The sequence below is a fragment of the Botrytis deweyae genome, assembly GCF_014898535.1.
Source record: "Botrytis deweyae strain B1 chromosome Unknown BDEW_044, whole genome shotgun sequence".
In the NCBI taxonomy this organism is placed as follows: domain Eukaryota; kingdom Fungi; phylum Ascomycota; class Leotiomycetes; order Helotiales; family Sclerotiniaceae; genus Botrytis; species Botrytis deweyae.
In genome coordinates, this window is record NW_024066251.1 from 1 (window position 1) to 135265 (window position 135265).

General features: G+C 43.4%; 46 protein-coding genes across 46 annotated transcripts in view; 20 read left to right on the forward strand and 26 right to left on the reverse strand.

Annotated features, from left to right (window-relative positions):
- Positions 1–623, reverse strand: EAE98_011054 (uncharacterized protein; the record flags this gene model as incomplete). The annotated part of the gene is made up of 2 exons (XM_038958676.1): positions 1–247; positions 573–623. Coding segments are annotated over 2 exons (298 nt in total), but the record flags the coding sequence as incomplete, so codon positions are not given.
- Positions 624–793: 170 nt separating this feature from the next.
- On the reverse strand, positions 794–2140 carry EAE98_011055 (uncharacterized protein; the record flags this gene model as incomplete). Its single annotated transcript, XM_038958677.1, has 3 exons — positions 794–1756; positions 1845–1960; positions 2032–2140. 3 exons carry the CDS (start codon positions 2138–2140, stop codon positions 794–796), a joined length of 1188 nt encoding a protein of 395 aa, XP_038804868.1.
- A 2380-nt stretch (positions 2141–4520) lies between these two features.
- EAE98_011056 (uncharacterized protein) lies at positions 4521–5809 on the reverse strand (the record flags this gene model as incomplete). The annotated part of the gene is made up of 2 exons (XM_038958678.1): positions 4521–5626; positions 5713–5809. The coding sequence occupies 2 exons, from the start codon at positions 5807–5809 to the stop codon at positions 4521–4523; spliced, it is 1203 nt and encodes a 400-aa protein (XP_038804869.1).
- Positions 5810–6188: 379 nt separating this feature from the next.
- EAE98_011057 (uncharacterized protein) lies at positions 6189–7224 on the forward strand (the record flags this gene model as incomplete). The annotated part of the gene is made up of 3 exons (XM_038958679.1): positions 6189–6379; positions 6649–7110; positions 7164–7224. The coding sequence occupies 3 exons, from the start codon at positions 6189–6191 to the stop codon at positions 7222–7224; spliced, it is 714 nt and encodes a 237-aa protein (XP_038804870.1).
- Positions 7225–7877: 653 nt separating this feature from the next.
- On the reverse strand, positions 7878–9520 carry EAE98_011058 (uncharacterized protein; the record flags this gene model as incomplete). Its single annotated transcript, XM_038958680.1, has 4 exons — positions 7878–8692; positions 8873–8978; positions 9036–9163; positions 9259–9520. The coding sequence occupies 4 exons, from the start codon at positions 9518–9520 to the stop codon at positions 7878–7880; spliced, it is 1311 nt and encodes a 436-aa protein (XP_038804871.1).
- Positions 9521–9796: 276 nt separating this feature from the next.
- Positions 9797–10317, forward strand: EAE98_011059 (uncharacterized protein; the record flags this gene model as incomplete). Its single annotated transcript, XM_038958681.1, has 3 exons — positions 9797–9835; positions 9891–9973; positions 10026–10317. 3 exons carry the CDS (start codon positions 9797–9799, stop codon positions 10315–10317), a joined length of 414 nt encoding a protein of 137 aa, XP_038804872.1.
- Positions 10318–10813: 496 nt separating this feature from the next.
- EAE98_011060 (uncharacterized protein) lies at positions 10814–11951 on the reverse strand (the record flags this gene model as incomplete). Its single annotated transcript, XM_038958682.1, has 4 exons — positions 10814–10841; positions 11013–11643; positions 11772–11842; positions 11914–11951. 4 exons carry the CDS (start codon positions 11949–11951, stop codon positions 10814–10816), a joined length of 768 nt encoding a protein of 255 aa, XP_038804873.1.
- Positions 11952–12757: 806 nt separating this feature from the next.
- Positions 12758–15297, reverse strand: EAE98_011061 (uncharacterized protein). The gene is made up of 2 exons (XM_038958683.1): positions 15034–15297; positions 12758–14974 (listed from the first exon to the last, which is right to left on the reverse strand). The coding sequence occupies exons 1-2, from the start codon at positions 15074–15076 to the stop codon at positions 13161–13163; spliced, it is 1857 nt and encodes a 618-aa protein (XP_038804874.1). The 5' UTR covers positions 15077–15297; the 3' UTR covers positions 12758–13160.
- A 616-nt stretch (positions 15298–15913) lies between these two features.
- On the forward strand, positions 15914–16108 carry EAE98_011062 (uncharacterized protein; the record flags this gene model as incomplete). The annotated part of the gene is made up of 1 exon (XM_038958684.1): positions 15914–16108. One exon carries the CDS (start codon positions 15914–15916, stop codon positions 16106–16108), a length of 195 nt encoding a protein of 64 aa, XP_038804875.1.
- Positions 16109–18596: 2488 nt separating this feature from the next.
- EAE98_011063 (uncharacterized protein) lies at positions 18597–20569 on the reverse strand (the record flags this gene model as incomplete). The annotated part of the gene is made up of 7 exons (XM_038958685.1): positions 18597–18730; positions 18822–18886; positions 18952–19168; positions 19235–19630; positions 19715–19745; positions 19800–19891; positions 19969–20569. 7 exons carry the CDS (start codon positions 20567–20569, stop codon positions 18597–18599), a joined length of 1536 nt encoding a protein of 511 aa, XP_038804876.1.
- Positions 20570–21274: 705 nt separating this feature from the next.
- On the reverse strand, positions 21275–28140 carry EAE98_011064 (uncharacterized protein). The gene is made up of 3 exons (XM_038958686.1): positions 26680–28140; positions 22076–26627; positions 21275–22023 (listed from the first exon to the last, which is right to left on the reverse strand). Exons 1-3 carry the CDS (start codon positions 27127–27129, stop codon positions 21881–21883), a joined length of 5145 nt encoding a protein of 1714 aa, XP_038804877.1. The 5' UTR covers positions 27130–28140; the 3' UTR covers positions 21275–21880.
- Positions 28141–29282: 1142 nt separating this feature from the next.
- Positions 29283–30314, forward strand: EAE98_011065 (uncharacterized protein; the record flags this gene model as incomplete). The annotated part of the gene is made up of 1 exon (XM_038958687.1): positions 29283–30314. One exon carries the CDS (start codon positions 29283–29285, stop codon positions 30312–30314), a length of 1032 nt encoding a protein of 343 aa, XP_038804878.1.
- A 706-nt stretch (positions 30315–31020) lies between these two features.
- Positions 31021–32745, reverse strand: EAE98_011066 (uncharacterized protein; the record flags this gene model as incomplete). Its single annotated transcript, XM_038958688.1, has 5 exons — positions 31021–31109; positions 31448–31511; positions 31785–32378; positions 32486–32639; positions 32696–32745. The coding sequence occupies 5 exons, from the start codon at positions 32743–32745 to the stop codon at positions 31021–31023; spliced, it is 951 nt and encodes a 316-aa protein (XP_038804879.1).
- A 3414-nt stretch (positions 32746–36159) lies between these two features.
- EAE98_011067 (uncharacterized protein) lies at positions 36160–39682 on the forward strand (the record flags this gene model as incomplete). Its single annotated transcript, XM_038958689.1, has 8 exons — positions 36160–36249; positions 36304–36382; positions 36444–36898; positions 36951–37135; positions 37185–38371; positions 38428–39281; positions 39333–39453; positions 39507–39682. The coding sequence occupies 8 exons, from the start codon at positions 36160–36162 to the stop codon at positions 39680–39682; spliced, it is 3147 nt and encodes a 1048-aa protein (XP_038804880.1).
- A 1743-nt stretch (positions 39683–41425) lies between these two features.
- Positions 41426–42495, reverse strand: EAE98_011068 (uncharacterized protein; the record flags this gene model as incomplete). The annotated part of the gene is made up of 3 exons (XM_038958690.1): positions 41426–41965; positions 42018–42308; positions 42388–42495. The coding sequence occupies 3 exons, from the start codon at positions 42493–42495 to the stop codon at positions 41426–41428; spliced, it is 939 nt and encodes a 312-aa protein (XP_038804881.1).
- A 4972-nt stretch (positions 42496–47467) lies between these two features.
- On the reverse strand, positions 47468–48153 carry EAE98_011069 (uncharacterized protein; the record flags this gene model as incomplete). The annotated part of the gene is made up of 2 exons (XM_038958691.1): positions 47468–47880; positions 47937–48153. 2 exons carry the CDS (start codon positions 48151–48153, stop codon positions 47468–47470), a joined length of 630 nt encoding a protein of 209 aa, XP_038804882.1.
- A 494-nt stretch (positions 48154–48647) lies between these two features.
- On the forward strand, positions 48648–50414 carry EAE98_011070 (uncharacterized protein; the record flags this gene model as incomplete). Its single annotated transcript, XM_038958692.1, has 6 exons — positions 48648–48712; positions 48775–48863; positions 48916–49270; positions 49320–49548; positions 49597–49756; positions 49804–50414. 6 exons carry the CDS (start codon positions 48648–48650, stop codon positions 50412–50414), a joined length of 1509 nt encoding a protein of 502 aa, XP_038804883.1.
- A 1056-nt stretch (positions 50415–51470) lies between these two features.
- On the reverse strand, positions 51471–52030 carry EAE98_011071 (uncharacterized protein; the record flags this gene model as incomplete). The annotated part of the gene is made up of 3 exons (XM_038958693.1): positions 51471–51560; positions 51727–51904; positions 51954–52030. The coding sequence occupies 3 exons, from the start codon at positions 52028–52030 to the stop codon at positions 51471–51473; spliced, it is 345 nt and encodes a 114-aa protein (XP_038804884.1).
- A 327-nt stretch (positions 52031–52357) lies between these two features.
- EAE98_011072 (uncharacterized protein) lies at positions 52358–54376 on the forward strand. Its single transcript, XM_038958694.1, has 8 exons — positions 52358–52441; positions 52540–52695; positions 52750–52858; positions 53237–53302; positions 53422–53516; positions 53660–53756; positions 53827–54055; positions 54213–54376. The coding sequence occupies exons 2-8, from the start codon at positions 52684–52686 to the stop codon at positions 54316–54318; spliced, it is 714 nt and encodes a 237-aa protein (XP_038804885.1). The 5' UTR covers positions 52358–52441; positions 52540–52683; the 3' UTR covers positions 54319–54376.
- Positions 54377–54499: 123 nt separating this feature from the next.
- EAE98_011073 (uncharacterized protein) lies at positions 54500–56876 on the reverse strand (the record flags this gene model as incomplete). Its single annotated transcript, XM_038958695.1, has 5 exons — positions 54500–54511; positions 54572–54613; positions 54703–54781; positions 54840–55920; positions 55973–56876. 5 exons carry the CDS (start codon positions 56874–56876, stop codon positions 54500–54502), a joined length of 2118 nt encoding a protein of 705 aa, XP_038804886.1.
- A 1042-nt stretch (positions 56877–57918) lies between these two features.
- On the reverse strand, positions 57919–59091 carry EAE98_011074 (uncharacterized protein; the record flags this gene model as incomplete). The annotated part of the gene is made up of 2 exons (XM_038958696.1): positions 57919–58268; positions 58341–59091. The coding sequence occupies 2 exons, from the start codon at positions 59089–59091 to the stop codon at positions 57919–57921; spliced, it is 1101 nt and encodes a 366-aa protein (XP_038804887.1).
- A 391-nt stretch (positions 59092–59482) lies between these two features.
- Positions 59483–62601, reverse strand: EAE98_011075 (uncharacterized protein). The gene is made up of 4 exons (XM_038958697.1): positions 62227–62601; positions 61885–62042; positions 60945–61715; positions 59483–60879 (listed from the first exon to the last, which is right to left on the reverse strand). Exons 2-4 carry the CDS (start codon positions 61910–61912, stop codon positions 60011–60013), a joined length of 1668 nt encoding a protein of 555 aa, XP_038804888.1. The 5' UTR covers positions 61913–62042; positions 62227–62601; the 3' UTR covers positions 59483–60010.
- A 1767-nt stretch (positions 62602–64368) lies between these two features.
- On the forward strand, positions 64369–66476 carry EAE98_011076 (uncharacterized protein; the record flags this gene model as incomplete). The annotated part of the gene is made up of 4 exons (XM_038958698.1): positions 64369–64970; positions 65162–65458; positions 65510–65775; positions 65827–66476. 4 exons carry the CDS (start codon positions 64369–64371, stop codon positions 66474–66476), a joined length of 1815 nt encoding a protein of 604 aa, XP_038804889.1.
- Positions 66477–67126: 650 nt separating this feature from the next.
- EAE98_011077 (uncharacterized protein) lies at positions 67127–68413 on the forward strand (the record flags this gene model as incomplete). Its single annotated transcript, XM_038958699.1, has 4 exons — positions 67127–67178; positions 67239–67906; positions 68014–68151; positions 68312–68413. The coding sequence occupies 4 exons, from the start codon at positions 67127–67129 to the stop codon at positions 68411–68413; spliced, it is 960 nt and encodes a 319-aa protein (XP_038804890.1).
- Positions 68414–68675: 262 nt separating this feature from the next.
- EAE98_011078 (uncharacterized protein) lies at positions 68676–69968 on the reverse strand (the record flags this gene model as incomplete). Its single annotated transcript, XM_038958700.1, has 1 exon — positions 68676–69968. The coding sequence occupies one exon, from the start codon at positions 69966–69968 to the stop codon at positions 68676–68678; it is 1293 nt and encodes a 430-aa protein (XP_038804891.1).
- A 255-nt stretch (positions 69969–70223) lies between these two features.
- Positions 70224–72031, forward strand: EAE98_011079 (uncharacterized protein; the record flags this gene model as incomplete). The annotated part of the gene is made up of 3 exons (XM_038958701.1): positions 70224–70771; positions 70825–71860; positions 71915–72031. 3 exons carry the CDS (start codon positions 70224–70226, stop codon positions 72029–72031), a joined length of 1701 nt encoding a protein of 566 aa, XP_038804892.1.
- Positions 72032–75121: 3090 nt separating this feature from the next.
- Positions 75122–75349, forward strand: EAE98_011080 (uncharacterized protein; the record flags this gene model as incomplete). The annotated part of the gene is made up of 1 exon (XM_038958702.1): positions 75122–75349. The coding sequence occupies one exon, from the start codon at positions 75122–75124 to the stop codon at positions 75347–75349; it is 228 nt and encodes a 75-aa protein (XP_038804893.1).
- Positions 75350–77176: 1827 nt separating this feature from the next.
- EAE98_011081 (uncharacterized protein) lies at positions 77177–77791 on the forward strand (the record flags this gene model as incomplete). The annotated part of the gene is made up of 1 exon (XM_038958703.1): positions 77177–77791. One exon carries the CDS (start codon positions 77177–77179, stop codon positions 77789–77791), a length of 615 nt encoding a protein of 204 aa, XP_038804894.1.
- Positions 77792–79473: 1682 nt separating this feature from the next.
- Positions 79474–80199, reverse strand: EAE98_011082 (uncharacterized protein; the record flags this gene model as incomplete). Its single annotated transcript, XM_038958704.1, has 1 exon — positions 79474–80199. One exon carries the CDS (start codon positions 80197–80199, stop codon positions 79474–79476), a length of 726 nt encoding a protein of 241 aa, XP_038804895.1.
- Positions 80200–81107: 908 nt separating this feature from the next.
- On the reverse strand, positions 81108–82909 carry EAE98_011083 (uncharacterized protein). Its single transcript, XM_038958705.1, has 2 exons — positions 82000–82909; positions 81108–81937 (listed from the first exon to the last, which is right to left on the reverse strand). Exons 1-2 carry the CDS (start codon positions 82458–82460, stop codon positions 81283–81285), a joined length of 1116 nt encoding a protein of 371 aa, XP_038804896.1. The 5' UTR covers positions 82461–82909; the 3' UTR covers positions 81108–81282.
- Positions 82910–84239: 1330 nt separating this feature from the next.
- Positions 84240–87455, reverse strand: EAE98_011084 (uncharacterized protein; the record flags this gene model as incomplete). Its single annotated transcript, XM_038958706.1, has 4 exons — positions 84240–86682; positions 86812–86987; positions 87076–87200; positions 87326–87455. 4 exons carry the CDS (start codon positions 87453–87455, stop codon positions 84240–84242), a joined length of 2874 nt encoding a protein of 957 aa, XP_038804897.1.
- Positions 87456–88048: 593 nt separating this feature from the next.
- On the forward strand, positions 88049–88573 carry EAE98_011085 (uncharacterized protein; the record flags this gene model as incomplete). The annotated part of the gene is made up of 1 exon (XM_038958707.1): positions 88049–88573. One exon carries the CDS (start codon positions 88049–88051, stop codon positions 88571–88573), a length of 525 nt encoding a protein of 174 aa, XP_038804898.1.
- Positions 88574–91961: 3388 nt separating this feature from the next.
- Positions 91962–93879, forward strand: EAE98_011086 (uncharacterized protein; the record flags this gene model as incomplete). The annotated part of the gene is made up of 4 exons (XM_038958708.1): positions 91962–92323; positions 92375–93534; positions 93598–93671; positions 93733–93879. The coding sequence occupies 4 exons, from the start codon at positions 91962–91964 to the stop codon at positions 93877–93879; spliced, it is 1743 nt and encodes a 580-aa protein (XP_038804899.1).
- A 1130-nt stretch (positions 93880–95009) lies between these two features.
- On the forward strand, positions 95010–97320 carry EAE98_011087 (uncharacterized protein; the record flags this gene model as incomplete). Its single annotated transcript, XM_038958709.1, has 2 exons — positions 95010–96843; positions 96893–97320. 2 exons carry the CDS (start codon positions 95010–95012, stop codon positions 97318–97320), a joined length of 2262 nt encoding a protein of 753 aa, XP_038804900.1.
- A 345-nt stretch (positions 97321–97665) lies between these two features.
- EAE98_011088 (uncharacterized protein) lies at positions 97666–98596 on the reverse strand (the record flags this gene model as incomplete). The annotated part of the gene is made up of 2 exons (XM_038958710.1): positions 97666–97819; positions 97872–98596. 2 exons carry the CDS (start codon positions 98594–98596, stop codon positions 97666–97668), a joined length of 879 nt encoding a protein of 292 aa, XP_038804901.1.
- A 289-nt stretch (positions 98597–98885) lies between these two features.
- EAE98_011089 (uncharacterized protein) lies at positions 98886–100672 on the reverse strand (the record flags this gene model as incomplete). The annotated part of the gene is made up of 2 exons (XM_038958711.1): positions 98886–100570; positions 100630–100672. 2 exons carry the CDS (start codon positions 100670–100672, stop codon positions 98886–98888), a joined length of 1728 nt encoding a protein of 575 aa, XP_038804902.1.
- Positions 100673–101561: 889 nt separating this feature from the next.
- Positions 101562–104033, reverse strand: EAE98_011090 (uncharacterized protein; the record flags this gene model as incomplete). Its single annotated transcript, XM_038958712.1, has 1 exon — positions 101562–104033. The coding sequence occupies one exon, from the start codon at positions 104031–104033 to the stop codon at positions 101562–101564; it is 2472 nt and encodes an 823-aa protein (XP_038804903.1).
- Positions 104034–105205: 1172 nt separating this feature from the next.
- EAE98_011091 (uncharacterized protein) lies at positions 105206–106175 on the forward strand (the record flags this gene model as incomplete). Its single annotated transcript, XM_038958713.1, has 2 exons — positions 105206–105238; positions 105294–106175. The coding sequence occupies 2 exons, from the start codon at positions 105206–105208 to the stop codon at positions 106173–106175; spliced, it is 915 nt and encodes a 304-aa protein (XP_038804904.1).
- Positions 106176–106823: 648 nt separating this feature from the next.
- Positions 106824–109037, reverse strand: EAE98_011092 (uncharacterized protein). The gene is made up of 2 exons (XM_038958714.1): positions 107915–109037; positions 106824–107860 (listed from the first exon to the last, which is right to left on the reverse strand). Exons 1-2 carry the CDS (start codon positions 108894–108896, stop codon positions 106980–106982), a joined length of 1863 nt encoding a protein of 620 aa, XP_038804905.1. The 5' UTR covers positions 108897–109037; the 3' UTR covers positions 106824–106979.
- A 757-nt stretch (positions 109038–109794) lies between these two features.
- On the reverse strand, positions 109795–112572 carry EAE98_011093 (uncharacterized protein; the record flags this gene model as incomplete). Its single annotated transcript, XM_038958715.1, has 3 exons — positions 109795–110511; positions 110575–111683; positions 111741–112572. 3 exons carry the CDS (start codon positions 112570–112572, stop codon positions 109795–109797), a joined length of 2658 nt encoding a protein of 885 aa, XP_038804906.1.
- Positions 112573–116148: 3576 nt separating this feature from the next.
- Positions 116149–116820, forward strand: EAE98_011094 (uncharacterized protein; the record flags this gene model as incomplete). Its single annotated transcript, XM_038958716.1, has 1 exon — positions 116149–116820. The coding sequence occupies one exon, from the start codon at positions 116149–116151 to the stop codon at positions 116818–116820; it is 672 nt and encodes a 223-aa protein (XP_038804907.1).
- A 599-nt stretch (positions 116821–117419) lies between these two features.
- Positions 117420–119988, forward strand: EAE98_011095 (uncharacterized protein; the record flags this gene model as incomplete). Its single annotated transcript, XM_038958717.1, has 2 exons — positions 117420–117527; positions 117649–119988. 2 exons carry the CDS (start codon positions 117420–117422, stop codon positions 119986–119988), a joined length of 2448 nt encoding a protein of 815 aa, XP_038804908.1.
- Positions 119989–120666: 678 nt separating this feature from the next.
- On the reverse strand, positions 120667–123091 carry EAE98_011096 (uncharacterized protein; the record flags this gene model as incomplete). The annotated part of the gene is made up of 3 exons (XM_038958718.1): positions 120667–121939; positions 122001–122569; positions 122858–123091. 3 exons carry the CDS (start codon positions 123089–123091, stop codon positions 120667–120669), a joined length of 2076 nt encoding a protein of 691 aa, XP_038804909.1.
- A 3858-nt stretch (positions 123092–126949) lies between these two features.
- On the forward strand, positions 126950–128980 carry EAE98_011097 (uncharacterized protein; the record flags this gene model as incomplete). The annotated part of the gene is made up of 1 exon (XM_038958719.1): positions 126950–128980. The coding sequence occupies one exon, from the start codon at positions 126950–126952 to the stop codon at positions 128978–128980; it is 2031 nt and encodes a 676-aa protein (XP_038804910.1).
- Positions 128981–130472: 1492 nt separating this feature from the next.
- Positions 130473–132420, forward strand: EAE98_011098 (uncharacterized protein; the record flags this gene model as incomplete). Its single annotated transcript, XM_038958720.1, has 5 exons — positions 130473–130730; positions 130894–130996; positions 131170–131220; positions 131390–131886; positions 132343–132420. 5 exons carry the CDS (start codon positions 130473–130475, stop codon positions 132418–132420), a joined length of 987 nt encoding a protein of 328 aa, XP_038804911.1.
- Positions 132421–133728: 1308 nt separating this feature from the next.
- The window catches only part of EAE98_011099 (uncharacterized protein), a gene marked incomplete at both ends in the record, with an annotated part of 2022 nt that continues 485 nt past the window's right edge, over positions 133729–135265 (reverse strand). Inside the window, 3 exons of the mRNA XM_038958721.1 lie at positions 133729–133968; positions 134029–134978; positions 135039–135265. The exon at positions 135039–135265 is cut by the window's right edge and continues 485 nt beyond it. Coding sequence (XP_038804912.1) covers positions 133729–133968; positions 134029–134978; positions 135039–135265 — 1417 coding nt within the window. The remainder of the gene's footprint in view (positions 133969–134028; positions 134979–135038) is intronic.

The following is a 135265-nucleotide window of genomic DNA, read 5'->3' on the forward strand; positions in this document are numbered from 1 at the left end:
CCTTCTCCTCCTTCTCCTCCTTCTCCTCCTTCTCTTCCTTCTCCTCCTTCTCCTCCTTCTCCTCCTTCTCCTCCTTCTCCTCCTTCTCCTCCTTCTCCTCCTTCTCCTCCTTCTCCTCCTTCTCCTCCTTCTCCTCCTTCTCCTCCTTCTCCTCCTTCTCCTCCTTCTCCTCCTTCTCCTCCTTCTCTTCCTTCTCCTCCCCCTTCTCCTCCCCTCCTCCCCTCCTCCCCTCCTCTCCTTTCCTCCCCTTTTTCAATCCTTAACCCTTGATTCCTAATCTCACCCCTCCATCCCCTCCATCCCCTCGAAACCAAATCAACCCAAACAAAAAACAAAAGCTCAATATACCCAAATATTAAACTCAACCCGAAATCACACAACCAAAAAGTAATAATCACATAGAACTCAATATTTCAAAATTCATAATATTTATTTATTTCTTTCATCTCCTCATCTCCTCATATTCTCTATCTTCTTCTTGTTCATCTATACCATCTCATCTAATTTCTAACATCAAATAATAGACGCCTCGATAAACATCGATCCATTAATCCCATTCATCATCAACATACCAAATCATACCATCCTATCCTCATATCATAACCACCAATTCCAATACCCATGCTAATTTCATCGTAACATATACACAAATAATCCTCCAAAAAGCATTTCTTTTCAACGCCAATCCGCCTTTATCCCACTTAAGCTCCAATCAGCTCATACTCCGAAAATACCTATACCCATAGCCATCTATATGATTAAGACTTGTAATATAATAAAGATATATGTTCTTTCAAGCCCACTTTCCTAATAACGCCATTAAACCTGCTCCTGCAACCATGCATCCGAAAGCAAATAGCATCATTTTCATTGAACTTTTACGCATTTCTTGATTGAACATGAATTCATGTGCCATCAATTCCACCAATCCTGTATAGATGAGAATTCCAGCACTGATGGAATCGAATACACCATTGATAACCATAGTCTTTTGACTACCTGGGGCAAATGTTGTACGAACACCTAAGCCAATAGCAATTGCAATAGGTGTTGTGAAACCATAAGCTGCTCCCAGAGCCCATGGCATCCATCCCTTCTTCTTAGGCCAATGAGCCGTGGCAAGTCGAGCTCCAAGACCAAGACCTTCAAATGTTTGATGGAAAACAAGGACAATGTAAAGGACGTTAAAATCATCACCTGTGACGGCAAGTGTGAGACCGATAAAAATAGAATGAAATATGACACCAAATTCAAGAATGAATAGTGCGGTCATTTGAGCAGCAAAATGATCACCATCTTCATGGTGTTCTCGTTGATGTCCGAGGTGATCCTCACCTCCAGGAGGGTATGATAAATCATCAGGCCGACCTGGAATACTTGATCTACCTCTAGATGGTCCTTCTCCAGATGTCGGTATCCGGGTAATTGAGCTCTCGTGATCATGTTGTTCTAGTACGGCGTTGGAAGCTTGAGGGCTATCGCCAGTTTCTCTGTAACTGTTACCATCTGAGGGCGAAGATGTTTTTAATGCGTCAACTTTCTCATCTCGGGTAGTTCGTCTAATAAGATCCCTTGCAGGATCGGCTGCTTCCAGATCATGATCATCTTGTCCAAACACATCAAATCGTGACGCCATGAGCTCAATAAAGAACATGCTAAAAATAGTCATAAGGCAAATTCCTTCAGCCCAATCATAATCTGTGATTGTGCCTTCTAAACACGGGGAAGTCAAATTGGCCGAAGCGGGGGCAAGTAACTATAGTCTGATTAGCACAAATGTGTATGAAATTTCGGAAGCTAATTCTGGATGTTATGAGAGCAAGAGAGGAAAGATTAATACTTACATGTATGAAAGCGGTAGCTATAATAACACCCGATCCGAAATACTTAGTGATAAAGAATGCCAAAGGTGGAACACTCATCCTTTTCGTTCTCGCAGCAGCGATTGGTAGAAGAGCACCTACAAATCAAGTTAGTTAAAGGTATTCTCGCGAAATGGGAGTTTATATATTGAATTAAGGAGAAACATACCCATCATGGAACCAAACCCAATCACGAATATGGAAGATATTCGTATACCCATTCGTCCATCATATTCATTTCCACTCCCACACGTAACTTCAACAGTATATTCCGACATTATCGCCAACTGCAACTCCTTCTGCCACTCGCAGATATCCTATCTTCCTGAATGCTCGTCCAACTTAGATCTGCCGTCTTCTATGTATTCTCGTCGGATATCTTTAGGGGATTGCCGTATTCCCTGCTAAGCTTGGACGTTGAAAGTATGTTTGATTGTTTGAAAAGCTTCCACCGTATTGATGAATGTCGTCAAATGGAGATTTACCGAGGGTAATGATTGCGTAGACGAAGTTAGTTGCAATGGTGTAGCGGGAAATCCAAAGGTTGTATGGTCGTGGGAATCTCCGTCGCTAGTTGAAAAAGTTGGATTAGCAAATTATACATTTATATGGGGTACTTGACGAGTTTTTAAAGAGAGAGATAGGATTGGTAATGAAAAGAAGCAAGTATACCTGGGCAAGTACCTTGTGAGGTAGCTGAATGAAATGTTTGTGAAAACTGGAACCGTTCCAACTTCCAACGAACAATCACCACTTGATTCAATTTTATATGACAGCTGAAATATTATTCAACGGGAGGAAGAAAAGTAATATAGATATGGAGATATATATAGAGATGTATATGGAGATATAAATAGAGATATATATAGAGATATACGTTAATGGGTAGGTACTAGGTATGTACAATCATATATTTATTTACATGCGAATCTGAGGGGTATCAAAGTATAAAAATATGAAAGTATAAAGCATGAAAAGGATACAAGTGAAGAAAGAAATAGGAAAGGAAAGGAGAGAAGAGAGAAGATCATTCATTATCTAGTCTTCACTGAAAAGAGGAGGCACGGAGATATCTTTGGATTGTATCATACTATACCCAGAATCTCTACGAGGGTCTCAAAAGGAAAGTCTAAAAGAAAATGCTCGAGGAGAGAATGAGATTCAGTGAGATTCATGAAAATGAGAACCTTGATGGGTAGACACCAGATAGCCAAGCTGAGTAAACCATATATCTGACCGGGCTAACTCATAACGGGTAAGGCGGATTCCCATTTGTCCAAAACCAGCCTTGGAATTATCAATTCTAATCGTTGTGATTGGATCAGGCACATGATAAACGTCCGAGAAACGCTTCAGTCCCTTAAAAAGTTAAAAATCCTTTTCCAGCTTTTTTTCCCTTTTCCCTTTTCCTTTACTTAGTAATGCGGTCATTATGTCAGTACGAAGTACGTATCGTACAGTATGTCAGTAATGTCGTATGTCAATACATGAGCACTTTGTATGCTATGACCATTGTTCTTTTTTGTTAGATACTAGACTAGATACCAATGGTCGCATCAAAGTACAGTTGCCGGAAACATCAATTTCTAGGAAATTACTTCTCGGTCGCCTGCAGCGGCTACGCGCATATTACAGTATTTTCTTTTCATCTAAGAGTGACCGGCTCGGATCATTTTACATGTTGGACTTCGGGTACCAAAAGTACTTGGATGACATTGGACCGATACTCGACATGTCAAAATGCAGGTGATCCCGTCAAAAGAGAGACATTGATTCACAGATAAGATGAACTTTCTTCCAAATGACGTTACAACAAGGTAACACTAAATGTACAATAGTCTGGTGGTGCCGCGTGCACGAAGCGGTCCGTTGCATGTGCTTCGCATCATGTCGATTATCATCATATTATTAGCTTCCATCTACTAGGTAGGTAATATATGAAAATTGTAACCATTCGGAAGAATCTCCGACCTCGGGAGACAACAGGCGGAAAGGTTTATATCACGTGAATCACATCTGTGGATTGTTCGATTATTCTACGTCAGTCTCCATGTCTCCATTCAGGATGTGGAGTTTAACAGTTATTTCGTTCTCGTGTGGATCCTCTTATCTCATCATACGTCGGGGTTAAAATTTCCTGTCCTACAACCTTGCGTTTTCTTGGGTTGGATAGCCTGCTGAGTTTATAACAGCCAATGCTTTCATAGATTGATCATCTTATCAAACATTACCGTTCTGTTGCGTTCACAGCCATCCTGTTCACGTACCACTACCGGATTGCACTCCATAGCATCTAATTACGGTACATCCCTAAAGATGGTGCGAGGGACTTTCTGATTCCAATATTCGATTGAGATCGAGGAATGATTGCAAAGCTGGGGACACCATAAATCCGATGTCGCCAAGGTAGTTTTCCGAATGATATTCTCAACTCTCAGCCATCCATAGTATCAATACGACATGGCACACTGCTATTTTCCGGTGTCTTGGTCGAGACGTCGCTGTACGAGTCGAGTTCTTTTCGGATCTTGCTTGTGTTTCACAAGAATATCAACCTCGTCTGATCTTCCCGAGCTCGCCTAAAGGAAGCGGCACTGTATCAGCCCCTGTGGAACAAACTGTGTTGGTACTACCTAGGTACTCGAACAACTGAAATGTTCACGAAGAATATTGCAATTCTAGTCCCAAGGCCTTGAACGGCTGATCTCTCCTCTTCATATCAATTGAAGTCCCCAGAGTAAATAATAACTCCTTGACTCTACCCTCCCATACCAAGCCAACCTTTAGGTTCTGGTCAATTCTTGCTTTGAGAACTCCGGCGACCTCTTCAGGTTTCTTCTCCTTTTCCAAATCCACTTCGTCGAGTTTCCATGCAAGCTTTGCTTCCATACTCCTCACTCTGCGCTCCTCAACCGGTGCTTTCATCTTCCACAATTCGCATCCAAGGACCAAATCACTCTCGTAGCTATAGACATTGAAGTCTAGCCTTGAACATAGGGATAGGTTCTTGCCTGCTTTTACAGCATATGTCGAACTAATATTTCCCATCAATGGATTGAGCGTCAAAGTGGCTGTCAAAGGTATCCCCTTATGCGCCGGCAATGTGGCAAACCTTCCTCCAACGCTAACACCTCCTGATTTGTTCAAAGTTCCATAATAAAGCTCCGCTCCTGCGCTGAATCGTCCATAGAATTTATCATCGATCCTTGACATCTGTTTTGGCGGCTCCGTGGTTTCTTTCCTTGGATCCGGTCCAAAATTATACATCCCTCTCAATCCCAGTAATCCACCATCAGTCGAATACAATGTCTCAGTACTATATTTCCCTGTATCATACTGATGCAGAGCTAACATCGTTCCTCCATTTCTCAGCCTACTGTCACTAACAGCCGTAATCCTCACTTGCTGCGTCGGACTGATCCTTCTCAAATATAACGCTTCAAGCGTACTCTGCGGTAAATAAAGTCGTCCATAAAGTAATGTATCTCGTTGATCGACTCGTCTACCCCCGTGCCATTGCTCCCACATCCATGATTCATCAACCTTTCTAAGCTCCTGTATTTGTCGATATCCTCGTATTATCTGATATAAATCAATCTTCGCACTCTGCGAAGTGGTACGGAGAGGCAACGAGGAGTAAAGGTAGGAAAGAGAGCCATCCACAAGCCCGACACTACCTAGTGCATACGAAGTTGCGAAGTTGGGAGAGCTGAGTGACGAGAGATTAAATCGCAGACCGCCGGGAGTATCAAAATCCAGAAGTGCTTTGTTCCAAAGATGTTAGTAAGTTGAAGGGCAACAAGCTCTAAGAACAAGCTTTCAAGGTAGACAGACAAAAAGAAGCAGGTACCTTTAGCAGTAGCAGTCAACTGCGAATATGAATTCTCATAATTCCATTTCGTCGCATTGTAAAATGCAAACTGCACATAATCCATGAACTCCAACATCTCCGCACAAGCTTGACCCAGAAATCAACACATCAATCTCTGATATTTAAAGAAGCAGAGAAAGAAAACTTGCACCAATTCATAAATAAAGTAATAAATAGATCCAATCCAATCGAATCTCATCCATCCAATTGCAGCTCAAAACATAAAAATCCGGAACAACGTTAACCCCCCACTCCGATCCCTGCATAGACTCACCCCACTAAGCCTCGATAAGTCTAGTCTGAAATCTTATCAACTATCAATCGCAAGCTTGTGAAAAATAAAAAATTAGCTCCATCCATATCGAAAACCGCAATTCTCTATTAAATTTCATCACCTCTTCTCAGCTACACCACCCTTTGACTCCCAACCACAATCACCACAATCCATAATCAAAATGCCTAAATCCAAGCGCGCGCGCGTCGTTCATCTCACCAAAGTCGATAAAAAAGGAAAGGAGCTTTCGCTCAAACTCTTTGCCAATGTGCGCGAGTCACTCGATAGTTATCAGCATTGTTTTGTGTTTAGTGTGGATAATATGAGGAATACCTATTTGAAAGATGTCAGGAATGAATTGAGTGATTGTCGGTATGTATTGTGTTATTTGTCTGGTTCTTGTTTTGATCAATTTGGAGATTCGAGGGATGCTGTCGTTTTGGGGATGGAGATGATATGATGATGGCGGAGGAGTTGAGCCAAAGCGAAAGAAGAGAAAGCGAAGAAGGATGCATTGTTACGTAGACAAGAGAAGAGGGATTTTCGATTGAAAACTCGAGCATCAGGAATCAATTGGATTGGAAATTGCCAACCACCACATCTACCACATAAAAGATAATACTAACACCCATCCCCATCAGACTCTTCTTTGGAAAAACTAAAGTAATGGCCAAAGCCCTCGGCAGCGATGCCTCCACCGAATATCAACCCAACACCTCCCTCCTCTCTCCCCATCTAGTCGGCAACGTTGGACTTCTCTTCACCAACCGCGAACCCTCCTCTATCATCACTTTCTTCCAAGATCTCTCCAAAACAGATTTCGCTCGCGCCGGTACAGAAGCTAGCAGAAACTTCACCATTCCCGCAGGAATAGTCTACAGTATGGGAGGAGAGATTGCCGCCGAGAACGATGTCCCCATGGCGCATAGTTTGGAACCAGAATTGAGAAGACTGAATGTACCGACTACCTTGACTAAAGGAAAAATCACTTTGGAGAATCCTTACTGTGTCTGTAATGAAGGTGATGTGTTGGATAGTAGGCAAACCAGATTATTGAAGTTGTTTGGTGTGGCTACTGCAGATTTCAGTGTTCAATTACTTGCGTAAGTCTTCATTCATTTCCTCCTCACTCAATTTTTTTCTAATTTCGAAACAGATACTGGAGTGCATCCAATCAAGAAGTAACGGAAATAGAGGCTACAGAAATGAGCGATTAAAAATATTAAAGGAAGCAAAAAAGGCATTTCGGATCGTCATTTCTGTTCTAAACTATCATACAGTCAAAAGAAGACTAGACTATGAGGCGTTTACCGGCGCCACGTTTTTGTTATGGAATATATGTGTACTTCAAAAATTTAAACAGCAATTGCCTGAGTGCTATGCCTGAGCTATCCATCTTACCCCTTTGAACTTCATTTTTCCTCCTTTGATCGTACAAACAGTATTCCCAGCTAAATGACAAATTTGCAAAAGCGCTATAACGAGGATGGTCAGGTAATACCTTTTTCTTACCTCTGATCGTACCTCCCATGATCAAAGTAAGCCCCAAATGCGTAAAAGAAAAACCAACCACATCATACCAAACCATTCAAGATAAACGTCGGATTGCTGAGTCGAAAATGTTGTAAAGCACTGGATAGCATGTATAGTTATCATGCGGGAAAATGTTGGTCGTAACTGGAAACTGCTTTTTGTCCGTACTATGAAAACGCCGTCGAAAAGCATGCAAGTAGATTAGGCGACAACACTACCTTGGGTGAAAATTTGAGATCGAGAACCGCTTACCCCTGTTGAGGAAGGGAGGAAAGATGGAAGATTCGAAGAAAACCCACCACAAGACTGTTGAACCCACCAGCCAGTCTCATTGTATCTAATACCTTCGCAATTTACGAGGATCCTCCTCATAACCATTACTTTCATAAGGTCTCTTTCGTGAGTCGTCTTCGCGTGGTCGTCCGCCATATCCTCCATCTCTAGGGCCATCTCTGGGTCCATCCCTATCACGGTATCCACTACCATCTCGGGGTCTTACCGGCTCCATATTACTGCCACTACCTCCACGAGGAGGACCTCCATCGCGATCACCATAGCCACGGTTGCTGTTGCCACGGTATCCGCCGGATCTGTCATCATATGAGCGGCCTCCACGAGATTCATACCCACCACTTGATCCTCCAGGACCATTTCGATCTGGTGATCCTGCACCAAAACCTCCACCCCCTCTTCCACCATAACCACCACCCCCGTTGAAGCCTCCACGACCGCCACCTCCTGGGCCAGCTGGTGCGTTAGGAGGAGCATAGCCATTGGATCCTCCACCTCCATACCCACCACGATCACCTCTATCACCGAATCCTCCACGGCCTTGAAAGCCAATTCCTCCTCGTCCACCACCACCTCCTCCTCCAAATCCTCCTCGATCGAAACCTCCTCTAAATCCACCACGACCTCTGCCTCCATCAAATCCACCTCGGAAGCCACCTCGGAAACCGCCAGGGCCTCCAGGAGAACCGTTGAATCCACCTGGACCCATTGGTCGTGAAGAAGCGGACTTTGTATATCCACGACCTCCAAGGCCACCTCCAAGACGACGTGGTAACCAACCTTTTACGGTTCGACCTCTTTCGACATCTACCTTGATTCGACGATCTTTAATTCTGATACCGTCACAGTTTTCTAAACCAGCTATTCACGAAGCGCGAGCAAGGCGCGTTTGTCAGTCATTTACCCATATTCATATACCTTGATCTGGGTAACAGGAAGAAAGGAAAAGCGAAGACAAGAAGTGGGATAACCAAATCTTTATGCCAATTGTGCATTTGAACAATTTGTTTATGGGGAATATGGGGTTATGTTCGGCTTTACCTCTCATGTCCTTCTCTCGTTCGAAAACTACAAATGCGTAACCGCGATGCTTTTTGACCTTCTTTCCCGGCTTTTCATGTTGATGAGTATCAACAACTATGCGAATCTGTAAAACACAAAAGTTAATATAATGTACTCAGCAGAATAATTAGTAAAAGCTTACTCTCTCGATGGGTCCAAATCGACCAAACTCGCGCTCCAAGTCCTTTTCAGTGGCATCGTAGTCTAATCGACTGACAATAAGTGTTTTAAAAGCATCTCCTCGAATATTTGGATCCTCAGATGGTTTGACTACACAGGCAAAAACATTAGCAATGGTTCGAGAAATTCAAGAAGAATAAGAGGGTGATGAAATAGTGATATAGGACATAAAGGGTGGCCCTCACATAATTTTGGGGCTTCCTGAATAATCTTCTCGTGTGCGGCCTTCTTCTCCAGCTTAACACGGTCTTTTCTCTGAAGCCAGCTCTCGGTGGGCACGTAAACATCATTCTCCTTGTACTCCTGAAGAGCTGGGAGAAAGGCAGCAAGGCCAGTGATATTGGCGGTTTTGCGATCCTCTGGGGCAAAGTCTGAAGGCGGAACCCATCGCAAAGGGGGTCGAGGCGCGAAAAGCGCAAGGAGGTTTGGTGGGAGTTTATCGGTCATTGTGGGCTATTTACAATTCCCAAAGTCTTCGCAATGATGAATTTACAGTCTTTAAGACAACTGCAAAACAATTCTGCTGAACTGTATGATGAAGATAATTGTGAGGAACTGTGTCGCGTCGTTGTAGCCAGGACGCCTAATGGTAACCTGAGATTTGAGCTCCTAAGCTTAAAATACCATAGTCACGTGACTAAGAATTTATTTCACTTGAACCTCAATATGTCAAATGCTGTCTGAATTTCGAATTTATGTTTTGACGTCAGCACAACAGTCAAAATGAGGATTACAGGATTAAGGAAAACAACCATTGGCCAGGTATGCATATGATCAGTTCTTGCGGGCGATTGTAGATTGCTAACGTCTCATCCAGAATGGTGTCGGCGCCTTCATTCTCCAATGCACAAAAATGGATTTTCATTACTGTGATTGGGCTGGCAGTTCCAAGGGAATGAAGTAAGTAGTATTCTCGAACCTCGAAGTTGCTCCAATACTCATACTGCCACAGTACCTTCATCAAAAATTCCTTACCGGGCTTCGCAAAAGCCAATCCTCAAATCGAAATTACTGTCTCCCCTCGACCCGCCAAACACCCAGTCATTATTGGTCATTATATCAATGGTCGCGAGAAGGCCATTTGCGTCAGAAATCTAGAAATGGGACAAATATTAAAGAAGGCAGAGCTGCTCAGAGATGCGAGTGGAGAAAAGCTAAGGAGAGTCAAGAAGCCCGTGAAGAGTATCAACGAGAGTGTTAGAGGTATTTGGAGTCCTTATCATGGTGGTGGAATTAAGGTTTGAGGGGGGGAATATAAAGAAGATTGTTGTATTATACATAACAGCATTACTGGCGTTAAGGATAGGAAATTATGGGTTCCGATAGTCCTATGTCGAAGATCTCGACTGTATGAATGTTATGGTTATGGTTATGAGTTGAGTAACTTGTTGAAGCTATACTTTTCTGCACATTATCGACATTTTTGTCGATGCTACCATTTGATCTACCTCGCCGTCTTTCCATTCAGTCATTTCGTGGGCTTCATTGTTACAATGTTTGGCAGTGAGTGTAAGTCCGGTTATGCCAGGAACTAGTGCCCCTAGAAATATACAAGACATTTATCATAAAAATGGACATCAAACCATTGAAGATTGGATCACCAGCATTTGATCTGAGTGAAAAACATGGGTGCTGCCCAAGAAATAAAGAGTGCAGTGCATGTAGGTAAGCCTGCTATAATAGACCTCGTCAAGCTACCTGCCAGATTCCATATCAAATATTCCGAAACCTTGTATAAATTCAAATCTTACTGTCACCTTTCACAGATCTATTGATGCATTAGAATTCTCACATATAACAAGCATGAGACTAGCAGCGGCTTCAAGGTAGTGGATATTTCCTGAAAACATATCATACTGCCAGGTCTTTTTTTTTATTGCCTGGTAGGGTTAAATACCCAATTTACAGTCGTAATTCATGAAATCCTAAAACCACTTACAAGTGGCTGTTGATAATATCAACGAAAGCTGGCTTCAACGAAGCACCTCCAACCAAGAAACCATCAATATCCTCTTGCTTGCTCAAATCTTTGCAGTTCTTCTCGCTAACACTTCCACCGTAGATGATTCTGGTCTCCTCTGCAGCCTTCTCGCTGACCTCCTTCTTCAACCAAGAACGAATAGCGGCGTGTACCTCTTGTGCTTGTTCGGTGGAAGCAACCTTTCCGGTACCAATAGCCCAGATTGGCTCATATGCAATGACGATCTTTGACCAGTCTTGAACCTTATCCTTAACAGCCTTCAATTGTGCAGTAACAACCTCGATTGTCTTGTTAGACTCTCTTTGCTCAAGGGTCTCTCCGCAGCAGAAAATAACACCGACTCCTCCATCAAGAGCAGCCTTGGTCTTGCATGCTACAAATGAATCATCTTCTTGGAGAATGACACGACGCTCAGAGTGTCCGAGAAGTGTCCAGGTAATGTTGCTGTCCTTGAGTTGCTCAACGGAAATTTCACCAGTGAAAGCTCCGTTTGGCTTATCGAAAACGTTTTGTGCTGCAACCTCAAGTCCAGGTCTCAAGTGCTCGCGGGTAAGGAGAAGGTAAAGAGCAGGTGGAGCAATGACAACCTCTAAATAAATAACGTGTTAGCAGAATTCCAAAATGAAATGTAGGAGCTTGATAGAGGGGTATGCAGGGTCAACAAATTCCCCTCCATCCTCAACAAACGGATGAACATAAGCCAAGGCAGATACATACCGGTATTTGGGTCCAACTTAGCATCGTTCAAGTTTCCAACAATCTTCTTAATGGAATCAACAGATCCATTCCTGATGAGAGCAAAAAATTAGCTGAAATCCTTTTGCTTGGTGGGGGGGAGAAAGTAAACAAAAGCTCTCACATCTTGAAGTTACCTCCGACGAAGAATTGACGAGGCATGATTGCTAGTTTTCTGGTAATACGAAAAATGGTTTAGAAGGGTTTGGGTATAAGTTGATTTTGGATGAAATTCAAAATGTCTTTTTGATATGATGGTTTTAATTGTAGAAGTTTTGTATGAATTGATATCAAACTTCTCTTGAATCGGTAGGACTCGGAGTGGGGTGAGCTCTCGGCGGGACCTGACTCTCTACAGAAATCTAAAACCCCGCCAGAAATCGTCATTGGACCCAAAAAATGTACGGAAACTTGCATGTATTATGTGTACCAGGCTCAATTTTCTCCCGTCGGTAGCCTCTACATCAAATCGAAAATGGTATTGAGACATTATTGTTGGATCAATGAAACAAATCAGCCATTCATCTTCTGCCATCTGTATCATTATGCCGCCATGGTTTCAAATACCTCTACGAAGTACATCAATCTACCGGTTCCAAAGCATCATGGAAACATTGACGACATCGGACCTCCTCTCGTCCACCAGGTCTTGAACATACAATTGCTATCAAGGTTGTTTGCTTCAAGTTCAATTGCAAGCTTGATAAAATGATCAAGCCTCAATGAAACAACGTTGCTTCAATAATTGGTCACCATGATATGATGGCCGAGATTGGCTTGATTCATCTCACCGAGACTGCCAATGAATTGACCTCTCGTGATGTTACAATGGACCGAAATGCATTGACTCGGGACCACTGATTGTACAGAATATTGGGCATCAATGTGCTCAACTCATCTCTCGGCATGGAACAATCAATCCAAAAATGCCATTCATATAAGAACTCAACTTCCTGCATGATTCCAAGGCTCACAATTAGCTCGCAGTCGGCTCACAATTAACGCATTTCACTTATACTTCATGTTGACAGAACGAGAAGATTCCAAAAATTAGGGAGTTCATTAAAATAACTTTTGATGCCACGTGTGTCTAGTACATAAGAGATGCACTTTATTATCATCGGTCGTCAAATCGTCCATTGTCCTTCTAGGCCAAAGACATCAAGTCCTGCTGCGCCGTTGGTCTTTCATTTACAATAAACCAACACCAATTTCCCAAGAGCAAATGATACACAGCAATTATCACTAACTCATCCATCACATCAATCTTCAAGACTGAAAACATCAATATAATAAAACAAGATCTCAAACTTTAAAGAAAGCAAGGTAAGGTTATCCAAAAGCATACAGCTGAAACAACAGGTCTCTCAACTATGCATGCGCACTATCACTGCTATAGCTGGAACTATACCGATGTCGTGGTGGACTTCTTGGGGTGAAGGGATGATGGCGAAATTGAGGGATTTGAGGGCGAAGACCTGTGAATGGAATTCTGGTTGTGGTTGAATCTCGATCAATGTAGCTCTCAGCGTCAGAAAAACGACGTCTATAAGCGGCCTCTCGCGGAACTGGTCTCACATTCCGGATAATAAGAGGTGGAGAATCATCCTCATATAGGTCATCAAGGTGTCTTTCATTGTATAGATCATCTCGATATCGAGGTGCGGGTCTTGAATATTGATGTTCTCTATATCGAGGAGCTTCTATCATTGGGAGTTCTGCATGTCGACGCGCAGGATATCTCGGCGCTATGGTATCATATTCAAGTTCGCGACGGCCGGCAGGTACCACAGCTCTCGATGGCTCATCAATAATGATTGGTCGATGCGACTGAGAAAGGTAATACTGAGCAGCAGCCCTTTCTTCTTCTCTACCCTGTTGAAATGCTTGTGCAATGGCATCGGGAGCGGAAAGTGGGACAGCTTCTCCGGTATAAGGAGATTCTGGATGACTGCCCCTTCGAAATTCTTGAAATATTGGCTCAGGTGACTCGCTTCTGTGGGCATAATATTTCTTATGGTGCTCCCGTGGACGACGTTTACTTTGGCTACGACCTCGTCTACCGCGTGAACTATACTTCTTTGAGCGCCCATCAGAATGAGAACTAATGCTAGTAACCAAAGAGCTACTGATGGTCGAAGCTCCAGTTGAGAACGTGTCGCTATCAGATTCGGATTCTGAATTCGATTCTGACTGATATCGCGTCGGTCTTTGTCTGCTTTTGCTTCTTGATCGACCACGGCTTCCACCCTTTTGGCCAGACGTATGTAGAATTCCTATAGGGGCTTGAGGTTGCCCATTCGGATTGGGCGGGGCGTTTTGTGGTCTGAGCTGAGGTTGACATTGAGGTTGAGATTGGCCTTGGGGTTGGGGTTGGGGTTGAAATTGAGGATGAGGATGAGGATGAGGTTGAGGATGAGGTTGATTTTGGGGTTGGGGTTGGGGTTGAGGTTGAGGTTGCGGTTGCATTGGAGGTCTAGTCAAGTGTGCTAATTTTTCTTGTTTTTGCCTGTCGATGATTGCGAAAAGCGCCGTGGCATTAACTTCATCTCTGGGCGAGCGTTTTACTATGACGGTGATCAAAACAGTTTCTCTCACTTTGCTGGAAGACCTCTCTCTTCTATCAAGCTGAACAAGGGACCAATCAAAGTGTTGATCCGATTCCTCAGTTTTCAACCGATCCAGAAGTTTGTTTACTTGGCCCTGCTGATTCGGATATAAAGCTCCTTTTTTATCTGTTATTGTTTGTGAGGAGTCCTTCAATTTCTTCAACTGTGCAACAATATCCTCTTGTGATAAAGCCTCTTCAGTTACCACAGCTTTTGCCCAGGTGGATTTCTCTTTTCCCGTCGGTACAACTTTTCTAATTGAAAAGACCGTGTATGTCGTCAACAACTTTCTGTACGCTGCATCGTCAAGTGGTCGTTTCTCCGAGGCGTTCAAATCCACTACGTGGGAAGATTCATATCGTGGTCGCATAGGCATTTGCATAGGCATTTGCGGCAGAGGCTGACCACGCCCGCCAGGTGGTGGACCACCCTGTCCTGGATGACCTTGATGAGCTGGATGACCTGGGGGAGGTCCCTGAAAGTTTGGATGAGGTCCTTGAAAATTAGGTTGCGGTCCTGGTCTACCTCCTCCTTGTGGATGAGGATGGGGTCCCGGAGCACCACGTCCCATTGCTCCTAGCTTTTGTGTTAACTATGACATTGCTTGACAAAATAAATGTATTGAAGAAGCTTACCAAGAGGTGGAGGCGGAGGGACACCGGGGTGTGGATGGCTCATTTCGACGACGCTGCAGTACTTGTCTTGTCGAAAATCGACGTGAGTCTTAGGATAAGGCTTTCTTAAAAGTATAGAATTATATCAAGAGTCGATGAATTAAGATTACGAGCTTTGAAAGGGAAAGCGGGCAACAGCGTGGCTATAACTAGAAGTTAAAGCTCGAGGTTTAAGCCTCAATTGCTTTGGGACACCGGAAAGCTAGGTATGTTGATAGCCAAGTGTGGCTTTATGAAGATCTTGAATTAAAAAAGAAGGTGCGAAGATTTACCTTATGTTTTCTCTAGGTTTAATTTTGGAATGGAGGGGTGGAATCAATAGGTAAGGTAGTGTTACACTAATGAACAGTCACCGAGTAGGAGTGCCACAAGACAGCGAAACAGTGCAAAGAATTCCTCATTCGATGACCACTTCGGGTTACTGGATGGATTGTATTATCAACAAGGTGTTTACCATATCTAACGCCCGGTTTAACTCTGTCATGCGATCAGGCTTTAGCTTACGAGCCTTTTCAAGGTCTATGCAGAAGGCTATGCTCGCCCTGTGTCTAGGGCTCTACAATCTATCGGGGCGAAATTGGTAGGCAGATTTCAAAGAATCTCAAACTTATCCCAAGGTAACACGGATCTATCAGTACGGCGCATCATGGAGTGTTACACCCGCAGATACACTCCATGCTTTACGCACGCTCATACACAAATCATACTCTCTTCAATGATTAGATTAGATATTCAAAATATTTCGTGCCATTTCCTATTCCTAACAAAATAAGATATCAGGATATCTACAACAGCAACAAATACACACCTAGTAAGTAACTGGAACTTTTTCCTATTCGAAATGTGGGGAACCAGTTTGACGAGGTTTTTTGCAAATCTAAACGAGGCAGGATGCGAACCATCTTGCGAACCTTTTGCCTTCAACTGTATGAACAAACCACAAGATACCACACGACAAATCGAGTCACTCGATGCTTATTTTCTGGTCGGGACCGCGGAGCTTCTCGGTGAAGGTACGGTCGAAGCGATAGGATAAGTTTATAAAACCTGCTTTGACTTGGCTACAGCAGAAGGGAAGTAAACTGGGCGTTGTTGAAAGGTCAATTGACGAATCATTACACTACTTACCGCGCAAACAGGCGATGTGTTGAAACTCATCCAGGGATACTCCATGATTTGAGCTTGAATTAAGCCATGCTTGAATAACAAAGGGTTGTTCTTGAGTCTCTGACCTCTTTTTGCAGATGCATATGCAGTCGCGTTTTGTATTGTCAAAGTCATGAAGTATGTAAAGGTATGTATGTTGTACAGGTAGCTTATATGCCACGATATCGCTGACCGCCTCAAAGTTTTAAGCATGATATTTAGCACAGCCTGCATGGCGCTCCGCCCCCATTTCGAAGGATCGTGGCGTTGTGAAGTATTCGTCAACAGTCATCCAGATGCAACGACGTGTTGTTCAGTGCAACACTGGATATGCACTATGAATCTCTAAAGGCTTTGACCGTTGAATACTCTGCAGGCAGACGCCATCAAAGCTGCGCTAAATCTCGGGTTCAAGTGCAAAAAGAAATGCGAATTTTCGTTTTCCCCTTGGATTATAAATGCACTTAATGCTGACAGCAGGGTGGTTTATGTGAAGCCATAATTACCCCGCATGTCTTCCTCAATGTTGAACCACTCACACCCCTCCCGAGATATCTCCTTGGCCAATCGATTCAACCACCATATGACCGGGTTCGATCCTGCTTGATTGATAGTGATTATAATGTTTTTCCAATTTACTCATCCCACCGCTTGCATACCGAGTTCTTAAATGCATAGCAAGCTCTGTGACTTTGTCTGTTCAAGCGTTGCACACATACATAGCACAGCGAGGAACAAGTCATCTCAAGTTGCACAAATGCATTGATCGACGTGAGAGAACCCAGATAAGATGACTTTAAAGGCATGTTCTTCAGGTCTCACGAGATAACGCATTGTTTATGTCAAATTCGAACACTTTTGAAAAGTGATGGATTTATGTATAGTCATTCAAATCATTCTTGATCTGCATTTACGAAATATCACATACATCTCGAGCACGCTGTTCCTTATTGGTATCAGACGAGTTAAATCTTCTAGCTGTTGATTGAGCCTCAAGGTTTCATCTCTATTTTCCATTTTTTTATTTTTCAAGGAGTCGGGCGCTGAATTTGGTAACACATTGTCCGTCCCTAAAGCTCTACTCACAGTGATGACGATGTCCAGTTGTACCTTTCCAATTGGAAGAGCCGATGTTACATGACCATAACTGGTAGCCAAATCATCTCCTCATGTTTCTGATTGTTTCACACCAAGCCACAATCTTCCAACCAAGTGGTTCAAATCATCAGCGCTTCCATCACTATCGCATGTTTCAACTACCGGTACCTAGGTATTTATCAGAAAACAATTAATAGTAGTATATTACATCTCTCTCCTCATCTTCATACTCTCCAATAATAATATAGCCCTTGTCCTCATAGAGAAGTTTCTCTCTACCATCTACCCCAAGGGAATACATTGATAACCTTAATGCGATTGGATAATCATATCATAGACTCATACTTGTAGTAACCGCATACATGTATATCGCCCCCCTGAATCCACAGTCTACAGTCCACAGTCCAAATAGTCGGTTCATACCTACATACATACAGTAAACTAGATACATTAACCTTCCCCGCGCTACATCGCAATCATATCCACAATCGAAATCAAAAGCTGAAGGAAGGAATACTAACGCATAGTCCATGCAATGACGGGTAGAAAGAACGATGCTTTTCCCATGTAGTAAGTGGAGATTTGTTGGGATGGCGTTTATGTTATGTTTTGTCTTGTATTGTATTGTATTGGTTTTTTTCTTTTTTCTTTTCTTATTTTCTTATTTTTGAATAAAAAAAATTAAAAAATTAAAAAAATTACACCGTCTCAGCAAGGTGAGCTGAAGTGAAGTGAGGTGAAGCTAGGAGAGTAGTCACACGGGATGGATCCCCCGATTTACATGCGTGAATCTTCCCGCGCTGAAGTGAATTTGAGATGGATGATATGATTTAGATGTGTGGTTGAGCGCGACAAGTTATCGAGGCGTTGTCTCGCTTCGAGTTTGGGAGATTGATATCTTATTGGTGGATGAGGGGAGAATGTGATTTCTGCTTGTGTTATACAGTATTGCTATAATGTATTGCGAGGCTGTGCGGCTGTGCGGCTTATACGAGTGGAGTGTTGATTTGTTAGAGTTGAGTACTTCTTGTATTCTATACTTTTCTTCATACTTTGCAGTATGGCATGGGAGATGTCAAAGTATGGCATCTCACAGGAGAGAAACTAGTGGATTCAAGGAGGTTTTGGTTGCATTCAGAAAGAAATAAAAGTCATTCTTGCTGTTTGTGGTAATTTAGGGAAGGAGAGTGGCTTGTTCTGTATTTATCATAGTCCAACTGTTTGAATCTCTCTCTCTCTCTCTCTCTCTCTCTCTCTCTCTCTCTCTCTCTTTACCCAACCTATTTAAATAAACCAACTTGACATCCCCACTTATTCGACAAAGTCAGTGTCAACCATTCCGTGAAGGGTTTTTGGTCTCTCGCTTCCATTCTCGAGAAGGTTTGCAAAAGACGGATCGTGGTATATGATGCTTCTATTCTCCTCGTCAGTTCTTCATCTCATCTGAAGATATGAAACAGAAAACGATCCCAAGCTCAAGCTACAGATTCGAGAAAATAACATACCCGTCAGTGCAAATTGCTGTCCAATACAGATACGTGGTCCTCCACTAAACGCGATATATTCCCAGCTTCACATCATAAGTTAGTGAGGTTTCGTATCAGTGAAAGTCGATATCAAGCTTCAATTACATACCCCGCTCTCAATTTCTCCCACCTCTCAGGTCGGAACTGGTCGGCATCTTCACCGTAGATATCCTTTCTTCGATGCAATCCGTAGGAACTGTATTGTACCAAAGTCCCCTTCTTAACCATGACTGGAGATGTTTCATCAAGTCCGCCACCTCGAGGAAGTAACGTGTCTCGTATTGCGACACGACTTGAAGTTGGGACGATGGGGTAGAGTCGCATTGCTTGGGTGTGTTAGTTCTCTTTCTGGAGATGGAGAGACAAGATAAATCAAGGGAACAAAAACTAACTCTCATTAATACACCATTTCAGATACTTCATATCCTTAATCTCCTCAAAAGTTGGAGCTCTCCCTTCTAGACCCAAAATCTCTTTTCTTAATTTCTCAAGGACTTTCTGTTCACGTGAAAGTATCATGAAGAGAAGGGTAAGTAAACTTGCAGTAGTATCACGTCCGGCGAGTAGAATGTTGAGTAACTCTGCTTGAATCTTGGAGGCACTGTAGCCGGATTTGGCGAGTTGCTCGAGAAAGATGTAGCGGTCTTGATCTGTGGATTCGGATTTTTGAGAAGGCGCAGAGATCTGAAGAGCGAGGGCTTTGTCTACGTAAGTGCGGACGTAGGAGTGGACACATTTTATAGAATCTTGGTATCTTTTGTTGGGGAAGAGAGTGGCTAGTTTACCCACTGATTATTGGTCAGTATCTTGTGTTCTTTTTGTGAAGCATGACGGGTAACAGGGGAGCGCTTAGAGATTTAGGTTTTGCTTACGACGAACTTGTTTGCCGGTTTGTTCGGCAAGCTGTAAAAGTTAGCACAATACTCTTGATAGATGCTAATAGAGCTCACAACTTACATAATCATAAGCTTCCGAGTATCTATGCCCAGGAGAATCAACCTTTGTTTCATCCAAGGTCTCTGTACTTTCCCCGAAAAGGAATTCCGTAGCTAAATCTCCAATATCAGTACATCACATCCCATCCTCTCATCATCCATTCCTCTCTCTACCCGAAAAATAAACTCACCCGAATCAATCGTCAACATAAAAAACAATTTTGACAAATCCACCGTGTTGCCATTCTCCGGGATCCTCTTGATCAATTTCTGAATATATCTCTCGAAAATATCCAAATCAGCAACCTGACTCCTCACAAAATTCGGCCGCAGCATCGCGCGAGAGTGTTCCCATTCCGTTCCATCCAAGGCGAAAATCCCCTTTCCAAAGATCGGCATCATAGCAGTTTTCCTCCGCAGTGGTAACTCGAAATCTTTAAATCCGGTAGCCAATACCGTTTTAATATTTTCCGCATCAATGGTATTGATGGCGTTCGTGCCGAGAAATACAAAGGAATAAGTGTATGCACCGAGTGTTTGAAAACGTTTCTGGCTCGTTTCGATAAATTTATTTTCTCGCGCCGCGAGAATATTGGAGACGAAGAGGTCGAATCCGTAGAAGGGATCTTTGTGGGGGTAGGAGGCGGGAGGGAGACAGTGGTTTTGTTTGGCGAACTTTCTTCGCTGGTTGGAGAGGAGGATTTTTTGGATGAGGGTGTAGAGGAGAAAGGCGGTGCTTAGGATGAGGAAGATGCTGGTTGTGAGGGATTTGCTGGGGGAAAAATGATCCATGATGGATGGATGATTGGTGTTCATATTGGTAGATTGTTTGGATGGTTGATGGACGATGTGTTACTTGAAGACTGATGCAGGAAAAGTGCAAGAGCGACCCGGACACGAACGCTAATTTCCCCGGAATAGATCTGCAAAAGGATTGCACAGTCGCCTTTAATCAATCATAGATAGACAAGACACAAACTTCTTGGCACTCAGATAGATGAAAACTATCTCATTCCAAACCACCTCACAAAGACGCTCAAGGAGAGAAACGTTTCAAGTATGTAGAAGAAGCAAAAGCACTACGTTAGCTCCAGCATTGTGTTGATGTGGGCGGTTCTTATACTTAGAAAACATTTTAGACTGACTAAGTCTTGTAAAGTGCTACCTGCCCCTCACAATTCACTCCACTATATACCGATCGGTCCTCAGTACAGTAATAGTCCTTGTGGAAGCCGGACCAATGAACCCACATATTTATCAATCAAACCAATTCAATCGAATTAGATGCATGCCCGATATCTCTTGTATCCAGTAGATTCTTTTATCTATTGGTGGTGCGAGGAGTACAAGCATTATTGAAGAAAAGAAATGCCGATCGCTGAAGTTAATAATGTCCACCCGACTGCGAAGGGTATCACATCAGTCAACTTCCTCGAATCAATGCCCACCTGCAGTCACTTATTAGATCACGTAAAACATGTTCTCGTCATTTTCATTTTCAATCTCAAAATTCAGTTTATTGTATTTAATTCATCTCAAATACATTTAGTAAAAGGTGACCCTATCACAACACAAGAAAATGTAGTTAAAAAAGATTTCCCTCATCCGTCCATTCCTTCCCATCCATCTACCCACGCTTCACCTCCCCTATGCATTTTGGGGGGGATAAAATGATAAAATGCATCCCACAATACAAGAAACAATTTCGCATAGCACCGTCTGCCCACCCGCTACCATAGTGCACTAATAAGCCCCCTAAAGTCCATCGAAAAATAATGGCCAAAAAATAACTCCTTCGCCTGAAAAGATATCATTAACTTAAACCCCAAAGAACGATAAACAGTGGTGACGACGGAGACGGAAAGGATCATGAAAATTGATGAAAGGATGAATGGGTAGACGAATGAAGAAAAGTATGACAAATGAGATAGGGTTGGAAGTTGTCCTGGCAGCCGTTAGACATTCTTTGCCGAAAATGAAGGGAAAACGGATCTTGTTTGTTTTGTCGAGTTAGGCGAAAGTAAAATTCAAGAAGAGGCATGAGTTCGTAAAAGTTATTTAAGATTGTGATTGCATCTAGAAAATTGATCGATGATTAAAAAATTATGTCTGTTGAGTTGGTTCGGTTGGCCTTTGGCTCGTTCGGCTCGGAGCACGATGTGTCTGTCCATAGGAGCCTGATGCCGCACTCATAGTTCGGCGACCTTTTGGAGTTTCATGATGAAGATGACCAACATCGTGTTTGCCTATTACCAAGTTAGATAAATCTTTAAATACAACATTACAAGTAACACTTACCATCGCAACATGCTCGTACGTTCTCTAATCTGTCAGATTCCCGATCCTCTCTTTCGATTTGTTCTCTTAAATCCTCAGCGCTATCGTGAACCTCACTAGCTTCGTAGATACTTTGGGCTCCATTAACACTTCGGCTTCTTCGACCAGAGAAAGATTTGTTTCCATCACCAGGCAATAGGTAATTGCTAAGTCGAGAGAAAGTGTTTGAAGCCAAAGTTGGTCTTGAAGGTCTTGATGTTAATCGAGGATGCATAGTAGAATATCTTCTATCCTTGCTTATTGGCGAGTCATTACGAGTAGTTCTACTGTTGTATGATGAAAGGGATGGAGCTCCTCGTCTACTACCTAGGTGTGCATGACCATATCCAGGATTGAACTCATCAACATCTTCGCTTGTCAGTGCTCCCGAGACTTCAACAGTATCAGTCACAGCATCTTCTCCTGTGCGCAGAAGCAAGTATGAGAGTGCGTTGAACCAAGTTTCATGACGTTGTCCTGTGCTGGCAGTGAATTGAACAGTTCGACCAGGTGTTAAGATAACCAAGCTCTTACGATGCAATCCAGGTGGCATGGGATTATCATCAGTTACAACTCGAACAGCTTCGATGGCTACACTCTTTGCCTTGAGCTCCGAACGACCAGCAGTTGAAGGATCTCTATCACTCCAATACAATGTTCTTGTATATGGATGAACCCAGAAATAACGTCGATGACGATTTTCTGACATTCCACCACGACCAGCTTTGCGAGTATATTTCCAAAGATATTCACCTATCATAGTTTGAGTAATAGCGTTAATCATCCTTGGATCGGTACTTGGCTCTACGCCTTGTGGCATTGGAACTCCAGCACGTAGATTGAAGCGAGTATCCACTTCAGAAGCGAATGAAGACACCGATGAGTGTCTTGATCTTCCTGTGCCAGTTGGAGAGTGTACTTCGCGCTCAGTAGATGTGTTTCTATATTTTGAAGTTGATATTATCTTCATAGATCCATGAGCTTGAGAACTTGGGGTCTTGGGTCGATTCTTCTGACTAGATGGTATTGGAGGAGGTCCCATAGCACCTGTACCTGCGCTAGTTGAGGATCCGGTACGTTTCGGTTGTTCTTGTTGTTGTTGGTCTTCAGGGAGTGTAGTGAGAGGTCTGTGGTCACCTGATCCATTTGCAGAACCTGTACGTTGAGCAGCAGCAGCAATGACTTGCTTATGATCTGAAGGTAGAGGTGGGTGAATGCTTGTGATTGATGCATTCCTACCACTTCCGGAACTTGTAGGTCTTCTCGCAGCCATAAAATCTACAGAAGATTCCGTGTCAGGACTCTTTGCTTTTGAACGACCAACGTTGCCAATACTCTCTTGTGACTTGTGGGTTTTGAGGGCTCCAGGGATGCTAATAGCGTGTAGCGAAGAGTGAACATTAGACTTCGGTTCGTCCTCCGCGAGGATGGTATCCTGTCTCTTACTCTTGTTGAGCATTTGGTCGATTTGTTCTGCGGTCAAAGCAGTTTGGGAACTTTCGTCTGTCATCTCAACACGAGGCTTCTTGATAGATCGTTCGGTGGCATTGCCCGATACTGGTTTGAATGGTCGTTGAGATTCTGGTGTTTCTGCCACTGGTGATTGACTTGGCGATTGACGAGTTTCATCCTCAGCAATAATTGGCGCACTAGACTGCTTTTTGTTCCAACCACCAAAAACGGAACTCATGAAGCCAGTCTTTGGCGTATGTGGCTCATCTCTTGACCTGGGCTCCTCTGATTTGATTTGATCTATAGATTTACTCTCTACAATAGGAGATATGGCTTCTGATTTATCTTCAACAACAGATTTACTTTCCGAAGCTGACAATGTAGAGAGCAGAACACCATCTCTCTTTGGACTTTTTGGAGTAGGTGGTGCAATAGGTTCTGTATCAACCGATTGGATGGTAGAGAAGCCCAAACCTGGAGACATTGAAAAGTAATCGGGTCTTTGTGAGCGTTTTGGAGTAGATGGGAGAACATCAGGCAGAACATCAGGTAAAGTAGATGGTTCTGAGCGAACGTCCTCGATAACAATTGGCTCGAAGTGTTCAGATTGAATAGTGGACATCGTCAATGGCTCAATCGGAATCGGCTCGGCGTTGATCTGCTCTGAATGAATCGTGGATAATGTCAGTGGAGCAGCTTCTATTGGTTCAATTTCTGGAATTGGTTCAGCTTCAATGTGTTCAGATTGAATTATAGATATCGTCAATGGATTAGTACTCGATATTGGAGGCGATGGGAATTTGTCTAATTTTTCGTCAATGAGTTCATTGTCGTATTGTGAACTCATATCGCTGTATGTTGTAGACACTGGCCGTGTTACATCATGTTGTGGTTGAACCTTTAGTAATCCATTTGCTTGCTGCTTCATTTGTTCATCGTGCCATTGATGAGCAGCATCAGACATTGGTGGTCTATCCGGATATTTTGAAGAAACAAGATAAGCTTCTTCCGTTGGGTTAGACTTAGTCGCCTCAACTTCTGGGGAAATTTCAGATGCCTGTGGCTCGATTTGTGGATGTGAAACTATTGGCTGACCTTCCTTTGTCAGGGGCTCATCATTTGAAGCATCGATTGTAGGTTGAAGAACTTGAGATTTAGATTCAGGTTCAGGTGATATGGCTCGATCATGTTCTTTATTGAAACCTAATGCGGCCGCAACACCACCAGCAGCCCCAAGTGCGGCACCGGTAAGGCCTGACAATATCGGCACACTTGTCGTTTGTGTATGCGGCTCTGGCTCCCAAGGATCGGTCATCATAGCAGAATCGATCATTGGTATTCTTGGTACTGGTGGTATATTAATCGCAGCAGAAACATTCCTAGCGGTGCTTGGCCTCGATGATTGTGGAGTATTACCCCTTGATGCATAGCGACTAGGAGGACCAGAAGCGACAGATTCATCATCACTTCCTAATTCGCCCAATTCTGCAAACAAGCTTTGTCCAGCCGGTTTAGGAGTACCGTGATTGCTATCGACAAACTCAATTGGACTTTCTGCTTTAGCATCATCGCTAGCAACACGTGAACGTCGATTTCCATTACGGCTGACTTTAAGTCTTAGTCGTTGTGGGTGGATACCAGGTGTCTTTGCATCTTCGTACATGTACTCATCCTCAGACGTTGAAGCAGTGCTTTGGAAAGAATCACGGTTACCAGCCTTCGACAAAGCAATGGATTGACGTGAAGCCTTCGCTCGAATAGTACCACCCTTCTCTGTTTCTGTGTCTGTGTCATCCGCGCCAGTCATATCTTCTACGCCAGTCTGGAAGTCTTCTGTCTCTGTAGAACGTTCATTTGCCGTTTCAAAAGCATCACTTTGTTCGGTAGAGCTTCCGAAAAGGTTATGAGAAGACTTAGCAATGCCAGCTGCCATAGAAGCTGCAATAGCGGCTCCAGAACTAGCGCCCATAAAGCGAGAACCACGACTTGGACTTGGTTGTTCATGATCATCCTCCCAGTCAATGTCCTCAAAGTGATCTTCTTGATCCTCTTCAATCAAGACTTCACTTCTACTATTCCTAATACCACCAAGTTGGCCCACCTTGAATGGCTTCTTGGCTTGAATGGGGGCATTCTTTCGAGCTCTTCTCGGTCCAGGGGAGTCCACCTGTGGTTCGCCTCGGCGCGAAACCTCAATTTCGTCTCTAGCCTCTTGCAGCATACGCTTTAGTTCCAGCTTTTCGGTTTTCTCTCTGTGAATGTTACCCTTGAGGTTTTGAATCATTCTATGGGCGTGATGAAGAGAGCTCTTCAAAGTTTCGGATTCTAGCATGCTATGTCTAGGAGTCATTTTGATCGGCGATGGAGGCGGAGAATGTTCGGGGGTATTATTATCAGTTGTTGTCTGAGGTTCTTCCTCGCCACTGCCATTAGACGCCTCGCCTTCTTCCACTCGTCCTCGATGATGTGCTACTGCTCGCGCGAGCTCTGAATTTTGGCCCATCAATTCTTCCACCTTCTTCTGAAGAGCCCCCTTTTCGGTTTCGAAGATCGTCAAGCTTCGCTTAGCAGTTCCCAGTTCCACATCGAGATGCTTTACTGTGGATGTGTGTTGATCTTGGAGTTTCGCATGATTTAACTTGATCTCGTCCAATTCCTTTTGCGTTGCGCTCTTTTCGGCTTGTAAGAGACTTAAACTCTGTGTTAACCTCTTTTCGCGTTCTGATGCCTCTTTCTGCGTAGCCAAATGTTCATGGATTTGCGTTTCTAGGTTCCAATTCTCATCCTTGTATCTATTTTCGCTCTCATCAAGACTCCTCAAACGTTGAGTAAAACCTTCAGCTTCGATTTCCAACCTAGACTTTTCGAGAGCAACAGTCTTGAGAGATTCTTCCTTCTCTGCTAGAAGTGATTGTAGATGCCGCACTTGTGCTAATAGTGAGGTACTAATTTCTGTCGCGAATTCGATATCGTGTACCCTATTTGCAGGTTGATTTCGCTGCTTTCGACTGGGAACACTGAATTTGGAAGGAGACGCAGTAGCAGTTGTATGACTTTCGAATTTGGAAGGGCTTGCGGAACGCTACATTGTGTTAGTAATGGTAAATTTGATGTAACCATGAATCTATCTATACCTTATCAGTAAAAGGTGATGATCCCATCTCGCTGCTGGGTACTCTTGACTTTGGTAAGAAAGCTCTAGCTGTCTCCCTTCCAACTTCATTATATTCTCTCTCAATATCAACCAATTTCTGTCGCAACTCTGGTGTAATATCTCCTTCGCTCTGCTGTTTCTCGACTTCCTTCAAGCGCTCTCCCAAATCTTTTCTCTGTTGTAAAAGGGTTGTACCGAGGTTTGAAGCCTCCTGGATTCTTCGTTCCGTCTCTGCAAGATGTGCTTCTAGTGCCCGTTTGGCCTGTTCAGGAGATGTTGAAGGGCCAAGCGCAAATAGTTGTTTATCGAAATGAGAAAAACGGTGGCCGCTCAAGACCGAAGGAGGAGACAAGAATGGATCATTGCTACTGCTACTATCTCCAGCGTCGGACAGTATTGACGGGTGATCCATTGCCAAAGACGTCGACATTATGGTGACCGCAATTTTAATGCGTGAGAAGGGAGAGAATAAATCTGAATTAAAGACAAGTCTTGTAGATTGAGAAACCCTCTGCGCCCAGGTAGGACTTGGGGCCCCTCGAAAAGCACCGGACTAATTCGTATTCGTAGATCGGAGGAAACAAATGCGGTACCAAGAATAATGTGTCCGACGAGAATAAATGGGGTTGTACGACAGGTAGGGTGTTTTGGAGTTGTATAAGTAGGAGTAGAAGTAGAAGTAGAAGTAGCAGGAGTAGATTGTATGTTGTATGTTGTATGTTGAACCAGTTTAGTCCGATCTTCGATTTGTTGATCGGGGAACTTGAGCAATCTTGGGGAAGCCAGGGGCAAGAGGTTCGCGTGTTGATATATGATCGGTGCCGTACGGATATGAACCGCCTGGGTACAGAATATCGGGGGGTTTCTTTTCTTTGCTTATCTTGACGCGACTAAAGTGGTAAATGTGCAGTAAATCCAGCAAATGCAGCGAATCCAGTAACTTTAAATCTTTTATTGGTAGCTTGGATTCAATGGTACGGATAGCAGTTGAAGAAAAATAGTCAAAGCGATCAGTATGGAAGAAGTTTAAATAAAGGTATCTTGGGACTGGATGAAGAGGAGGAAGTGGAAAAGAAGGGGAACAATTAATTAAGTAGGAAAAGAATGAGTGGACTGTGTTGTATGAACACGAAAGATCACAACAGAGAGAGGGGAGAATATAACTTGGAGGCTCTCTCTTTCTCTGTTTCTCTCTGTCTCTCTGTCTCTCTCTCTCTCTCTCTCCCGGTTGAATGTTGGTGGTTCGAGGGGGGGAGGGATGAGAGAGGTTCAAGTCAAGTTCACAAGTTCTTCTCGCTTCACTTCAATCCAGAGTCCAAACTCATGACGGTCAAGGATCCAAGAGTAGAGAGAAGTCTAATAAATAAGTCTTGCGTGAATTTAGTTAGAAGATGACCCAGGTAGGAGGTTCCCAGATATTTCTAGCGTTGTTTTATGTTTATGCATTTGTTTATTTTCTTTCTTTTCTTTTGTATTTATTTACGAGGGATGATTCAAGCTACCATAGGGAGGGAGGTGGGTAGGTAGTAGATAGTATCATAGATAGTCGGTAAGTATTGGTATTCATTCATTCATTCATTCATCATCCATTCATCATCCATTCATAACCACTTCACCACTTCACCACTTCATCCACCCATTCTACCCATCTCAACCAATCACATACCCAGATATTGCCAATCGATTGTTGTCAACAGCCTCATATATCCAGTGGAATAATGAACTTCCTATCGCAGCAGCCACTCTTCTTTACGTGTATGTTTCCACTTATGCTGTTCATAAGCACATGGACAACACCACAATGTCAGGAACAACAAAGCAATCCAAGTATATTGATTGGCGTGAAGATAAACAACGCGTATCCAAAATCAAAATAGCAACGAAGAAGACTCATCGACCAAACAAAGTGTACCTGAACTAGGTAGAGAGGGGGAAGTGTCAACTATCGGAAAGACTTGCATCAAAGTTTGCATAATATTCTAATAAGATTCCATGTTGTTCGGAGTGATGTTACGAAGGATGGCACGCAAATACTTGGGATGAAAAAGAAAGTTATACCTTATTGCAAGCTACTCCCTTGTATCAACTCGAGGAGAATGGCTTAATCTCACAAAATCAATCTAGCGACGGGCCGACACTCTTGCAAGGCAAGTTACCATTCGATGGCATCCAGGATCCATCGTCTATCGTCTAGGATCGGACTTGAAGAACATCTATCATTGATCTATCAAATCGATCCTTGGCTCTTATTAGCGGGAACACCAGGAACTCCCAAGTCAAGTAGAAGATTCCAAAGCTTCCCGAGGTCTTACAAATCATGCCTGAGGCTACACACGGATAAGGCTGATTACCTAATATCTTAGCTTGATAAGCTCCAGCTTGGACTTTTCTTAATTTCTCAGCCTTTCGTAGATAGATAAACAGACAAACAGACAAACTCACACTCATCACTCATCACTCAAAAATAACGGACATCATCAACTGGTCCATCAATTGACTTCATCCATTGACCTCATCAACTAACTTCATCATCGAACCATCAATTAACTTCATCAAAGCTCAACACATTTTAGAAAACAAACAATGGATAACGCCGAACCTTCTGCAGCTCCTCCAAATCCTCCACAACCAGTAGCTATATTCAAAAAGAGATCAGCAAAAGGGAAATCCAATTTCCGCAAAAGAGCTGCAACGCCACCACCTGCAGACAGCGACGATGATACATCAGGATATTCTTCATCAGAAGATGAAAGTGACCGACGAATAAAACGAAGGAAGAAGAACACCGGCGCCATCACCGCATCATCTACAAATAATACCTCATCCACTCCCTCCGATCTCTCCGCAACAAAATATACCGCATCTCACAGCACTGTTATCCGCGCCTCTGACGATGCAACTAGAGCTAGTAATTGGTATGATGAAAATGCGACAGATGCTCTTTCTGCCAAGAATCTTCTAGGCACCTCGCGCTCGAAACCCTCCACCGGAGATATCCCAGATGGAACATACAAGGGCTTAGCAAACAGCACAAAATTCATACAAAAGAATCCTGACGCCCCGAATCGCGTCGTAGGACCAGTCAAAGCACCAACCAATATCCGCACTATAACCGTCACAGATTTTGCGCCAGACGTATGTAAAGATTACAAAACAACTGGATTTTGCGGGTTCGGAGATAATTGCAAATATCTCCACGCGCGAGAAGACTATAAAGCAGGCTGGCAACTCGATAAAGAATGGGAGAATGTGACGAAAGGGAAGAAAACTTTAGGAGGAACGAAAATCGCAAGTGCGGATCGCAAAGGAGATGAGGAAGAGGAGGAAGATGATGCGTTTTTGGAGAATATACCCTTTGCGTGCATATTGTGTAGGGAGAAATATAAGGATCCGATTGTTACAAAGTGTGGACATTATTTCTGTGAGAGCTGTGCGTTGAAGAGATATAGGAAAGATCCGAGTTGTGCGGCTTGTGGGGCGGGAACTAGTGGTGTTTTTAATGTGGCAAAGGGGTTGAAGAAGATATTGGATAAGAAGAGAGAGAGGGCGAAGAGAATTAGAGAGGAAGCTATTGCGAATGGGAAGGAAGTTAGTTCGGAAGAGGAAGAGGAGTGATGACATTATATCTATATCTACATTATTGCGTCGTTAAGCGCATATGCTATGATTAGGTATCCAGGCGAAATTTGGAAATAATGAAATCCACGAATATGATATGACACACAGATATGATCATAAAGCACTAGTAGAAAATAGAAAAAGGAGTCTAAAAAGCAGAATCCAGATAAACGAATAAGGTTATATATATTGTAGCAGGCGAAGGCTACCAGCGGAAATTCAAATAGATTATATTATATTGTTTATCTACTAGCTAGGCTAGCGATCAATCAATCAATCAATCAATCAATCCCGAGGTCATAGGATTAATGAATAAATAAATTCATATAATCAAATCAGAATGAGTAGATTCATTTCGATTCATCAGAATTTAAAATTCCTTCTTCGTGTCATTTCATGGTTCTGATCACCCTCCCTTCCCCTTCTGTTCCGTTTATTCTTGTTCTTGCTCTTGTTCTTGTTCTTGTTCTTGTTCTTGTTCTTGTTCTTGTTCTTGTTCTTGTTCTTGCTCTTGCTCTTGCTCTTGTTCTTGCTCTTGCTCTTGCTCTTGCTCTTTCTTTTTGTTTTTCCTCCCCTTCCCTCTTCTCCTCCTCCCTCTCCTCCTCCCTCTCCTCCTCCCTCTCCTCCTCCCTCTCCTCCTCCCTCTCCTCCTCCCTCTCCTCCTCCCTCTCTCCCTCCTCCCTCTCGCGTCACACCCCCCTCATCAAAACACCATCGGAGTCGTCGGACAAGGCAATGCAAGCGTCCGCCACTCAGTCCCACACGCCCCGTTATCACACGTTGTTTTGCAACCTATTGGTTTTGAATTTTTTGTTAGTTTTTTCTTTTTTGGGGGGGGGGGGGGAGTTTTGGGGGGAGTATGGGAGGTTTTGGGGGGGAGTATGGTGGGTGGGTTGGTGGATAGATGTATAGGAGAGGAGAGAAAAGGGAGAAGAGCAGAGGGATTATAAAAGAAGGGTAAGTATAGAGAAAGAGAAGAGAAAGGGAAGGGGGGTGTGAAAAAAAAGAAGGAAAGAAGCCCAGGAAAATAGTAACAAAAGAGCGGAAGAAAAGTGTAGAATACAAGAGTAATCAAAATCAAAATCAAAATCAAAAATCAGAAAAACCCCCCAAAATAAAAGAATACTCACTAGTCACCGTCCCAATCGAACCACCACATCCACAGTTTATCGTGACGGTAGAGAGATATATACACTATTTAATTACACGGTTAGTCTCTTCTTCTTCTTCTTCTTCTTCTTCTTCTTCTTCTTCTTCTTCTTCTTCTTCTTCTTCTTCTTCTTCTTCTTCTTCTTCTTCTTCTTCTCCTTCTTCTTCTTCTTCTTCTCCCATCCAACAACCAAAATCCACTTCTCTCCTCTCTCCTCTCTACTTCATTTCCCCAATCCACCCCAATTCCCAATTCCCCCAATTTCCAAATCCAACCCTCAAATCTAGTCCCCAAAAAGAGAAGGAAAAAAAACTCACATCAGGACTCGAACACGGGCCCCCAACAACCGACGCACACGAATCTCCTTTCGTAACCGTGATACTTTCGCAGCTAGGGGTTGGGGTGATAGTTGAGGTGATACTTGGGGTGATACTTGGGGTGATGGTTGTGAGTGTCGGGACGGTGATGACGGTGGTGGGGGTGTGGATTGGACAGGGGAAGATGCAGTTTGTAGGGTAGGGGGGATAGTAGGGACAGGAGCAGGTGACGAGGTTGGGGGTTGTAGTGGGGAGGGTTTGAGTGGTGATGCTTGGGGTAGAGCTGGGGGTGTGGACTGGACAGGGCGGATTGCAATAAGTTGGGTAGGGAGGATAGTAAGGACAGGAACAGATGGTTGAGCCACCCGTTGGAATGGTGAGAGATGTTGGCGGGGGGTCGATTATGGGGGTGGGGGTTGTGCTGGAACAGGATGTTTCATGGTAGATTTGATGTCCGATGTGACAAGTTTGCGAACAGGCCGAGGGACACGGGGTGTAGAGCGTGGTTGTTGGTACGGAGTAGGGACAGGTGCAGGGAACTGTTATAAAGGCATCTGAGATGCAGAAATTCTGGGAGCAGGATGTTGGAGTCGTCTGGAGATGATTTGTATGAGCGAAACCAGAACTTTTATGGGAAAGAGGGGAGAATTGTTTTGAATGCCCAGGTGAGTAAAGGTATATGGGTTAGAAGATGAACTTACTGGTGGACAGGAGGTATGAGAAGTGGAGATGGTGATAGTTGGGCAAGGTGTTGAAGGAGAGGCATATGTAGGAACGGTTGGAGTGAGGGTGCATGGGTTGACTGTGACCGTTTGTATCGTAGATGGTTTGGAAGCTTTAGCTAGATGAAGGACACTGGCAAGTTATGCTATCAGTTGACTAAGTGCGAACAACGTTAAGGAAGAACCTACCAAAAGAAAAGGAAACAGATCAAATTATTCAATGAGTTTGGTTTCGCCATGGTAATCATTAATTTTTGTAATAAAGCTCTTACAAGCCAACACCGTTTCAGTTATCCAAAAACTAAAACCTTTCTTTCAACAAGAATATTCCATAACTTTATATCTTCCCTCACCCCTCATCGCAGCACCCCGTATACTACAATTCAGCCCTTTTTCACATACGAAGAAACTGCGGGGTTAATCATAACCTAAAGCAATCTTCAGGCAAAAAGCGTGCAGCGTTACAATTGTCAGACGGTAGACTCCAACTTGTGGGGATACGAGGTAAAACATGTCTTGGCTACTTGACCGAACAGAAGGGCCTCGTCTAATTTATTAAGAATAAAAAGTAGGCAACCTCAACATGTATACTCTGTGTCACTTGCTGCAAGGGGTACTGACTTGCAGCATTTTTTAATGAGGAAAATCTCGAAACTTTCTGAGCCATGTGATGTCATGAGATATTGGCAGTTTGAAGTTTCAAAATGCATGGATAAAAGATAAACCCATTCATAAATCTGTGGAGTGAGATGTGGTGAAGATCTTGGCTGCAGATTCGTATCCATAACGCCACATGGGAGTGTATATGAATCAGATGTTCCTCCACAAATGCCTCGTTAGATTACATGAACGCCGACTAAATGTTACACTTAACATATATTTGCATAAATGGGGTTCAGCAGTTATCTGATACCAAATATAAGTCGAAACTTTTCGGATTGTATTTAGAATTTAGGTTGAAATATGGATCCGTAGATCAAGACCTCTTACACCTGGGTGTCGAATTTCTAAAAGGATTGTGAATTCTTTATCTCTGGAGGGAAGGGCGGTATATGGAAGTCTATTGACAAGTACCATACTCAGCCAGCCAAAGTTCGTTTCTGACAGCCGGTTCTTAACACAAGTATGCCAGAGTCCTTGCATGAGTGATTCCTCATACCGGTTTCAGATACCTTTCGCTTCGAAGCCAAACGACATTCCACATAAACACATCTCGGGTTTTGGGCAAATGGGGCTCTTTCCAGCTCAATATTCTCCTAGTAAAGATATGGTTAGGTGTATGATTGAAGTAACTGATCTACAGATGTTAGAAACATTGTGGAACAACGTATTATCTTATTGACATCGTCGGTGGAGAAAATGTGATGATAGGTTTCAACATGAGTCCACTAGCATCGAGTCCCTTAGGATCAGAATCAACACTAATGACGTTGAGGGTAAGCAAGCAGATCACATTTACATGAATAATCTGTCAGGTTCCTTGCCTCGTTGAAGTCCGAGCATACAACTGGGTGGCGATTGCATAGAAAGCGAATCTATAATATTTTTGATCTTGATACTGAAGCCGCAGCTACATTCAAATCTGTGACTTGAATACCTTGTAGTGAGGATGGATGTAGTGCGTACCATTTCGAAGATACTGCATGCATAGTGGATATATCTCTTTCCCACAGAGGGTGGTGAACATGTTTCGTGCGAGATAATCTCTGAAGAAATTTAGAGGAACAAGGGAAAGAAGTTATGAAATTGCTATCAGGTGTGATTGTCGAACGCTGGTATAAAAATTTCGGAAAATGGTAATAAACTACTATTCGAAGATCGGCATGACAAGTAGATCAGCACAACAGATATTTATAGAATAGACGTGGATATAGTAGTCTTCCTTTTTGATCGTCAGATGGTTCAGGTATTGTTAATTACAAGGCTCAAATTGAAGCTCTCTGAGAATATACTGTTTCTACTTCGTAGTAGCGTAGCCATTTAAGTACATGTGATAAGGCGATAAGGCTAGAAGAAGCTCAGACCATCTCGGCATTGGAATTAGATTAGAACGATTCACACGTGGGATTTGGGTGCGTGTGGCTCGGGACATATTTCACGTGCTGTCCTAGATCGAGAAACTGGACTTATTTCAATATCTGAGATGCTTCCAAATTTCCATGTAATAATCAATGGAGACGCTCCGCTGGCTCTCTGGGAGCCACTGCCGTGGAGGCAGACTATTTCAATGGGAACGAGGTAGCAGATTTCGTGAATACATTCATAAAGGTTTGCCGAAAAAATCAATCAGTCTGTCGATCCAACAAATTGTTTGAGGCAATCTCGGCAACTGCGATGTCTGAAGACCATTCATTGATTGATAGACCAGTCAGTGATTGATGTTTCTGGAATGCCCGATACTTGTTGGACTATCCATATACCCACCCCAAGCTGCCCCTTCTGCTCTTGTAGAACGTAGGTATTCCATGTCGATGTGATTTCCAACTAGATGTATATTAACAAAAGGATCAAAGTGAAGAAACAATTGAAGGGAAGTTGCCCAGATAATGCTCCCTCCTTCTCATTGCATAATTCAGATCAATAAATAATTTTCGTTGGAGATCCACTTCAAACAATGTTGGATTGGCAGAGAGTGCATTAGTAAGATTTCTAGCAAACCGTTGTCTCGTAGACAAGCTAATGATAATGAATTTTTTGGAAAGAGATAGAGTTTCTATTTGATTCTTGTGAAAAGATATATCTTGATTCTGTCTGTCTTCTAAAGAGAGGTAGGTACCTCTACTAGGTGCTCTTCTTATTACATACCTTCCCACCTCACATATCGTGTGTTCAATATTCTCCAGACTTCCCATGCCAGACCAAACCAGACCAAACCAGACCAAACCAAACAGTTCACTTGTAGATCAACATCCCACCCTCACTGATTGATGATGAAATAACTGGTAGGCGCTTAAGGAGGGGTCTTAAGATTTTTTTATCTTCCCCTCTTTGTAGGCCAAAGCCCTCTGATAAGGATCATAAAGTGTGCGGAGACCAACACAATCCCAGTCTGCTTTGCGTATATCTGGATTCTCTCTTTCCTCCCCTGTGTCTTTCCTCCCCCGTGTAACATAATACTGCCTTGAGATTCTGCAGCATCCCCAGACATCACGTACTGTTGGTTCTGTCTTCTTCTGTGCCTTACCTAGGACTCACATTCTCCCTCTCCCCTGGCCCCCAACAATACAAGAGAGATTTCAGACTTAATAATTTCTATATGATTGTGGAAATCAAAAAAGAGTTGAAAGAAGGTTGTTAAGCGTCTTCTGAAGAAACTTGTCAAGAGAGAGAGAGGAACCTTGAATCAAAATCAACAAGTGAATTACCTAGAGACTATTGAAGCTTTCCAATTCCAAGATTCAAACTTGAATGATCAAGCAATTGGCAGACCCAAAAACCATTCACTCACACACTTGCACTTAATACTTCCTTACAAGGAACTTTTTTTCATTCGCTTGCTTTTTTCAGCTAGGCGAATTTGGGGGAACCACAAAATATATTGACACGACAAAACTTCCTCGAATTCTTGAAGTGCTCAAGTTTTTGCGGTTCTCCGAATCCAGGACAAAACCCCCAAATTATTTTATTGAGTTATTTTCAATAGATACGCAAAGATGGATGTTGCCGTCTTGCGAGGTCGTATTGCTTCGACACTTGATCCAGATGCTGATACTCGTCGGCGCGCTGAACTGGACTTGAAATCAGTAAGCATTCCTAGCAAATTTTATTTCCTTCCACCTCTAACAAATATTTAACAGGCAGAGGAACATCCTGGATTCACCGATGCTCTTCTCGATATATTACAAGCAGAACAAAATCCTGCAGTTCGGTTATCAAGTATGCAAACTCCTTCGCAATACATACCCCGCTGTTGGCAAATACTAACGCTACATTGCAGCGGTTGTCTACCTTAAGAATCGCGTTACGAGAGCATGGCTACCGAGCGAAACCCAGCCCAAGCCGATGGCCGACGATGAGAAGGCTAGATTTCGAGACCGACTCCTACCTTTCATTGCTTCCTCCCCACCACAAATTCGACAACAACTTGTACCAGTCCTTCAAAAGATTTTACACTATGATTTCCCAGATAGATGGCCTTCCTTTATAGAAATGACTGTTCAATTATTGAACACAAACGATGCAGCATCGATATTCGCAGGTTTACAATGTCTCCTCGCAATCTGCCGGGTTTTCCGTTTCAAATCGGGGGAGAATCGCGCAGATTTCGACGCAATCGTGGAAGCCACATTCCCAAGGCTTTTGACAATCGGACAGGGTTTGGTCAATGAGATGAGCGAAGAGGCGGGAGAAATGCTTCATATTGTTCTCAAGGCATACAAACATGCAACATTTGTATGTACTTGTGCTTATTTTTTGAATATTGATAAAGTGCTGACAATAATAGTTCGACTTATCTGCCTCATTGCGCGAACATACGGTAGTAGTCGGATGGTGCACTTTGTTCCTTCAAACAGTCGCAAAAGATGTTCCAGCTACCGCTTTACCTGAGGATGAAGCTGAGAGAGAGGCCAACCATTGGTGGAAGGCCAAGAAATGGTCATACTTCAATTTGAACAGACTCTATGTTCGGTGAGTAATTTGCATGTAGCTGAATACCATTTCACTAACATTTCTTTAGCTATGGCAACCCCACATCTTTGTCGAAGGGCAACGGAGACGATTATGCCGCATTCGCAAAAAGTTTCACAGCCAATTTCGCACCCGAGATTCTCAAAGGTTACCTTCAGCAGATTGAAAAATGGGTCGCAAAGACAACATGGCTCAGCAGACCTTGTCTTTCTTATACCTTGGTTTTCCTTGATGAGTGTGTTCGACCAAAGCAAATGTGGGCTCATTTGAAACCACATCTCGATAGCCTTGTCACCCATTTCCTTTTCCCTGTTATGTGTCTATCGCCCGACGATGTTGAGAAATTCGAAACCGACCCAGAGGAATATTTACACCACAAATTGAACTTTTACGAAGAGGTCTCAGCACCAGACAATGCCGCAACCAACTTCTTGATCACACTCACCAAAGTTCGCAGAAAGCACACTTTCACCATTCTTACATTTGTCAACTCGATTGTCAACGAATACGAGGCTGCGGGAGAGGGACAGAAGAACCACATTGCAAAGGAGGGAGCTTTGAGAATGATTGGAACTTTATCCAGTGTTATCCTAGGAAAGAAGAGTCCAATTGCTGAACAAGTGGAGTATTTCTTGGTTCGATATGTCTTCCCCGATTTCAAGAGCTCCCAAGGATTCTTGCGAGCCAGAGCTTGCGACACTGTTGAGAAGTTCGAACAACTCGATTTCAAGGATACCCAGAATCTTCTCATCATATACCGAAATATCCTCGAGTGTATGGCCGATCCAGACCTTCCAGTTCGTGTTGAAGCAGCACTTGCATTGCAGCCTTTGATCAGACACGACATCATTCGCACAAGCATGCAATCAAACATCCCGCAAATTATGCAACAATTATTGAAGCTTGCCAACGAGGTTGATGTGGATGCGTTGTCAAATGTTATGGAGGATTTTGTTGAAGTATTTGCAGCAGAATTGACTCCTTTCGCAGTGGCACTAAGCGAACAATTGCGCGATACTTATTTGCGAATTGTTAGAGAATTATTGGAGAAAAATGAAAAGAGGGAAGATGATGAGTATGGCGACTATTTGGATGATAAGAGTATTACCGCACTCGGAGTTTTGCAAACGATTGGCACTTTGATTTTGACCTTGGAGAGCACTCCGGATGTCCTTTTACACATGGAATCCATTCTGATGCCAGTCATCAAGGTCACGTTGGAGAACAAACTTTATGGTTCGAACCCCTTTTTTCCTTTGTCCTTTGAGACCTGCTTATACTAATAGTCGCAGATCTTTACAATGAAGTTTTCGAAATCATCGACAGCTGTACATTTGCTGCCAAATCTATTTCTCCAACCATGTGGCAAGCATTTGAGCTCATCCACTCGACTTTCAAGGCTGGTGCTGAACTTTATCTCGAAGATATGCTACCAGCTTTGGACAACTTTGTACAATATGGCAGTGCTCATCTCGTACAATCACCACAATATTTGGATGCCTTCTTTGGCATGGTTGCAGATATGTTTGCTGATGATAAGGTTGGAGGCGTTGACAAGATTTGTGCATGCAAGTTGGCCGAAGGCATGATGCTTAGTCTAAGAGGTCACATTGATCAATACGTCTTACAATTCGTCGACATGGCTATGAGAACTCTTACAAACACAGATGTCAAGGTCAAGTCATACAAAATTCATCTCATGGAAATGGTTATCAACGCAATCTATTACAACCCAGCTTTGACTTTACACATCCTAGAGCAAAAGCAATGGACCAATAAGTTCTTCAGCTTGTGGTTCGCAAGCATCGATAGTTTTACCAGAGTACACGACAAGAAACTTTCAATCGCCGCCATTGTTTCTTTACTCACCCTCAATGCCGATCAGGTTCCAGTCAGTGTTCAACAAGGCTGGCCTAGATTGTTGCAGGGTATTGTCAGATTATTCCAAACTCTCCCCACGGCCACAATGAACCGTGAGGAAGCTTTGAAAGATGACTTCCCAGGAGATGGCGAGGGATATGATGATGATGAGGATGACGAGTGGGCCGGGGATGATAATGCCTGGGGAGAGGAAGGTGATGAGGGAGATGAAGAAAACGACATCAAGGATGAAAGTAGCGCTTACCTCGAGTTTTTGAGCGAAGAAGTAAGTGATAATGATTTTGACTTTGATTTATACGTGCTTACAAAAATTCAGGCTTCAAAATTCAGCAACCTTGAAGATCAAGACTCAGATGATGAGCTTGGCGAAGAGAGTCTTCTTGAAACTCCTCTTGATAAAGTGGAGCCATACCAGTTATTCAAGAACGCCTTGATGAGTATGTATTCTTCTTGGAAACATGATTGAGATGATGTACTAATTTGTATACAGAACTTCAACAAGAACAACCTCAACTTTATGAATCACTTACCACAAATCTCAACCCATCTGAGCAAGAAATAGTTCAAGGTGTTATACATCAAGCGGATGTCAACGCAGCTGCGGCAATTGCATCGGCTCAAATAGAGGCACAACTTGCGGCAGGTGTAGTCAATGGAGGAGCTTGAAGGAGAAAAAGAGGATTAGATTCGTCGTGATGTCATGTCGAATAATTGGAGTGGATTAAATGGTTGCTCAAGCGCACGTTGCATTTGGTTGGCGTTTTTTTTGATATGAGAGATATGAAATGAAGTTCCAGATTTGGATTTCATGATATCCTTGCAAGTAGGAAATGATTATGGATGCTGCATACCCTGGGATTTTAAGAATCATTCGGGATTGCGAGGAATGGAAGTTGATTTGGGGCTGTGGGATAGGGAATTCATCTGATTAGGTATGATGACGATGATGATGATGAGATGAATCTTATCGATTGGATGCATATCAGATCGAGTTTGTATGAGATTGAGAATGGACAGGGTAGTGCAGTGGAGGTATAGTATAGTAGATTACTTTACAGCTTGAAGAACGACTTTGGTCGTTAGACGTTACGTTGCAATACCACATTCCAGAATAAAAATTTGCTATTAAATAAGTGTTGGATTGTTTCTTGTTGTTGTTTGTATGGTGATCTATCTGTAGGTAGGTAGGTAGGTAGTTTGTAGATAGATTTATGGAGGTGTAGTTTTTGATTTTAGATTTAGGTAGATGAGATGATCCCTCTTCTTCCCTTCTTCCCTTCTCCCTTTCCTTTCAAAACCCACTCTCTCCTTTTTCGACTCACGGTCAATATATCAATATCTCTCTCTACCTCTACCTCTACCTCTACCTCTACCTCTACCTCTACCTCTACCTCTACCTCTACTTCTACTTCTCTCTACGATAATTCCAACCACAATCCCAACTCAACCAAAGAAACATTCTAATTCTTCAAGATCCCTAGACATACGCAACATATACCCTAGATAATCACCCATCACCAATCACCAACCACATCACATCACATCTCACCAAACAAAGTTTCCACTTGTAATTCTTGACCATTTGTATTCCATTTCTACCTTGTACCTTACTTATCTTATCTTATAATCAAGTCCTCGCCCACACTTCCCAAATCATGCTCTTGTATCTTCCCATCCCCCAGACTATTTCACCAACTCAACCTCTCATCCTCGGCCCTGTTCAGTCTAGCCTAGCATCTAAATGCCCTTATCATTATCTGCACGCGCCATACAATTTCACTCCTCCATATCCTCAATTCCCAATTATCACTATGAGAGCCAAGAGCCGGTAGCCAGGAACCAAAAGACAGGTCTGAACAAATTCAGCCAGGTAGCCCAATCAGCATCCCTCATCCATCAACCGAATTCACCCCCAACTAATCAACTCCATTCTCTCAAATCCCTCTCTCACGTTCTGATCCACTCAGCTATGTAGGTAATCACAAATTAGCCGGGTAGTGTACTTATTCCCCAACTCCGAAGCCCATCGCATTTGCATAGTTCACCTAGCATTTTTGATTAACACAAAAGGGCATTGTAAATCAAAAACCCACAAGGGAAACAAAAAAAGAAGCAAGAGCTAGAAGTCAGAAAGGCAGAAAAAGAATGAAAAGTAAAATGAGATATAAAAAAAAAAGAGTGAAGAAAGAAAAAAGTTCCCAATCGTAACACATTGACTTTATTACATAAACTCCAAACCAAACCCTTTGAACCCCATAATGGCACTCCAGTGATTCCATATATCTTTGGAGAAAACTATTCCCATCCCCGCACCTTTGATATATTCCCAATTCCCAATTCCTATCAACGAAGGTGTGCTGTTGTATATTGGTATTTTCACCATGGCATCCCCAAGAACCTTATTCATCCTTATAATAAGATTAGGTAATTCGAAGGCGCTATTCCAGTGTCTCCGTTTTCTTTCTTGGCTTGCCACCATCTCCCACTTACGTCTGAGACTTCTAATATTTCGTGTTTGGCGAAACTAATCTCGTTTGCATCATCTGGATTGGCATCGTAAGAGTAAATGGCCTTTGCTCGATATGGGTATTCTGTAGGTTGGATGACTTCTCCTGGTGTAGGTTCTGAACCCATTCCACCATTTGGACCAAGATTGCTGGCTCCAAATCTTGGTTGTGATGAGTTGCGCTCGGCTCCTGCGGCACCTCCTGGGAATCCTGCTACTGGTGAAGATGTTTCGAAACCACCTAATTGCGCTGATGTATACATTTGGGGTGGGACATTTGAAGAGATTGAAGTATCCGGTCGACCAACCCCATAACCATTTCCATAAGCAGTCGACATTCCTCTTCCTGATGATACTCTGTGGTCTTTATGAAGTGCGAACGAGTCAAGGTATGCTCGAGGTACCGCTGAAGGTGTTGATCCAAAGTAGAACATCCAAATAATCTAGATTCAACATTAGTAAGGGATCTAGACCGTTCAGACCAAACAATCTTACCGCAACCATAGAGAGAAGGATGTGTCCGGCAGCGGCTGCTTCTTTTGCTCCATTGGAAGAATAAATTAATGAATTAACAGATGAACTTGTTAACACGAGACCGGTAGCCAAGAAACCCACGATAGCAACATGATAGGTTTGAGTTGTATCCGATGCTATCACGACAAATATACCTAGAATGCAACACAGCATATATGCAATCGTAAACCATGAATAATTTGGAAATCCGTCATTAGATGCGTGTGATGCAGTCGCTAATATCGATCCAATGAAAGCAATGAACCATGCAAGCTATCAATCGTTCATGTCAGTAACCATTGCATGTAGAGAATGAGGCGCAGTAGATATCCACGACTTCCAAATAACATACCATGGCAATCGAGATGGTCGCCAGCGCGAATGGGTCTCCTAGAATATTATCCATACTCATTCCACGCATTCCCGCTGTCCTCCGACCTTTATAATCCGATTGATTCATTGTGCGTGGTGGAGGCGAGGTTAATGTTTTGTTGGGTCTAAGTAAGATCTACAAGATCGAGAGAGGGAGAGGGTTGTTGTTATTGTTGAACTTAATTATTATTGTCGACTCAGGTATTATCGTCGCAAATAAGAGCATTCGATTCAATCGAACGAATTGTAAATCGAGGATGAAGAAAATCGAGGAAAGAAGTAAATCCAATATTGAAGAGGTTCGTAGAATAGATTGGCGGGTGGTTGAAGTGATGTTTCAGCTGCAGTGACTGAATTAAGGAATCTACTTCAATAGATTGAAGCAAGCAAATGGCCAAAATCCCGATGAATCAATTCAACGCAACGCTCGTTATTTGGGGTATCGTAATTGTGAAAGCTAACCACAGCCCAGCAGTAGCAGCGACCTTGATTTTTTGTTGAAAATAAAAAACAATATCACGAGTATTGAGTGATAAAGTTGAAAGAGTGTGGTTGTGGTTGTGGTTGTGGTGTAAAATAAGATCCAAGGTAATATGTGTGTGTGTGTGTGGAGGGTTGTTGCGTGCGTGGTTTAGAAAAAGGGGATCGATGGGTGTGATGATACGCGCAATGGCACGAGAATGGAGGGAAAAAAGGTTAAAAAGGTTTAACAAGGTATATGAGTATGTCTGTACCTATATGTACCAGGGATGGGTTGAAGAGTGAACAATGTGTATGTATGAGTGTATGTAAGTGTACGGGATATGCAAGTTCCCAGATTGCTGTATGATGTGATGAATGGGGATGGATGGATGGATGGATGGATGAACCTTAATGAATAGAAAGGGAAATAATGAGTGGATGTGGCTAACGGGGAGGTTACAGAAAAGCGACCAGATCCGAGTAGGATTTGGGGTCAAGACTCAAGAGTGAATGAGTGGATGAGTGGATGAGTGGATGGATGAATGAATGAATAAATGAATGAATGGTGAGACGGATGCTCCTTTGGCGAGAGAGAGAGAAGAATGGTATGTATGGGGTAGGGCAGAGTGAAGAGTGAAGAGTGCAGGTGAAGTGTGTTTAGGCTGAATGAGAGTTGGTCTCGGAAATCCAAATGTATAAGATTGATTGGATGGATGTGATGATTGATTCAATGGCAATGGTAATGGGAATGGTAACGGTAATGGGATGGAGTTCCCAGATGAAAATAAACGAAAAACGGACAACGGAAAGCAGAGCAGAGCAGAGCAAAGAATCTAGAGTGTCTGGATCTAGCCAGAGGACTGGGTGTAGGTACTCGGTGCACTTGGTAATAAGAAATAGATACGATCATACGAATCAATGATTTAAATGATTATTAACCTTTTCCACCATCTTCCTAGTCCTCCGCAAGGAAGAATGGCATCTTATTATTATTTGCAAGGCTCGAGCAAGAAGCAAGGGAACCGATTCTTCGGTAGATTGGAGTGAGGCTTAGGATTTATGCTAGTCGCCTAGTTGATTCTCTATGCTGCATTCATTATGATATTCATTACTTGTATCTCGCACACCTCTACGATACCTCGACTTGGTCTCCTATTCCTCGATTGTTTTAAACATTTACCTATATCTATCACACCTATTCCTATACCTATCTAATATCCAACATCCAATCTCCAATATAACACAACATTTCATCATTATCCTCTCCCCTCCTCTCCTCCCTCCATCGTATCACATTCCCATAAGATTTGACCCCCCAAACCATCGCATCGTATTGGTTGAACAAGACGAAAAAACGATGGGGCCCTCTAGCACGACGCACGCTTTAGGGAAATTCTTTGCTTTAGTTTAGTGTGTCTAGGTCAAGACTCAACAACATCTTTTCCATCCTGGGCTGGCTTACACGTTTCTAGATTTGCAGGTCCGAGTTGTTTCAATCCCATGCTCGCTTCCGAGCTTCCTTAGCTTGCGATGTGTTTTTATTAGTCAGGTACCGAATATTGTGGTGTGGGAATTCATTTGGTTCCTGATATTTATCTGTTTAGTTTATACATATACATACCTCCATCTATACACATACCTCCATTTATATATATATACATCTCCTCAACCCCTCTCTAGAACAATAGGACAATAGAACATACAAACACAATCTCAATCCCTACAATATCACAAACCTGATCATTCAAATCCAATCGACATTATCAATAATCACTCATCAATCATTCTCCCTCTATAACCTCCATACATATTCCCTCAAATTAATAAACAATTCAGTACCTACCTACAACTAACTACTAACTACTAACTACTAAAGTAACCAGCTACCTCCCTAGTAGCTAGTAAATAAATAAAATTCATACTTTTCTCCCCCCTCCCAGGGTCTCCGATCCATTTTTTAATCTTTCATTTTTCATCACAAAAATTGAAAAAATCAATTCTAGACTTTAGGATCATCCATCCACACACGTTTCACATTTCAGGGGTCAAGTCCAAACCCTCACTCACGCACAAGGTTCTTTCTTCTTTTTCTCGCCAATTCTATTTTTTTGGGGGGGGGAGGGGGGGAATTCTTGAGTTCTGAGAAGGAGGAATATGGAGACTATGTAGGTACGCTCGGTACGATGCTCACTCCACTCTACTTTTGCTTGGTATTTCTTCTACTTTTATGAGTATTTTACGAGTATAATAAATTCATCTGTATGTGTGTATGTGAACGATACCTAATACTCTGTATATACCTAGATACTTCTATTTCATATCATATTATATCATTTCACATCATTTCACATCATACCACATCATCCCACATCAACCCACACAAAAACAACAAACAAATCACCATCTCCCATCTCCTCAGCACAGCCTTCCTCTGCACTCCGAGATTCCGCACCGCGACGGAGTCCACAGCACGCACAGCACACCTACCTGCACAACACGGACCTCCAGCTCGTGTGCTCGTGCTGGTTCCTGACAGCGGTGATGTGCAGTGCAGTGCAGTGCAGTGCAGTGCAGTGCTGTGCTGTGCAGTGTTAATAATAGGTTCCCTAGTCTCCTTACCCTTCTCTACGTACATACATACATACATACGTACTTGTCAGATACAGATACAAACCACATAAAGTCCAACCTTCAACCTCTAATCTCCAACCTCCCATCTCCCATCTCCCATCTCCCATCTCCCATCTCCCATCTCCCATCTCCCATCTCCCATCTCCCATCTCCCATCTCCCATCTCCCATCTCCCATATCCCATCTCCAACCTCCCAAGAAAAGGAAAGGAACTGTGCTTCCATACATAATTACCATTTAGTACATACATATTAATATGTACAAATTTAACACCAACACCAACACCCCATACCATAAATCAATCCCCCATTCTATCATACCTCATCCTCACACCACCAAGCCGCCATTAATTACTACAGAGTAGGTAGGTATTATTCCATTTCTCAAATACTATATCTGGGTATCTATTCTATTATAAGCAAATAAGCAAGCAAGCAAGCAAGCAAGCAAGAGCATATAATATAATAAATAGCCTATGTGTATATATACATATAAATATATACACACATATAAATACCTATACATACACATAAATACATCTTTCAATACACCAAATACCTACCTACCTACCAACCAACCCAGTAGACCTACCCATCCACCCAACAAACCATACCAAACCAAACCATGACATCGACCGATAGACCCCTTCTCACTCGAAGAAGAAGAAGAAGAAGAAGAAGAAGAAGAAGAAGAAGAAGAAGAAGAAGAAGAAGAAGTTTCAAGATCTTCCTCATCTCCTCATCTCCTCATCTTCCCTCATCTTCCCTCTTCAACAAGTAGATAACGATACACACATGATACATCCCACACCAAAACGAGCATCTACTTACTAGTCCACAGGTACCGATACTAGACTCCTACGATAGGTACTCTCGTACTCTCGTGCTATACCGGTACAGTACTTTGAACCGTTAGGAACCGTTAGGAACCGTTAGGAACCGTTAGGAACCGTTAGGAAACATGGATCGATCCGATCCGATCAAATACCTACCAGTATTTCTCAAGCTATTTCGTTATCTTGTTATTGATGTATTCTAGACAGAACAGAGTATTTAGATCTTGATCTTGATTTTGTATGGAATACTCGTATCTTTGCGAGTTTATCTATGATAGTATATTAATGAAGTATAAGTAGGTACTCATCTCATTACTTACTACTTACTATGTACTTACCACCCACCCACCAATAAAAAAAAGATCGATGTGAGAACTCCGAACGGCGAAGAAAAGATCTTCTGCTACTCGTACCTACCTACCAGTGAGCGCCTCCTCCCCCACATTTACCACAATGGCTCGTGCTGTGCTTGCCTTGCTATGTGATAATGCTTGGCCTCATCATCCTCATCATGCATGTATTTATTCAGACTCGTTGGCGCCATACAATATCATGACTGCTAAGATGACGATTCGTGATACTCTAACGTCACAGATTTGAATGGAAAAGTGTTCTCTAGATATTGGAACACGTTAAGAATGTACTCAACTACACGTGTGAATGCTGATTCCTAACTACACGGTTTCTTCGCCCCTAAGCTCGTGCAGCCTCTACCTTATCAACCATTTCCACCGATGATGGCTGTTCATCCCTTCGCAAGCGGCAACGGTAATACAACGATTACTAGAGACATATCTGACTGATACATGTGATAGCTGGTATGTCATAGCTCAGACCGTTAATATCTTTGTGGCCAATTTCTGAAACGCGGATCATACAACCTCCGTAGTCTTTCATTTCTCAGCTGTAGTATCATCTCCTTGTCCAAGATATTAGTACGTATCTCTCCGCAATTACTCAAACGCTGTTAGAACAGACTCATCATCACATCGAGATGTCGATGGTGCTCTGACCCAGAGACATTTCTCTTCCATCTCACTTCACTAACTTCACTATGACGTGTATTTCTTTGGTATGTTCCCACTGGGATGTCAAGCTTCTGAAAACGTGTTACCCTTGAGAAATGTGAATCTCACTCCTGAGCTATTCCATCATCCAATTGTTTCAACGTTGTGGCTCTTCGAACTTTTTGCTCTACATGTTGTACTCTTTCTTCCAACTCTGCCCAACTTTCACCTGTTCGCAATATATCAACAGTATACCAACGTTGAATTACCGCCGCGGTTCTTTGCCTCAACGCTGATAACTCCGCATTTTGTGCCATCTGGAGAGCTTCAATCTTCGCGATTCGAGGTTGTAACTCGATCAGTTGAGCGGACGATTCTGCTGATGGGATTGGCATGTCAAGAATAGAGGTTAATCGAGAAGCAGTAGATGGATATGCGCTGGCGGATGCTAACACGATAGATAAAATACTGGACGTATCGAGAGTGGTAGGTAGTATATCTGGGTCAATGGATTGAAAGAGGTCGGGATATTTGGCATCTAGAAGGTATTAGTGACTACTACTGAAGCGCCCCCATAAACTACGATAAACTCACGTAACTGCAATAAATCCTGAATGACCCTTGATTTCGAAGCAAGTCCATGTAGAATATGTTCTAAATCTGCAAGTCGTTCATACGCAGATATAGATACATCGGAGCTTGTGACAGATGTAGTGTCAATATGACCACACACAGCATGTTCTATCCTCCGTAGTCGGGCTTCTAATAGATCAATAGTTTCCGAGGCTGTCTTATCGAATGTGTTATCCATGGTGAAGGATTGAAATTGGATGTTTGGAACAATTGTAATTTAATGTTCCTCAATAATCTGGGGAAAGGAGAGGGCTGCCGCCAAAAATGTACAGCAAGGCTGATAAGGTTAGGAAGTTTAAGTCTAATCAGTGGCTTGGCTTGGCGTTCACTCGCAATCTTGAAGATTGCCGATTGATTCCGCTTCATCACTATTCTGACGGGGCACTTTTTTTATTATTGGTCCTCACTCATTACATGCGATTATCAATTAATTGCGCGACATCCACCTCCCTTGACGATTACATCAATCTATCCTCTGATCACAACTTCAGACGATATTCACAAAAAACTCACAGCCGTATGCAAACGGTTATGGTGGCGCTTAGAAAATTGTAGGATCAGGACAGCTCTTCGAAAGCTCCGCACAAGTACCTACGTCAATCATTCCCCATACTGGGCACGCTCTCACCGACACCTCAGAGGAGAACGACGAGAGAGGAACACAACTAAAACATGGCTTCATACTTGACTGTCGGCGGGCCAAGCGGCAGTAGCTCAGAATCGAACCGTGGTCCACGGTAAGCAGATCATTCTGGAGGAGAAGATGGGAAGAAGGATATCAACTGATGGTCGCGTGCAGAAGGAAATCAAGTCGAACAATTAAAGAACAGAACTTGCCTCATGGTCAAGCATCGTGGATCAGTAGCAATGTCAATCTCCTCAATACTAGTATGTTCTACCTCGATCTTTCGGGGGGTGATGCTAACATTGAACCTTCTAGTCGTTGGCGCTGGTACGCTTGCTATGCCCCTCGCAATGTCACATATGGGAATCCTACTCGGAACATTCGTTATAATATGGTCGGGCATGATGGCAGCTTTCGGGTTATATTTACAATCTCGATGTGCTAGATATCTTGATAGAGGAACGGCTTCTTTCTTCGCTTTATCACAAATTACCTACCCAAATGCAGCAGTCATTTTCGATGCGGCGATTGCCATCAAATGCTTTGGTGTGGGCGTTAGTTATTTGATCATTATTGGTGATCTGATGCCAGGAGTCGCGACTGGTTTCAGTCAGGGAGCAGAATCGATGCCCATTCTTATGGATCGAAAGTTTTGGATAACAGTTTTCATGTGAGTGTGGCATTCTACCTTGAATATGATTATACTGACTTGTCTCTAGGTTTGTTGTTATTCCCCTCTCATATTTAAGACGTTTAGATTCCTTGAAGTATACTAGTATCGTTGCTCTGGTTTCTATTGGATATCTTGTCATTCTCGTGGTATATCACTTTGTTAAAGGAGATACCATGGCAGAACGGGGTCCAATTAGAGGGGTTGAGTGGGCAGGAATAGTCCCAACTTTACAAAGTTTCCCCGTCATTGTCTTTGCTTATACTTGTCACCAAAATGTAAGTTGTGAACACCTAAGTTTTCCGTTGGTATACTGACAGTCATAGATGTTCTCTATTCTGAATGAGATCAAAGATAACTCGCCCAAGCGAACCACAGGTGTTGTTGCGGCAAGTATTGGAAGTGCTGCTTCGATATACGTTTTAGTCGCTATCACTGGATACCTATCTTTTGGTAACGCTGTGAAGGGAAACATTGTTGGGATGTGTAAGTACTCTACTAAAATTACAATTACATAAAACTAACAAGTATAGATATACCATCTACCGCTTCAACAATCGCTAAAGCAGCTATTGTCATTCTTGTCATGTTCTCCTATCCACTTCAAGTACATCCTTGTAGAGCATCAGTCGATGCAGTCTTGAAGTGGCGTCCAAACTCCTGGAAGAGAAGTCATTCACCTACTGGTTCGCCTGCACGCTCTGCTCCTTTACTCTCAGGTGGTCGTGTACGACCTGCCGCAAGGAATGATACTATTGGTGAAACACGATTTGCAATCATTACCACAATTATCATCGCTCTCAGCTATTTTACCGCAGTTACTGTATCGTCACTCGATAAAGTCCTCGCATATGTTGGAAGTACAGGAAGTACAAGTATTAGTTTCATTTTACCAGGATTATTTTATTACAAGATTTCTTCACCAGATTCGATCCACCACCAACGATTAGCAAAAGAAGATGACGAAACAGATTCCGATGAAGATGAGGAGGAAGGTCAAGGTTTACTTGGTCAATCCATCAAGAAGATTACTTGGCGTAAAACCATCTTACGAAAGCTTTCTTTGGCATTGGCCATTTATGGTCTTTGTGTATTGGTCATTTGTTTAACAACCAATCTATTCTTCACAGCCCAGGGGCATTGAAGTTGATTGATAGGGGAGATTCACCTCTGAAGTTTGTATCGCATTTTGAAATCATAAATTGGCAAGGCGCCGGGAGTTTATCATGGCATTTTGGAAACAGTATGGATCAAAAAAAGTCAAACATGGTGATGTTTAGTCATTCATTAATGCCATAATTTTTTGAGGACCTACTTGGATGTATATAGGATTTGGACATAAGGATTATATATAACGGCCTTTCGTCATAATACAAGATATCATTTTTTGATCAAATTTGAAACTGATTCAATGATGCAGATATAGGTATTTTATGTTATGTTATGTTATGTTATGTTATGTTATGTTATGTTATGTTATGTTATGTTATGTTATGTTATGTTATGTTATGTTATGTTATGTTATGTAATTTGATTTGATTTGCTTTTTTGTAATTCCTAACTCCTGCTTTATTTTATTTTATTTTATTTTATTTTGTTTTACAAATGAACGCTCAGTCCATGCGAGTCCGGTGTGATTTGATTCCATATTCTCACCACAATTCATCCATCATCCATTGATCGATCTATCGTTCATGGATATAAATAAACATTCGTCTCCTCGTTAAAATAAAGTCCCTTGAGTCCCTCCCTCCCTCGTAGCATTTTCGCACCCATTGTGGTATATGTGATGTGTAATGTGTAAGATGTGAATCGCGCCATACATCCTCCTTCCCTTTCCTTTCCTCATTGCATCACACTTCTCTGTTTATCGTTTTATCATAGCATAGCAGAGAGAGAGAGAGAGAGATAGATATAGACTCGTCCGTCCCTTCGAATTTTAATTCTAATTCTAATTGCGCTTGAGATGTATGGTTTTGGGTTTGATTTTGCTTTGTCCTGCGAGTTTGTCGTTTGTCGTTTACTTTATCTTCTTTCTTGCTCGGGCTTTTTTAGAGGTGGAATTGGAATTGTATTTGTATTTTGAACGGTTATTCTTGATTGTGGAAAATAGATAGGGGGATGGATAGATAGATGAGGTTTTGGTGAGGTGCAGTAGTATGCATGCATGCAAATAGAGGGATGGGATATGGGATTCAAGCTAAGAATCGCTTTTGAGAATGGGTTTGTTGGACCTGGGGGGCGTGGGGGTTTTGGATTGGGGTGTGTATTGGGGTTCGAGGAGGCCGGCCTGGGGGAAGTGTGGTTGGTTAGTTATTGGGTTTTGAGGGGGGGAGGGAGATGGGGATGGGGGTTTGGGAGTTTCTTCTAATTCCCAATTCCCATCTTGTGATCCCTGATCTCAGGATATAGTATAGAAAGAGATGACATCCACACAAAATAAAAACAAAACATACCATACTCAACAATCTCCACGCCGTCTTCGACGGCTGCGCACCCACTCCCAACCAATACTTTGCGCGCAGCGTATCCAGACGAATGTCTTTGAATTTTTGTCCCTCGCCGTCCGCGGGCAGTTTGGGAATTGGATCGTAGGTGCCGAGGACTTCGAGCGGGAGGGAGTTGCGGGCTGAGCTGTGGGGGGCGTTAGTGGTGATGTTTGATGGGAGGGGGAAAATCTTACCGGGCTTGTGCTACGACGATGTTGTAGAAGGGCTCTCTTTTGCGGCCGAAGCGCGCGAGTCGGATGCGTACGACCATTTTGCTGTATAGAGAGAGGGGGTCTTGGTGAGGTAGGGAAATGGGAGAGAGGGGTAAATGGGGTGGTACGCGTAGATGGTGTGGATGTGATGTGATATGGATGGTATGGGAGATGTGAGATGTGAGATGGGGGAAATTATTTGCGATTCGGAGGTTCTTCGGGTAGCGGGATTTTTTTTGGGTGTGAGAGTGGAAGTGGCGGACATGGGGTGGAGGACAGGGGTGGGGAGTGGAAAGAGGAGAGGAGGGGTAGTGATGTAATTGTGCTTTGTTACGAATTGATGAGGTGGGTGAACTTTCTTTGCAGATGTCTATTCCTCCATCTTGGGTTATGAAAGTTGTTTGAAAAATTAAATAGAGGATTATTTATTGATTCATTTATCTTTTTTATTCTTTCGGGAAAAGTACGAGGTATATATTTATTTAACGGATCAGTTTGTCGTTCCATCGATTACTGAATATTCAGATTGTCGTTTCAAAATACTGATTATAATCGTGATTTCGTTTAGGTACCTCCAGTTAATCAATATCAAAATCAACTATCCGTCTGATGTATTAAACTACGCTATCAAATTACAGACTACAACTACAGATACAACTACAACTAAATATCTTACTCATACAATCACCATCCATCCACCCATCCATCCATCATGGCAGCCAAAGTATATCTCCCTACCCTCTCACCACAAACCTAACACAAATCTAACACCCCATAGTACCTCTCCGCCGCCAACGCCGCAGCTTTAGATAAAGATCTCATGTCTCTCGGAGCATTTTCTCTCGATCAATTGATGGAATTGGCAGGATTGAGTGTTTCGCAAGTGGGTATGTATGAATTACTGTTTTGTGCGGTTCGTGCTCGGGAGAGGGGTGATGTATGCTCGGGGTATTTTTATGAGGGTTTCTTGTGATTTGTGAGGAAATATAGCTACGTGAGAGGATAGTCAGGGAGAAAATAAGGGGAAGAGGATGGAGAGGCGAAGAAAATACAAAGGCATGGGGATATGTATTCATATTAGTGTATGAAGTATATCATCTCGAGACTCTGTTGCTTCGCCCATCTATCGTATTGGACCATTCAAATTCTCGTCGAAAGATGTATCTCCAAGTCAAATACGTCTTACCATCCCATTTCATTCATGCCATTACTCTCAACAAAACACAACACAACAAAACGACTAACCACAGCCCTTTTTGAATCAGTATATCAAGTTCATCCTCCCTCCAAAGGCCGAAGAATTCTCGTCGCATGCGGACCCGGAAACAACGGTACGTAAAATTAAATCCCATCTAAATCCAAATCCAAATCTACATCTACATCTCCCTATCCCTCTCCACCCAATTCCCATCGTTCAAAACATCAGAAAAACTAACGCCCCCAAAATCAGGAGGCGATGGTCTAGTAGCAGCTCGTCATCTCTGGCACTACGGTTACAAACCCACCATCTATTATCCCAAACAGGGAAAAAATGAACTCTATCAAGTATGAAATCCTCTTCTATATCTTTCTCTGCTCTCGCCTCTCGCCTCAATTTCTTCTTCCTATGTAATGTAGGACACATATATCTATCTACAGACTTATGATTTTTTTTAGCCGTGAGATATGAATATACTAATCCGTTGTAGCGACTCTCTACCCAGCTCCGTAACCTATCGATTCCGTTTACCGATGATTTTTCAGAAGCTCTGAAAGAATCTGATCACATCGTCGATGCTATATTCGGTATTTCTCCCCTCCCTCCTCTCTCCCCTCTTCTCCCCTTCCCCTCCCCACTAACCCTCTCCCTCTCCAGGCTTCTCCTTCTACGGCAGCATCCGCGACCCCTTCCCCTCCATAATCCGCGCTCTAGAAACCACTTCCCTCCCCATAACATCCATCGACGCGCCCTCATCCTGGGACATCGCCACTGGTCCTCCGTCTTCCGGTCCTGGCGCAAACTTCATGCCTCAGTATCTGATTAGTTTGACGGCGCCAAAACCTTTAGTCAGGTTTTTTAAGGGAAGACATTTTTTGGGTGGGAGGTATGATTTCTTCTTTCTTTCTTTCTTTTTTCTTTCTTTTTTCTTTCTTTTTCCTTCCTTTTTTCTTGCCCTTTGGTTGCTTTTGTTGGTTTGATTAGCTGGAGATATATATGTATACCTACGCCAGGGGATTGAGAAAGCTAACATCAATATCTAGATTCGTAACCCCAGAAATTTCTCAAAAATATAATCTTCAACTCCCTGAATACGAGGGGGTAGATCAAATTGTTGAGATGCCGGTTAAGGAGGAGGAGAAATTATGACGAATTACTAAAATATGACAGCACAATTAGGAGCACTAGTAGCAAAACTACAAATCTGACAAAATCCAATGTGTTTTTTGTTTGTTTATTCTTATATGCATTGTAAAATTCATCTACTAATCATAATATACATCAATTCATAAGGATCATCTCAAACGCATGATTTGACATGTGTGTTGAATCATTCTTCGTGCTGCGTGACACATGATTAGTCTGAAGATCCAACAAAAGGCAAGCGAAGATTCCAACATACCTCTTCGAATAGCACAAGCACAGTACCTGCTTTGCAGATATCCTATTCGCACGATTCATTAGCATATACCCCTTAAAATACTTCCCTGACCTCGAGATCAATAGAGACAGAACCCAAGAAAATCTACTCACCCCTTCCTTATGTACCAACTTAGCCACGACTCCCTTCTGTGGACTCCGAATCACCGTTTCCATCTTCATACTCTCAATCCTGCACATTCAACACGTTAGCATCATTTCACAAATTACCAATGAAAGGAAATACTCACACGACCAACGCCTGTCCCTCCTCCACCTCCTCTCCCTCTCCAACCTCATTTCTCAATACCTTACATGGCATCGGTGCCACCACACTATTTCTCACATCCTTCAATCCCAATGCTTTTTCATACCATCCCGGCGTGGCCAATTGTAATTGTATTTGTTTTCCCTGTTGGAAGAGTGTGATTTTATCATCTTGTCTGATCAATGTGCTTTCAATTCGAGTGTGGGGGAAGAAAGTTGAGATAGTAGGGGATTTTGGCTCGCTGACGATGTTTGCGTATGATTTTTCGACATTGGGTCCCTTTACTGTGATGTTGTATAAATTGCGGTCAGATTGGTCAATGGTTACATGGTAGATTTCCGGCTTTTCGCTTGATGGTTGAATGACAGGTTTTGTGAAACTGAATTCGCGTTGTACGTGAGAGTTGAAACCAACTGCCTCGCCATGAGGACCTTGGATCGATTTGGAACTCGCGGCAGAAAGTTCTTGGGACAAGATGCCAAGAGCAGCTTGGGCAAATGCTTCAGGCTCAATAGTCTCATTTATGAAGAGCTCATCATGATGTTTCTGTATGTATCCTGTCTCAACATCACCTCGAATGAATGCAGGACTTTTGCAAATCTTTTTGAGAAACTCAATATTGGTACTTAGGCCAACCACCTCATAATCTTGTAAAGCTGCGTGGAGTTTTCGTATGGCTACTTCTCTTGTCGGACCACTCACGATAAGCTTTGCAATCATACCATCGTAGTTTGATGAGACTGTATCTCCCTGAACAAAACCCGCATCTATTCGAACACTTTCCGATAGTTTAGGTGTTCGTAAATGGACAAGCTTTCCAGAATCAGGCATGAAATTTTGATCTGGGTTCTCTGCGTAAATTCGTGCCTCAAGGGCCCATCCACGTTCAGATATTCTTTGAGCTATCGTATCTTGATCAAGTGGTAATGGTTCCCCAGCTGCAACTTTGAATTGCCATGATACGAGATCTTCTCCAGTGATTTCTTCAGTCACGGGATGTTCGACCTGTAATCTAGTGTTCATTTCCATGAAGAAAAACTCATTAGTATCGTTGTCGAATATAACTGTAATTTCAGTTAGCTTTGAGACAAAAAAAATAAAAGGAATGTTTCTCACATTCTACTGTTCCAGCACCCTCATATCCCACAGCAAGTGCAGCAGCACGAGCTTTCTCCCAAAGATCCTGTCTAATGTTTTCCGCCAAGTTGGGTGCTGGCGCTTCTTCCAAAATCTTTTGATGGCGTCTTTGTAAACTACAATCTCTCTCGCCCAACGCAACAGCATGGCCATGTTTATCGGCAAAAACTTGTACCTCAATATGTCTTGGCGTAGCAATATATTTCTCAACCAGCATAACATCGTCACCAAAAGAATTTCTCCCTTCACTCTTCGCACTCTCCAGCTTCTCAAGGAATTCCCCTTCAGTCTGCGCAATACGCATACCCTTTCCACCACCGCCCTTCACAGCCTTTACCATAACTGGAAAGCCAATCTTCCTCGCCTCATTGAGTAGATGTTCAGGTTCTTGATTCTCCCCGTGATATCCGGGTATACAAGGTACACCCGCCTTGATCATAATATCCTTACTCCTAGATTTATTTCCCATAGCCTCAATAGCTTTCCAAGGTGGTCCAATAAACACCAACCCCTCCTCTACACACCGTTTCGCAAACGCCGAATTCTCACTCAAAAATCCATATCCCGGATGTAAAGCCTCACAACCTTGTTCCTTTGCCACAGATATAATTCGTTCACCATCAAGATACGCATTCGCAGCACCCAGATTCACCGCGAAAGGACTGGAGAGTGCGTGTTGTGAATTGGCGTCAGGATCCGTATAGATTGTTGTACATCGGACACCGAGATCCGAAGCTGTGCGTCCGACTCGTAGAGCAATTTCTCCACGATTAGCTATGAGGACGGAAGTAATGGGAGTGATTGCAGGAGCGGTGGCATATCGTCGGGAAAAGGAAGGGAGGAGAGCTCGAGCTAGAACTCGAGATCTGGTTGCTGAATGCATTTGAACATCAATTTCAAAGAGTAATCTCTAGATTCTATCAATTGTAGCTTGGGCTTTTGGGTTATGAAAGTTGAGATGGAAGGAAAAATTGCTGATTGTAAGAAGAAAATTATTTGTTTAATTCCTTAAGATTTATTTACGAAGTGACTTAATTTATTGAATTGATGGCCGACGGAAAGCGTTCTAATGCGGGGCTGAGCATCGGCCGAAATATATCTGGGGTAGCTGGAGAGGAAAACCAGCTAAACCCAAGCTAGAATCTCCATAAAAACTTTATCAAACTCGCGCCGTGCCGAGCGAAATCATCCTTTTCCTAACCTCACTCCGCAATAGTAGCTCAGCAACTAATAAACTTACTTATTACTCTAGGGGTAAAACGGATGTAGAGCGACAATGACTAACAAGTCTGGTCAGCTATATTGAAGTTTCAACCTAGCCAAGGAGTCACTTTGTCTTATTATTGTTTATTTCATCATAATACCTAGGTAACCTCCAAAGAAGAGCTATACTATCTATACCATTCCCCCTCTCATCTATCAAACACCACATCTGAGCCGCCTTGACGCAGTTGTTGGAATCACTATTCGGAAGAAACGGTAAATTGTTCGAGAAGCGCAGTCAATGCACTCATATCGGAGAGTGCAACTGGAAATTAACTTGATACCGGTGGATTTTTTGCCATTTTGTATGTATACTTGGTGAGAAAGAAATCAATTGGGTCGTATGGACTGCGGTAACTATATGTTGATCTATCATGACCTTATAGAATAATTTGTGGATAGCATGAATACTATAAAGTAAGTATTCAATTTCTCTGCCCATATGTAAATCTTTGGGGAGATTGAATGGACAAGGTGAAACGGTTTCTTTGCGTACGGGCATAGACTTGAACATGACTGAAAGAGCGCCTGTTATGCAAGTTCAATTGTTGTTTTGTTCCCTATTTCTATACCACATACACTCGCTCAAGATCCAAATAAAATGCTTCCATAATCCCAGTTCATCCCCCCGAGGGTATACCTCCCCAGCATCACTCACAAACCTATCCGAAAACCACATCATCCTCCCCCTCCAACCCATCCTCAAATCTAAACATCAAATCACTCCTCATTGTGTACTTAATCCCACCCACCACATCATCCCCACTATGCAACAATCTCCTATGTTGAAAAATCAACACCCTCCCCACCTTCGGATCAACATCCAACCTCTCCTTCATATCCTTCGAATGAAAGGTTGTAGCCCCTCCTCTGAGCATCTCCGAATCTTTGGGGAATTTAGGCGTGTTAGGATCTTTCTCGAGTTCTTGCGCTGAATCATTGAGATAAAGATGAATTGTAAAGAAAGAACGTTCGCTACCATCTGGATTTCCGTAGGCGCCATCGACATGTTCTTTATTTTTGCGTTAGACATACAGACCTTAATCTCCAGTAACAGGGAAGCGAATGGAAAAGATAAACAAACCTCTAAAGTACTGTCCAGAACCATATCTTAAAAATCTCATGCGCTCATTGATTCCTTGTTCAGTGCCCACCCATCTCTCACCACTCCGAAGTCCCAAACTAGCCAATCCTTCCCATTTCTTCCCCTCAAGTACTCCGATATCTTCTTTGATGCCCTTTCCTTGAAGAACTCTCTTCCAGAGACGCGACACCACCTCCTTCTCATCCCAGATAATTCGATCCGAATTCCTATATTCCGTAGAGAGGAATTCATATCCCACACCTGCATTTACCATTGCGGGAGTCCATCCATTATTTTCTGGTCCTTTGAGTCCATTCTCATTCTCATTCTCATTCACACCCTCATCCCCATCTCCATCTCCATCAACCCCATCACCGCCCCCACCCCCCACCAAATTCCCATGCGCCCCCTTACTCATCTCCGCCAACCGAATCAACTCCCCACACTCCTCTCTACTCAACACCCCATCCAGCACCACCGCATACGCACCCCTATACTCGCTCAACACCGTCTTCTCAAATTTAATTCTCTGAACCGTAATCTTCTCCTCCGGATTCTCCAGCGGGTGCAAAAAATCCTCCGGTATCTCAACCGGAAGAGATGTATAATTCGTCTTGACCACGTCGTAACCTCTTCTCCCACTTCCACTTTTCGCTTTCCGTTCCTTGATCGTTTCTTCTTTCGGGTTGCTGTTTTGGAAAGAGCCTGTAAGTCGCGAGGCTGTGCCTTTTAATTCAGAGAGAAAAGACATTGTGAGTTTAGTTGTGATATTTGCATGTACGATATATTTATTGTTGGTAAAGAGAGGCACCTTTTATAAATAGAGGTCAAGAAGGGTACAATGGTAAAGGTTATAATCGAAGTAGGTCAAGGAATTGGAAAGCACATAAGCTTTCCATAAGGCTATATTATGTTTTTGTGATGGCTGTAATCGAGTCATCCAGGAAGTTGTTGCCTACCAGTAGCATCCTACTATGAGAACACAGCCACCATCTATACAAGGCTTAGCGTCCCAAGGCTGACTCCATGCCCAAGCGACCCCTGTTAAGCGGGGATACATTGACATCATCATTCAGAGAACACATATGAACGAACAGTGTATAATTGAGAGAATTGTTATTATTTTTCTAGTATTTGGAGAGAAGACATGAGAAGCAACAATAAATTGATTGCTGATACTGAAAGAAAAATCACTTATCTGTTATGTCACTAGCACTAGCACTCGCTCTCAGAAAAATGTAGAATTTCAGTGAGATGAAAAATTGGGAGGAAGAGATATATTATCAACCCAGGTCTAGCTATACTGTGCATGTACAATAAAGTAGGTTCTAAAACTGTGGTACGTTGATTAATAACATCTTGTCTGCCTCTTCCACTCATTGGTCCATCCCTTGAAATTTTCGCTGGAGAGGAGTGATGCAATGAAGACGAAACACTCGAAGGTATCTGATGCTTAATGCTAATTCGTAAGGATCGCCGATGGAGCGTTTTATCTGAAATTGAAGGCTTATGCTGATGTAAAAGAGAAGATGAATGGGGATTTTGGCTTTGCCTCACACCAGGCCGCGCAAAGAAGATGTGGGGGATATCGTTAGGTAAAATAGTGAATGATTTGGACCGATGAATAATAGGATGATCGTCATGTAGATAGAATCCTATGTACACCGTCATCAGGTCACAATTCGACCATCACTACTTCTTCCGGGATTTCCATCGATGCGCCTGCCTTGATCAGTCTGTAAGACCTCAGTTGGACGAAATGATGAAGAGGTCGTGGGAGAGGCGGGTTGATCTTGGGCGTACTCATGATCATACTCATCGTCTGGATAATCTTCACTTTGAGTTCCTTGACTGTGGTTTTGATCTGCTGGATTACCTTGCTGAGAGTTTTGATGTTGATTTTGGCGATCCTGGGGAATTGACTTGGCTGCAGCCTTGCTACCCTTTTTTCCCTTTCGTCCTTTCGTCTTTGCCTTCTCCAGTAATCTTTTCCTTTCTGCTTCCTGCTTCCTAATACGCCTGTCCTTTCTTTCATACTGCCTAATCAATGCCATTGGTAATTCGCCAAAGATACTCTCATATTCGCAAAACTCGCAAATCCAAATATCTTCAGGATTAGGAGGATGAGTTATGTTCTGATATTCTTGTTGTTGACGACGCTGGCGAGCGGCGATTTGGTACTCTTTGCTCGCTCGACGACGGGTTCTTTTTGGGGGTGCCGTTTGAGGCACACTTTGCTTCTGCGCATGCGCCGATTGTTGGGATTTTGTCTGCATGTTCGAGCCCATCTGTGTTCCATGTGTCATCATTGACCTCGCAGCAGGACTTTGATGCATATTTGTATTTGTTGATCCAGGCCAAGGTCCTGGTGCCGGTACTTGAGAATCAAAAGTAAAAGTGAATTGAGTAGAAGTGGGGGTCGGTTTCTTCGATGCCTGTTGTTGCAACAAACTAATATTCTCTTGACCCCTCGATGGAGTTATTGGAGGTTCTTTCTCGGCGTTTGCAATTGCAGTTGAGATGATCCCTGCATTTTCGTCTTTGCAATCGTCATCAGTAAAAATTTTTAGCACAGTCTGAATTTTCGAGAGGGGAAAAACTTACTAGGTGTGGGCCACTGGGGTTGTCGTTGTTTTGAATTGCGGCCATTGCCCCAGTTACCCGAAACGTCGGATAAAGTTCTCAAGGGACTTCTACCATTGCGATTTCGGCCATATCTACCTCTTCCGGGACCCGACAAACCTTGAGATACCGAGCCACCGGCATGATAGTATCCTGCACCATTGACATCCTCCTCATCTTGACCAGATATTCCCATTCCTGCTAAATCGTTGGAGAGATGAACTCCATTGATATTTGAGTCTCCGGGTGTAGGAATCTTGCGTTTCTTCTTATTATTTGTATTCTCGAATGAGTCATAACCGTCTGCAGAAGAAGCAGTTGAGCCAGGAGGGTGAGGATTTGGATGTTTGGAGTCGGGCTTTTGGACATAGCGGTAGGAACGACCAGAGTTATCAACTGACTGTCTTGGGTAGAGTCGCGCAGAACGGAAAACCTCCTCCTCTTCACTTTCTGGATCTTCTCCATTCCGCCGCGGGATGTAATTTTGATCGACATTATCTACCTGCGGGCGTTCACTTGAATGTGAAGCCTCTACCATGGTGCTTGCCGCAACCTCGTCTCGGACAGTATATGGATAGTAGAACAAGGGAGTTTGAGTTTTAGGTGCGGGCGGGTATTTGATCGATTCGGCGACATTAGGAGAGAGACGTTCACGGAGACTTCTTTTGGGCAGAGGTCTGATGGGACGTTCTGGATGTGCCGGCGATACAACTTCTGGAGACATAGCTCGTGATGATTCGGACGGGGAGTAGCCTAACAAGCATTCAAATACAGAGATCAGCCAATGTAATATACATGAGACAAAGCCCACCATGATTCCTGTTGTCATGAAAAGAATTTGTGGTTGTTTGCCGCTGCCAAATTGGTAGTTAAGAGTGGCGGAATCAATAATGAGAGGTGCCACGCTATGAGAATTTCATACTTGTGTTCATCACCGAGAAAGAGGACATGACATGCCAACTACCTCCAAGACTAAATTTGCGCTCTTCTGAAGGTTCGCGTACGGCAGCAATGTATTTGTTCTCTTCGATTTGAGGGACAGAATTAAGTTTTGGTTGATTTTCCCTGAGCTTTCCTTTCCTACAATAAACAACAAACACATCAGCCAGAAATCTCGCATACAGAATAGGGAAGTAATGACATGTAATTTGTCATCCCTATTCCCAAACCCAAACCCTGAAATGCCAACCATCTTAAGAGACTGAACATAATTTTGCCTCCTTTTTTTAATGTCTGAGGAAGAAATGCGTATAGAGTTGCATACTTTGATTGTTTTAATTGCGAACACTCAGCAATGATTTCGAGAGGGGGGGGGGAAGCCCTAGGAAGATTTATTGACGACTTTGAACCCCACGGACAACAGAATAGTATGAGAGTCTGTGTTTATCTCTCTTATCCAATATAACCCTTTTGAAAAAGCGAGCGATGGTAAGAACAATGAATATTCAAAATCGGAGGAGGGGAGTTCGAATGCCGAAGTTCGAATTCACTGGTAGGAAGTGATCTTGGGGCGAGATAGAAATTAATTTGTCAATAAAGACCTTAATTATTTAGTCGTTTCCTTTCTCACAAATTGGTTACGTTCATTGCAGGTGAACCGAAGATGTTGATGCCCTCCAAGTGCGTTAGCTAAGATTAGATAGCTAAACTTAAATAGGGAAGGCGTGGATCAAAGTACCAAATGATTTCGAAATCACGTTGATGAATGTGGGAAAGTGAAGGGGCAGAAATTATAATGCTGGTACCTGGATGCCCGCCATGCTTTATGGAAGATTTAATTGGCACAGCAGTATCGAGGCAGGTGTGTTAATCATTCATCTATCTGTATCTATCCACCTACTGAGATACCCGTGGACTACTGGGTACTCATAAAAACGGTATCTATCTACTTATTAGACAGTCTCTCACAGTACTTCCTTGATGAATGACAGCAAGCACTAGGTCACCAATACTCAACGGTATTGATGGAAAAAAGTCAATTGCTAAAAATACTGAATAGTATAACCTAGCTCGCCTAGGTACTGTCTAGGTACTTATGCACGCCGTGGATATACTAGCACTGCTGAACGACTCTTGATTGATGTCATCTAGATCACTTATCATTAATAATGCATACCCAGATAGGTAGCATATATCTACCACCTATGAATGAGCTCGTAGATACTTGGGTTGTATGACTCTGTAGATCTACCTAGTAGATACTAATTAAGGACTTCGCTTGTGATAAGTATATCGATAGAAAAAATTCAATGATTACTAGATTGACCATCGCCTTGCCATATGTTTATTGTCAATTTAAATCAATCAGGCGTCACTGGAAAATCTCATTGATTGATAGTATATGTATATAATATATAATATATACAATATACAATATATACAATATATACTGATTACTATTTATGGATGGGGGCAAGCCCCCAAACCCCCATAGCTCGCTGCGCTCGAAGATATCTCTCTTTTTCCTTTCCACATAGTCTGCCTCCACGGCAGTGGCTCCCAGAGGGCCAGCGGAGCGTCATTCAATCAATTGATGGAAGAACCCTCTGAGATATTGATATTTCCCATACCTAACACTTTCTTCAACCACGTCCGGGCTGAATACCCAGAAGACCCGGTCTATCAAACGTATCAATCGTACAGTAGGCAATATGAGGCAATTGTACCTACCTACTACCACGAGTAGGTAATAATAAGTATTGTGCTCACCAGTGGCTGGTCGTTTTGTGGATGATGCGGTAGGTCCATGGAAGTTATCATTGGTTCACACAACCTTCCATATAAAAGAAAAAAGAGGAGAGAAGATCCAATTGCGTTTAGTAACTCTTCAATATTAACAAGGAAATGTGAAGGCAATATTCTCATTGGTCGGTATTTTTCCATTAGTCACTCCAAAGTTTCCCTTCGCTCTTCACATTTTCCGGACGGAATTTGGCCTATGCCTCTACCTATGCCTAAGCACAATACTTACTCACTAGGGAATTTGGCGGGGACGAAAGGGCAGCTTGGAATTTAGTAAATTATTTCCTTTCGCTCTTCCTCACTCCTCACTCTCTTCACACCCGCAGTCATGATTACACCAGGAAACTTTATCCACCTTCCTATTTATCAGATCGCATATCTTCGGGTTCCAATTTGGTTCTCTAAGCTCTAATCCATACTCAATCGTTTTCCAAAACTCACGTCGCCTTCCTTCTCTTTTCATTCGACTCTTGGTTTTGGTTTGGGAAGACTGGAATTAAAAGCTTCTCGTCGAAGTAGGAGGAGGACTTCAATTACAATCTCAATTCACAAATTACAAATTACACATTACATACACGCTCGAGATTTACCAGAATTTTAATCTATTTCGCACATACCAAATCTCGAATTCAATATTACCTTTGTACTATTATAATCGTTGGGGATGGATACTACTAGGCGTTCGTCAAGGGCTGCTCGAGGCAGTCAACCTTCTCAAACTAATTCTCATCATTCTTCAGCTTCCTCGAATTCTTCTAGTCGCGCAGAGAGATCTACTCGCTCAAATAATAAAGTCGAATCTCCACGAAAGTCGACTCCAGCCGCCTCACTTTCCTCGGACTCTCCTGACGACACAATCACGGCCGAAGATAGTTCCTCGACACGTCGAAAGCGAGGCCGAGTTGATGGAGGTGATAAGATACAAAAAGGACAATTAGTTGATGAAGACATAGTCATTGGTGCAGATGAGGGAGGCGATGACGATGAAGCTGTTCGATGCATCTGCGGTTACGATGAATATCCCGGACCGCCACAACTCGAGGACGACGATAACAAGAACAATATAAAAGATGGAATTGAGGAGCCGGTCATAACAGCAGCGGATTTCACAGAAGATTTGGCTGGATTTTTCTTACAATGCGACGTTTGCAAAGTCTGGCAACACGGCGGATGCGTTGGAATCATGAACGAAGATACAAGTCCCGAAGAATACTTTTGCGAACAATGTCGTAAAGAACTTCACAGAATCCGTTCGGCGTCAAATGGGTGAGTCCTTTTTTTCGCATCAATCACATATACCCCCATTCAAGAGATTCACTCGAATTGTCAGCATCCACGCGAGACCGTGGCGCAGATCGAAGTCTCACAAGATTGATTTTTTAATTGCGCAAGAACCTTAAACAAATAATCCCAACTCAAGAAAAAATCGATGATAATTCTGACATGATGGATCGCAGACAACGCTACTCTTTATACCTACCCCTTCACCCGAATCTCTCCAGAACAACCTCTCGAGCGGCTTCATTTTCCAAAGACGGCACAAGATCACCGAAAGGTGGCAAGAATGGTCGACCCAGCTCCAGCTCTGCAAGCACAAAGAGGCGCTCAACAATGAATAGTAGAGATGCTGCTTACTTTGAAGCTGCTGAAGAAGAAGCACTTCGAAAAGCCATAGCAGCTAGCGTCGCAGATATCCCAGAAAGTATTGATGGCCGGAGTCGCAAAGCAAAAAGAAGCCGGAGTGACAGCGAAGAGTAAGTAAATGACATTCTATTCGCGCAAATTGCTCTAATTACTCTTAGTAGCAAACACGATGGACCCAAAAGACAACGGACGGACTCGGCTTCTCCTACTCCTGAAGACGATGAGAAACCACAAGAGGCACCCCACTCTCAAGCAGAATCTGAGGACAGCACAATCGTGGGAAATGGTCGATTTGGAGCAGCTAAGAAGATAAGGGGAGCAGCAGCTAAAAACCATAGAGAAAAGGAATTAAGAGAAGAACGAGAAAGGTCGAGGCTGGAAGCCGCAAACAAAAGAAAAGGTCGAGCTGAACGGCGAAGAATTGAAGGTCAGTACACTCAAATACGTTATGATGTAGCAACAACTCACAGTCGCCTAGATTCTGAGCCTGTTGAAGAGACTCCGCCGGCGATAAAACCTCCAAGCAAGAACCCCGAGGTATCTGCCCAACCTCCAGATCCGCCCCCAGTGTCACAAACGATAGCGCCAGATACACCTCCTCCAGTTCTGCCGCCAGTTTCGCATAAGAAGGGTGGCAGACCTCCCAATCCTCGAAAGGGTAAATCGGGCAAAAACCAGTACACTAGGGAAAAGGACGATAACAACGCTCAATCTCCCAACCGATCTCAATCTAGAGATATTCCGCGTACAGACGATAACGTACAGACAACAACTAGCAGAGCTTCACATAACGAGAGCAAGACTAGTAAGGCAAAGACCAGCGTAGGAAGCAAAATTAGTATGGCTGAGATGAGGAAACGTGCTACAAATATCCTCGATTTCATATCACGAACTCAAATTGAATTGGCTGCAGACCCGTCAATACTTCCAAGTGGCAGTGGGGCAGAGAAATCTCTTCGGGGACTGGTCGAGGAGACTCTCCCTTTGATACAACTTAATGGCGCAAACGGAAAACAGGTGGCTCGAGGTGAAAGTGAAACACCAAAGGAATTTAAGGATTTAACGTGTCTGGAAATGATGGACATTCTTACTAGGCAATTAGTCAAATGGCAAAAGGAGTATGCATGAAATCTGGCGGGTCAACGAATGTGGGTTTTATATTACTGGTTTTGGGGTTGGAGTTTGTATGTATATCATGGGTTTCGAATGGCTATACGGCGCCCAGAGGCATATTGATTCTATACCCTACTTCACGGCTACGTTAGTTAATGGCATTGGCATATTCTCAACTTAGACTTTGTAAGCTGATTACAAATTGTGATGAGATGTGAGTGGTTCAGCTGATCAACCAGTCGTCTAAGGACAGTGACTTATTGCTGCACGACTCAGGGCTTTTTATGTGGTATTGTTATCTAGAAGCGTCGTATCCGATCGTACATGTGACAAGTTGCGGCAGGACTGAAGAAAAAGCAAGATTCACCTATGAAATCCCGGCTCTTGTACAACCATGCGCGGATGGCGCCGCAAAATATGCAAATGGATAGGATAGGATATGGTACATACCATATGAGCAAGTGTGAATAGATTGTGTACGAACAGATTGTGTACAAACATAAAGGGAATCCTTTATATATGTATGGTCATCCTGTACTTTTAGCTGCACCTTCAGCATCTTGTTGTCTTATTGTCTCTTCTATATTGTACTTTGGTAGATATTACTCTGGTAAATCGGCAATATCTTATAGCTTTTTGATTCTCTATTTAAAATAGATCTTAAGATGGATCTTGAAGTCGAGGGAAAAGTAGCCATCGTCACCGGCGCGGGTTCAGGTACTCTCCTCTCTCTCTTAACCCCCACCTTATTTCCACCCTCTCACATACTATCTCCAGGAATAAATCTCGCATTCGCGACTCTCCTCCTCTCAAAAGGTTGCAATGTGGTTATAGCCGATCTCTCCCTCCAACCCGCCGCAACCCAACTCCTCACCACCTACACCTCCACTTCCCCAGATTCCTCATCCCCCGGTACCCCCACACCCCCACAATGTCTGTACCACTCCACCGACGTCACATCTTGGCCTGCGCTCACCTCCCTCTTCGAATCCACCCTCTCCCATTTCCCAGCAGGAATAGACATCCTCGTCCCCGGCGCCGGACTCTTCGATCCCCTCTTCTCCAACTTCTACAATCCCCCTGGTACCCCCCTCTCCCAAGATACCCACCATCTCCACCCCCCTCCCTCTCTCGAGAAACCCCTCCAAGGAAATCAATCAAACATCACATCTCCCAACGTCAACCCCTTCCCCGGCTCCTTCCACACCCTCAACGTAAACATCACGCATCCAATCCGTCTCACGCAAATGGGCGTCGAGTATTGGACTTCGTCCCGCAGAAGCGGAAGAGTCATTTGTGTGGGGAGTGTAGCCGGGCAAATAGGAGTCATGGAAACTCCGCTGTATCACGCGAGCAAATTTGCGATTACGGGGTTTGTGAGGAGTGTGGCGGGGTTGGAGGAGTTGGGGATTAGGGTCACGGCGATTGCGCCGGCGCTTGTGCAGGTGAGGTTTCTTGTTCTTTTTCTTTGTGGTTTGTGGTTTGTTGGATGGGAGGGTGGGTCTTTTTGGATGGAGTTGCAGATGAGGAGACTTTATTGACCTTTTCAAAGACACCAATCTGGTCTCATCAACCCGACAAAATGACCATGTTAACCTCGGATCAAAGATGGATTCCCGCTGAAGCCGTCGCAGAAGCTATGTTAGAACTACTTACTCGTGCAGAATATGTGGGCGGAACGATTTTGGAGGTGAGTGGGTGTGGGACGAGGGTTGTGAAGATGATTGGGGTTAGTATTATTTCTATTCGTGTTGTGTTTTGGGATGTAGAGGGGTGGTGGGAAGGAGTGCGAAGAGAGACTGTCATGTATGTGTGTGTGTGAAGATTGAAACTGATGTGTGTGCATGTAGGATGAAGGACCGACGTTTGAGCCGGGGTATATGATTGGGAATTTGCAGGGGTATAAGGAGGAGATTTATCAGAAATTGAGGGAGGGGAAGATGGGGATGTGAAGGTTTGTGATTTCAAGGACTTGATCAGAGAACGGAGATGACTACGATGGGATCGAGGAAGCAAATTGAGGATGTTGCATTTGTGGAAATTGAGACTGGCTTCAACAGCTGGCTTCTGTTACTGTACTAGACAAGATTTCGTATCGAGCAAATTCACGTGGGGTAGATCGATGAAGAAAAAAGAACTCTAATCATTGCTGCGGTATACTACATGTGACAAGAAGCCCATCGCTATGCTCAATCTAAAAAACACGCTCCCTCTTTATGCACTAAATCCACTATATTCTTTGTTGAAAGCTCTGCCTATTACCACTTTTCTGACTTCGGTGGTTCCAGCACCAATTTCATAGAGCTTTGCATCACGCAGTAATCTCGAAGCAGGCATTTCCTCAACATAACCCATGCCACCCAACAATTGTATACAATCCAATGAGACTTCCGTGGCTCGCTCAGCAGCATACATAATAGCTCCAGCACAGTCTTGCGTCCTGATATTGCCTGTTTCATCAACAGTCCTTGCTGTATCATATGTATAAGCTCTCGAAGCTTGTAGCTTTGTATACATATCTGCAAGTTTTCCTTGGACGAGTTGATTGTGTGCGATAGGTTGACCGAATTGCTTGCGTTGATGTGTGAATGGAAGTGCAACATCCAAAGCAGCTTGCATGATACCTAATGGTCCAGCACTTAACACTAATCTCTCAATGTCAAGTCCTTCCATCAGTACCTTGACTCCTCTGTTGACCTCGCCCAAGATATTTTCTTCGGGCACAAATACCCCCTCGAAAACTAATTCTCCAGTATTGCTTCCTCTCATACCCATCTTGTCTAATTTTCTCGCACAACTGAATCCCTTGAATCCTTTTTCGACTAAGAAGGCCGTAATTCCCTTCGAGCCCTTCTCAGGCTCAGTCTTCGCATAAACCACAATAACATCTGCATCTGGTCCATTGGTAATCCACATCTTCGTCCCATCCAACACATAGCCACCATCTACTTTCTTTGCTGTCGTCCTCATACTGACAACATCACTCCCTGCGCCACTCTCGCTCATAGCCAATGCACCAATCTTACTCCCATCAATCAACCCCGGCATATACTTCATCTTCTGGTCCTGATTACCATTCAATTGTAATTGATTCACACACAATTGTGAATGTGCAGCATAACTCAATCCAATACTACCCGAGGCACGAGATATTTCTTCCATCACAATACAATGTGCTTGGTAACCCATAGCCAGTCCACCCACATCTTCAGAAGCAGTTATACCAAGGAACCCTGCATCGCCGAATTTTTGCCACATGGAATTGGGAAATGCATTCGATTTATCGGTTTCAGCTGCGAGCGTTTCAGGGATTTCCCGTCGTGTGAATTCTTGGACTCGTTCGCGGAGCTCAATCAGATCAGAGGAGGTTGGTGGCTCGAAACCAGCGGGGTGCTTGGATGATGCATTACGTCGACGGATTGTGGATATGGGGATGGAAGGTTTGATGTGGAGATGAGATATAGGTCGAGTAGTGAGCGATCGAAGACATTTTATTGAGGAAGCCATTTTTGTTCTGTGAAAATGTTGTAAGAATTGAGAGAGTATGTTTCCTACACTGTTTAGGTTTTGTAGATGTACACAATAAATGTAAACCCTTCCTAGCTAGCTTGGACCGTGGTTTTCCGGGGAAACGCGGGGCCGCATCTAGCCGTCGAGCCTATTCCCGCTTCGGCTTTTGAGATCTTGTCTCGAAACAAATGTTTAAATGTCCATGTGAATATCTCACTTTTTTGCTGTCACTACAGCACAACTTCTATGACAATGGCTTCACTCAGAGCATCCAGAATTCTGCCCAATCTTTCTAGGAAATCCCTACGACCAATATATCACAAAGCAAGCTCCATTCCTTCTCGAACAATTGCTACTTATTGTCCTCCAACCCAAGCAAAAGCCATCTCCGTTCTTCCGACAAATGTCGATACCTCTTCAGAGGAATATGCTCAAAATGAGTCTCAAATGAAACCTCTTCTTGATCACCTCTCTACTCTCACCGCCAAAATACATCAAGGTGGTCCTCCCAAAGCACGTGAAAAGCATATTGCACGCAAAAAGATGCTTCCTAGAGATCGTATCACTGCACTCATAGATCCAGGTACTTCATTCTTAGAATTGAGTGCATTGGCAGGCCATGAGCTTTATCCTGAGGCGGATGTACCTGCTGGTGGGATTATTACGGGGGTAGGTGTCATTGAGGGAGTAACATGTATGGTGGTTGCAAATGATAGCACCGTGAAAGGAGGAACATATTATCCAATTACTGTGAAGAAACATTTGAGAGCACAAGAGATTGCGAAGGAAAACAATTTACCGTGAGTTTCCGTTCAATTGATGTACACGCTTTTTAGATACTGATATTTTACAGTTGTGTCTATCTGGTAGATTCGGGTGGAGCCAATCTTCCACATCAGGCAGATGTCTTCCCAGATCGAGAGCATTTTGGTCGAATTTTCTTCAATCAAGCAAGAATGAGTTCAATGGGAATTCCACAAATAGCTGTGGTCATGGGTCCTTGCACAGCAGGGGGTGCCTATGTTCCCGCCATGTCTGATGAGAGTATCATCGTAGGTGAACAAGGTCACATTTTCCTAGCTGGTCCACCTCTAGTAAAAGCCGCAACTGGAGAAGTTGTAACAGCTGAAGAACTGGGAGGTGGAAATATGCACAGCTCCGTATCTGGAGTAACAGATTATCTCGCCGTCGATGATGCTCACGCCATAGTTCTTGCCCGCCGATCCGTTAGCAATCTCAATTGGCCCACGAAACCATTTCCATCCTCAGAATCCTACACTGAACCCCTCTATTCTCCCGAAGAACTGACTGGAATTGCTACAACTAATCACCGCAAACCTCTTCCCATCCATGAGGTTATCGCTCGTATTGTAGATGGAAGCGTCTTTTCCGAATTTAAACGCGACTATGGCTCCACCCTCGTGACAGGTTTTGCACATATCTACGGTCACAAAGTCGGTATCATAGCGAACAACGGTATTCTCTTCTCTGCCTCCTCCCTCAAGGGCGCCCATTTCATTGAGCTTTGCACTCAACGCAAAATCCCTCTCATTTTCCTGCAAAATATTAGCGGATTCATGGTAGGTACTGATGCTGAACGCGAGGGTATTGCGAAAAATGGTGCAAAATTAGTTACCGCAGTTGCATGTGCCAACGTACCCAAATTTACCGTTGTGGTTGGTGCCAGTAATGGTGCTGGTAATTATGGTATGTGTGGTCGGGCATATAGTCCTCGATTCTTATGGATGTGGCCTAATGCACGGATTGGAGTAATGGGAAGTGAACAATTGACGGCCGTCATGGAGACTGTTGGAAAGGCTGTTGATCCAGAGCTCAGAGATAGAATTGATAGAGAGAGTGAGGCGGTTTTCTCAAGTGCTAGATTATGGGTATGTTCTCTTCCATGAACGAAATGGAATTGAGGTGACTAACAAATTATCTAGGACGATGGAGTTATTCCACCAAGTCATACGAGAAGAGTTTTGGGTTTGAGTTTGATGGCTGCATTGGGCGGGAAGAATGAACCGGTAGATACCAAATTCGGCGTCTTCAGAATGTAAAATAGTACTTCGGGATGATAAATTATATATGACTTATATGTTCTTATTCTGGGTTAGACTATGCTTTTAGAGTCCAGGATATATACTACAATTACACGCATAGTTTCTATTCCCAAAAGGACAAAGACTGACTACTTGTGGATATCATAAATACCTACTTGTCAACAATCTCAGGTATGCCTCTCTTCCCACCCTGCGATTAGCTTCTTGACAGGATTCAACCCGTGTACAGGCTTTCACTCTAATAAATGGAATCGATACATGCTCATGTAGTGTTCTGAATCTGGCAGCAGTCTATCAGCGCAGGAAATTTTTGATTCGAGGCTTTTTAAGTTTAGCCCAGTTCACCTGCCTACTTGAGATATAACTGCATAACAATGTTGGTACTTTGTCACAAGATGAGGCACAGGGCTGTAATCTTATGAAGTGGAGCAAATCGCCAGAAGTAAACAATGGAATCACTTCATGGTTGCCATTGAAATATCCTTGAATCGAACTTGACGTCTAGATCATCTAGAAGATTTTGTTTAGTTTTTTCCAGCTAAGATTGCGACAGAGAAAGATAATTGATTGGAAAGGGAAGAGTATTTATGTACTTCGGAGTACAAGGCATGTGTTCGTTGTGATTGTTAATCAATAGTCATACTAATGATGTCGATCGGTTCGAAACCATAGGAAAGCTACGAAATAGATAATGAGGAGAATAGAGTTCAGTACAATATTTTACTCCCAGAGAAAGTTCTCCCTGGATTCCATAAAGATACTACGGATCTTTTCTGAAAGCCGAATGAGACAGCTAACGCCATTCTTAATGCCCTTGTATTGATTCTAGATTTAGCAGAACCGGAAGCGAAAAACATTCAAGACTTACATACTGGTCATGAGAATCAACTTCGTTTCCTTTACTATCCGAGATATCTTGGGGGCTTTAGACAAACAGGAACTAAGTCTAATCCAACACACAATAATTGACTACCCGCGTGTGAATCAAGGGTGGTCGCGTGCTATCGCTATCCCTCTACCAGATCCATACCAGGAAACCGATATCGTCAGTCTACGCTTCCGTTGAGCTAGTTGTTACACTTCACAGTTCTCACAGGATCCGGCATCTCTCAACTTCGAATATCTTGAATATACCCCCTCCGTCTTGGATACACGGTCAGAAGATTAACATCAAGCGCATTATCAGTCAAACTTAGCTGTAAATCGAACAGACAACTCGACTACCCCAGCTGAAAGTCTAACTCGTGACTTTCGACGCCACATTCCCTCCTTGTTTTAGACTTTCATCGCTACCGAATGAATTAATTCATTCTATTATGTACAAATCTCATTTAGCGATACCTTAAATTTGCTACAAGCTTATAAACGAGATGTTTATTTTTTACCATCAACATTTTGGGAGTCTAAATTTCGAGTCCATACCGAATTTAGCTTTACACGAGCGCTTTGTTTGCCTGATTGTACCTAGAAAGAACGGTTTTTCGGGATCGAATCTAAGATGAACTCTGATCTTGGGATGGGGCTCATAAACCGCAAGCGAATTTGGAAACTAGGGATTGAGATGGTCAGCCTGATGCAAACCATTGAAGAGCCTGGACGATTCTTACATGGTGACATTGTCATAGATGTCCCAATTCAACGGCACTGCTCTACTGTGAGTTGTTTGGCGTTGAAAAGAGACCTAAAGGGTTGTAAACAAGTCACACAGAGGTCTATGCATTGGGGGAAGATGCATGTTGAATCACAACTTTGTACTGTGACACCATCGTATGTGGATATTCTGGAGCGGTGAGTGGTCTCGGGCCTCACATTTGGATTTCGCGATAGCCAGTCTGTGAACATAGGCTACATAGTAGCGCAGCGTAATCACTTGACAGCTTCAACTTCGCCTAAAATTCTATGGCTGGTTGCTAGTTCGTTGGATATTGAAACAATTGGAATCGATATTTATCCACATTCATCTCTCAATAGCAAAGACGAGCTTGCTGAGCAAGTGGAGTCAAGAACACCTTATGGGCATTTTTGTTGGTCTTGATGTAAGATGAGTACACAATACTAACATAGACATTTCAAATAACTTTCCTAGGCTATTTGAATTGTTAAAATTTGACCAAACTTTAGGAGAGAAGAAACTGGTACCGGTAGCGTTCTCTGGGTGCATCCATACCTATCAACTATACCTTCGATGCTGGACGATGACATTGTCGCTCTGCACGAGTTGCAAAATAATTCCTTCGCCCCAGCATCGACCCTATATATCAAACCAGAGACTGGCAATCTTGTCGCAATTTAAATGCATTCTCCGCTGGAGCTCTGCACTGGTATCACGGGTATCGATTTTATCTGCAATACATGCATACGACGCACGTGTGGCTCTGATTATGCCACTGCTTCACTGTCGTTTTTCCTTCAGGAATTTGAATATCTTGGCAGAATTAAGGTCTATAAGATTATCTCTGTAGGCTACCATTTGCAAGTAAGTATATCTAAAATTGTGTATTGGGTACATGCTTAGCAGGAAATTTAGTTCATCACAGATCTGAATCGGACAAGCGAATTTATGCCCCCAGCACCAACGAAGTCAGGAGTTTCTTTCGATTGCGTTGAATACATTTCTTTGGACAACGGATATATAGTTGGTCTTTGTGGTTGTTTTGTAGTATCTTGGTCATCCAAAGAATACAAACCATTAGCTAATTCTGGTTGCAGAAATCCGAGCAGCAGTTAAACTGTTTCGGTATTATATCATCCACAACTGTGGCGTCTTCGAAATCAATTTGGATCTCCTCAACAGGTCGAGATGGCTTTGGATACCTGTCTCTGGAAGAGACTCTCGGAGGTGGCGAGAATCATGGCGAGTTTGGACGTCGATTGCTGCTAGACAAGAGGCTTCAATCAATTCGTGTTTCTAGGACCACAGTTTCGACAAGATACTGTCACCTCCAACAAGTCACCGGTCTTCTTTTTCTTTCATTGGATTGCAGCTATCTTGAGCTAGGTACTCGGGCAATTGACTGAAATGGGCCAAACGTATCATTTCGAAGTAAATGAATGGATCATCGACTTGAAAATTATTACAATCAAACCATGTGTGTTCGCAGGGTGGAGTCATGGGCCATCACAAGTCAAAAGACAATAATCGTCACAAATCAAAGGAGGATGGAGTTGAGACCCGAGATTGTACAAATTGCTTATGATGTATCAAATACACAATTGCATAAGCGAAGAGTATCAGAGATCACTTGGGAATTCAACGCCATGTACGATCGCGTACAATGGAATTATCAAGAAGATCGAGTACATAAGGCGAATTGATAAACATATCAGTATATCTATTCACCATCGATGTTAAGATTTTTCCTAATAATCTTACGGGACTTTACTTTTCCCAACCTTGCTTTGTCAGTGCCGTACACCCATCCACCCTCTCGACGGGTGTCGCAGGCAACATTCTCGTTCTCATTCTCATTCTCACTGAGATGCTAAGCCTATAGGTGTCGCTAATACGATTATGGGCATTTAGAGGGCATGTCTAATGAAAAAGTTTAATGTTGAATGTCTTGTTAAGCATTCAGCCGGTAAGCCAGCTGACGAACAATGAATGTCAACTGGCCTCCGCGGAGTATGTTCTCATGCATTATTTTTGAAAACTGTGATAGCAGATACTTCGCTACCGTAATGGAGGAAAACAATCCCTTTTTCGACAAACTTTCCACGGGTAAGATAAAGGAGCTTGTTGTACTCTTGGTAACTATTCAAAGATACACAGACGTCTTCCCTTGAAAATTTAAGTGAGTAGTCTAGACAGAAGGTTATACTGGCACTCATGAGTAATAATATGGAAAGCATTCGAGACTTTATCTGGGTAAACGGCCATATAGTATGGTGTGATGATTTCGAAGCATCAATGAAGGATTTCTATCATCAAATAATTATCGACCCCGCGTTACCTTTCCAGCGAATCGTCTCGAAGTTACAGCTTCCTTCATCCTTCCAAGTTCCAATATCATTATCGCCTACCTACTGTCTACTAGGAAAATAAATTCGATATTTTTGGTGGCCTGATATTGCCTTCGGTGTACCCGTCGGTGCGTTTCATTCAGTGTTGTGTTGGTGTTTGGAGGCCCAAATCCTTCTGTTGCGCCCACAGGAAGAAATTCAGAGGAAACTTAAGTGTAAGCCCGAATTGTGCCGTCACAATACTATCCCAAATATATTTATTGACACTGGTCATTTATTAACTGGCCATGATTGTCTCCAAGCGTCTCCTTTGATGGTAGATTATTTCAAAGTACCCGAGTCGATCGAACCCAATAATGTCCTGGAGAAAGTGCACTCAAATTCATTAGACATGAATTCGACTACTGATAAAATTGATTCAGAATGTAAACGAGTTTCTCCATGAAATTTAGATATATAAGAAAGCGACAGTGTTTGAATGGCTCATGGGACATGGTATCCTAACGACGAGACATCAGGAAAGCATGAACATATGCTTGTGAAAAATAATCAATGCAGAATCGAATACCTCATTGGCTTCAATCGCGACCGTGGCTAGGAAAGTTTAATAGCCGCGCGAGACATAATTTGTTCTAGAAATAAATGAACAGAACACTGAAACAACACCCCTCAAAGAGTAGAGAGATCCTTCGTCGGTTTGCAACTTCCTTTTTAGTGAAGGATTTCAAGTGAACAGACATGCTTCAACATTGCTTTCTAGGGTTTTAGATGTGTCAATCAAGAGAAAGTTTATACTATGTCATAATGGGGGCGGGCCCGCCTTAAATCGTGACCGCAGAGGGCGCCTAGCAATTGTTGGAATAGGATTCCATCAATGGCGTAGCAATTTCTTTGACATGGGTGTTAGGGAGGAAAGCTTCTTTTCACAGAGTAACAGTACGGTTCAGATGCAGGTACAAGTGTTGCTGTTACAAGCTTCGTGGCTCAGTCGTTTGATCCTCCTGCTTTCGTGCTACCATCGTTCTCGAATTAGAAATCTATAAATCTGGAGATCCCCATACCTGCAATAAAGCCTTTCCCTATAAGATCCACAGCCATTAAAGAATAGTATTAACTAGTTTCAATCGAATCACTTTCCATGAACAAAACTTCACATTCCACAAACCCAATATAAAACCAACCATGCAATTTACAAGCACCATCACACTCCTCTCACTCCTCGCCGCCACAGCATTTGCTGATCTCGGATCAGTCATCGCTGATGGAACATCCATCGGGGGAAAGGCTTCTGGCGCCGTAAATACCATCACATCAGACTATGCCCAAGCCCAGGCTACTCAAGATGCCCTTTCTACAGCAATATCCTCTCTATCCTCTGTCACTTCCATGGAAGCCACAGCAACCGGCTCCGCACTATCTTCCCTGTCATCTGAAGCATCCTCACTCTCTGAAGCCGTCTCTTCAATCTCCAAATCCCTTTCCAAATCCATCTCTCAAGCTTCTCCATCCAACGCCGCATCATTGAGCTCCCAATCTAAGATTGCGACCTCTGCTCAAGCACAAGCTATGAGCATCAGCGCTGAGATCAGTAGTTTGGAAAGCATGGCAAGTACGGCTACAGGAAAGGCACAAACCGAGGCTTTGGAGAGCGCTAGTAGCTTAAGCTCGAAATTTGCAAGCGCCAGTAGTGTCGCTAGTGCCGCGGCTAGTGCTACTGGGGCTTCTGGGGATTCTCCAGAGAAGTGTGTCCCAGTTTGGGGAGCTATGGTTGTTGGAGCTTTGGGATTGTTGATCTAAGTTTTCAAATTTTCTGTGAAATGTTGCGGGTGTTTTAGACAGTGTGGTTGCAATATACTCTGGAGTTTGTAAAGAAAAAGCTCAAATATATGCGAAGTCCCGTTTGAAGGTTCATATCAAGTGAATCATTCCTTAATTATTTGTCCTATTTTGTTTCGGCTTTTTGGTTATATGGATGTTGTTAGAAACATATATTGCGCTAGTACTGACTTGGTGAGCTAGCCCTCTTAACCTCGCTCACTTTCCATAGACCATTAGCTACACACAATACATAATAATATAAACAATTGTACCTTTGACAATCATATCGAAATTATGGCGAAGCATTCTAGAACTAGCAGCTTGTTAGAGATTATGGAAGGAATTCAAAGTAGCTGATTCAGGACTGCGGGGTTTCGTAAGCCCGAGGAAGAATTGTAGGTCACCCTCTACCCGTATTCTTTTGGAATATTGGCAATGCGCTAGTAAGGATTAATACTTTAAGGTTAATTTAGAACCAATTGGCTCGCTTTTCAGTAAAGTCAAACACCTCAGAATAGAAGTTTTTAACAGAAATATTAGGCATTTGATGAATAATCCATTGAAGAAACGAATCAAACAACTCCGGTGGTTACCGCAACCCTAACCCACGAAAAACTCAAACAAATAATCCTTACTAGCGCATTGCCAATAATCCAAAAGAATACGGTACTTAAGCGAAAAAACAGACGGAAATTGAGTACCTTTTTGAAGGACTTTTTTAATAGATTATAAATTCATTTCAAATTAAATTTTAAAATTTTAAAAAAGCAAACGAAAATTTAAGTCTTTTTTGTATTGATAGTAAATGTTTTTATTAATTAATATTATATCAAAAAGAGATCTTAGTTGTTAAAAGTCTTTTGGATGGTAGTCAATTCCCGCCTGTTTTTTTGTTTACATAGAGGTCACCGAAAAATCACATAGGTCTAGAAAAGAGCTCACCAAGAGATGTCAAAAGCAATCAAGCTTCTAGAACAATGCGACGCATATACCCAAGATTGAATTGAACATCGGGATTGTTTTGAATATCTAAATGGACTCGGATATCTGAATTTACATGCATCCCAGACCTAGACCATGAGCATTGAGAACCACAACGAGAAAGCTTCATGAATTTTCCTCCAGCATTTAAGTTTTTTTATGTAGGATTACAATTTATTTACCCTCCATTGTATAAACAGGGCATGGTTTAGTAGTTCTCAGTATTGAAGTAGCATATACTCAGGCAGGCTTGACATTTATTACCGAGTTTGCTCACCAAAATCATTCAAACCTCACTATTTTCAACATTAAATATCATTTCAATTAGAAATACATTCGAAGGTATTCTATATAATGCTCAATAGATAATCAACTTCAGGGTTACAGAATTACTTTTGATCAAATTTATTCAACGTGTATCAAAGATTATCTTTGATATATAAACTCCCATAATAATTTTGGTGTAATTTGAAATTTGGCCTCAACATCCTTCAAAAAGAAGCCTGAGAATATGGAAACTAGAACATAGATTGCAATCAACGATCAGGGAAAAAGTTCATAAAAGGGATGAAGCCCCAAAGATATATGTTATACAATTAATCAACGCCGTATCAAAACACCCTTAGCATTTCCGAACATAACACATTCAATTCCTCTCGCTCATTATATCCGCCATCAATCTACAACAAGTATAAAGCCGCACCCAAAATAGCTCCTCCAGCCATTGGCACTTGTGTTCTCATAGCTCCCGAGCTAGAAGTAGCGCTGGCGGCACTGTTAGTGGCGGAACTAAGAGCACCGCTAGCTCTGCTAGTGGCACTTCTCACTTCGGAACTGGCGCTGGCGACGTCGCTGCTGATACTGCTCATGGCCGCGCTGATCGAACTCTTAACGGCACTGTCGGTGGCAGTCTTGGCGACGGAGCTCAAGCTAGCGATTTCGCTGCTGGCTTCACTCTTGATGCTCGAGTATCGGGAGGCGGCAGCAGAGGTAACTGTGGAAAATGCGCCAACGGCGTCGGAGGTTGCCGTAGAGAAGGCTCCAGCGGCTCCAGAAGTTGCGGTGCTGAATGCGCCAGCAGCTCCTGATGTAACAGTAGAAGCGACTCCACCGGCACCTGAGGTGATAGTTGAAACAACTCCGCCAGCCCCTGAAGTTACAGTTGAGAAAGCGCCAGCTGCTCCTGAAGTTACAGTTGAGAAAGCGCCGGCTGCTCCTGAGGTGACGGTCGAAAAGACTCCTGCGGCTCCAGAAGTGACAGTATCAGCGGCTCCACCAATGGCAGATGTAGCTGTGCTTACGGCTCCGCCGACATCTGAGGTTATTGAGTTGACGATGCTACCGAGATCTTGTGCCGAAACACCAAGGGAAAGGAGGGCGATGACTGGAAGAACTTGAACACGCATGATGAAGGTATTGATTTTGATATATCGAAGATCGAAAAGTTGAGAGGATAGTAGGTAGATGTAGTGAATATCGAGAAGAAGAGACGTTTAAATATATCGATTCGTGAATTATTCGTTAGCAAGTAGGAGAAAAGGAGCAAATTAAGAAAAGAGAGTGAACGCGGTGAAGCTTATATACATGTCGGTGCTCTGTTTCTACCTAGTAAAGCATTGTCACCTATAGGATCCCCATGCAGAAGAGATGATCAAAATCTCGTATAATTGCAAGAGAAAATGCGAATTTCCTGGAAACATGCGGTAGTTCGTCTCCGATATTCCGTGCATAAACTTACATGACGTTGAAAGGGGTATGCTAACTTTAAAGAGACTAGCACTTGCATGGATACTGTGGCTCGGCTCGCTTAGGTAATTGAGATTCGCGGCAACTAACCAATTTTCTTCCGTTTCACTGTGGCTCGGCAGTCATGGGGCGAAATTGGATACCAATTTTTTTGTTAACCTTGATTCACTTCGAGGTTCGGTGACATTCCGAGGTTAATCCAAGGTTTTCCCCTTGAAATATGTGCTGTCACCAAGATCAGGAAGTATCTTGCGCGTCATCTATAAATATCTTCATTGTTGTCAGTCCCAAGGTTTTTTTTCCTCCAATAGTTTAGGTAGGCTTTGATGTAACCTTTCTACAGAATACACCGTAAAGACCGAGTAGTGAGTGATGTTGAGGCTGAGCTAGATTTCTTTAGAGGGTATTCGTGGGACAAGGCTTTTTCATACCCCGTACTTTTTAGTACTGGTGCACTCGTTTTGCAGATCAAGAACCTAGTGAAGTGAAATCAAGGCCAAGACGGGTACAATTTTAGAATGGTCCGCAGGGAGATATTCTGGGAACGAGGCTCTTCAGAATTTATCAATCTTTTTGCAGAAAAATAGGCTGAGTAGATGTGCGTTCCTGAACGGTCCAATCATTGAAAAGCAAATTTTGGACGAATGAATTCCAAGTGGCAAGTGTTTTGTATTGTTTATTATTAATTGTTTTATATACAGCTACCTAAGCTTAGCTAGCTAGAGAGATCCACCACGGAATACCTAAGCATACGCAGGCCAAACTGGGGAAGACCATGAAGCACCAGCAGCGATGAGCTGAGTGTCCATTGCTTCGGCTCCAGCACCGATGAACAAAAATTTGGAGAAGTGCACGGTACTGTAGTACTTGTATGTTGTGTTTCCAGGAATGAAGACAACATCACCTTGAATAAGCGATAATGTTTCACCTTCCATCTCAACAGTCAACATACCCTCAAGAACCTCGAAAGCCGCATGGCCGGTATATGATGATGTTGGGATGGTGACGTTGGATAACTTGCGGGCAAGGGTAATGGTCGACAAAGAGAATGCGTCCTCGGATTGTACTGGAGTAACGAATGGCTGAATGATTTGGTATCCAGCGGCATCGTTAATGTATTGTGGTCCAAAGTCCTTGGCGACGTAGTATGGAGAACCTTGAGCGCCAAGAGCGTTGGCTCCAGTGTGCCAGGTACTGTTCAATGGAGCAGTACCGTTAATCGCATCTGTACGAGGAACGAAGTCAAGCTGGGCATAGACATCGAAATTTTCAAGAGAGCTAATGACTGAGGCGGGAGGAGAGCTACTGCCATTGACAACGAGGAGAGGATCGTAAGGGGGTTGGGTTTCCGAAGAGGCTAAGGTCCAGTTGGAATCGGCAAGGGCATAAAACAAGTCCCTAAAATATTGTTAGTCTCCTGTCCAGTTGCAACTATAGCTTGTTATGCTTGGGCAACCTACTCAAATCCTCCAGGTGAGATAATTCCGACCATCTCAGTGTCGGGATCCAAAATTTGGAAAGTATGGGTTGTGTTGGTTGGTACACTTCCGTAATCTCCTTGTGTCAAGAGTCTTGTCTCGGAATCACCATCCTTTTCAGTCCAAAGCTGGAAGCGACCTTTGAGGTTGAAGAAATTCTCATAATGCTTTTGATGAATGTGAGGAAGAACTCCTAAATCAGTCGAAGGTGGTGCGTTTGTTGCGAGAAGGGAGAAAGCACCTCCAGACGATGGTCCAGTAACCGGGAATCGATAGAGTTGGCTTCCAACCTGACAGCCAGATGCATCATAATGTGCAATTGCGTAGGGGCGGACGTAATTAGGCACCTCTGTTACCCAGACTGAACTGTTATCGCGGGCAGTAATGCGAGCGGACACGAGTCCAGCAGTAAGAACTGAAGAGGCCAAAGTAGAGGTGCGCATGATGAAGATGATAAAAAGAATGTAGATTTGAGGTGAAGGAAAAAGAGGAAGATCTCTCAGGAACTTGCATGATGTATATATGGGAAAAGAACCAGATCCACCCTTCCACTATTACTCGGTCCTCATATACCCATCTGAGAGATATTGCCGATGCAAATAACTGCAACGGCGCACATTACTAGAAAAGCAGTGGAAGGATCTTCAAGGGTACCGGTACTGTCACGACTCAGATGGGGTTGACCCCTACATCGTCCACTTTGTACAGAACGGGGCATTGAATGATGTAAATAGGACTGTAGATACCGTAGTGATAACGTTATTGTAATATCTGGTCAAATAATGAGATGATTGAACTCACTACGACTCTTTCGTTGTTTCGAATCATAATGTGTTTACAGTGTTTGCCCTTTCACATCTTTCAAATGTGAGGTTGAATCTCGACGGTATATCATTTTATCGGTCACCTATGTCACTGAATTTCTGTGCAATTTACTTAGCAAGCATGAAATTCGTCTCCCCAGTGCTCGCCATCCGTCCACCTCAGATCGATTAGATTACGAAAAGGGTCGGTTCTTACTACTTAGATACTACCTTCCATTACAAGCATGTCGAATCTGCAAACACGTCCCAACTAGTCCACACAAACTTTCGCACTAACAGGGCCACCCCGTGAAGATGCGAGTGCTCACTCTGTTTTTTTTCGTGACGGCAGCAGTACCGGTACATCGAGAGTCCAGGTTGGTGGGCGGCCGGTATTCAAACTGTAGTACGTACGTTGGTAGCATTCTGGTCAGTAGCCGTAATTGCACATGCAGATCGAATGGGGAAAATGAAGAAACAGAGTGGTGGACGGGCGGGGAACTGAAACATCCGTCCAGTAATAATTGTACGCGCGAGTCGAAACACGTTTTTGAACGGAGGTACGGAGTAGATGAATAAACTTTGTCTCACCGTTCGAGATAGCAAGAAACAACTTGTCTGGACAGAATGATCTAATTGGTGACGAAACAGAGACAAGTCAACTTAGAAATGGGAAGATATCTTCATACCAGTACCTCCAGGACCTGCATAAGTGTTCAATTCATCAGTGCATGCAGCTCGGATAGAAACAAAGAAGCAAATTGAAAACAAGTTTATTAATCAATCATCCCATCCATCCATCAATAATTCTTCAACGATCAAGTGGACGGAAGGACAACCTAAGCACCAAAAGTCCGTCCGACTAGGTAGCCTCGAGGTAGTGTCCCAACCAGACTCCAAAAACTGGAGCAGATCTGGCCCCGGTAGTGGACGAGTGGATATACCCAAGATCCGAAAGCTACTCCGTACAGTAACTGGAGAAATTCTTGTATGGAGACGACTCAGACGAGGGATAGTGACATACTTGGTAGTGGACGGACAAGGGATGAACTCTGGCCAATAATCGGCCCGGCCTCCTGCTTTTACGGCCTTCGGTTTTGTAGGTTTATCCGATTAGAAAAGCCATGATCAGGATAAAATTATTCATGTTTGCACTTTCTACCTGATCTACGCTGACTAAAGATATACCAAAGGTATCCAAATCCCGAATCCAACACCAAATGCTATGCTATGCTCAAAATGCTTTACAATCAATTGCTCGCTTGACAACCCGATGAACCCGACCAGCTTTTAATCCAACGCCTGCGGGCATCTTCTCACTTCCAATGTTCTACATTCGTTTCATTTTCTCTTCCTTGCGTGTTTGCTGCCCTCTTCTCTTGTTCAAAAACTTGCAATGTCTGAAACTCGATTCTTCCGTCACCCACCAACTGTCCCACACTTTGTACACACCAACTTTTGAGCTCTGCTCACACCCACCCCAACCTTCTTAGCCCTGAAGTCCTTCCCTCCACATTTTCTACATGCAATCGTCTGATCACTGCCATCACTAGCTTCTCCTTCTACCTCTTGATCCCCATCTGTCAGATCAGAATTTGCATCACTGCTTAATCTAGAGTTGATGCTATTTCCACGAGATGAGGTGCCTGGTCGAAGAAGCTCGGGACCAAATTTGTTCCCATTTTGGTCCGCATTTGAGTTGTTCTTCCAATTTGCTGGGTTCCAAAATTGGTAGGATCTTCCTGTAGGGTCTATTTTATAGATACTAGAATTGCCATCTCCGTTGGGGGGAGGTGATGCAGGATTGAGTGTGAAGGATGGAGTGGGCGGTTGACTTGGGAGAGCTTGGTGCGATTGAGTTTTAAAGATTGATTGAGGAGGGCTACTCGTAGCAATGGAAGGTGGCCGATGACCGCCACTTATCGTTGTTGTTGTTGTGGGCACAACAATACCGTATTGCAGTTGACGAGTTGCGCTTGCAAGATTTGCCGGGGAAGATGGCGAGTAAGGAGCGCGAGTGAATTTACCAGGTGATATGCTACGGTCACTGCGATTGCTAAAGGGAGGAGGTTTGGTGTGAGAATTGGAGGTCTTAGGTCTATCGTTGGAAATCGACTTGCGCCAGTCGAGGATGTGATTGTCAAATTGCGTAATTGGCCCTGAAATAGAACTCTGGGAGATCGAGGTTCGGCGAGACTGGGAACCACCACTTTGACGTGTCATAATGCTGCTGCTTCGAGCGAGCATCTTTTTGGAAAATTGAGATGAAGTTTCCCATTGGTCATTACGTCTTTTCTGATAAGCGCAATCTTGTCGAAAGACCTTTATGCGACCAAGGTAATCCGCGGTTACAATGATATTGCCATCATTGTGATTGGACCTAGCAAGGTATGCAGAGGACTGTTCAGGCTTCTTGATTTGAGGTTCCTGAATGTCTTCAACAGAGATAGCAGCAGAATCGCGATTCCCTGCTTCACTTGTTGCACGAGATGTCGAGGGAAGAATCGATTCTTCTCTACTAAGTAGAGTCACAGGGGGCGGGTTGCATAAATCGTAGAGGGGATCTCCGGAACCACTGAGAAGTATTCTAGACTTCATCGGGGCCATCACAGCTGCTGTGACAACCTCAGAATGAGCCTCAAAGAATTCGCATGGTCTTTTGTCCTTACTCTCATTATCCGTTACTCCAAGAGACCAGATGTAAGCTTTGTGATCTTCACTACCACATATAACATACTTTGCATCATCACTGAATTGGGCAGTGATTTGACTGTAGGCATTTTCGTGACTTCTGAACTTCATCTCTAAAGCTTTGTCTCGAAGATTGTACATACGAACTCGAGAATCATTTGAAGTAATCAAAACTTTAGTTTCGCCTTCCGGGTCATTCGGAGGATAAACAATCGTGCGAATACCAGTGATTTTGCTTCCCTTTGCGTTCTTCCCCCTTGATGATCGGACATGGATTTGAGTGTGGTACTTTAAGCCCTCGGTCTCGTAGAACAAGCAGATCCCACTGAGAACACCAGCTATGGCGGTCTTTCCATCTGGACTGAAAGCTACCGCCGTTATAAGACCTGGCAATTGATTCCAAAAGGCGACACTTTTGTCGGGAATACTCCAGAGCCGAAGAATTGAATCTAGTGACCCAGCCAAGAAGAAGCGATCGTCTCGGGGGTGAAAGGCTATCGATGTAACAAAGTCCTTGTGGTTAAAAGTGCACAAACACTCTGGTCTGCTTATGTGCCACAATCTAACGGTCTTGTCCATTGAAGAAGATAGCAAGAAATTGTTCTTGCTCCAACTAAGATCCAGAACATCCAGAGTATGACCTTCAAATTCCTGTACCGGCTTGGATTTGAAAACAGGTGCGCTCAATTTTTCACCATCCTCGTCGAATTCATGCGCTCGCCGCTCCTCTGCGGTCGATATCACTGCCCAAATTCGAACAACTCGATCCTTCCCTGCCGCGGCGAAATATTTTCCATCTTTACTAAACTCAGCTGCCCAGACTGCACCGCTTGACCTTGGTGGTTTCGACAACTTGTTAGGATGTTCCGAATTTGTTGGAGTTTGTACGTTCTCATTCTTGGACGGATTTTTCGTGCCGCTCAATTCCTGGGCAAGAAACATGCGATTAAACTCCGTAGTCTTCTTGTGATGAGCTCGAACTTTGATATATCGTGGGGGCTCCTTGTGTCTCGGAATGTAGCCGTTTGCTCCTATCGATGAGGAAAAGACATGGGCATTCATGCCCTCAGTGCGTGGATCGCCCAGTTCTGATTCATCATCATCAATCTCTGGTTCTTCATTCTTCTTCCCCCCTAGTATATTGAACCGATTCAAAAATGAGACTCCTTTCCTGCAATTGATTAGCTTTCATATAGATAATCCAGAGCCAACTCTCGCCAATATAAGTAGCCAAGAGGGCATAATGAGCACATTCGCAAGTAGATCCCTACACATCCGATCGTGCCAAATATTGACTTACTTCTTGTCTTTTGCCAGGTTACTGTCGCTGCGAATCTCCGGGGTCAGTTGCCTACCAGGAGAACCTGTGCCAGGACTCCCTGGCTCTGGGACCTCTGGAAGAACGCTTCCTGAGACAGAAGCATTTCGAAGTTTTTGGGGTATTGTATTCTCGGTATTCGTACGCTTCAGAATGTGCTACATGTCCGTCAGCAAACGTGTGCCTTTCAAGCTAATGTGGTTGTCCGTAGAGAGTGATCAAATGAGAATATCCGGGGTCGCATACATGTGATAGAGGGTCAATAGCAGTAGAGGTTCGTGCAGATGCTGTGTCGCTTCCGTTCTCTTTGGCCACTCCATTTCGAATGAGTTTTATCGCAGACTTCCTTGGAGTTGTGGAATGCCCATTGTCTGGAAATAAAACCTATCAGCACATTGTATTTGAGAAGCGATAAACCCCTCAAAATTGGGAAACCCCCATCAAAGTAGTCTATAAACAAGCATGAAGCTCACCACATGTGAAATGGCCGACATACCTTCGGATGAAGTTGCAGAGTGTGGTCTCCCTCCTTCGGTCGTTGGTGATCCAACAATATGTTGTTGCTCCTTGCTGCCCTTCAACTGTTCATCTGTCACTTTGATACTCGGCAATTCTGCGTCAGACATTGTGCCTCCAAGTCCATGAATCCAGTGATTTTTGATTTTGAAATCTTGTGTAAGTCGATTAGATAAGGCGATGTAGATTTGTATGCGTGGTCACTTCCTCTTGTTTGCCCGATTGCTGAGATTCCACTCTCTTCCGGGGGGTTTATCCAAAAAGTTAGGCTTGTCGCGATGGAAACAGATGTTCGAGCACGAGCACACAATGAGTGTTTGGGGTGGAAACTTTATGATTTTCTGGACATTTTGAATTGATTTGAATTGCATCTAAATTAATGAATGACTACAGAACGTCGTCAAGGGATCATTGGGGATGTAGACAAAAGGTACCAAAGAAATCCTATTGGCTTCTGGCCCTATTGTTCGCTTTCTTGACGTAATCATCAATGGCCCAACGATCACAGTGAGACCTTGGGGGGTTCAACGTCGTTCTTTTTTAAGTAACGAGGCGAGCGAGGCTACCTAGTAATAATTGATAATTGAGATGCCTAAGAAAGCGGTGTCGAGCTAGAATGGCAGAATCAAAGAACAGACGTCGAGCCATTATGGATATCCCACTCAGTCCAAAAAACTATAACATTTGAAAACATTAGTTGATAATGGAAACAGAAAGGAAAACTGCAGATCATCTTATTTACCTCCGTCAAGCCCTCGACCTTGCCCGGCTGTCTCCACCCAAACCTACCAATTTCTGTGTTGGCGCAGTACTTCTCAATGCTTCAACAAATACTATTATCGCAACAGGCTACACATTGGAGTGTCCTGGCAATACACACGCAGAACAATGCTGCTTCATAAAGCTCTCTCAAGCTCACAATATACCTGAAGAACGACTTGCGGAAGTTTTGCCGGAAAATACGATATTATATACTACAATGGAACCATGTGCAAAGAGATTGAGCGGGAATGTGAGTTGTCTAGACAGAATCCTGAAGTTGGGTGAAGGTGGAAAAGGAATTCGTAAGGTAGTGGTCGGTGTGAAAGAGCCAGAGAAATTTGTGGGCGAAAATGAAGGGAGGAGAAGATTGGAAGAAGCGGGCGTTGAGGTATTACTGGTTGAGGGACTAGAGGATGAAATATTGAAGGTTGCTACAGCAGGACATATTCCGGTATCTGATGGATGAACAGTCATGTTCTGCATTTGATATGGAAATAGCACACCAGTTTTTCCGAGTCGGATATCGTACACCTTGAGGTTACCCGTAAATTGGACGAATGTATGGTTTGAATGGAGTAATTCGCTTCCTACGAGATCAGGTGCATTAGCCCATCAATAATACCACGCCTGATTTCTATTCTAGATGGTCAATCTCCCCAACTTCTTCGAGGTCAAGCAATGTATTTGCAATTTTCACGAGGATCATGCAAGGCTCATATTCAGAGTGATACTTCCAGAAAGGTAGGCAAGTTTGTGATACCATCTGCTAAGAGCATTGTTTGAAACTCACATACTTGATGCGATCAGTTATATCAATCATACATATCTGTATTGAAGTAAGAGTTGCTGTCTTATTGGTCTCGTCGTATCCAGGAGCGGGAGGTCGTTTTCAGGGTTGGCTCGCCAGCGACAAATATCTCGTGGATGTTTCCATCACACTGGATATAAGTAGCTAACATATTCTGCTCTCTCGCTTCGCCTTACTATATAACCTCAAAACTTCCTCAAACCTATGCATCACACGCCTCGATGGCGCAGCGGTAGAATTCAGCACTCTCGAGAATGTTGTCCGCCTTTCTACTTAGCATTGCGACTGCTACGATCGGACAGTGACATTGTCGGGTATATGTATTATAGAAAGTATAACATATGCGATAATGGCTCATTGGGGCTAAAGAGCGTCGCGCTCTTACAAGCTTTTGTTATTTTTATGGAGCGGAAGTGAAGTGAATATTTTTGTGGAGATCGAGGATTTGTTTTGGGGCATATGACTTTCTCAATGCATGGACGATATATTCCTATATAACAGGTATTCGTAGAGAAAGCTCGATATGCTGGAAAGCTTTTGAGTTCTCTGAGTATCAACAATTTATTATTGGGCTCCGCGATCAGGAACCCAAATATTGGACTCGTCTCCATAGTCTCATTGGGACAACTGTCAAATTAGTTTTTGGCCATACTTTCTATGCACATATGCACCTATGCAATATGTTGCTATTCTTGAGCGGCTTGGAGTGTTCTTCTGGCCTTGGTCTCCCTTCTGGTGTATACTTTTTGTTAGCTGGTGCATTGTCTACGGAGATGATTGTAGTCGCCACTAGTAGAGGTGATTGCGCTGAGGGAAGATCAGGGACCTTTCATTCTCCTTGCTCATTTTTCTTGCAAGTTTCCACTTGAGTCAACCTAATCTTGTTTCCCACCCTCTCATCCAATATCCCAAACCTTTACCTAGCAACACGTGATAAAAGCATACAAAAAGACTTTTGTTGCATATCTGGTTTTCAGCTTCGGTTTCATATTCAATTTCATTACGAGAGAGCAAGGCAAATTTAAACATGATAAGAATTAAGATGTGCAACAAATCCTTTCTGCCGAAAGCTAGCCAATCACAGGAGCACATTCAAACTTTTCAGGTGAATATACCAGGTCCCTACTGGTGATTTGATTCAAGGAGGATGAAGTTTATTTGGTATCTATTCTCCGTGTATCTATTATGTGTATCCATCTAGTCTGTTCAGTCTCGACAAGCGGGGAAGACGAGAAGAGATCCAACAATCGACCTACCTTTCCATGCCAGATATTTATGAATTGCTACAAGAACTCAAGAGCTCAAACCATCCCTCGCTCTCTGCTACGATTTATTTCAATATAACGCCGACAATGCAAGTTCGACATAATGCCCCAAATATTCTTGAGTATGGAGCCCAAGCTTCGCAACTAACCCCATCGTACTCACCAATTATAAGAGGAAAGAGGAGCAAGGTCACATATCTGGGTGCGACATAAAAACAAATTGCAACATGGGATGTGTATCAACGAGTCCAGCACATTTACGATATCAATCTAGTTCTAGTGTTGGGGAATGTCACGTTGAAGTTGAGAGTTGTGGCTTGCGCTTGGGAAAGTAGACGAGGCAGGATTTGTTGCTTCGCGACAGTTAAAAAAGATGATGGGAAGAGGTGAGGGGATCTATGGGGGAGCATGAAGGTGTCCAAAATTTCGTAGTTGGTTTAGGAAAGAAGGGAAATATGTGGTTGCAAATTGGAGTACTGGGAGTGAGCGTGGTCTTGAGCTCTTAGCAAATGGTTTTCTCGTTGGAGACAAAATATATGTATCTGTTCCATATTAGATACAATTGAACATAGATTTGCAACATCATCCTCAGCTTCGCTCTTTATATTCTTACTCAACTAGCCGTCTCATGCCGCACATTATCAAGTCATCAAAGTATCGATATCAGTTGGAAAGAATGCAGGGATTAATATCGGCCAGACCGTTACGAATACCAACGGATCTCCACAGATTACGCTTTTGTCATCTTCGTGTGCAGGGTCCCAAGCTGACGTTCTGTTTCATTTTGGTATAAGTGTATCTGAAAGGACGAGGGCTCGAGGAGGATAAACGTTGGTCAATTGAACGGCTCGATATCGATGTTTGATAGTGAAGGGTTACGTAAAGTGAGGGTGGTTATCTTTCCCCACATTTTCGTGGGAAGTGGAGTTAGCTTTGGCCATGATATTGAAACTAGGCCTGGCTCGGGAGTGAAGTTTATTTATATACTCTGTGTGGCAGATATGGAGGTTCTTCAACAGGTGATGTAGAAACACTATGTTTAGAAGTGATATAATAACTTGTAATGAGTTAATGTCACCATATCTTGGCATGGGTATATAAAAACGCATGGGAAAAGATATTTATGTTTGATTCCGCATCAAAGATAGGACAAGAGCTCTTCCAAGCATCTTGCCGGAACTAAACCTCGATGCTGCATACTTCATGGTGCGCGATAAGGATGACAAGGAATATTAATTGGTGCAAGATAAAAGATAAGCAATTTCTGGTGTATCTTTTCATATCTAGTTGATGCGGGCAGTTTTACCATTGGCCTGGTATTGTCACAATACATGACGTTTCTTCATATGACTTATGTTTTGTTGTTCTGTGTTGATGATCATTTCAGATAAATTCAGAAGGTCCTGAGAAACACCCAACGTTGTACTTGTGTATACATACATGCAAATGACGAAAAAAACTAACTACCAAGGTAGAAGGAAACCATAAAAACGATAAAGTGAAATTTATATCAAGATAAAGAAATTGAAAATGAAGCCACCAAGAGAAGTTCACCCGATTCCCGAAGCCACCTCTTGATAGCAGGGGTTCAGGCTAAACCTTCCTGATCAAGTATAAGATCTGATAGCTGATGTACGACCCCTTCCGCCCTGTGAGCAAACGTGCTTCAAATGGAATTCTGTCATGCCTTGCGGGCAATTGATAAACCTCCGTGTACTACATAGATATGCCACGTCCGCGCTATCTTCTCCAAACCTACAACAATCATCCTCATATCGAAGATGGCTACTTTGACACAGTCGAAGAGCAATGCATCGGCTCAAAATGACTTGATACGTCGTCCTTCTGTCACGACGGCGTTGCCGGCTGGAGATAGCCCAAATCTTGAAGGCTTGAGTGCGGATGAAGCTGCACTGACGGCTCTGGGTTATAAACAAGAGTTCAAGCGAGAATTCTCCTTGTGGACAACTTTTTGTGTTTCTTTTGCTGTGCTTGGATTATTGCCCAGTTTCGCGAGTACCTTGTATTATGGAATGGGCTATGCAGGTACTGGAGGAATGGTATGGGGGTGGTTGGTAAGTTGGTTCTTCATCCAATGTGTTGCTATGGGAATGGCAGAGTTGTGTTCGAGTATGCCAACTAGGTGAGTGTTCTTCGATATTGTTCAAAAATGCAAGCGCTAAATATTTTCAAGTGGTGGATTGTATTATGCTGCAGCAGTACTCGCTCCTCCAGGATGGGGTCCATTTGCAGCTTGGATAACTGGATGGTCGAATTGGATGGTGCAGATCACAGGAGCACCCAGTGTGGACTATGCGCTCGCTGCCATGATTCTAGCTGCCGCATCAATCACTCACCCCGAGTACGAGCCAACAAATTACCAGACGTTCTTATTGACCGTCTTCATCATGATCATCCATGGAGTTATATCAAGTATGCCAACATTATGGATTGCGAAGTTCAATTCCTTTGGATCGACGTTGAATATGATAGCTTTGTTGGTGGTAATCATTATGATTCCAGCTTCGGTCACCGGAACTGCCACAACGCCAAAATTCTTCCCTTCGAAGGAGGTCTGGTCTATCCAGAATGGTACTGATTGGCCAGATGGAGTCGCAGTCCTCATGTCGTTTATCGCCATTATTTGGACGATGTCTGGATATGATGCCCCGTTCCATCTCTCGGAGGAGTGCAGTAATGCCAGTATCGCAGCCCCACGCGCCATCGTTCTGACCAGTGGAATTGGAGGTCTTATGGGGTGGGCTTTGCAACTTGTGGTTGCTTACACTGTCATCGATATCACCGAAGTCATTGACTCCCCGCTTGGACAACCATGGGCATCGTATCTCGTTCAAGTGATGCCACAGAAGATCGCGCTCGCTATCCTTGCCCTCACTATTATGTGCGGGTTTTTTATGGGTCAAGGATGTATGGTGGCCGCTTCTCGAGTAACTTTCGCCTATGCCCGAGACGATTGTTTCCCATGTTCTTGGTGGATCAAGAGAATTAATAAGTCTACATACACACCAGTCAATGCCGTATGGTTCAATACTGTCATAGGTTGTCTTCTCCTGTTGTTGATCTTTGGCGGAAGCGTAGCCATTGGCGCTATCTTTTCCGTTGGTGCCATCGCAGCCTATGTTGCCTTTACCATCCCTATATTTATTCGCGTATTCTTCGTTGGCGATAGATTCCGACGTGGGCCATGGCATCTTGGCAAATTCAGCAAGCCGATTGGAATGGCCGCCTCTTCTTTTATCCTTGTTATGATGCCAATCCTCTGCTTTCCAGCGTATAAAGGAAACGATCTCACTGCCTCTTTGATGAACTGGACCGTGGTTGTTTATTTCGGACGTAAGTACTCTTAGATTTCGAGACTCTCTTAAATCCATCTTCGGCGGCTAATGATAGATTCAGCGATGAGTATAGTAATGATCTGGTGGTTCGTATCAGCACATAAATGGTTCAAAGGACCTGTGATCAATGTCGAGGTAGGTTACATACATCCCACACTAACATTCCAGCCACGAAGGCTAACACTGGTAATCCTAGCATCATATGATGGGTAGAGACCCGGAAGAAATTATGGAAGGAGTTGAAGATAGCTCAGATGATGGAAAGACCAAGCAAAGTCCTTTCGAAAAGAAAGCCGAGCTAGGAGGGGATCGGGCTCTTGGAACTTCGGCAGTAACTCAGTGAAAGCTCCTGGGTCTACAAGCATATCAGTATTGAGATTTGTTGAGACAGCAGGAACGGTGAATGTACATCGATATCTTAACCAATAATTAATTATTCTTCTCTTGCATAAGTTGCAAAACAATCATAGTAACGAATACACCAATTCCGAATACCATACAGGAGACTGGCTCCATGTCAGTTGCTCTTTGTAGGCTGGGTTCGAAGGTGTAAAGTATGAGAAAATCTTATCGAGGGAGAAGTTACTGATGGAGATTTGAACAATGTGTGCATTGAGATGAAAAGGCTGGATTGAGAAGGAAGATATACTCTCCTTCTCCCACTGTGAAAAGAAACGACAGTCACCTACAGCGGCGATCCGTAAGCAAAGCTTGCGCGATTTTTGCTATGCAAATTGGACATAAAATCCCTCATCATGGTTGAACCCCCTCATTTTGCCCAGGAATTCGCGCAGAAATGACACAGCTTGTCATGACGCTTTTGTCAATAGAAGTATAAGTTTTACCACTTGGTCTCAGAAGAAACTTGGAAACAATTCAAAAATGATAGGACAACATGAAAAGGATGGGAATACGAAGAGGAAATGACGGGAATGAAGATAATGTTGAGCAACCTGAGTAGAGCGTATTGTGTGTAGAAACCCCCACTTAGAGCAAATATTGTAAACCCCAATATTTGAGGAATCTGATGATAGATATCTTGCAGTTCCACCAGACTTGGAGGATATACTACTTCTTCCACCTGCCCCTCCCTGAGGCTCCCTCACCGTTTCCAAGCACCAGGATACTCACACTATCTCCCCCACATCCCACACTCCACAGTTGACTAAAATCATCTCAATTACTCATTTCCATAAGCGTTGAGGTAGAAAGCTTTCACGTAATAATCAAGGTAACTCAAGGCAGTACTAGACAAAAATCCGAGAGAGAAGATGTCACCAATGTGCCTTAATTCTCAGGCCTCAGTTGAACAATGGCTATCGCCAGGCTCTCCTTGTCAATTCGAATCTCTCAAACTCCTAAAAACACTGACCTGTTTCCGTCCTCTATAGCCTTTTGCGGTGTGTTCTCAACGAATCATGAAATGAATGGCATGCAATCATAGTTCTAAATGAGTAGCAAATTCTAGGCACGATGTCATCCAACGTTCGGAAATCTGCCGCTGGAAACGCTTCCCTATTATCTCCTTCGAATTATGACGAGGACGCTCCGTCTATTCATTCAGAGAACAGTGATCAAGACGAAGACAGTGATGATGACAAGATAATTCAGGGGGCGCGTACGTCCGCAGATATTAGGAAATATGATCGAGGTGTATTAGAAGAGGAAGAAGAAAGGGACGAGCTTTTAGAAAGAAATTTGAAGCGCGGGAGAAGAGGAAGCGCATTGGAAGGAATAAGCTCGGGACTTAGAGGTCTATGGAGTAAGAGCCATGTTCTTTTACCTGGAGCTCGCAATGAAAGTTCCTCAAATCAAGACGATGAAACCGAAGTGGAAGAAAAACGACGCCAAAGGAGAAATAGACGGCAGAAGAAGAGGGAGAAATTGATGGAAGATGCAAGTTATGGTGAAGATGGAGAGTTGATGTTCGAGATGGAAGGAGGGCGCATGAAAGAAGGCAGTGCGACAGGGTCAAGCAGCGAAACTGACGAGAGCGACGATGCCGACAGACGTGGCTTGCTAAATGTGCGGGACCAGGCGACGCAACGGAAAAACTCGAGATGGGCTTGGTGTGCTATATATCTTCTGATAGCATTGGGGTTTACGGCTTTATTGTTAGTGGCATGGAAGCTGTCAAAGAAAGCACGTTTCACAAAAGAACATCAGATTTTCCTGAGCAATGGCACAGCTTTATTCGCGCCAACGACTATCTTGATAAGCTTGGACGGATTTCGAGCCGACTTCTTGAAACGGGGTATCACACCTAGATTGAATACTTTCGTCGAAGAGGGAATTTCGCCTGTCTATATGAATCCTAGCTTCCCTTCTGTCACCTTTCCAAACCATTATACATTGGTTACTGGTCTCTACCCAGAATCACACGGCGTTGTGGGAAATACATTTTGGGACGAGAAATTACAAGAAGAATTCTACTATACCAAATCTGAAGCGATGCACAAGAAATGGTGGGGCGGTGAGCCTCTATGGGTCACTGCTGAGAACCAAGGAATCAGAACTGCCATTCACATGTGGCCAGGAAGTGAAGCACATATCATGGATGTGGAGCCTGCATACTTGGATAAATACAACGGACAAGAACCGCTTCCCAACAAGGTCAGCCGAGTACTTGAGCTTCTGGATAAGCCTGGCCGAGAAGATAGTCAAGCGGCTTTGGCTGATATGAGACCTCAACTAATTGCAGCATACGTGCCCAACGTTGATCAGCATGGTCATCTTTACGGGCCAAATAGTACTGAAATTAGGGTAACTATAACAGAGGTTGACACTATGCTTGATCAATTGTTCCAAGGACTTGAGGCAAGAAATTTAACAAATATTGTTAACGTTGTCATTGTTTCAGATCATGGAATGGCTACTACAGACACAAACCGTCTTATTCAACTAGAAGATATCATTGATACCAGTCTAATCGAACACACCGATGGCTGGCCTTTATATGGACTTCGGCCAAAAGATCTCTCACACCTTCAAGGTCTTTACGATACTTTGGCTGCAGAAGCCGCTATCAATCCCAATTTTGAGGTTTATCTACGAGATGTTAATATGCCCGAACGTTATCATTTCTCCAAAAATGAGCGAATTGCACCTTTATGGATTGTTCCAAAGACTGGTTGGGCGATTGTCATGAAGGACGAATTTGATGTAGTTGAAGGAAAAGCAAAAGGAATTGCCTATCACCCTCGAGGACTGCATGGCTACGATCATGAGCATCCGCTCATGAGAGCTATTTTCATCGCTAGAGGCCCTGCTTTCCCGCATGAGCCTAATAGTCGCGTTGAGCCCTTTCGTAAGTTCACAGCAGTCTTTCTCGGCTAAAGTTAACTAACATGACTCAGAAAATATCGAAGTGTATAATATAATCTGTGACTCTCTGGGACTTACACCTAACCCCAACAACGGCACATTACGTCTTCCACTCAAGCCTGTTGGGCTTCACTCGCCTGATACATCTCCCCCCGAACCTGCTGATCCCGAGCCAAGTCCTTCAAAGCTGGAGCCTCAAACGAACGCAACTCTATCTATATCGCCAATTGAAGCTAGCTCTACAGCAGATCCCAATGTAGTCCCTCCACAAATGGTAGGTGTAGATACACCAGAAGACTTAGAAGATCCAAACGTGGATAGGCCGGTAGTAGAAGACGAGAGTAGTAAGACAGACGATGAGAAAAATTGGTGGGCATGGTTCAAGGGAGAACTAGATGACTTCAAAGGCTGGATTTCTGATTTAACCCACAAGAATGGGACCAACGGAACTCGGGCCTAGGGGTAGAATTTACCACTACTTTCGCTAATATTCGATGTGCTAGGAGTTTTGGTATTAAACACGAAATGTCTGGGTTGGGATTTATCAAGGCGCCTAAATTAGATACCATATGCGGGAATTTCAATGTACAATAGGTTTTTGGGGGAATGATGACTTCTTTGACTATGATTTTATTCCTAGACTAGGAAAGTTATTGGCTTTCTAGTCCGGGCTTTGTTAAATCCTAACAGCTAGAGGAATTCGCTTGCATTACTGGACGCTAAAACCAGGAGGTGCATTTCTTTGCCTCTTAGAAGACCCGTTGGCAAAAGTGTGGCGTTAAGTTGGAGAAAAAGTACTTCGGCTTTAAGCATTCTCCATCTTCCCATGTATAGTTCTCCTGCCATTTACAATGAGTTCGGAACCAGCCTGAACTTTGACATTGCCATGGACCGTAAAATTTCCATGAACAAGCAGCTTTCCGTTAATCTTCACATTACCGCTAGCTTTCAGCTCGTTGCTAGAATCAAAGTCAGTCTATACGTTATGATATACTCAGGGAAGTGACTCACCGAATTTCCACATCCCCCTCAATCTCCATTCCACCTCTCGATTGTAAATCTCCCAAAACAATCCTCTGCTTCTCTAACGACTCAACGATAATCTTGCCACTACTCTCCACATTTCCTACCTCTACCGCTCCCCTGATAGTAACCTGTCCACTCGTATCAACCTTTCCTCCAACCCTCACCAATCCTTCTATTCCCTCCAGTAACACCTTAGAGCTACTCTTCACATCTCCCTGCACATACACATTTCCTCTCATCTCTATGCTCGAACTACTTTTCACAGTCCCCATAATCACAACTCCCCCTTTCCCTGCTCCTCCATCTAACGAAACAGACGAACTCGATCTTACATCGTCGGATACCGTGACATGATCGTAGAGAACAATTTTAGCACTCGCTTTTACGGGGCCGCAAACCGTCACATGGTGATACAATGTCACGGATGAGGAACCAGATACTGACTCGAGGATTTTAAGAGGGCCAGATAGGGATACTGAGCGAGATGAGGATACGGCGTTGGAAATGGGGATGTTGGGTATGGATATTGAGGGATTAGAGGAGGAGGGAGTGGGAGGGAGGGAGGAGAAATCTGGTGGATAGCTGGAGCCTGAAATTGTGGACGGCGCGGGGGTATCGTAGGGGGTGTCGTAGGGGGTGTAGGCGGGCGGGCCCTCTGTATCGGCTAGTTCGGGGATTTGAACTTTGTTATCACCAGGGATGAAAACCATTCTGATTGTGGTGGGTGTTGAGAGTGCTGCGTGATGAAATTGAAAGTTGATGTTGGAAATATGACTATGCGAATAGATATCGATAAAATGATGTAAGATTAATCTTGAGAAACAAGGGAAATTGAAATGATGGATATATAATATGCTGACGCACGCATTTTCAGCCTCTGTTTGTAGTGAGTCTAATAAAGATGGCAGCCTGATATTATTGTGGCTCATCGTACCCCGCACCCTTTGTAAGCCAACTCTCATTCATTGGTAGGCTCGTATGGTAAATTCTCGTCTCGCTCTAATTTCCATTTACTCTCTCAGCCATTATTTTCTGCTTCAATTCATATACCACCCCAATATAATCCTTCGCGCTATATGGTTCAAAGATTTCCCAAAACCAACTTGACTTTCTATGACTTCTCAATCCCATGTCCTTCAGCAACATATCATAATATGGTAACCCATCAAAAACCGTATCAGGATGTCTAGCACCAAAGCCTGAAGGATATCTCCACTTTCCAAATCTATTGTGTAGAACGGTTTGATATTCCATGTCGGAAGGAATGGAGACTTTGTTGTTGAAAAACGCAGTAGCCCAAAGTGCTTGAAATTGAGCCAGGAATGCTGTAGAGACCGATGTCATACAACCCAGAAAAATGATATCCCTAGACTCGACGAATTTAGGAGGGACCATGAAACGAAATAGTCTAAAAGGCTCGAGCCTTCCTTCGGGGGCTCCTTCCATTGGCTTTACTCTCTTAACTGCAGGTGGCTCGTCCTTCAATTTGGGAAACTTGGAGAGAATTTCCTTATCGGCTCTTTCTATCAAATCAGTTGGTTCCTCGGATCCTGGGGCGTGCGGAAGTCCTAAATCTATTCCTCTAGGGAGAAATTCTAGTGGCGGTACATGTTTCCATCCGGTAGCACAGGCGAAAGCGTCAGTTTGCAGTTTTTCGCCGTTTGAAAGGCTCACTGTGTTCGCACTTAGGTTTACAATATCTCCGATGTGCACAGAGATTGCACCTTTGCGAACAAGTTCGAAGATATCCGTATCATGATTCAGAATCGAAAGCATCGTTCCAACGTAGAAAGAGCTTGACCAAGGTTTAAGCTTCGCAGTCTCTGGGTGTTTATCGTACCCATTTACCGTTTTAATCTCGTTTTCTGAATTTGCCCAATACTTATCGACAAACCAGCGACCAGCTGCTGTACCGTGCAACCAGGAACGGACCGTTCCATATCCATCATAGTCACCATATATGCAAGGACTAAACCAAGTCAAAATTCTCGTATTTACCATCTTTTCGATCCAGATCTTGAGAGGCGTGGCGTACGACTCAGCCATCCATCCTGGGCCATGCCCTGACTCTCTGATAATCCAGTCCACATGGATCCCCTTCGACGCATATGCGTAGGCCATATCAAAAGAGGATTTTGCGCCTCCAAAAACACATACGCTTTCCGCTGTCTCAAGAGTATCCAAGTGATTCGGAAATTCTTTCGTATGAAATACAGGTGGTGTGAAGCTCTCAATTCCAGGAAGTGGAGGAACGAACGGCAGTGAAGTCAGTCCTGTCGCAACGATAAGTTTCGATGTGGATATCTTATATTCCTCGAAAGTAGCCGGAATACTGCTTGAACCAATCGTGACAATCCAGCCACCTTCATCTTGATGCTCGGCTGAGATGGCTTTACTCTCGAATCTAATCTTATCATAGACATTGTATTCTTTCGCAAAGTCTTCGAGATATTGATGGACTACTGACCCGGGAATATATTCTCCAGGTTTAACACCATATCTCTCTGTAGTTATAGGAAACTCGCTATACTCTAGCGATCCTAACATATTATTCGTTTTCAGCCCAGGATATAATCTATCAGTGGCCCATACACCCCCAATGGTTGCATTATCAGCCAACACAACGACATTTGCGTTAGGGTGGACTTGGAGATAGGTTTTTGCACCAGCGAGACCAAACCAACCTGTCGCATTGAAGGTCAGCATATTGATATCTCTTATCTCTTTATGAAGATTAAGTTACCTGCTCCAACTACTACGAGATCAACTTTACCGTCTCGTGACATGTTTAACTCCTATGATGACTGACCGATATAGAGAGGGAAAATAAAATCGCAAGGAAGGTCTTCATATATCTATATTTTCCCCTCTTTCTTCGATTGGCTTCGATGCTACAAGCTTATCGCAGGGATTTTGGGTAACATCCTTTGATTTGTTGTTAATCCATGGCTCCAAGGCTTCAACGGTTTAACAGTGGAGTGCTCACGTACAAATCTTCTGACAAGACTTTTTATCCATACAAAACTGATGCCCAACCAACCGGATTGCACCAGAATATCAGTTTGACTTTGTGGGCATTCAGACATAAAAAGGTGGGCGAGTGAGATTTTGGGTCGAAATTCATATGCAGGATTGCACGTGTTACGTTTGCTACAAAAGCACAAGCCCCCCTTGTCCGTGACGCAACCTGCCTTTTTCGGATACATTTATATCGTAAAACGCACTGATGGCTGTTTCGGGAAGCTCATGATCTGGAGGTCAAATTGTTTCACTTGGTACATTTTCTCGTCGTAGATATCTGTTTCAATTCGAAATTTATCCAAGACATATCTACCATTGCGAGATATTAGGATGCCACAACACCTCGAGCTGAGCAATATACATGTTGCGATACAAAATCCGAATCGCAATATATCTACGAATATTACATGTGTACGATGTTCGGTGGCAAAATGCTGTACATCCGGATCCAATTCGGAGATTGGCCTAGTCCAATGATGATTCAATTGACAATTTGAATATATCTAAGATCGAAATCGTTTGGGATATCAAAAAGTCGCTCCAGATTTGCAATTTCAGGTCATTGGGAACGCTGAACGTGGATGAGATATTATATGTTGAAAGTGTCTTGTACGAGCCGAATTGATGGGCTTGGAATTCTGGATGCATAAAGCTTCATGAAGTGACTTCAGTAGCTTCTGGACCATCAAGCTTTCCGAAGATGTTTGGTGCAATCTCATCTACAATCTCCCAATCATGCGGTATATAAGCCCTGAACTTGCCCATTAAAATCCCGACATTACAACTACACAACTGAACATTCTCAATCGAAGCTCTGAAATAAGTACCACCTTCAATCCAAACCTCTTTTGCCTTTTCGTCGTACGAGAAGCCATTTATCACTTCGCTTAATTTTGTCAATTCGATAGACATACTCACTTCGTGAGGGAGCATCGATGTACATGATAAAGCGTTGCACGCTTCTTGTCCGTACATGCAATGGGTCCAAATGACTAACGCTGCGGATGCTAAAGCTATGTAGGAAATTGGGTCGGGGATGAAGTTGGCGAGAGAGAGTGTTCGGTTGAGTGCACTGTGGCTTAGAAGAATTTCAGTGGCATGCCATAAGGCGCGCCGAGAGCTAGGCTCTTGTGTCCATGCACGTGCTGCCAAAACACGTCTGGTATGGGGTTGAGAATATATATCTCCGAACACTCCTCGGACTTTATCAGAAAGTGTCAGATCTTTGGCGAGCATCCTGATAGTCTGAGTCTCGGTAAATAGTTGTAAATTCATCAGATGATGAAGGATAGAAGTGTCGAAGATGAAGCTATGGATGCGTCGGTAAACTATATCTTGCCATCCGGGCTTATCATGGTCTTCAGGTCCATAGTAGTAATGCACGGGAGAATGTCCTGCTTGGTCAAATGCATCGGGGCTCGATATTTTCCCGGAAAGATTTGAGAACCCACGTTTTAGAGCTTCCAGTTGGCGTTTAAGTGATTGTCTTTGAATATTCAAACTCAGTTCATTCCGTCTCTCAGGTTGAGCCTGCTTGGAAAGCTGCAAGATTTCTGACTGCATAGCCCAAAGACAAATCTGGATATCTTCTAACATGTACTCATTTTCTGAAAACTCAATTCCTCCAAGAGCGACTTCTTCAAGCATCACATTGATTGAACGATGGTTTCTAGATTTCGGTTCACTCGGTTGACGAGCCGCCCAAATAGGAAGTCCTACAGCATTCCAAAGCGCGATGGTTTCTGGAATACTGAAGTGTAGTTCTTCTGGCTTGAGTAAAACTGGCTGCACGGTTATGGCAGTGAAATATGTGTCAATCTTGAAGAGATCAACTGCTATCCTCTTTCTTTGCTGGTCTTTAACCGAACGCATTGGTAGAAAATACCCGGGCTTATCGTCTGGATAGATAGTCCCAGGTGTCAAGATTCCAGCTCCGTATATGGAGGCACCTAGGAGGTTGCGTAAGATCAGTCCTTTTCTCAAGACCTCACGTTTCCCACAGTATGATGCAAAAATACTATTCAACAACGTGCACTGGTATAAAACTATCGGCAGAGGCTGTGTCATTGTATCTATATCCTTCAGCTGGCATAAGCGTGGGATAACATGCTCTACCAAATTATGGTGAACTTTCAAAGCCCAATCTCTCGAGCTTGGAGTCCCGTCAATCCAACCTCCAATCATCAATATAGATGGGAGTAGAAGCTCAGGTGCCTCTTCTTCATCCTCATAAGTTGGGGAATGGATTATGGGCCAGCGATCGTGGAAATTGGCAAAGTATAGATAACGATATCTCTCGACAGTTTCTTTGGCAACTGTTGAACATAGGTATCCAAGCTTAGATATGGAAGAAGGGGTATTTTGAGGTGCTTCTCGAGTTTGAGGAGCATCTTGTTGGATCCTGACATTTGACCAATCGATGACATTTGACCAATCGACAAGCCCGTGAGGCGTGCGCCTCAGATTCAGTGAGATTGAATCTTCAGCAGTGACCGAATTATTGAGCACATTCCTGCTTACCGACGAATCATGTGCCTCTTGTAAAGGGCTGTGTGTTGGAATAGAGTCGAATGCGTGTTCCGAGTGGGAAGATTGACCGGAGTTGAATGCTTGAACCACATTGGATACTTGATTCGTAACAGTCTCATCAGAATTAGGTGTTTGGTCAGTCTGTAGACTTTCAACGGACATCTGATCCCCTTGTACATTTTCGGATATTGAGAATTCCGAACCCTCCCAATCGCTCAAATCATCTTTGGAGGTTTCATCTTGCCTGCTGGCTATAGCAGATAGTCCTTGCCGCAACCCATATCGGCAGGGAGTGTTCTTCTTTTCACATCTGAAACATGGATCATTTCCATCGCATTTGATTTTACTGGTATGACAAGCCGCGCATGCCCTCCTGCTTCGACCAGTAGGTTTTTTGAATTCTTGCCCGTGACGTCCAAGATGTCTCTGCAGTCCATCGCTACGAGAAAACTCTTTATGACATATTCTACAAATATGTGCAGGATACGAATCGGAATGTGATTTTTGATGTCGAGTTAAGTGCTCCTTCCGCTGAAACGATTTCGTACATCCTTCGAACTGGCACGACCATCTAGGGAGTGTTTCTTGGCTATCCATTGACACGAAGGATGAAATAAATGGCTGACCGAAATATAGCTAATGTATCACCACAGCACTCATCCATATCTCGAATCATATTTATAAGAGTTAAAAAACTGTTGTAGGTACCTAGGTAGTTTACGTTAAGGTTTGTCATCCATCTCGTGTGGTTGATAGGTCCGTGAGGTGGGCGGCCGAGGTGAGAAACTGTCACGTGACAACTGAGTTTCGAGTTTTTGCTACCAGGGAAAAGGAGGTCATAAACGAAACGCGGAGAGCTAAATTGCCTAGAGATTGATTCCCATCGTTCTGTGTTGTGGTATTCTTCTTTTTCCAAAGATGTGAGAGGAGGGCGGCCGAAGATTACTCATTATCCGCAGAAGCTAAAACTCTAAAGCCCAAGGCCGCCCGCGGCTATCACTAAGCATTTCATCTGCACAAGAAGTGAAATGCTGGTGTGTTTTTGATGATAACCAATCAATAGATGTAGACATGAGATCAATAGTTAATAATAGAGGTTGTGGAATTTACATGCAAGGTTTAACTTATTGTTGAGGCTCGATGAGCGACCCAGCTTTATTAGCTCCCTAGGTACTTGTCACTCCTGGTGAACCCTCAATGAGTGTTTAGGATTGTGGTCTTAAACCCCATATGACTAGCTCAATTTCTAACCACAGTGAAATTATATAATCAAACAACAACCTTTCTATCTCCAAGATTTTGTACCTGTAAACTTTTCCATCATCTAGAGGAATGTCATTTTGGGGGTTAATATGTTAATATCCAAGTCTGGACGACCATCTAAACGCTAATTCAAAGTGAAACACTGAATGTCATGGAAAGGATTTATCACCTCGAGAAAAAGAGGGTTAATCCGATGAATAACACCTCAGATGGTAAATGCAATGAAATAGATTTAACTTTTTCTTACATCCCCTTCTTGGGGCCGTGATGATCAAGCGACCGTGAGGGATGCTCTACACTTCGGCTCCCCCCACATCGCTTGTTTCTCCCCCCTTCAAGATGTGAGTGGAATTCCGCGAACAACTTATATATAAACGACGAATTACTTGAAGATAAAAACTCATCATTCAAATATCAATCTACTCATTCCATCAAAGTCCTTAACCATTTAATATTCACAAAAATTTCAAGAATCAACCATTCTAAATACCAAAACCATCTTCATCATGAGTGTCATCAAGAACGTAGCTATCACCGGTGTAAGTAAATCAATCTTCTCTAAACCTATCATGGCATGATCTAACTCAAATAAAGGCAGCTGGTGCCCTTGGCAAGCCCATTTTCGAAGCCCTCGTCCAATCCAACAAATTCAACATCACAGTCCTCACTCGCTCCACCTCCACCTCCACCCACACCTACCCCTCAAGTGTGACTGTCCTCCCCGTAGACTTTGACTCCATTCCCTCTCTCACAGCCGCCCTCCAATCACAAAAAATCGATGCCATCGTCTCCAGCGTCGGAAGCGAAGGTCTCCTAGGCCAAAAAGTCCTAATCGACGCCGCCGCCGCCGCAGGCGTAACCCGTTTCATCCCTTCAGAATTCGGTTCTGATCTTTCTGACCCACAAACTAAAGCCCTCCCTGTCTTTGGCTACAAAGTAGCCATCGTTTCTCATCTCGAAGACGTTGCTGCCAAGAACCCAAGTTTTACATACACATTTATTCGCAACGGCGCATTTCTCGATTGGGGACTTGAGTACACTTTCATCCTCGATGTGACATCTGGAAAACCATCTATTTACAACGGCGGTGATAAGATATTCAGTACCACCACTCTCGAGACCGTAGCTCAAGCCGTCGTAGCTGTTTTCTCCAAATTTGAAGAGACGAAAAACCGAGCCGTGTATATTCAAGATGTGCAAACATCCCAGAATCGTCTCTTATCGATTGCGAAGAAGGTTGCCCCAGAGAAGAAATGGGAACCCGTTCCGGTGAACACGGCTGATCTTTTCGAGTCTGCAAATGAGAAGCTTGCAAAGGGGGAAATGACAAGGGAGGTTGTGGTCGGATACCTTCTTACTGCGGTTTTTGGAGAGGGATATCCATCGAGATGGGAAAAGGCGGATAATGAATTGTTGGGTTTGAAGGAGAAGACCGATGCTGAGTTGGAAGCTATTGTGAAGAAGTATGTCAAGTAATGGGAAATGTCTTGGGAGAATATTAGATTACAATGTACATCGATTTTATGGACAAACTATAAATGACACAATATTTCTCGTTCCTGTTCACAACTTTTGAATCTTTAATATGTATTATGTATTGCTGAGAATGTTTCCTATGTTGAAGATGTGAAGATATGAAGCTAAGGAGGATTCAAAGGACAGGGAGGATGGATCTGTCAATAGTATTTGGATTTGATGATAAATATTCTAAAGATTTGAAATGTAAGATGAGATAAAACTACAATCAAACGCTTCTTCTTTTTTCAACTCATTATAGAACTATCAAACATAGTGTAAAAGAGTTGAAGGTGGTAGGGTCATAGAGTAGTCCTTCGCATATACCACAGAAAAGTCACTGTAGACGTAGCGCCTCCAACGGAGGAGAGGGATGGGAGGCTCTAGCTGGCGCTTCACAATACGTACGGGAAGTTGGGTTGGAAGGAACTGACTGCTTTTTCTAAACTACACGAAGAGGATCTATAAATACTAGCTACAATAGAGACACATGACCAGCACGTGTTTTCCGCGCACAATAGATATCCGAGTTTGTTTTATTATAATACTGAAGATTCATTCTTAATTTGATAGTGACTAGAGCGCATAATACTACATGCGTGCCGTCGTGATATAGGCTATACTTTCTTCAATTTAGCGATTAACACTCGTAGTAAATCTAGTTAACAATGATATGATTATAGTAATCTCATCAAATTGTTTGTAATAGAATCTATAAGTGCGTGTATTATAATCTTGCTCTATTCAACTCTAATGTCTGTATTATCAAACCCCCAGATCTCTCTTCAAAATATCCGCTCCCTTCTCAGCTACCGCATAAACAGTACTCAAGACATTCCCACGAGGCTCAATCGGGATAACACTCGCATCACAAACTCTCACATTCGCCGTTCCATACACAACCAAGTTCTCGTCAACAACCCCATCCAAATCCTCACTCATCATAGCACATGTTCCTACAGGATGGTAATTCGTCGCTCCATATTGGCGAATGAAGCGTGTCACTTCCTCTACGCTCGTGGCATGACGAGGAAACCCACTCGGTAAAGTGTTGCCACCTGGCTTGAGAAGCGCAGACAGCTTGGGCTGTTCCAGCATTTGGCCGATTTGGATGATGTGGCGAGATAGGATTTCGGCGTCAAGGGGATGTTCGAGATAGTTGATTTTGATTTCAGGATACTTGCTGGGGTCGGCAGTCGTGATATGGGAGCTTCCACGAGAGAAGGGGTAGGAAAGCATAGCTAGTATGGTCATGTAGTTCCCTGGTGCTGGTGCAGTACTCGGAGTATATCGTTGTTTCCGTGTCATGAAAACTGTTGAGGATGCTTCTTCTGGGTCGAGGATTATGCGCTTGATGATATCGTGCTGAGCTTTTAGTCCTTTGCTAGACGTTGATGAGGTTTCTAGGAGGATCTTGTTGACGAGAGACGCCAATTCGCGTTCTTCTTCCTCTGAGTTGAAGGCCTTTAGTGGCAAATAGGAGAAACTATATGCAGCACCTTCTGCAAGCCGACCTATGTGCTTGGCTTCGTACAGTTTCTTGGCGGCTTCAATTATTGTGGGATCACGGGCAGAGACGTCTGCTGTTTCGATATCATCAAATACTTCAACGGAAGGCCCAAAGTTCAGATGGTCTTGAAGATTTTCTATTTTCACACGTAAGCATCATATGAGTAAATTTGCCTAGCAGCCATTCTTACCGCCGACACCCTCGAGTTCACGAAGACATTCGATACCCGCAGTAGCAAGTCTTTCACGTTGTCCAATTCCGGATAGCTCCAGTAATTTTGGTGATCCAAATGTCCCAGCACATACCACGACTTCTCGATTCGCATGAGCAATCACAGTTTCCCCATTGTCTTGGCTGTAAAGAACACCTATTGCAACAGCCTTACCGTTCCTCTTCTCATCTCCAAAGATAATCTTACTCACCAGCACGTTACTTTTGACAACAAGATTATCTCGTTTCGTGGACGGCTCCAGAAATGCGACCCCAGCATGGCTCCTTTCACCTTTGAAAGAATCAATAGCATTCGTCGTCGTAGACCCTCCCAGAACATCTCCCTCAACTGGGTTCTTCGACGAGCTATATCCCAGATCTTGGATCGCATCCGTCCAAGCTTTCTGCATCGGATGTAACGTCACAGGGTAGGAAGCTTGGATTCCCTCCTCATACTCGCTCTCGTCATGCCTACAGACATATCCACCTTCCATCGCGAAGTCGCCAATCTCCAACTCTCGTTTAACCTCCTCGCCAGGTGCTTGCAATTTTTGAAACCTCGTATAATACTTCCCAATCCCTTCCCAATCCCAACCTTTCCCAGCACCCACCAAACTTCCCCACGCATCATGATATGCGCTCGACGGATACACCAATGCATGCGAATTGATCGCACTACTCCCACCCCATAGCTTTCCCCGTGGCTGCAAAATCACTCTACCATTCAAACCCTGCTCCGACACGGTCCGGAATCCCCAATCATAATTCTGGTTTCCAAGTAATGAACCAGCAAGGCCTGGGGTACTGACTTTGGGGTCTGAGTTGCGATTTTGACCTGCTTCGAGTACGAGAATACGAAGAGTGGGGGTAGAGGAGAGGCGTGCTGCCACGACGCTACCTGCCGTTCCACCGCCGACGATTATTACGTCAAAGGTGTCGACGTCTTTATTTTCCAAAGACATGGTGAGACCAGGAGCTAGTATTGTTTACACGAAGACAAAATTTGAGCTCGAAAGTATCCTGCCATCGCAATGGCGATGTAGTAAGAGATGAGAGATGGCGCTTAACCGCCCAGGCACCAGCTTACTTCCACCTGCCGAAAGAGTATCTGAGAAACCCACTTTACGCCATAGGAGTAATTATGCAATATTGTAAGATATACGCCATAGGAGTAATTATGCAATATTGTAAGATATGTTATCGTAGCAAGCGGAGACGTGAACATAGTATAATTGAAGTGAAGTCATACGTATTATCAAAGAGACTGTTACAAGATACAAACCGAAAAAAAGTCTGCATAATGATTTTCTCGCAAGCTTTAAACATTGCCAGATAAAACATAATATCACAAACATGGCGGACTATGTTTTCAATGCTGTTCTAGATGATAGTAACGAATATTGGTATTTATACCTGAAATATATACCACTTTGTCCCAATTTTCTCAATGCGTCTAATCATTAACCAAACCAATAACCCAAGGTTTAAACGCCGTCCCAGATCATAAGTACTCATGTTGTTTCATCGTGTTCGTTCATTTACCATGCCGCCTAAAAGCCCCGGCCAAGAATGCTTTTCCCACAAGAGAAATACAAGAATACCAACAGGTACGCCGATAGTAACCAAAAGAGCGTTTCTGCACCACCACCCAAGACCAACCAGTGAATGGTTATATCCAACCTTATAATTATGATCCCACCGGGTATCCAGGAAACACCATGGCCCAATTTTCCACCCGCCAAAAGAATTCCCATGCAAGCATGCTTTCCCGTATCTCATACAACTATGTATGTATATACATCCATTCTGTCTAAAAGTCATGTACAGTTCCAAGCCTGATTCTTATACTGTAGTCATTGTCTAGGCATTTCTGCCTGCAGCAGCCTCACCACGATTCATTCTGTTGTTAAGAGCTGCCGCGTTGAACATGAAATCGCGATTAATGTCCATGCTTCGAGCGATCCGCCCACCTGGGGTGTTGGGATTAACAACGTTCACACGGCCACGATTTGAAGCTCGCTGTACGTCTTCGTCATCTGTGTGATCTTCCTCCTCATAATCGGCCAATCTTGTGAAATAATCAGCAAGCCCGTCGACGCTAGGCGTACCAACAACATGGTCATACATGGGAGGGGGTGTTGGCATCGGTGGAGGAGGCTCATCAGCCTCATATTCAGGAGCAGCAAAACTTGGGTTGCGTAACATGTGAATGGGTCGTTGAACTGCTGTATTCATTGCAAGATGTGCTTGTGGTGGTCTAGTCAAAAGCTGAGCGGTTTCTGGGCGCGCAACCGTCGACTGACCAAGACTCTGCCTCAGATTATCAAGAGAAGAAGCTCTCGAGGCTGATGTTACTGGCGCATTCTCCACACTGGCTGCATTAGGACAACCACATTGACGCTCATTTTGAGAGCGAACACTCGGGCCACCGAGGTCACAGTATGCAGGCAAAGCCATTTGCATTTGGGACGCGTGGCAGCTGAGAATAGTAAAGGGGGAATCGATAGAAATCTCAAAATGCCGGCGCTTTTTACCAGTAGGGTCATCAGGATCTTTGCGGGATATGCGCATGGCAATCTAAAAATAGGGTAAGCAAATGTATTCCAAAGGGCGATTAGTTAATGTGAGAATTTGATTTACCTTGAACCAGTGGTGTACTCTAGCATTCTTCCATGAACAATCATGATGAAGACGTTTGGATTCATCCTTCTTCATCATCTCGCATGTGGGCAATTGAACTGACATCTCCAATTCTGTTGGGCCAGCAAAGTGGTCAAGCCCAAGGTCGAGATCACCTAGTATATTGTTGGACTCTTCAGGTAGAGGTTCTGGGGTGGTGCCCAACTGTCTTGCTATTCTCTCCCTCTCCCTCTGTGCAGTTGCCCGCGCGTGAGCTCTTTCTGAAACAGAGAGCTCGCCTCCACGGAGAACTCGCAGTTCAGAGTTTCTAAACTCTTTGGAGGGATCCTGGTTCGCCAATTTCTCGAACAGTAATAGTTTCTTCTGTTGCTTATCCTTTCTAGTTATATCACCACTGTTGTTGTGGTAATCAATAGACTCTGTAACATAAATCCTGATCTTGTGAATTTGAACTTTTGCCAGAGGGGTCAATTTGAAAGCTATAGGAATCTTAGAGCCAATTGGGAAGGATTTTCCGGAAATCATAATATCATAATGTAACTGGTCATCCCAATTTCTGCTTATTGAGATGGGTTCGACCAATTCCAATGACTCAATATTTGGTGTTCTGATGACCGGTACTTCCTTGACTCCAAAAAGATTGGCACGAAAGGCACCCGCCCTTTCAACCAGAGTTTCCACTTGCCATACCACAGAAGCCATCGGGAGTTTTGTGGTTTCCGGAGAGTTATTGTCTATTGGCAATTCAAAAGTGTATTCGTATACTCCAGGATGGAAAGTTTTGTACCCTTTTTGTTGAGGTGTTGGGCCATTGGGAGAGTCTCCCTTTTGAAAGCTACGAGACTGGTTATTCTGTAGTGACAACCTCTTTGTTTCCTTTGATGTCATAAGGGTACTTGCTCTACTTCTAGCACCGAGTAATGTCGATATCCCAGAGCTTGGTGAATCCAGAGGGGTTATAGATGTCGTCCCAGATTTATCCCGTAGATAGTAGTTGCAGTGCGTTCCATAGCCGACATCAGAACCTTCATACAAAGCATTGAAGAATGGTAGAACTTGTGTTCGAAGCGAATCTTCTTGAAAAGTTTCTGTTCTGTTCGGTGGCAATCCTGTGTGGTTGTAAGCTTCCATGATCAGAATGTGTAAGTGAATTGAGTATTGCATACCTTCAGGCCATTCAGTTCGCGCCTTTCCTCTGAATGTTAATGTAACTGACTTGATCTTGGCGCTTTTTGTAACATTAAGTCGAACTTTGCCACGGAGAATCCCAAGAGTATTGTGGGATTCAGAATTGCGAGTTGTACCGTCGTGGTCCAAACCAGTCAGGTAGACAATGGGTTCAGCGAACGGAACGTAAACAGATACACCGTTGCCTGACGCAACAGGTTTCTCATTTTCCCCAATGTTCGCTATTGGGGATGGCTTTGAAGTTCTAAGGCTCAAATCAAGGTCCGGCTGGCTGTTTCCTAAGGGCCGGTTTTCGATGCCTACTGCTTCCATATTACTAGGCCCAGGCCCTGTCATTATTCCTCCTTCCGACCCGGCCTCCAACCCAGAACTGGATTGGGCCCTTCTAGAAAATATGCTTCGACGATCCCCCGAATTGGTCCGTACTGATTGTGAACGACTCACTTGCGGACTCGGCGATCTCGTGGATGATGCGGCAGAGGATGTTGGTGAAGAAGGTTGGGATGAAAAGGGCGAGAAAACAGAACCTAGCACACGCTTTGCGCTCTCTCGGGAAGCCAGCTTGTTCAATTGGGACTTGGTTCGGGAAGGCTTTTTAGGCCCTGGTGGGGATGATGGAGGTCGTAAATCAAATGGAACAAAGCCGGCGGGGAGACGAGTTATATGGATGGAATGAGGTCGACGTTGTCTAGGTCGGCAAGGTGGGATAGGAAGAGTTGTGTTCCGTGTCTTGTCTGCTCGGAAACTGGGAGGGTTGTAGTATACCGTTCCTCGACTAGTGAAGTATGGGATTGAGATTTGGCCTGTCATCTTGCGTATTAATGATTAATTCTCTCGAAAATATCTCCGGAAATGTATATGCTGAATGAGTGTGTGAATCCTCTCGATGAGGGGTAGTAAGAAATAAAACGAAAGTAGTCGCAAACTGTGGTGGTATTCGAGATGCAGTATGTATCTCATTGAATCCCACGAGGCAATGGCACAATATTATAATATTGTGATATCAGATCGTACTGACACCAGATGACCCAAGACTCAAAGCAGTGATGCAGGAATATATTTGGGCAGGGTGAAGCTGGTAGGGCATGAATATGAGGGGGGCATGATTCAAGATGCAATTTGTCGCACAACCAAGTCACGGAGGTGTGTTTGAGGAGTTGGGACTTACAATATTGGGTAGATTACTATGAATTTGCTTGTTGTCAGATGCTTGGGCAACTTATAAAACAAGGAGTAAGGGTTATGTCTGATTGCCAGCACATGTAGACGAGAATGCGAAGTAAAGTACTGCGTTATTGTACTACGAAATCGCAAGAAGCGGTATGCCTGTTTCCTTATATTTCCAGGTATTCGAGATTCAAGCAAAAGATCTGCTGGCAGGGTTGATATTGATGCTTGTATAGCTAGGGATCCTGGAAACCCCACAAAACAACAATATATCGCGATGAATGGACGATTGGATGATGAGAACCGGGTCAGCAGGTTATCGAATACCGATACATAATTCTCGGGATGATGGGATAGAGGAAGTACAGAGCAGAACTCAGTCGTTGTGAAGCAGGACAATGAATTGAAAGGATAAGAAAATCAGAGATGCAACGAATCTTGTGAGCAGGCTAACGAATCCGAAAGTATCTAGTCTAGACGCTTAATGGTCGTGATGATGATGGCTATTAATGATCCCTAGGTGGGTATTTCCTACGTCTGCTTGCTCTGTTCCGGCGGAATGGAGTGTGAATGAATGGAAAGGAAGAAGTTCTACGGAGTCCTAATTCAAATCTTTGGACCCATTCCACACATTTAAACGCCGCATCGTGCTTGTTCGTGCCGGAAGCCGCGGAGGAGACCTATGAAAGCAACTTCTGTGTATAATAATGCTCAGGTGCAAAAAGTTAGGACAGATTAGAAAGAGCCGATGATGTACCTAACTCTACTGTACGTATTCTAATTTTTCCTAGCGTGCATATTCACAAAACGTGACCACGACAACGACGACGACAGTAGAATAGGATGCCAATGCTCAAAAGTGGTGACCATACATGATACCGTATACTGTACACACCCGACGTTTCGTTGGATGATATAAATGACCATTCGAGGATCTAGATCTCCTTTCCAACAACGTTCATGATCCTATTGATGACTGTACGATGTAGCTGGGAAAAAAATACGAAACTAAAGTCCCCGCCATATCCGAACAGACAGTGCCATTCCGAGATACCGGGCTCTGGCCGCACCACACCGAACTTCTAGCAGGTACGATTTTTATGAATCTATGATATCTATAGTACCTTTCTTTCAAATTCCTCAAATCAACACAACATTATTGTTATTTTGCATACCGAGTACATCAACGAATTGGGCACTGATCATTCAGCCAATCCATCTTCGATGAAACTTAAATCAGCAATCAATTTCCATATCAAGATTCTAGAATACAAGTTTTCATGCCCAGGTGCCCGTCAAAAATGCAAGTAGTCGATGTCAGATCCACAACCAAACGGACAGAACCAAGAAAAAAAAATCTTTAACAGAAAAGATACTCCGAAAACAGGAACCCCCTTGTAATATCTTCACGTGAAGTTTCGGTATTTAGATTTCGCTATGGATATACCAAGTAGAGTGTCAACCCAATCAATATCCTTTGCGTCTGGGATCCCTTTCGCCCTTGAAATTTAACTTTTTGAAGGCTGAAACTACTGTTCGATGTTGGTTGGAGTAACAACATCTCGTCGTGTCGAATTGTTAGACTCGCGAGACTTGTTTCCAACTGACGTCTAAGCCTTGTTCCTAAGAGCACTCTGCCACCTTGCCCAGAAAACCTAATGTTGTACAGACTACGTGCCGATTTTGCAACGTACCATTTCTACATCCCCAAGTTGATTACAAACCCGAACTGATATGTTCTCTTCTTGGCCTAGAGATACCAAATCAGGGTTTTCTTTTCATAAGGCTATCTTATGATTGGCAATAATCGACAACAGTCTAGCTAAAAGACTTAAATTCATGTCCATAATTCAAACTACTCCATACAGATGCAGATGGCTTATTTAGTGGCATACGAAGCAATGACGAAGAGTGACAAGTATATCCTAGCAGTCTAAGACTCTAGGTCAACGTCCAAACAAAAACGTGGAATTGATATCGAAAGCATAATCATAATTGAGCGTTTTATAACCTCATCCTATCACTCAAAACAGGCACAGGTCAAGTTGCAATCAGTACCTGCCAAGAGGAAACCACCCTTTGTAACATCTCATTTGGCGAACATCCTAAAGCATGTGTAAAGATCGGAAGAACTGCTGTCTTATCACCCCGAGCATCCCCTCTAGCCCCTCAATATGCGGGATACCTATCGTAGAAGCCCGAGCTTTTAAGCCACTTGCATCATCCTCAATTCGGAGTAATTAGATTTGTTCCAGAAGAAAAAGTCTAATAAATATCAATCCTTCTTCCCTGAGTATATCACCATCCAATATTTGGAATATCATCAAGGAGAACCTTCGAAACAAAGATACTCACCGGGGGGGAATCAATCTGTTTAGACGTTCGGGAACGTCACTTACAATCTATCTTGCATGAGGTTCCATTGCATTCATGCACCGATAGATTCACACACGTCATACCGGGGCGGCCAGTGTACACGGTGATCTTGTGTTCAACCACAAAAATCCCCATAACCACAGCCAAATTAGTTCATCTTGATTACATAAAGATGCCTGGAGACAATGGAAAAGCTTCTAGAGTAGCGGTAGAACTTTTCTATAGGACCTAAAGTATTCACGCGCGACACGGCACTTCTTAGGACTAGTAGGATTCCAAAAGGAAAGCATAAACACGCACGGGAATGTTGGGATTAGTAACAGGAGAGAATGATACTCCAGCGTTCGAGAAGTTCATCTCTTTTCTTTTAACAATTATGCCTCTGATTAGACTTCGCAAAGTCCTGATGAACTGTGGTCGCCTAGACTTTGTGTCAAGCCCCACCCGAGAATGAAGATGCACTGTCAAACACAACAATAATACATCAAGAATTCTTGTTAGAGCCATGAGAACTTGAAATGGGAACTGTAGGGGAAGTCTCGAGAATTTAAGTCGCTGCTCCTACTCCGTAGTCAGACTTCAACTCCAATGTAAATAATATAACCCCACCGATCAATAAAAGGGCGCGCCTTGCCAAGCCCCAACGGTGCCTATGAATAGCATCCAAAGTAGCACACAACATCTGATATTCTGGTGTCAGCAGACTAAAAGATGGAACCCTTTTGATCGGGTCTGTGAAATCAATACATATAATATCAATAGAGATAAGCAGCTACTCACCAGTATTCCAGCATCGTTATCAATCATTTAAACAAAGACGAAAACATCGACGCAATTATCGATATGAAGTCAGCAACTGATCGCAAAACAGCACTCATCCTAATCGATGTTCAAAATGGCTTTCTCCGTCCAACAGCATTTGGTGATCTCGCAACTCGCAGCACGCCGAGGTGTGAGGAAAATATCGCAATGCTGCTTAGGAGGGCCAGAGACTATAATGAAAAATCACTAGGGGCAAGCACCTCATCGCCCGTCCTCATTTGTCATGTGCACCATCACAGTATCAATCCTGCCTCTATGTTGCATCCCATCAAACAGATAGAGGTCGATGGAAAATCAGTGCCTGCAGTCCACCCACTGAAATTTGCAACTCCTCGTTACAACGAGAGGATTTGGACAAAGAACGTCAACTCGGCATTCATTGGAACGGGGCTGGAGAACTTTTTGAAGGAGAACGGCGTGAGGCAATTGGTCATCTGCGGTTTGACCACAGATCACTGCGTCAGTACATCGACACGCATGGCGAGCAATTTGAGAATTGTCGATGTCATGGAGAATGGGAAACTTGTGGATGAAGGTGATATTGTGCTAGTGGGAGATGCGTGTGCAACATTTGCAAAAGGAGGAATTGATGCTGAAACAATACACCAAGTCAATCTTGCTAGTTTGGATGAAGAATTTGCGCAAGTAAGAGAGACGATAGATGTTGTTGAGCAGGTTTTCGTGGAGGTCTAAATATGTGACTGGTTTTTCCCCAAGCTAGCATATTTCAGAGTTGGCTGGCTTGTCATATAATTCAAGAATGAAATATAGACACGATGTATAGTTTTGTGAAACCCAAAGATGAAAGTGAATCTCCTCTCCAGCAAGAGCTTGTGACTTTAAGAATTTTGAAGAGGTAGACGGCAACAGGTAACCTTGGAGAGTCTCTCCACATGTCAATGGAAGCAACTTTCTTACACATTGAGAGTAAATGTTGAATATCAACATCATACTCATGCTGATAAAAATGACAGTAACAAGCAACGATGTGGTAGACAAATATCAATCGTTTAACTCGTTATTTGCAAAGATTTTAAGCAAACAAGTCTCTAAAATCATACCTAAATTTTGAATTAATTTAATATTTTGAATGTGAAATGAGAAATTTACTTTAGCTTGGTAGGCGATAGGATCATTATTTTCGTACGGGGCCTCCGGGCCAAGTAAGCGGTAACGAAGGGCAAAATAAATAAAGAGACCGCGATGGACGCGACTGGGTAGGAGACGCGCAAAGTGGAAAATAACATTTCTTAATTCTCGTGTACATTCAACATTGGAGACTATTTTGGAAAATGGACTCACTTCATGAAGGTTATCCTGATGTTTCAACAGTCGACAATGCTTCTCAACCTTTAAAAGGCATGACTCTTTGCTGTACCAATGTTCCAGATGAAAAACGTGTAAGTTTTGTCTATCATGTCAATGTTTATGAGTATTGGATGGTCAAGACTTGCATGATTTGCAACATACAAGCGCACATTTCTCAATTTGAATCCCATTACTAATTTTGCTCATTTCTAGACAGAATTAAACACCCAAGCACAACAAATGGGTGCCAGTATTCGAGCCGATCTCACAGTCGAAGTTACCCACCTAATCGTTGGGCATTGGGATACTCCAAAATATCATTATGTAGCCCAATTTCGACCGGATGTTCGACCGATGACAATGGATTGGATTGCGACAGTTAGGAACCTTTGGGTAAATGATCATGATATAGATATGGATTCATTGGAACGCCAATATACATTACCTACCTTTACTTCCCTCAGAATTAGTATGACCGGATGCGATGACACGGCAGAGAGGCAGGATATTGCAGAAAAGATCAAAGCGAATGGGGGAGAATATGATGGGAATTTAACCAAACAAATCACACATTTGATATCGTTCCGAACAGAAGGCAACAAATATAAGGCGGCGAAGAGTTGGGGCTTACGGATAGTCTCTGCCGAGTGGTTATCGGATAGCTTGGAAAGAGGAATGATTCTGAACGAGAAATACTATGATCCTTCTTTACCAATAGATGAGAGGGGAAAGGGTTCTTGGGACAAGGACAAGCCCAGGATAAATTCATCGAGGAAGAGGGCCAGGGAACAATCGATATCTGGTGTCGAAGAGGGTAAAAGGAAATTACGCAGAACTGCGAGTACGAAATTAAACACCCAAAGTCAAAGTATATGGGGGGACATTGTTGGTAGTGGCAATTCGATCCAGGTGTCGAGAAGCGGAATTTGGGATACCAGTGATAGCTTTGGACCGGCAGAGAATAAACAAGTCGAGAAAAGCAAAGAAGTTACACCACTTAAAGCTAAAACCCTTGACCTTGTTCAAAATCCGAACCAACCATCAGGTGGCATATTCCATGAATGTCAGTTTTGGATTCATGGGTTTTCTGCTAAGCATACACAAATATTGGAAAATCACCTCGTTGCACATGATGGTAAAGTGCTCCAGAATGAGTCTGATCTAAGTTCCCCGAATTCAAGAACACGGAGTTATATAATCGTACCATCTCATCTCTCTCCCTCAAAATATCCCAATAACAGTTCAAAGGTTGAAATGGTTACAGACTGGTGGATAGAACGTTGTCTGCACCTCAAGAAATATCTCGAGCCAAAAGAACATGTACTAGGAAGACCATTTCCCAAGTTTCCTATAGAAGGGTTTAGTGGCCTGAAAATTTCATCGGCAGCGTTCACCGGTATTGACATTCTTCATGTGAAGAAAGCCACCGAATTGTTAGGGGGCACATACAGCGAAGACATGACTCCACAATCTTCGGTTCTTGTCACAAAATCTATAGTCAGCCTTCGCAAAGACAAACTTGAACATGCTCAAGAATGGAAAATTCCAATTGTCACTGCCGATTGGCTTTGGGACTCGATTAGATCAGGAACTAAAGTACCATTTGCCAAATACAGATGCAGAGCCACAAAACAACCAGCTTCAGCACCTATCCCAAATAAAGAGTCAGTACCAAGACATGTTAGCAATCCGGAACAAACGGCTAGCCAAAACAAGGGCTCAATTTCTAGATCAAGTACACTTCCTTCACGGTCCTCATCTAAAACACGCCGCATTGCGCCCTTAGATGAGAGTGCTTTTGCACCATTGGAAACCGAATCCACCCCAATAAAAGACGAGGAAGAGTCAATTCCTCTCCCTATCCATCTCGAACCCGAATCATCAGAACTCACCCCTCCTCCCCCTTCAAAACCTGAACCTCTGTCTGAAATCCCCGCCAACTCACACTCTACAAATTCTACTCCCGCCACAAACTCCCATTCCTCATTCAACGCACGAACTCCCGAGGAAAATTCCATCGATATCAGTTCTCTCCTCGCCAAAACAAAACGCCCTGGCTCTTCCATTTCCATCCCAAACGGCACAGGTGCATCCAGCGATCCTAATTCCAAGCGAGCCCGTCAACCCCGCGGTAAAGCAATCATGGGCCGCGCCCTCTCCAACGTATCAACCGCCTCGCTCGCCTCCTCCGTAGACTCCACTGCTACGACCGGCCCCGCAGTAATCTATCCGCGCGAAGAATGTCAAGATGAAATAAACGAATTCATGAATCTTCAAGGCGATAGAGAGAAAGTGGTGGAAAATATTCCTCCAGCGACGCAGTTGGGATACATGGATAAAGAAGGCGAGGAGTATCAGATGATGGTTCAAGGGATCATGGAGGGAAAGGGAAAGGAAGTAGTTGAGAGGGAAATGAGCGTGGTGAGGGAAATGGAAAAGGCAAAGAGGGGATTGGGACGCAAAGGGACGATTGGAGATTTTTCGAATGTGGGAAGGAATAGCGGAAAGGGCGCTACGGGGACGAGAACAAGTACACGGAATAGGAAAAGTTAGTTGGGGAGCGGGTTCTAGTGACATAAATACCTTGGGGTTTATTGGTTGGGTGTAATGCATTGTTGGATATTAAGTAATAAATTTGGAGTTCGATAGGGTATACTGATTGATGGATAGATGGATGGATGGATAATATGGCTCAAATCCTGGATAAGCGAAATGGCTTTTTTTTGTTATATTCACGAAGATGCATTAGGATAGAGTAGGTAGGATGGGACGAGACAAAGATAAGATACAAGACTTAAGATTATTGAACGAATCATTGAGAGATGAGCAATGTATGAAATGAATATATGATTCTTCTCCTCGGTTTAATTCTACATCCCGTGTATAGCGTCTTGTGTACAAGTGCATTTGGTTTAGAAAATCCCTATGGTTTCTTGCATGCACATGCACATGCACATGGAAGCGATACGTAGGTATGGAGTGTCAACGAGAAGTGAGGTATAAAGTTATATGTATGTATGGATATATTTATTTTCTTCTTGACTGCGCTTGGTTGGTTGAGATATACCTACCTATTTTACACCCCGTTTCTATTTTTGATATTTTCCTTTCTCCCAATCTAATACAATCTAATCTAGGTTTATTTTGTTTTCTGCCCAACCATTCATCTACTTCACTCTTCCCTTCTCATCTCTCATCTCTCGCTAATCCCCAATTCTCCATCCCCCACCCCTAACATCTCGCCGCCCACTCCCGATACCAATCCAAACACTCCCTATTCGCCACACTCGCACTAATCTTCACGTCCATGCCGCACAAAATCTGTTTCACCGCCACCTCGACCTTCTTCCCATTCGTCGTCACAGGGATTTCAAAACACTCTTCGATAATCCCGGGTACATGTCTTGCGCTCAATTCCTTCCTCACCACCTTCCTAATGCCTTCTTTCAACTCCTCATTAAACGTATAACCCGGAGACATCTTCACGAAAAGAACGACCGTTTCATCGTCATCAGTGGGACGTCGTCGTCCTATACAGAGCGCGTCTTCGATTTCGGCGTGGAAGTGTTTGAGAAGGATGTTGTAGATTTCAGCCGAGCCGAAGCGGACACCAGATGGTTTGAGGATGCCGTCTGAGCGACCCAACATGTAGATTCCACCTGTTGCGGGGGAGAATTTGATGAAATCGCCATGATGCCATACACCAGGGAAGGTTTCGAAATAGGATTCGAAGTATTTTTTATCGCCTGGAGATGGGCTTGAAGAGGTTTCTGAACTGCGGGAGGTGGAGGGAGAGAAAAATGTAGTGGGTTGACTAGGGAATGGTTTGGTGCAAACTAAGTCTCCTGGTTCGCCGGCTGGGACGGGAGATCCGGAGGGAGAATAGGCGGTTATGGACATACCGAGGGCGCGGACTTGGATTTCGCCTGTGTAAACGGGGGAGAGAGGGGACGGGGCACCGAAGAGGGAGATAATATCTGTACCGCCTGTTATGGAACCGAGGTTTATGGTTGGGGGGAAGGCGTTGTAGATGTATTTGAAAGTTGAAGGAGCTAATGGTGAGCCAGTAGAGTAAATTGCACGGAGGGTGGAGAGGTTGATGTTTTGTTTCAAGGGGAGAGTGTTATTTTGTTCGAGAATGGAGAGGTATTTCGCACTGGTTCCAAAGTGGGTGATTCCTAATTCCTGGATGAGAAGAGGCATGGAGAGATTTGAATGCGGTTTGAAAGGTGATCCATCGTAGAGAACTATGGTGGTTCCGGAAGCTAGGCCGGATACGAGCCAATGCCACATCATCCAAGTGCACGTTGTGAAGTAGAAAAGGCGATCACCGGGACGGATATCGCAGTGAAGGATGTGTTCTTTTTTATGTTGGATAAGAGTGCCCAGAGAAGAGTGAATGATGCATTTGGGTTTTCCGGTTGTCCCTGAAGAGTAGAGGATATACAGTGGAGTATCTGGTGGGAGTTGTGCAAATTCTAATGGCGCATTTGGATCAGTAGCACTGGGGTTTGTAAGTAAGTATTTGGGAAGAATTGAAAGCGGATGATGATTAAATAACCCACCTTTTCAAAAACTCATCATAAGTCTCTGCTTTCCCATCCTTGATATCAAGCCCTTCAATCTCAATTGGAAGATTCACAGTATCGAAAATAATCAAACGTTTAAGCCCCTCTAGTTCCTTTACAATCTCACGTGTTTTAGTCAAACTTTCATGAAACCTTCCATTATATTCGACCCCATTGTCAGCAAAAAGTACGACCGGCTCAATCTGCACCAATCGATCCAATACAGCCGCAACTCCCGTATCAGGACTGACACCAGTCCATATTGCTCCTATAGATGCAGCAGCTAACATTGCCACAACGGTATTCGTATGATTTCCTACGAACCCAGCAACTCGGTCATGAGGTTTGACACCGAGCGTTCGTAAGGCATTGGTACATTTTCGAACTTGTTCTCTGAGTTCGGCCCATGAGACAGTATTGCGAGTGGATTCTGTGGCGGCGATGATAGCTGGAGAATCCGGGTCAATAGTAAGATTAGCGGGGTAAAGGAGATTTTCGGCAAAGTTGAGGAGAGATCCTTGAAAGAAGTTGGGTCGAGGAAACATTGGGGCATTATTGTCAACAACCTATTATTATTAGTCTTGCAAGAATATGTAGAGTTCCTCTGTGAGAATGATTTCATTGTTTGTGAGCCGACCTGATATCAAAGTACATAGAACTACTACGCCTCAAATCAATCACTCTCTCAGTTATCTCATAAACATCCCTCGATCACAGCCCAAACGACACTTTAAGAGAGAAGACATGATCGGCCCTGTCGACCTCCCGTCTCCCTACCCGGCATCTACCTCAATATACTAACCCAAGGAATAGTACCCGTCACATGACAACACAAAAACCAGCTCCCTACGTACCTTATCAAAACCCCTCTCCGCCCTAATTCCCGTGAGCCACCAAGTCTCCTCCCAAAATTCCGCTATATTTTCAATAGACCATTCATACAAATCATCATAACTGTCCAAATTCAAGTTATATTTCTTGTTAACAATCTCTTTAAACTCGTGCATGCGCGTGGAAGTGGGATCCGCATGACGCCAAAGTTCTGTAGCTAACGATTCGGATCCATTGGGAGGAATTTGTGAACCCATAGTTGTGATCTGACGAAATGGTAGTATACGAGTCGACTTTAGGAAAGAGGAGTGTACAGCAAGTGGATAATTTGGAAGGGATGAAGAAAGGGGAAGCGATTCTCAACAGATTTTTGCGATGGGTGTGTTACTGAGGATGAGATTCGGGATGTGGGGGATGTGGGGGATTCAAGGGGGAGTCCGGCGGTGAATTCCAAACTCGTGGAAGTATTTGGTGAAGACAATTGAAGTAAGTTTGCTTGATTTTTGCAAGAAAAAAGAGGTGGAAATTGAAGAAATTGAGAGATTTCAAAGTATATCTTGACATGAGACTATTTACATATTGTAGGTACATGTACATCTCAATGACCTCCAACAATAGAGATGCGGAAAGGTTCCGAGCGGATTGTTACGGAACCTTTTGATGTCCTCAGGCAATCAGGCAACATTGCGAGGTTAGCCATATGAACTGGAACTGGCGGGTGTAGAACGGATGATAATTTTGAGACACCATGACTGACGGACATCTTCACTCAGGTCCGTGTTCTTTTTTCCAATATCAAATACTCAAAGGCACTTACCTGCATATCTGTACTTGGGGTTCTTACAACAACTTGGTCATCATACTTGTATACCCTAATTCCTATACGGTATGTATTTATTTATATATATACATATATATATTCACACTTCGGATTTTATGTATTGGTTGATGTTCAACCTGGGTAGGAAAAGAGTCAACAACGGGAACACGACCCAAAGTCACCACTAGGTACGTACCGAACGAAACCCCTCCATCACCGGTAGCAACGGGGCAAAGAAAAGGCATCTTAGAACTTAGAACCCGCCCGCTCCCGCATAGCAAGATAATGTGGTATCGATCGATGAACTTATATAATATTCGATTTCTAGACCTTTCACAAAACCACTAAATCGAAAGCTGCTAGCAATAGTATCAAATTTAAGCTCAGGAACTTCTTCATGCTATTAACATGCATTATGATTATACTTGTGATGCACGCAGTAATACTCCGTAGACCCAGGTATTGGATGGTTTTTGCATTGGGAGGGTACACTGTAATTTTGAAAGCTTATGGTCAGCCGTTTCTCGGGAGAGAGGGGTACTCCTTGAATCAGCAAAGCAAGTGAAGCCGACCCAAGGGATCTAACGTCTGAAGAATTTATACTTTTCGAGAACATTTGACTGGTGCTTTCTCGAGCAAGATTTTGTTCAAGGGCGATGCTGGGAACGTTTGAAGAGTATGCATCAAAGTGATATCATAGTCTTAAAATCTGGGCATGTTTTCATCTGGACAAAAGATGATACTCAAAGTATAAAAGTTGCATTGTCACGATTCACGATCGCATTTCTTGAGAGGAGGGCTCGTGATGTTCCACTTAAACACTCTATTTGGGATTGCATGGAGAGTTGAGATAAGTGAGGGGTTGACATACGCGTTGGTTGACATATGGCATGGGTGCATCGTGGCAGTGAACTGAGCGAAGGAACGATTAAAAGCCATTTTGAAGAACAAACGTCAAACGTATCATGACGCGTGCAATACGCTCTATGCACTTCTACGCTTATACGCTTATGGGGAGAAAAGCCTGTGGTACAGTAGTACTGCTGTTTGATGTGGTACACACCGACTAGGTCAGGGGTAAAGGAGTGTCAAGCGATAGTTTTGAAGTGTGTTAGCAGGCGAGGCAGGTCAGCCCAAATGAAAGAAGTGGGAAGTAGCATCGAGGTACCGGTACGCATTCAAAAGATAAAGAGAAATCGATGATTTCATTCTCTTCATACTAATCTGGTAGCTTTAAATGAAGTAATATGCAATTCAAGACTTTGCCCTACAACAGCAGCCCTAGAGCATCGAGAATCGAGAATCGAGAAATCAAGACTAGATGGAGGCTAGAGTCCAAAGCGATTAGTTTGCACAAAAGTACAACTCGGATACCAAGAGGAAACTCAGAATCTACCTAGGTAAATACCTGCCTAGGTGAGCTGCATAACTTGCACAAAAGTCAAGCTTCTCATTGGTTCCGTCGCAGTTTCTAACAGCCCTACCAGTCAATCAGAAAAATGGAAAAGCCGAACGGATCCAGATAACCACTCTTTTTGGTGTTTGGGACCAATCACATAAGGTTATCTAACGCTTCCAGCCATTTCAATCCTGGACAAGAGGAAAAAAAAGGAAATTAGATATATCGGGATTTGAAAAAGACCGCAAACTGCGCAAACTGAGTCTAAAGGCGGCGAGTGAATTTGAGGTTTTTACACCGGTGAATGTGTATGTAATCAACGACGAGTATACCGGACAATGCACAAGTTTGCCCTCATGAAATCTTCCCAAGGCAAGCGATCTCGGTAAAGCGGCAAGTCAAGCAGAGGTAAGGATAATCCGCAAACCGACGGATGCACCGGACGATTAGCTTCTTGTTGTTTGAATAATTCGATCCTTCCGTCGCTCATCGATGCTCATCGCCGCTCATTCTCCGAAAGTATTCTTCAGATTCATAAAGTCTAGATTAATAGATTAATACGGAGCCACAAGCCGCTTTGATCATCGTTCATTAGAAGATTTTCAAAGACTCTCTCGGGCACCACCAACTTATCACATAATTAGTAGATTTAACCCATGTTGAACCTCATTTACCTCGAGTAACCTAAAAATCCATATCTCTTCTCCTTTATTTCACATTTTCTCTCTTCTTCCCTTTTCTTGCGAATTGTGATCCCCCGTTACATCGAAACCTTGTGAAGTTCTTCTTATCCAAAAGGGAACTGCCTTGTTGATTGTCAATCTTACTTATCGTCAACATCATAATAAGACAGCATAAGCCAGACTATATTGGTGTGTTTCTGTTTCTACGAAGCATCGATTGAGAGAAGTCCTACTCGAGTAGCACTTTCGAAACTATAATTGAGTGTTTGGGAGTGTCTGGGAGTGTCTGGAGTGTCTACAGTAACTTCTTCCACGATAGCTTCAGATCCAGCCACATCTCGTCCCTCTTTCCCTGGCGAGAACCTCTCACCGCGGTGACCGATTAGCCAGCCTTAAATCTCCCACATAGGAGGAGAGAAGGAACGAAGAGCGAAGAGCGATCAACGCAGAACGCAGAACGAAGAACCAAGAACCAAGAACGATCAAACGGTGTTTTACTTTCTCGTCGCAAACTTAGTCTCAATCCTCTCACCCACCATTTTACCACTAGAAGGATTGCTTCCATTCTATTTCTTGCAAAGCATCAACAAAAAAGTATTTCACTTCACAACTCACACCGATTTAATATTGCAACAACATACGAATACACACTACACGGCCAATCCTAACTCACCAAAGCATAAAATTCCATCCTTGGTATGTCTACTTTTCCCTCAATCTCCTTCAATCATCGATTTAATCTCGATTGCCTTAAAACTCGATGCCCAATTTAAACCCCATCGTGCCCTGGGCACAAAAACGTCTGCACTTCTTATGATATACTTATACTACTTCGATGTCTTCGTTGTCTTCTTCCATCGTTCTCCCCTGTCAATCCTCTCGAAAGCAGATATCAAGTGCTTCGCCCCACAGCTCTTCTCCCTGCATTATAAATTGTCCACGTTACTGATATTAAATCCTCATCCTAGAACTCCGTCGTTAGTTAATCTGCCAACCACCTTCGTCATAGCCCACAGACTACGAATACCCCTTATTGATCAACGATATCTATCCCTCTATATCCCTCCGAGTCAATTATCTCACAAGTCAATAAACAAAGGTCTCCAGTTCTTTGGAGAAACATCGGCATACGACTTTCATTCAGTCTACGCTTCCATCCCCAACGCTATATACTCTAATCTGCTCTGAGCAGGGTTTTTGATTCATGAACACGATGCCTCAAAGACTTCCTCGAAATCCGTTCGCTAGTTCTATCACGCCTGCGGCTATTACACCGCAATCCGACAACCCTACAGCACGTAGGCCGTCGACCTCAAAGGGTAACAGATTGACCAATTTCTTCACCTCTTCACCAAAGAGCAAGGAACAACAATCCGCTCAGGCGGCCCTCCTTTCTGCTGTTGCCGCACAACAACAGCGACTTCTGGACAATCCATCGCCCAGTCCAGCATCTTTATCTCTTCCCACAATTTCTCTCTCCACTGCAAAGGCTGGTGAGGTAAACATGGACGAACCACCTACGACACTCTTTCAACCACCTTCCGTCGCAGAGGCCAAGCTACAAGCAAGAAGAGACGCACAATTTGGTCCATTGAACCACCCAAGTCATAAATATGTCAGCCAGCATCATGGAGTCCTTGAGGATCCAGTCGAGGACGAGCCACCATACTATTATCTTCTCACTACATACATAAGTTACTTGGTCTTGATCATATTTGGACATGTTCGGGATTTTTTTGGAAAAAGATTCAAGCCCGAAGCCTACCGACATCTTACTGCTGCCAATGGCTACGCCGCCCTCAACAGCGATTTTGACAATTTCTATGTTCGCAGATTGAAGTTGCGTATCGATGATTGTTTCGCTCGTCCAATTACTGGAGTTCCTGGTAGATACATTACCCTTATTGACCGAAAGACTGATGATTTCAACAAGAACTATCAATATACCGGCACGTACACAGAAACTCTGAATTTGAGTTCTTATAACTATCTCGGATTTGCACAGTCGGAAGGACCATGCGCAGATGCCGTTGAAGAGACAATCAAGAAATACGGAATTAGCTCTGCAAGTCCTCGAGCAGATGCCGGTACTTCGGATTTGGCCTTGGAGGTTGAAGACAGAATTGCTAAGTTTGTTGGAAAACCAGCTGCAATGGTATTCTCAATGGGTTTCGCTACAAACGCAACTGCTTTCCCAGCTTTGGTTGGAAAGGGCTCACTCATTATTTCCGATGAATTGAATCACGCTTCTATCCGTATCGGTGCACGTCTTTCAAGAGCTATGATCATGTCTTTCAAGCACAATGATATGAACGATTTGGAAAGACTCCTCCGGGAAGTCATCTCTCAAGGTCAACCTAGAACTCATCGACCATGGAAGAAGATTTTGGTTGTAGTTGAAGGTTTATACTCCATGGAAGGTACAATGGTCAACTTGCCAGGAGTCTTGGCTCTTAAGAAGAAGTACAAGTTCAATCTTTTCGTCGATGAGGCTCATTCTATTGGTGCTATGGGTCCTCACGGTCGTGGAGTATGCGATTACTTTGGAATTGATCCTGCCGAGATTGATATCCTCATGGGTACTCTGACTAAATCTTTCGGTGCTAACGGAGGTTATATTTCTGGTGAAAAACATATCATTGACAAATTAAGGCAAACAAACGCGGCAACCATGTATGGTGAATCACCTACCCCACCAGTCTTGATGCAAATTCTCAGCGCATTGAAAATCATCTCTGGAGAAATCGCTCCTGGTCAGGGTGAAGAGAGATTACAACGAATTGCATTCAACTCGAGATATCTCCGATTGGGATTGAAGCGCCTCGGTTTTATCGTTTACGGTCATGACGATTCTCCAATTATCCCAATTGTTTTGTACAATCCCGCCAAAATGCCTGCTTTCTCCCATGAAATGCTTCGAAGAAAGATTTCCGTCGTCATTGTCGGTTACCCCGCCACGCCACTTATCTCTTCCCGTGCCCGCTTCTGTGTTTCCGCGGCCCACAACAAGGATGATATGGATCGTATCTTGGCTGCTTGCGACGAAGTTGGAGACGTACTTCAGCTCAAGTTCTCCACTGGTGTAGCCGGTGGTGCAGAACATCTACCTGATGGTGTTACACCTGAGATGGAAAAGGAATGGCAAAGAGCAAACGGTCTTCAAGGAGTTGTTAAGCCCCCACGCTGGTCGTTGAGAGAAGTCATCGCCAATGGTGTAGCAGATGTCAAGGAACCTTTGCGTTGATGGGTTTTATCCCACTTTATGAATCACTTATGTACATTACGTTCTTGTCCGGTGCTTTTTTTTTCTTCTGTTAATTCATTTGGCGCGGCATATCGTTAAGATACCCCTTGCCATTGCCTTTTTTGATTTTTTTCTATTCATTTATACATTTTTCCTCTTCTCTTCTATGATTTGGTTTTTTTCAAATGACCAGTTTTTTATGAGGACCATTTTTGGTGGATGATTGATTTGATTCCACTGATTGATGGTATTGGGGGAGTGGGAATAACAAAAACACTCGTTAAGGCGTCTAGAGAAGGACAATGATTTGTTACAGATACAAATTCAAATACAGATACAGATCTGCATTGGGGTTTGTGTTTTGCGGTTGCAAGCTGTGGATGGATGGGATGAATGAGAGCAAAGTGGTCGGGAATGCGATTACTATAATATTAATAATTAGATGATTGATGAATGGGTATGTATGGGTGAAATGGATTGGGGTGTATATGATTGGGATGGATGCAAGGTATGGATGGCATGGTGATGGTGATGGAGGGAAGATGAGAAGATGGAAGAAATAAATGGAGTAGATAGATGAAGAGAAAAGACAAGAAGAAAAGAGAATTGAATTAATGATTGAGAATTGACGATATATTTATTTTTACGATATCATGCTTCACTTTTCTTTTTTTGGCTGTGAGGTCAAAATGAATTGACTAAGAAATTGACAAGTGATCTTCGGGTTTGATCGACACTAAAAAAATCGATCGTCAGGGGAATTATATTTTTATTGAATATTTAATGCCAAAAGCCGTTTTCCGATGGTGAAGTCAAAAATCGATATTCATGTCGATCAATTGGGAATTTTGGAATTTGTATTTGAATTTGTATTTGTATTTTATGTGGCCTGAAAAAATGGGCAAAAATTTAAGGAGAGGGCCTCGGAATTCAGGTGAACAGAAGAAAAAAGTCTATGTCGTCATTATTTTTTTTAGATGGGTGTTGATATGGTGAGTGCAGGTGTGATGAAAATTGAAATACGAAGAGGGAGGCTACATTGGGTTAGAGGGGAAGGAAGGAGTGAGGGGAAGGAAGGAGTGAGGGGAAGAGGGAAGGAGGGGAGAGAGGAGAGAGGAGAGGGGAGTTTTTAGGTTGGGGACTTTTGTTGGATTGTTTGATTGGTTTATTATTCTGTAACCTTATTATTGGGTTGGTGGTTCTTTTCTTTATTGTTATACGAAGAGTATACCTAGGTAGAGTTCTGTGATGTTCTGATATAGAGTGAAGATTAAAGATTGAGAAATACTCTATTATTCTATTTCATCTCATCTCATCGCACTACAACATCTTCATATCTTTACATTTTCACCTTTTCACCTTTTCACCTTTTCACCTTTTCACCTTTTCACTCATACTCATACACATACACATACACACAACAAACACCCTCTCCTCCTCTTCTCTCATCCCATCCCATCCCATCCCATCCAATCCAAACCTCATCAAAAAAATGACACTCACACAAACCCTCCTCCACCTCACCAACTTCCGCTCTCCCTTCCTACGCACGCTGGTCCCTGCCGTCGGCGCAGCCTATCTCCTGCAGGCCGCCGTCGCCATCCCGAGTATCGCGGCCCAGTCCGAACGCTTCTATGATTTGAGTGGTAGTTTGACCTATTTGAGTGTGACGGCCCTGTCGCTTTATTTGCCGACGGTGAGGGCGAGGGCGGCGGCGGGGGTGTTGGGGAAGGGGAAGGGGGGTGTGGAGGTGAGTTTTTTTTGAGTTTCTTTGGGGTTCTTTTTTGTTTTGGGGGGGAGGGGGATTGGTTTTGTGTGTATGAGGGAGAAGTGAGGAGAGGAAATGGAGGATTAGGAATGGATGGAAAGAACAGTGGATTAATGAATTGAAAACTAATCTGAGATGACAATAGTGGCCGAAACTCCTAGAAGCATTTACCGGAACTGGGAGTGCCAATGCGTTGAATTGGAGACAGGTAGTTTTGAGTGCGGCGGTGGGGATTTGGGCTACGAGACGTATGTTATTCTTTGATTTCTATTTTTTGGTTTCTCTACTTTGCTCTGTTTAGTAATTGTGACTTTCTGGGTGGGTAGGTGGGTTGAGGTAATTTATGAGATGGGGATTACAAGTAGAGTTTTTTTTGTTTGTTAAGATATTATGTCACGTTACTAACATTTTGAAAACTTAGTTGGTAGTTATCTCTTTAAGAGGATAATGGAGGACGGTCATGATTCTCGATGTGAGTTTGTTTTTATACTGCGTTTCTTGATTGTGATGTGTGAGAGACGAGGAAAGAAGTCATATTCCAATTCCGCTCCCCCCCTCTCACATGTACACATACCTGCCTCCTCAGCTTCTCCCTCCCTTGCTCCACAATTCCTTCAACAACCCATCTAACACCCTCCCAGTCGACGAAATCAAAAAATCCCCCACTAAATTCTTTGGCGCCTTCTTCGCCCAAGCAACCTGGGTATCCCTTTGCTGTCTCCCCGTCCTCGCCCTCAACTCTCTCCCACACCCTCTTCTCTCCACCCTCCCCACTCTCATGCTAACCGATATTATCGGACTTCTCCTCTTCGCCGGCGGTCTCTCCTTTGAAATCGTCGCCGATCGTCAAAAATCCGCCTGGGTCGCCGCGAAGAAGAGAAAAGAGCATGATGAGGATTTCCTAACCAGTGGTCTGTGGAGTAAAAGTAGACATCCAAATTATTTCGGAGAAGCCACGTTGTGGACTGGAATTGCGGTTTTGAGTGCGGGTGTGCTTACCGGGAGAGTAGGTCAGTTGGGGATGGGCACGAGTGGGGTTTGGGGAAGAGCGTTGGGAGTGGGGATTGCGGGAGTGAGTCCGGCTTTTGTGTGCTTTTTGTTGTTGAAGGTTAGTGGGGTACCGTTGAGTGAGGGGAAGGTATGTTGATCATTTATTTTGTTGTTTGTTTTTGGTTGTGTGGTGTGGTGTTGTTGAATGTGATGTGCATATGGTGGAAAGGGAGACTGGGGGAGAAGATAATGAGATCTTACCTGCTTGCTCAGGTGAAAGAACCTTTTGATGCGGGAAACGCATCTCTCTCCTTGTCTATCCTTTTGAAGTACAAGGGAAACGAGTCACGTCTTGGAATACTCGCTAGCGCAAGTACCATGCCTAGAGCTTCATTCAGAAGATTCCATCTCAGATAGAAAAGCCCCTCGATCCCATTCAGAGACTAGAACCGCTACCATCTCAAATATCTGAAGTCCTCAATATGGTAGACTCAGAAAGAGCAAATTGATAAAGGAGAAGAAGATAAACCTTGCAAGAAGAGAGAGAACAAGAAAAGAAAAGAATTGAATTGAAAACTAACTCGCACCCCTTCCAAAAATATAGTATGATAAGAAATACGGTCATCGAAAAGATTACAAGGAGTGGAAGGAGAATACTCCGATGTTTATTCCGAAGTTTTAGGGGGTTGTGGGATGGATGAGTAGATGGATGGATAGATACATATGTTGGGGGGTTTTGATGGGGTTATGATGGGGATATGCTCTAGTATTCTATACTATGCCTGGAAACTTGATGGGTAGAGGGAAGGGGGTGGAGAGAAAAGGAAAGGAAGATAGGGAGATAAGGAATGGGATGGATGGGGTGGGAAGAGCTGAGGGGATATTGAATCGATGCTTGTAGTAGAGATGAAGATGAAGATGAAGATGGCGGAAGTTTGGAAGTAGATGTTTTGAAAAGTATGGTTTCTATGACTAGGAAATGGAAGAGATGGGACTGAAAGGAGAAGGGGAGATTTAGCCTTAGGTTTATATGATATTAATCCACTCAATCACTCGCTCAATCACTCACTCACTCACATCTCTATCAAAAAAATAAGAACACCATCTCATATTATCCCATCCAATCAAGCCCTATCTAATGAAAACAAAAAAAAATGAAAAAAAGTCAAACGCATCAAAGTGTATCAATCATATTTTCATTTTCATAATCATTCGTTAAAAGTATGCTTTGCTTGCCTGCCTGCCTTCCACCCATCCATCTCCTTCCCTCTCTCATTTCAAACCGTCCTCCCCCTTCCCTAACACACATAAATAAATAAAAAAGAGCAATCAAATACAATCCATTGAGAAACACACGCAACCAAAGAGGAGGAACCAAAAAAAAAGAGTAAAAGAAAAGGAAAACACAAGAAAAATAAACCAACTAAGCCCATCCATCCATCCATACATCCATCCAGCATTCCCATCCATTCTTTCCATCCCTCCAGCGAGAAAATCTTGGGTATTTATCTATCTATCCATCCATATCCATGCCAATAAACACGCAGTAGCTTTATTCTAGACGAAGAAAGGGTGATGAATATGAGGTATGTATGTATGTAGGTAAGATAACAAGAATGAGCCAGGAATAGATAGAAGACACTTCCCACTCATCCCCACAGTTAGAGGCCGAATCGATCAATCGAAAAGAAATTAATAAAAAACAGGAAGAAATGAAGAAATGCAACAGCGCTATGTGAGGAGGGAGTCGATGCTAGGTGCAAGCAAGTACAAGCGCAAATGTCATTATGTAGCAGCCGTAACGTCGTATTTTATTTCATCTGTCGTTCGTTTCGTCGGTTCATTTCATCATATTCGTAGAGAGTTGGATTTCTTTTTTTCTTCTTTCCGCTTTCTCTTCTCGTCTTCGTCTGCGATTCCTCTGTGCAATTTCGATTCTTTCAATCGACCGGCTCACATTGATAATTCAATCCTAGCGGTAGGAAAAGAACTACCAACGTCTGCTAGGTCTCTCGCGTCTTCTATGATCATCCCAGATGATTTCTCTCTCGATGATTCGCTCATCATCGTAGCCGCTATCTCTCTCTCTTCTTCGCTCTGCTCGCTCCCAATCATCGCGTTCTTTCTCACGACGTTCAATGCGAATGCGTTCACGTTCGATTTCACGGATGCGATCTTGTCTTTCGCGGCGGACGGTTTCGGAGAGGGCAACGAGTTCCTCGACATCTTGCTAGAGGGTTGTTAGTATGTTCTCCGAGGAATGTAAGAGTCAGACAGGGAGAAAACTTACGTATCTGAGATATTGAAGAATGTAATAGAAGAATTCTGTTTCTTCGTAATCATAGCCAAGTTCCTCGATAGCCTCCTTAGCTACCAAGTCCTTGGTGATTTCAGTCCACAAATCACCCATTCTACTTTTTGGTGGACCACGAGGTAATGGGAAGCCAACTTGACGATCAGAGCTTTCCTCGATACGTTCGTATTCTCTCTCTCTCTCGTATGTTGGTCCACTGGCATGGCTTCGTGGTTTACGACTGCTAGAGTTAGAGATATCGATGTCAATAGTGGTTGACGATTCGCGTGGAGAAGGTGCAGCACTTTGACGCTCACGAATCTCGATATGCTCAGTTGTACGATTAGGACCTTCTCGCTCACGTTCACGGATCTCAATTCTCTTCTCGACACGTTCAGGTTCTTCTCTCTTGTGCTCACGCTCAGGATTGAACTTGCTTCGTCGTACACCATTGTATCTCTGCCAAGTGATTTCTTGACTTCCACCCCCGACACCATCTAGTTGGATCCTCTCCGTTCCAGGAGGAACATCGATGATTGACCAATCTTTTGTGGCGCCGTTAAATGCTTCACCAATGACGGCTCTTTCTTGCACCTTACGGGCATAGAAATCGGCTTCATCTTCATCCCGGATATCGAGATTTACTCTCTCCTTATCAGGACGAGCACTCAAACTTCTTCTTCTGCTGAGATCGATACGGGTATCTCTAACACGTAGCTTGTCACGCTCTTGCTCATATAAGATGGAATCATCATAATATTCTCTTCGTGGAGGAGGCGATTTAGGCTTTTCGCGACCACTGGTTTTGGTTTTTGTGATATCAACTTCAGTATTGTTACCGGAACGATAGATGTCGATCTCAGTCTTTTCGGTTTTTGGTGGTGGTGCAGGGGTGTGGGCACGACGGGGAGGTGGGGGTGGACTTGGAGCTGGAGCTCTTTCGAAACCTTATTTATTAGTTAGTAAGGGTAAACTATAATTATCGTGGGATTGCTAGCTGAACTTACCGTGATCGATATGACGATGATGTGTAATAATTTCTCGGTGAATGGGTGGTGCTCGAATAATCTCTGGTGGTGGGGTTGGTGGGGGAGATGGTGATGGAGAAGGTTCTCTTTCTCTCTCTCTTTCAACAATTCGGGTGTGAATTCTCTCAACTTGTGGTGGTGGGGAAGGGGTTCTCTCTCTTTCTCTTTCACGCTCAATAATTCTCTCACGAATGCGAACTGGAGAA

Coding starts and splice junctions, on each gene's coding strand:
- EAE98_011061 (XM_038958683.1), bottom strand. CDS start 15,076: ATGAGCCATCCACACCCCGGTGTCCCTCCGCCTCCACCTCTTG. Junction 14,975..15,033: donor CCCTCCGCCTCCACCTCTTG/GTAAGCTTCTTC, acceptor CACAAAAGCTAG/GAGCAATGGGACGTGGTGCT.
- EAE98_011092 (XM_038958714.1), bottom strand. CDS start 108,896: ATGTCTTTGGAAAATAAAGACGTCGACACCTTTGACGTAATAATCGTC. Junction 107,861..107,914: donor TGAACTCGAGGGTGTCGGCG/GTAAGAATGGCT, acceptor GTGTGAAAATAG/AAAATCTTCAAGACCATCTG.
- EAE98_011075 (XM_038958697.1), bottom strand. CDS start 61,912: ATGTCCTCTTTCTCGGTGATGAACACAA. Junction 61,716..61,884: donor TTTCTCGGTGATGAACACAA/GTATGAAATTCT, acceptor AATGCTTGTTAG/GCTACTCCCCGTCCGAATCA. Junction 60,880..60,944: donor ACCCCAGTGGCCCACACCTA/GTAAGTTTTTCC, acceptor ACGATTGCAAAG/ACGAAAATGCAGGGATCATC.
- EAE98_011064 (XM_038958686.1), bottom strand. CDS start 27,129: ATGTCGACGTCTTTGGCAATGGATCACCCGTCAATACTGTCCGACGCT. Junction 26,628..26,679: donor CATCACCTTTTACTGATAAG/GTATAGATAGAT, acceptor AACACAATGTAG/CGTTCCGCAAGCCCTTCCAA. Junction 22,024..22,075: donor CGTACGAGCATGTTGCGATG/GTAAGTGTTACT, acceptor ACTTGGTAATAG/GCAAACACGATGTTGGTCAT.
- EAE98_011083 (XM_038958705.1), bottom strand. CDS start 82,460: ATGCGCACCTCTACTTTGGCCTCTTCAGTTCTTACTGCTGGACTCGTG. Junction 81,938..81,999: donor ATCTCACCTGGAGGATTTGA/GTAGGTTGCCCA, acceptor ACAATATTTTAG/GGACTTGTTTTATGCCCTTG.
- EAE98_011072 (XM_038958694.1), top strand. Junction 53,517..53,659: donor GAAAAAATGAACTCTATCAA/GTATGAAATCCT, acceptor AATCCGTTGTAG/CGACTCTCTACCCAGCTCCG. Junction 54,056..54,212: donor AGACATTTTTTGGGTGGGAG/GTATGATTTCTT, acceptor ATCAATATCTAG/ATTCGTAACCCCAGAAATTT.